Below are 144,179 nucleotides of genomic sequence, written 5' to 3' on the forward strand. Positions count from 1 at the left end.
GGGCAGACCTCACCAACCTCCCTCCCAAGTAGTACACTTGGTTTCTTATTTTTGTTTACAACCCGCATCAACTGCATTTTACCCCCACACATAGCTACTGCACAGCGCAATGAGCTCCGCATTAACAGCCAAGACCCACCGAATCAGCCGACACACGAAATACACAGTGTCAGTTTTGGAGATCGGATAAAGCACAAACGGGGGTTGTTTGTAGCTATGAATATACAGACTGTATGAAATATTCCTGACAGACACGTTCGTATTTAGTTTATAGTAATACAGCATAGCAGCTACGCTTCTCTAATAAAACGGTCCATCTAGAGAACCCCAATGTAGCAAACGCTCACTGCAGCCTCCCGCGACAACACAAAGGATCCGCTTTCAAATACCCCTATTTTGCACACCTTCGTTGCCGCACTCTCGTTCTTGTCATGTGCAATTTTTATAATGTACCTTTTTAAAAAAAAAAAAAAACTCACCGCGTCTTTGTGGGTTATTGTCCTGTCAGGCGGGCCTCTGCGCCATCGATTCTCACTCAGCAGTCTTTTCAGATGCTAAGGGAAAAGGGGGGTAGAGGGGGGACTGGGGTGGGTGAGAAACAAGAGTGAGAGGAGATGAGAACACAAAGGTAGTGAAAGAGTGGAGCGATGAGGCTGAGCCGCCGCTGCGTCCTTCAGTGGCGAAGGGGAGAGATGGGGATGCGTGGCTTCTCGGATCTCTCAAACAGCCTGTGCATAAGCGCTTCAAATATCCCCGCTCTCACAGAAAGCTGTATTATCTTTGCGGCACGCGTTCACATTCTGCCAATATCAATACAAAGCCCAGTGAGAAGATGCGTCTTCTAAGATCTATTTCCAGATCCCCCCAATTTCAGTCTCTCCTAACCTGCCGTTTTTAATGATACAGCTAACTGCTCTCAACCTTACAGCTAGTCGCGCCCAGACAATGCCACATCGCATTGCAAATATCAGTAAAAAATAATGATGCAAAGGCATCTGGCACATATACATTTTAAAGAATTTGACACTGTACAAAATAATGCAACATAGGCTAACTAATATGCATTTTGGTATGAAATAATAAAAAAAGACTGTTATGAAACGCACAATGAGAATATTGCCCTAGAATTGTGACGTAGGTACAGGTAAAAAGCAAAAACAAAACAAATCAAAGCCAATGTATAAACAGGTGAGAATCATTTGGCTTCTCCCGCGAGGTCCGTCATGTGTGAAAATCAATATCTCTTTTTCGTGCAACTGGAGGGTTTTCTGTTACGCGATTGGCCGACACTAAGATGATTGACGGTTGTTGTTGTTTAAAATTGAAAGCGGGGGCGGCTTTATTATTATTTTGCATGGGAACCGTACAGATTAAGGTTCTTTCACAAGATCCTTCTTATTAGTTTGCATGTGAAAAACATTCAAGTAGGCCCACTGCTGTCTCGCAAGATCTAATTTGCATATGAAAAACATTCATAATTCGGTTCAGTTTTTTAGGAGTTGTAGGCTGACTCATTGTTTTCTTGCTTGACTTTTCTTCGGATTGATTTCCTTTCTCGGGGTAAATAAATAACGAGCCAAAAAAGGCTTTGTGTTAGATACACAAAACTTTCACATATTTTTTTTTAACGAAATGCAAGTATTTCATAAAATAAGATTTGATATTTGCTTAGAAGATGCGACGACTAAACGTATTGCTCTGTACATCAGACATTATTAGTACAATGTAGCCTACACATTCGATTTTCTACCGAGAATGTGATGGTTCTATAATAATTATTATATGATAATAATAATTATAAAACGAGCAATCCAATGCATTTACAAATGTCCTAGGGGAGACCGGGTACAAACCAACTTGGGGCAAGATGAAACTTGTGGATTTTGTATCTTGTATTTGAGCAAGAATGTTGGGTTAGTTTTCACTTACGTATTATAGCAACGGGATTCTCATATACGAGTGGCAGCACGATTTGAAAACTTCAGCAAGAGTTATTAACAAATTAGTTTTTGCACCATTAATGTAATGTTCTTTCGAGTTTAACTGATGATGTGTTAACGCTGCAGACTCCAAATACAGGTGCATCTCAAAAAATGAGAATGTCGTGGAAAAGTTCATTTTAATTCAAAAACTGAAACTTTCATATATTCTAGATTCATTATACATAAAGAAAGATATTTCAAGCTTTTTTTGTTTTAAACTTGATGATTACGGTGTACAGCTCATGAAAATCTAAAATTCAGTATCTCAAAATATTAGAATATTACATGAGAAAAAAAGGATTTATAATACAGAAATGTCAACCTTCTGAAAAGTATGTTAATTTATGCACTCAATACTTGGTCAGGCAATCATGGGGAAGACTGCTGACTTGACAGTTGTCCAGAAGACACTCATTGACACCCTCCACAAGGAGGGTAAGCCACGGAAGGTCATTGCTGAAAGTGCTGGCTGTTCGCAGAGTGCTGTATCAAAGCATATTCATGGGAGGTTGACTGGAAGGGGAAAGTGTGGTAGGAAAAGGTGCACAAGCGACAGGGATGACCTTGAGAGGATTGTCAAGCAAAGCCGATTCAAGAACTTGGGGGAGCTTCAGAAGGAGTGGACTGAGGCTGGAGTCAGAGCATCAAGAGCCACCACGCACAGATGTGTCCAGGAAATGGGCTACAAGTGTCGCATTCCTAGTGTCAAGCCACTCCTGAACCAGAGACAATGTCAGAATCGTCTTACCTGTGCTAAGGAGAAAAAGAATTGGACCGTTGTTCAGTGGTCCAAAGTCCTCTTTTCAGATGAAAGTAAATTTTGTGTCGTGGAGAGGCACAGAATCCAAGTTGCTTGAAGTCCAATGTTAAGTTTCCACAGTACATGATAATTTGGGGCACCGTGTCATCTGCAAGTGTTGCATGCTTCCGTCTGCTGACATATGGATATGCTGATTTCCTTTTCCAGCAGGATTTGGCACCTGCCCACAGTGCCAAAACTACTCATAACTGGTTTGCTGACCACAGTATTATTGTGCTTCGAGAATCTATGGGGTATTGTCAAGAGGAAGATGGGCGACACCAGCCCCAACAATACAGACGAGCTGAAGGCAGCTATCAAAGCAACCTGGGCTTCCGTAACACTTCAGCAGTGCCACAGGCTGATTGCCTCAACGCCACGTCGCATTGATGCAGCAAAACGTGCAAAATGAACCCAGACCAAGGCATAAATGAACATACTGTTCAGAAGGTCGCCATTTCTGTATTATAAATCCTTTTTTTGATTGTTCTTATGTAATATTCTAATATTTTGAGATACTGGATTTTTGATTTTCATGAGCAGCAAGCTGTAATCAAGACTAAAACTAAAAAAAGGCTTGAAATATTTCACTTTATGTGTAATGAATCGAGAATATATGAAAGTTTTACTTTTTGAATGAAATTGCGGGAAAAAAAAAGAATTCTGCGATATTCAATTTTTTTGAGACACACCTGTATACGTCATTTAAATCACTGTCAAGTAGGCAGTATAGTTTTGCCACATGTCACTAGCAAGCAGACTGTGAGCCACACAAGAGTGCAACTAGCACAGCCGGTTAATGTTGGAACAGAGCGTTTTATAAATGCCTATTACAAATGCAATATAGACAAAATATAGACAATTTGTACAGGACAATTATCAAAGGAAAAATGTAATGCTGGATTCACCAACCTTGGACTGGTATTAAAAAAAAGAATTCAGTCCATTTTCCGACATCTGTTTCAACTTGCCCCACAGCCGTTTCAATACTTGCTCTAATGTGTATGCATTTTTAAATGAAGTGAAAACGTAAAAGAGTTTGGTTGTTCCCTGGTCTCCTCACCATTGACTTCAGAATGCCCTGGGTGTAGGTTGACTTCTTGAATTCTTTTACATTATTGGCATTTGGCAGACGCTCTTATCCAGAGCAACTTACAGTTGATTAGACTAAGCAGGAGACAATCCTCCCCTGGAGCAATGCAGGGTTAAGGGCCTTGCTCAAGGACCCAACAGCTGTGTGGATCTTATCGTGGCTACACTGGGATTAGAACCAACCTTGCGTCTCCCAGTCATTTACCTTAACCACTACGCTACAGGCCGCCCCCTTCTTGACATGCATCCAGGGTGAATGAATGACAATATAATGCAAAGAATACCTTGTAACCATGTACAAATCGTAAATTATGTCACTGAATTCCAGACCCTGTCATCCACAAAACATACCGCTTGCACTAATCCTCATGTACGCCCTGATTTATTACATGCAAGACATAGTTCTTGTCTTTTGAAAATGAAAGTGATTCTTTTGACATATGACATTCCACACAATTTATTCCAAGCTTTACCTACTTTTAAAAAAACAATTTTGTTCCAAGTTCCATAAAGAACATTTTAGTATTTTGAAATTAATTTGAATTTTTTCTTCTTTTTTACAGAATTTAAGAAAGGTACCTTTTTTTTTTTTTACATTCACTTGATACATTTAAATTTATGCTAAACAAATAATTGTGTGGTTTAAGCTAGTTAAAAAAGAAGAAAAAAGGTTATGCCTACGCTGAGGGTAACAGAACAGAGTAGAGAAAATATTTTAGTTTAAAATCATTTTGATTGTGTATGAGAATAGCTCTATTTGAAAGCTCAATGGAACTTTAACAGAAAACTGAGATTATAGACTCAAAACACTTTTCAGGCAGTGTCAGCATCATTTACAATGCTGCGCCCACAAGAACGGAAAAACCAAGGGTTTGAAGGTTAAAATGTCCTCCACAAACACATAGCCAATGACCAAAGGGGAGCCTCTCCCCTAACCAAACCATGCACTTAAATTCAACTACAATACCACGCTCCAGTGGTAATCCTAGGTCGTGAAAATATTTGCCACCAATAAATATTGCAGAACTATTATTCATGTTTTTCCAGAGAGGGACAATGTCTCGATTCCAAATCAAGGGAACGAAAGTTCACTATCCAAGGGGTAGCATGTAGTATAGTGGCTAAGTTACCTGGTACAGGGTACATGACATGATTGGCTATTTGTGGTAATGGTAAGTCCTGGTGTAGCCGCGATAACATCCGCACTGATGTTGGGCCCTTGAGCAAAGCCCTTAAGCGCAGGCACCACACGGTAGCTGCCCACAGCTCCCAAGTAACTAGGATGGGTCAGATGCAGAGGACAAATTACCCCAAGGGGTTCAATGTTCAAAAAGAGATTGCCAATCCGTATTAAGGATACGAAGGTGCACCTCACCCCTCAGTTTTAGGGCTGTTTAACCCTTCTATTATGTAGCGGGGGAAATTGATCCATTTCAGTTAACAATCAGTGATGTGTTACAATTTTCACAAACTTTGCTCTGCCAAGCCATCAAGGTCATCTGGCCTAGATGACAGTGTTGTTTATTTCAGTTAGTCTGGCTTACTGAAATAAAAAAATGGCATAGGACTGACATCAGCAGAAACAGTGGGTGCGAAAGATGCACTGGGTTGTGAAATACAAACACATAAACCAAAAAAAAAACAAAGTCAATTCCAAATATTTTTTAAAGTCCTTTATCTATCTTAAACAGAAAACAAACATGGTCAGCACTCAAGGAAAAAGAAAACATTAAATATAAAAGTAACCATGAAATCCTCTCATCCCCAGCCCTCTTTATATAAAAAAAAAAAATTTCAACCAAACCACTGATTTTATACAAAGTTTTCCCTCCCGCCCCCCAGGACCCCACACCCCCGCCTCCCTCCCCCTCCCCCTCCCCCAAAACCCCACCCCCCACACGGGCTCTTCATTTCCCCGCCTGTTGAGCCTGGCGACGCAGGAGGACGTAGATCTTCTCCTTGATCCAGTCCTTGTTGTAGGGCTGGTATGTCTGCGTGTCCGCTCGATACCTGTGGGAAGGAGGACGGTCGCATCGTTCAGGTCAAGTCATACAGTGCTTTTCACAGAAGACCGTCGCAAAGACGCTTTCCAGAGCGGGCAATAAGCCCGACCGCTGCCCCCGCCAGTCAGGTGTAAAAGCACAATGGGTTTAACAGAAATGTGATGGGAAATCTGTCAATCAAATCCAACAGGCTGGGTCGGTAGCGGTTGAGGCATTACACTAGCAGGTAAAGTAGAAACTTAAAGGCATGTAGAGTACGCGGTTGTTTCGGGATGTTTTGAGGCTGGGGCGTTAACCAGGAGAGGATCACGTCTCGAGCAGCGGGGTTCATGTGGTCTGGTGGGCTGCTGCTGAGTTGGCTGGTTTTTTCGTTCTTACTCAGCACTTAACTGACCAACTGAAGCGGCTAACTCGGCCGACTTGGGTTTCTTGGGGTCCGAATCGGTCGCTGATATTGAGGCGAAAAACAAAAACCAACAACCCGTTCGATCCGCCAGAACCAGGAATGATGATCACAGGTCTAGCACAGCTCCCTGGGCCCAGCACAGCTTCCTGGGCCCGAATGCATTTATAGACGGTCTGCGATATCTGCCGCCCTCACAGATGTCATCCGTTACTCTAAACTGAGTGAGAGCACACAGGACCAGGCTTCAGGGCAGTGTGCTCCACAAGGCACACTTTCCTTTTCAAACTCTACCTTAGTCCTCCCTCCTGATTCCCCCCCTCCCTTTCTGATATCCCTATCCCCTCTTGTCTAACCCCACAAAAGAAAAAAAAATGTGATAAAATAAATTGCACTTATGATGACTATATTTTTAGAACAGCACTTCATGTGTATTTTCCTAGTTATGGATGTGATGCTTTGACTTGTGGAAGAAGTTATTTAAATGTATGCACTTGTAAGTCGCTTTGGATTAAAAGCGTCTGCCAAATGACTAAAATGTAAAATGTAAATGTAAAGCCCATCCATTTCAGGCTGTCAGGCCAACTGCTGCTCTTCAGGGTAGGAAACCAACTCCTTGACACAAGCCAAACGCTGGCTAAATTTACTTTGTGGCTAGTAAGATTCTCCCCTCTAGGCCCCACTTTGGCAGGTAACCAAACAGGTTGTATTAGATCATATGGCTGATAAGATGTTGAAAATTGCTCTTCATTTTTAGAATTCACAAGCCTTTCATGCCAGTTCTTATGTACGTAACAATCAATTCCCCCCCGACCGTACAATGGAAGTACCCATCATCTGAGTATGAGTACGGTATACTAAATCACAGGTGATTACAGGCGAGGCACACAAAAAACAAAAAATTCCAGAAATTATTTTTTGCGTACTTTACTAGTTAAGGATTTGACGCTTTTAACCTGTGGAAGAACCTATCCACTTGTAAATCGCTTTGGATTAAAGGCATCTGCCAAATGACTAAAATGTAAAATGTAAATGTAGAAAAACAAGCGCGTGACAAACTTACACCAGGCAGCTGAGGTCCGCCAAATCGTCAATGAAGTCAAACAGCTGGCTGATGTCATACGTGATTGATGGGCTGTTTGGATTCATCCTCTTCAGGTGCTCCTCATACATTTTACATACACCTGCAAGGGGCACACTGTAAGGCATCCAAAGTACAGAGCAAGGCACGGGACGGTTCAGGCCTGTTCTCACGTAACTCAGCATGACTGCATGTAGAACTAGTCGATGATTCAACATCTAACTTTGAGTAAGACATTTCAACCTTTCGGTCTACTTTGATCCATCTGTGGAAGGAGCTAAGATTTAAATAAATTCGGTTTCATGAAGTAAATTATTCACAGCTGATGTAGCGATTTGCTTCATCTTGAGTCTGAAAGTTGCACGATTGATATATTCGTTGAAGCATGACAATTAATTTCACAATCCATGATCGTTTTAGCGATCTGGACATAAAGATGCTCAGAGTACCGGTACCTTGTATGACCATTCAGCAGATGCCCCTTTTGGGGAAGCAGCGACATTCACTACACGTGATACATAAACAATGTGCAATATCAGCTGCCACTAACTTACAGGGCTAATCAATCACAAATTCATAGGACAATCGTGTGCAAACTATTCCAATGAAAGTTCTTACCTTCCATGCACTCGTTGACAGATTCATAATCAGCGTAGGTTCGTCCTTCGGGCCGCTTGGTGGGCTGGACCAGCAGAATTGTATGAGACTGAAAAACAGTTAACATTTGTTGTCAATCATCGAACACTATCCGAGAAGGCAATAAAATTGACTAACATTACGAAAGACGATTCGCGATGTGGGTTTTTTAAGCCCGGGTCGTCAATCTTCTATAAATACCGGCACCTATAAATATAAAGGACGTGTCATAGTCAAGCTAACATATTACAGGGCATTCCATGGACGACGTCAATAATAACCTCCCCAAAGGGTAACTTAACTAGACGAACTAGCGAACCATTTGATTATTGCGCCCAGATACATAACAACCAGTACGTTAATGCTAAACTATCAAAGATTTAACATATCAGACCATAAAAATAAATCCCTATGCCCTCTAAAATAAGGCTAAAAGGCTTTCTCAATCCGTTTGAAGGGTAAGTTGGCTAGCTAACTAGGTATTGCATGGTGAGCCGAAGCGAGTTTACGTCGCTAGTACAAGCTGGCGATCTTCCGATCGCTAGCAGTGGCGTTTGGTATACAACTAGACGGCAAAACTGATGCCATTTGAAAATAAAAAAAAATAAAAATAAAACTAATCACAACACTGACGCAATCTAGTGCATTATTCGATTCAATTAAACAGGACGCTAACGTTAGAAAATGGAACTAGTCGGCAAATAATGTGCAGCCTTAACCCACGTTAAAAGAAACCGCTTAGCTACCATCCCCCTCTGGGAAGACGAACAAATGGGTCAGCTAACTACTGGCAAGCAAGTGGCTAGCTAGGCTAATGCGAAGACGTCGAATGCATGTGGGCTAGCTAGGCTATCGTATTTTATATATCGGCCAATGAAAAAAATGTCAGAGTTATATTTAAACGATATTACAAGGAACATAAGTGCAGATTGATTATCCGTTATATTATCAAGCGAAACATCCAGCAAGCGTAGTCGCCGAGACAAGTACAGGCCTAGCTAACGTAGCCATCCAATTGGTTTGCCTGCTTACAATACGAAGCTACATAGCTAGCTATGTAACGTTAGCTACTCGAACACATTTCCTATCTTTTTCTGCATCTCAAGATGTTATATATAAAAAGAAAAACAGAATCAAACTGGATACCATGTTTGCGATAATTTCCACGGCAGTTGAACTGTATGTATTCTTTGCGCCCCTTCGCACAGAACCCCCTGTAGCAGAATGTCCGAGACTGTTCTTCTTCGTTGGTGGAAGAGGCTGAGAAGAAGAAGAAGACGGAAGAATAACCCCGGAAGTTGTATACGATTTTCTTCTTCATTTCAAATTGTAAGCCGATGATGTGATCTCGATGGGTACATTACTACCACCTACTGTACTGGATGGCGAAGTAGGAAACTCCATATTACTACGTTGCAATCTTCGGTAGGTACCGATTCCTCATTTATCCCATACTGGCAAATGGGAATAGGAAATTACTTATGGACTAAAACAGGACTAAAATGTAAAACAAAAGTATGATTTATTTCTCAAATTGTACTACTTAAACCTAAAGAAAAAGAATGTATCTAATAGCATAATAATGGCATATTGTTTAATAACTGTTTACAAGCCCAAATTAATTTAATCAGTAGAGTAAATGATTTTATGGAATTTACCTGATTGATTGTACACTGGCTTTAAAGTCATTGCAAATCAGGCTGTTGTGCAAAAGTAATTTAAATATGAGATTTCCAAACAAATAAACATAACAGTGAATCTTTTGCATTTTGTTAAATAAAGTATGTTAAAAAGTATCAAGCAATAGACCACTTTTCAGTTAAAAACTTGATCGATGCAGTCTGGGATTACTTGGATAGCCAGAAGTAAGTGAGACAGTCAAAGCCTGCAGAAGGAGCCATGCAAGCCCAAGCCATGACACTTCCTCACGGTGCTTCACAGATGAGCTTGTATGTTTTAGATCATGAGCAGATCCCTTCTTTTTCCACAATTTCCATCACTTTAGTAGAGGTTAATCTTGGTCTCATCAGTCCATAAAACTTTGTTCCAGAACTTCTGTGGCTCATCGCTGCACTTCTTTCCAAATTGTAATCTCGCCATTCGTTTCTTACTACTGACTGATTGTGTGCATCTTGTGGTATAGCCTCTATATTTCTACTCCTCAAGTCTTCTTTGAACGGTTGATTGAGATGCCTTCACCCCTGCCCTGTGGAGATTGTTTGTGATGTCACTGACTAAAGATTTGGGGTTTTTTTTCACAGCTTTCACCATATATCTGTCATTAACTGCTTTTGTTTTCCTTGGTCTACCTGTTTGATGTCTGTTGCTCAGTACGCCAGCGATTTCTTTATTTTTCAGGACATTGCAAGTTGTTGTACAAGCTATCCCAAAAGCTTAGAAAAGAATTTCCCCACATGTTCAAATACATTTGCTCACCTAAAAATTGGGTGGTCTGATACAAAAGGTGATATGTTCTAAGTTGTTTAACAAATCTAGAATATCAGAAAATAAAAGCTCAAATTCAGATCTGTCTTCTCATGTCCATATTTTGACTTCAAACTCAATTGTCTTCAGTGTATAGCAGAAACAAAGAAATCAACCTTGCTGTTCCAACACTTTTGTAGGGGACTGTATATTATAGTAGTTAGGAGGTAAATATGTCCAGATGCAGTTCATTAAGGCACAGCGGTAAAGCAATTACTTGTAAGTATAAATCCCAGCTTTTATTTTGAAAATTCCTTCCTTTGTGATTACCAGAAATAATTTCTTATGCTCGTTTTGTACGCCCACTGAGCTCTATGGTTTCATACTGTTGGGAGGAGGAAGCGCCACGACCGGATGTGAATTTATGGATCGCTTCAAGTTGTAGTGAGTCTAAACAAATAACGGGATGAAAGTGTTATAGCGGAGTTCTGAGTTTCTTTAAAAAAAACATTTTGGATATAGCTAACAAGCACAGCAACACATAACGGGGCTTGCGGTAACGTTATAACGGTAAGTATTTAACTGATTGGAAAATAGTACTGTGTCTGCCTAGCTAGCTGGCAACGGCTGGTAACGTTCGGTTAGCTGTACAAAAGGAGAATCTTTTCCTTTCTAGCTAAATGTCCATTGTGAGAACTTGGCTGGAAGACGACCTCGGTTTCTTATGATATTAGCTAGGTTAGATAGCTAAGTTAGCTAGCTAAGATAGTAAGTTAGTTGAGTACCCAGCTAGCTAGCTAACATCTAACGTTACGATTATATTGAAATGTCGCCAACTAACATGTGCTATAGCTAACGTTAGCTATTCTAATTCCTATTGAGTATTGGCTGTGAAATGTGTGGTCAGGAATTTAACCTCATGAAGTAATTTACCGGTGCAGTGGCTGATGTCACCGGGTCACTATCTAAGTGTTTTTTAACTCCTATGGGAAAGCAAGCTGATGAAACTACAATTGACGAGATTACATTACGTTACATTATAGTCATTTAGCAGACGCTGTGATTGGCACGTACAATAAAGTGCCAATCAGAACCAGGGACAAGTGCGTTGAAGACCCTAGAGAAAAGTAGTTCCTAGAGTGATCGCATAGATAAAACTTCAACCCTTGAAGAAATAAATCAACTTTCCAAGTAGCATACCGCGGTTACCTGAAGAGTTCTCAGTCGGCGCTTGAAAGTGGTCAAAGACTGTCACCAACGGCGATTGGCTGTTCTGACGTCCACAAGTAGGTCATTCCACCGTCGTCGGGCCAGATTGGTAAATGGTTGGCATGTATATAGCACCTTTAATTGCTGTACAATTGATGCTTCTCATTCACCCATTCATACATACACGCACTCACACACCAACGGCGATTGGCTGCCAAGCAAGGTTAGGTGTCTTGCTCAGGGACAATTCGACACACCCAGGACGGAATTGAACTGGCAACCCTCAGCAGTCATGACCGAGAAGTGCAGGTGTGACAAGGGGGAGGCGCCAGAGGTAGTGGAATGGAGATTTTTGGCCATAGGTTCTGATTAGCTTTTGGATGGCGCTGATCCCTTAACTGACTGGTATGGAAGCGCCAATGTTTTAAATTTGATGCTAGTCATAACAGGCAGCCAGTGGAGGTTGGAGAGCAGGGGGAGTGACGTGAGGGTGTCAGGGAGCATTGAATACCAGATGATCCGTGGCATTCTGGATCGGTTGTGGGGGTCTTGACGGCAGATGCCGGATCTTACACGAAGCTGACCCACATTTCAGTTGGTGAGCATGGAGTCGTGGTAGGTTGTTTGGCTGCCAAGTGTAGGATTTCTGGTTCAAGCCCCAGTGGGCAGGGATGCTGACCTGGCCTTGTTATTTTGCATTTCGATGATTTCACAATAGTAATTTTTCAAAATTTACCTGTGCGGTCAGTTTCATTAACCAAAAAACATGGGTGAGGCTCATTTCAGTTTTCTTATGTAGGCCTACTATTTACAGATTCTCCCCTGAATTCTACGATTCTGTTTTTTATGGTGATGAGGTCATGAGGTCATTTGATGCCAAATTACTTGAATTCAGGCTTTAAGCTGAAGGGAACTTTCGCAGCTTAAACAATTGTAAAGTTTGAAATTTAATGTAGGAGACTTGAGATGAGAAGTGTGGGTCAGTTTAGAACTATTCTACGCTTCAGGAAAATATACTTGGGTACAAAAAATAAAAAATAAAATATGCATTGAGAAATCATTGAAAATGGAAGCTTCCCTGTTCCCAATTGGGGCTGGAACCAATAATTATACATTTGTTAGTCAAACAACCATAGCATTACACCAGCCTTTCTAACTAAAATGTGGGCCAATTCAGTGACATGGCACAAAGGTTATAGAGTTAACCTTTGTGCCATATATTTCATACTACAATTGACCCTTACCTCGTGATCTTGCAAGCCTACGATATTTTATTATTTTATGTCAAAAATACAACTCTGCGTATTTCTTCCTTAGATTTGATGAGCTTGAAGTTTGTGTGAGAGGAAGAGGGTATTCAGCACTCATATGGCTGACTTAATGGAGATTTCTCAGAATAACGTGGTGAGTAGAAGCGCTTTCTCTGTCTGTGCGTGTGCGTGTGTGTCTGTGTCTGTGTGTGATGAAGTTCATTTTTATTTAGCAGACGCTTTTATGCAAAGCGATATACAAAAAAGCAATCCAAACTACAGAACCGGCCACATAAGGTACAACTCCGATAGGACTGTTCCCAACACAAGGTAGTAAATAAAAAAAGCTTTACTTTTACTGGTTTTATTTATCTTAAATGTGTGGTTTATGCATATCTAGGCACAGAGGGGTTTAGTGATTCAGTTTTTTATCCCCATTGATGGGAGAATCCCATGTTATGTTGAGATTGGAATTTTGACTTTGCATGCATCTCAGTGTGTGAAGAGGATCAATGTTATTATTATAACGATTTAAACAACGTACTCGGATCTTCATACCAACTGTCTTCGGACCGTTATTTTAAAGGCAGCATAAACATACGTAATATTATAAACCACGTTTATTCGCTGTGGTTTTAAGTTGTGGCTCAGAAGACGGGAGGCAGTTTTTTTTTTTTCCTGTCTAAAGCAGTGCGACAGTATGTACACAATGCAATATCCGGGTATTTCCTCACAAACTGGCCAGGGGCTCTGCCTTGCTCTGTTTGCTGGTTTTGAAATCATCGAGGTTGTCAAGTCGCACAGCGGTGTCGCTGGGAAGTGCACTCCGCTAGCGAGCGAGCCGCGCCCTGTCTGAGCCGCGCCAGCTGAAGTTAGCTGCAGGTGTGACGTACGGAGGACAGGTATGCGGAGATGCTTATTGTAGCGCCGTGTGCAGAGGGAGCTCTCCTGTCTGGGCACGCACACGTCTCGGCACGTCTGTAAACGGTAAATGGGCCATTTAAAATGATAAAGCGCCTTTATGCAGAACACTGTGCAATTCATGCTTCTCATTCACCCATTCACACACACACACACACACACACACACACACACGCACATGCACATGCACACGCACGCACACCAACGGCGATTGGCTGCCATGCAAGGCGCCGACCAGCTCGTCAGGAGCGATCGGGTGTCTTGCTCAGGGACACTTTGACACACTCGGGGTGGGATCGCCAGACGGTTCCTCTTCCCTCCTGAGTCAATGTCACCCCCATTGGGTCTCATGGGATTGGACTCCCAATGTCAGTGCCAAGGTCAAGGCCTGGGACACACTCAACGCGAGGAACACAAACACCACCACAAAGCAGATTCAGGACATGTGCAAGCTCTTTGCTTACAGACCATAGACACATTTACTGGCTTTGTTTAGCCTTGTCAGAGGTTGTATGCTGCTAATCCGTGCGTTCCTCCTTGCGCACGTTCCCTGTGTAGAGTTATTGCCAGGCTAAAGAGTTATTGCTGTCTGTGACAGAATTTCACAAGCCTCCAGAATCCTCACTGAGCTGTGTTTCTATCATTTGTGTTACTTTTCTGAAATTTGACAACTATGAGACGGTTGGGTGTGGACTTGGCACAGCACATAGGCGTTTGGGGAGGATTATGTCTGAAATACAGTAAATTCCCACACACTGTATTTCTTGAATGTTTCACTTGCTTGTCTCACTGGAAAGCTGCCAGTTCCAAAAAGACCAAAAAAAACCCCAACGGCTCTTTTCAGTGCATCAACAAGCGCGGTGTGCCAGAGTTTCTTTCTTTTCTACCATTTCAACTTCCATGCAGTGAAATTGTGGGTAAACAATGCTACTAGTTAGCTGATCTTTTATGCGTGTATGTGTGTGCTTGCACATGTATGCGCGTATGTCTGTGTGTGTCTGTGTGTGTCTGTGTGTGTCTGTTTGTGTCTGTATGTGTGTGTTTGTGTCTGTATCTGCGTGTGATTCTGTGGCCTCTCCCGTCTCCCAGCAACCGAGTGAGGGGACGGAGCCCAGCCGGCGTCCCGGCGGGCGGGGGAGGGGCGAGCCGGAGCAGAACGGGCAGCCCCCCTCGGCGCGCCCCGCCCCCGCCCCAGGCCCCGCCCCCGCCCAGGTCGTCGACAGCGAGGAGGACGAGGATGAGGAGCTGACGCTGAAGTACGGCGCCAAGCACGTCATCATGCTCTTCGTCCCCGTCACCCTCTGCATGGTGGTCGTCGTGGCGACCATCAAGTCGGTCAGCTTCTACACGCAGAACGACGGCCAGCTGTGAGTGAAAGTGGTTGGGTTGGGTTGGGTTGGGGTGGGTTGGAGGAGAGAGGGTTAGATGGAAGTACATGCATGTGTTTAGAAGGGGGTGCGATTAACGGTTGAACTTCTGCGTGACAACTGACTTCCCCAAATCCCCTCTAGGTGGGAGTAAGCAAACATTGTACTCTATTCAACGTCAGACACACTACTTTGAGCAGGTGCACATGTCCAGTCCTGAAGAGCTGGCCTGCATGCTGGTTTTTGTTCCCGCCAGTTACCTTAGTTTTAGTTTTCTGGCCGCTCTATAAACTACGCTCATTCGCTCCTTTACTTCAGCCCTGTAAAATCTTTAGGATACACTTGCAATCTTCAGCTGTAGTTGTAGTCCATACACACACGTCAGATCAAGTGATCGAGTTTGGATTTGAGGGCCAGATTTGAGGATCCCTGACGTGTAGGGGTCGAGGGGATGAAAGTGTTGTGAAATGGCGGTGATGATGTCACACAGGATCTACACGCCCTTCCCGGAGAACACGGAGACGGTGGGGCAGCGGGCGCTCAACTCCATCCTGAACGCCGCCATCATGATCTCCGTCATCGTGGTCATGACCCTGGTGCTGGTGCTGCTCTACAAGTACCGCTGCTACAAGGTGAGTGCTGCTAATGCTACTGCTACTGCTAATGCTGCGGCTACTGCTAATGCTACTGCTAATGCTGCAGCTAATGCTACGGCTAATGCTACTGCTACTGCTGCGGCTAATGCTAATGCTGCGGCTAATGCTACTGCTAATGCTGCTGCTAATGCTGCGGCTAATGCTACTGCTACTGCTGCGGCTAATGCTACTGCTAATGCTGCGCCTAATGCTACTGCTACTGCTACTGCTGCGGCTAATGCTGCTGCTAATGCTGCGGCTAATGCTACTGCTACTGTCCCATTTACTGTGCAGCGCCACCTGTTGGGGGGAGGCCTTTCCATGGGTGGGAAACAACAGTTGTATCATAAAAAATAAAAATTCTCTACTAAAGTTGATATTTATGATTAAACTGCCAGAGACAGTGGCACCACATCAGTGCTTCATAGCTTATGTGTGATGCAACGCGGGTCTTTTCTGCACGGTATCAAAGGTTAAGATTGCAGGTTGTGTGCATCTTTTGTAACATCGTGAAGTCTATATTAATTTCCTGTTTCCTGTTCAGGTAATCCAAGGCTGGCTCTTCATCTCCTCCCTGCTGATGCTGTTCTTCTTCTCCTTCATCTACCTGGGGTGAGTGTCCTGTCTCTTTTGTCCTGTTCTACTGTTCTTCTGCCCTGTTCTACCGTTCTCCTGCCCTTCTCTCTTTCCTTTTTTCAGTAAAAAATTAAAAATGTAGATTAGGCTTTGTTCTGGACAAAATGTACTTTTTGTATGGAAAATCTCCATTGAATATTTGATTTAGTCCAGGACTAGGCTTAATCTGCGTCTGTGAAACTGGCCCTATAATGAACCTCCCCTGGGATGAATTGTATAATATTCTCAGAAAATCTGCACTTCTGCACTTACTGAATTATGTCTCGATCCTGTATTATAAAAATCTCCACATGTACCCATATAGACCGGCATCAGCTAAAGTTATATATAATTATACAGTATCATGTAGTTCTTACCCGTATAAGGAGATTGGAGTGTGACGCCGTGTTTCTTTTGGGCAGGGAGGTGTTTAAGACCTACAACGTTGCCATGGACTACATCACGGTGGCGGTGATCATCTGGAACTTCGGGGTGGTGGGGATGATCTGTATCCACTGGAAGGGGCCTCTTCGTCTCCAGCAGGCCTACCTCATCATGATCAGCGCCCTCATGGCCCTCGTCTTCATCAAGTACCTGCCCCAGTGGACGTCCTGGCTCATCCTAGGCGTCATCTCCGTCTACGGTGAGGGCCACAGGACCGGGGGGTAGCCTGGTGGTAGGGTGCGACTGGGGAGTTACTGATTCAAGCCCCTCATTGGGGCGGCCTGGTTAAGGTACATGACTGGGCCATTGGGGAGGCCTGTAGCGTAGTGGTTAAGGTAAATGACTGGGACCCGCAAGGTCGGTGGTTCGATCCCCGGTGTAGCCGCAATAAGATCCGCACAGCCGTCAGGCCCTTGGGCAAGGCCCTTAACCCTGCTTTGCTCCAGGGGAGGATTGTCTCCTGCTTCGTCTAAATCAACTGTAAGTCGCTTTGGATGAAAGCGTCTGCCAAGTGCCATTAATGTAATGTAATGCTGACTTCTGGAGAGGTGAAGAGGTGAAGTTGGGTCCCTAAATGAAAGATCTTGCGTTACATTGCATTGATTTGGCAGATGCTTTTATCCAGATTTAGGTATGAAAAGTACATACTGAAGGTAATTGAGCGACTACTGAACACGGTCAGTTACAGTGCAATTCACATAAAGTCAGCCATGTCGTCCATAGCCATGTCCGTCAAGTAGTTCACAAGGTAAATATACCGGAGAAGCAATTGCAAAATATGTGTTAGATTGAGAGAAAAGCATCCATAAAATAACCATATCAAGATCTTTTTACCTCACTCCTGTCCCAATACGGCAGGGTAGGAAATGTTTCTGTCTAGTGACCACAGTGCCTGGGGCAGCCAATTTCACTGTTTTACCAGACAGCTAGATATTTACAATTGGCCAAAGACAGCCAAATGATGGGTGGTTACCTGCCAAAATGCCTGATGACATTTACCTGCATTTGGTTGGTGGCTGGTGTTAATTTCACACCCTGGATACGGTCTTCATCAGACTGTTTGTTGATGCAGTCTTGGTTTGCGGAGGGGTAGATTCTTCACTTGGCAATGATGAAGGGCAGATTTGGCTGATTTGTGTGATTGACAGCTCTCACTATGAAGTGAAGACCCTGAGCATAACTCCTGCTGTGAGTCACATATAAGTCACAGTTTGAGCTCAGTCATGGGGGGAAAAATCTTAAAAGAAGGCAGGAAATTAGGAACTGGGACACAAGAAGGAGAAGAAGAAAAGAGTCTTCACAGAGCCACCAAATTGAAGAAAGAAAATAAAGAAAATTAGTTGCAGATGAACTGGAGAGGAATGCTGTGCAATTGTACAAACATTTCCATTCCTGGTATGCTACACACTACTACAGGTTTCAGTATAACTTGTACATGTTGTAGCACAGTGCAAAACCCTGATTTCACTTATTCTTTGAGAAGGGTATAAAATATTAGGTGGTAGTAATCATATTCTTGGGCAGTTCAGTTGTTGGCCGCTTGGATATTTTTCATGTTTATGTTACTTTATGAGATATGGGGTGTTTATTTAGCAAGTGCTGACACAAGTTTATCTGAAGTCTTTGTGTGAGTGTTAGTTGGCTGAGTGAGGTTGTTCTGGACCCAGCTGGAGAGGATGGCATGTGGTGCCTTCATTACACGCCTCCTAACTGTGTCAAACATGACATGAATGCTGTGAAGTCCTCGTGTTTGAAGGCCATTTTGATTCTGACCGTGACCCTGCTGGGCGATAAAGGAATTCCTCGTCCTCCCGGTGGGCTTGTCTAACTCCGCTGTGACGTTGTCCCCCTGCCTGCTATTCCCCTCCAGACCTGCTGGCGGTGCTCTGTCCCAAGGGCCCACTCCGTATTCTAGTGGAGACGGCGCAGGAGAGGAACGAGCCCATCTTCCCCGCTCTCATCTACTCCTGTGAGTCTCCTCTCTCAGTCTTTCACACACGTGGACACACGCACGCACGCACGCACGCACGCACGCACACACAAACACGTCCTATAGCCTGCAGGTTATTCCTGAGTTTCATCTGGTCTGCTGGGCAGTGGAAGGGTTGTCATACCATACTGGCCCTGTAGGGGTCCTGTATCTAACTGAGCTTTTAGACATGGGTCGGCTCGCAGGACTAAAGAGTCCCTTAAATGGGCAGAAATACTTTGAGCTGTCAGGTGCGATCTCTCCCTCCCTATCTCTCTCTTCCTCTCTATCTCCCGCTCTCTCTGTCTCCCTCTCTCTGCCTTTGCTCCAGAGTATTAAGAGCCTGTAGTTAAGTGTTCTGTCTGTATGAAGGCATATTTTTAGTAGGCCTATTAATCAAAGGTATCAAGGGTCTCTCTCTCTCTCTCTCTCTCTCTCTCTCTCTCACACTCTCACACACACACACATTATTTATCTAATTCTCTTGTGTTCTCTCTCTCCCTCCCTCCTCCTCCTCTCTCTCACTCACTTTTTCTCCTGTCCTTTCAGCGACCATGGTGTGGCTCGTTGGCATGGCAGACAGTGGAGACAGCAGGAAAAACCCGGCAGACACTGAGAACCAGGGTGAGTGTGAGGGGATGGGAGGGGATGGGCGGCCTCTTCCCAGACTGGTTGTGGAGGGGGGAGACGATGTATAAACCTTCAGTCTACCTTCATCAGTTACTGCAGATTATTTCACTGCATGGTGTAATATCCCACATCAGGGCTGCCCAACCCTGTTCCTGGAGATCTACTGTGCCTGTGTCTGTTTTAATTTCAACCCTAGTTTGGCACACCTCACTCGGCCAGATCTCTAGCTGTTAGAATGAGGCGTGCTTTGTTTTGATTGGAGTGGAAAATTACTGGACCGTAGATCTCCGGGAACAGGGTTGGGCAGCCCTGTCGTAAAAAACGGTCAAGGTGCGTCAGAGCCTTTTATTGTCCGGGTCAGCGCTCTTATTTTGGTTGTACGGCTCTTCCCAGCCCCTGGCCCCGCCCCCGCCCCTGCTGCAGCTCCGGCCCCTGCCTCCGCTCCTGCCCCGGCCCCGGCCCCGGCCCCTGCCCCGGCCCCAGCCCCGGCCCCCCAGGGGGAGGACGACGGGGGCTTCACCACAGACTGGGTGGGGCACCAGCAGCAGCAGCTGGGCCCCCTGCAGTCCACCGATGAAACGAGGCGCGTCGTCCAGCAGATGCCCTCCGCCCGGCCACCCCCTGAGGACGATGAGGAGAGTGAGTGCTGGGCTGAGCCGGGCCCTACCGGGCCATACCGGGCCATACCGGGCCATACCGGGCCATACCGGGCCATACCGGGCCATACCGGGCCATACCGGGCCAAGCCTGGGGCAAACGCCCTCTGCCATTCACTTTGTATCCCTTTTAAAGCAGAATTCCACCGTCAAATGAACTAGTTCTTGTAGAAAAGAAGCCGTCCTCCTGATTAGAATGAGCTGCCAGCCAGCTCTCTGCACTCATTACATTTCATTACATTACATTACAGGCATTTAGCAGATGCTGTTATCCAGAGTGATGCTCTTATCGAAGTGCAGATCAAACACAGGTACAAGTGTGAAGAGGACCTGAGAGGACGGTATGGTTCTGAGTCCTAGCGTGACCATACAGATACAATCGGAACCCTTGAAGAATGCATCAACTTACAAACTAGCCTACCACAGTTGGCAGCTAGAATACCCCGAGTGCAACAATACAATAGCTAATACAAAACAACAATCTATATATAACTATATGAGTGCCATTATAGTCTATGGCATATATATTTTTGTTCTTCAAGGATCAAATTTACCGAATGTACCCTGAAAGTACAGTAAATGTTCTCTTTGGGTACAAGTACTTTCCAAGCAAAAAAAAGCTACAAATGAATTATATATTGCTGGCTAGGCTTTTAAGTGACAAGCTTATTTGTATTTAGTACTTTTTTAGGCTCTACCTTTATTTCTGAGTGTAACTGTTGAGTGCAGGGACCCAGCCTCCACTGTGCCTGCTCCAGGTACCTGCTTTACTAAACACTACAGTGGCTGGATAGGCTTCCACGTGCTTCCAAGAAATTTGTTTGTACATCCTGTTGTCTGACCACTTTGGACAGTGTTTCTATTTTTACAAATGAGCTGAATGTTGTTTTTCGGTGGAATTCCCCTCTAATTTCATTGCGTGATATTAGATATAGCGGCCTTTTAGCTGACACGTCCAGAGTGACTTATTTTTATTATTTTATTAAATTGTTTTATTAAGGCAATTCAGGTGAAGTGACTCGGGTGCCTGGGAATCTAATGTGGGAATAACCTTTGAACCGCAAGCCCCGTTCTCTAACCGTTATTCTACTCTGCAACCCATTTCCTGTTAGCTTGCCTCAGGATAGGTGTGTGTGTGTGTGTGTGTGTATGTATGTGTTTATGTGTTTATGTGCGTGTGCGTGTATGTATGTGCTTGAGCGTGTGTGTGTTTGTGTGCATGTGTTTATGTGTGTGTGTGTGTGTGTGTGTGTGTGTGTGTGTGTGCGCGTGTGTATGCGGCTGTTAATGCTAATGCTAATTATGCATGTGGAACGCGTCGGCCTGAGGGCAGAAGTCCCTGCTCGGGGTTGATCTCGGGGTGAAGCGTGATCAAGGCCGGTTCATTGGGTTGGTTCCTGGCTTGCTTGGAACACCGAGGCCTATTCAGCAACTTTCCGCCCGGAGGCCGTCGCACGATTGTGTGTAGGAGGTGTGAGAGCTGGTAAAACCCTTCAACAACATGACAGGTCTAACGGGGGCCCTGTACCTAAATGCCCTTTTGCGTCTGTCAATCAGATGGGATTTTGGAAAAGGAACAACATAATTGGCTGGGATTGGGAACGGGGGCGGTGGCCGACTCGGCAGAGGCTCCGCCCTCTTTGCGTAAATTCCCTCGGTTTGATTGATTGCGACATTTCGTCTGTTAATGAACAACCCCTCCCCCCCCCCCCCCCTCCCGTCGTCGGGTTCCTCAGAGGGCTTCCAGGGACTGTTGCGTGTGCCAGTAACGGAGTAAAGGAACAGGGCCTCAGGCAATAATAAAAAATAAAAAAACGTGATGAGCAGCCATTTGTGAAAAGTACTAGGATTCTCTCTGTGCGCCTCTCCTACTACATCCCTTAAGTATGGGATGGGCACTGAAATTTGTCAGGTAATTAATGGGGGAGCGAAAGAGAGCGGGAGGGAGGGGGAGGGGTGGAGGAGGGAGAAAAAAAGCAATGCGAAGAGAGAGGAAGAAAAGAACAGTGAGTGACGGTGAAGCACTGGAGGAAGCAAGATCTGTTTGTTATGATGACAGGTTTGGCATTTGTGCCCCACGTTCAGCGATGCTCGTTAGCTTGTGCCCGCTGTTGCGTGGCGGTTTCGGTTCCTGTCCATCGACAGTGGCTGTGTCTCAAATGACGTACTTGTGCACTTGTGTTCTTATAAGCTTAACCTACAAGTGCACGAGCAAAAGTTAACGACTTAAAACGCAAGAAGACAAACTTTGTTATTTTGAGACGCACTTGTATTGTAACAACGTGACTCTTCTAACCTTAAGCCTAAAACAAGAAACCGTTCGACTAGCAGCAGCAACTGACATCCGAACGTACATTTAGCTAGCTAGCTATGCTACAGCAGGAAAACGTATTTGCAATGCCTACTGGGAACAGAAAGTATTTTCGGTTTCGCGAGTACTTGCCAGTTTTATACTCGAGTTTGGGCCGCACTTCATCACATGCCCGTTACATTTTTTTTGATACACAGGCCTGTAGCGTATTGGTTAAGGTGCATGACTGGGACCTGCAAGGTTGGTGGTTCGATCCCCGGTGTAGCCGCAATCAGATCCACACAGCCCTTGAGCCAGGCCCTTAACCCGGCATTGCTCCAGGGGGGGATTGTCTCCTGCTCAGTCTAATCAACTGTAAGTCGCTTTGGATAAAAGCGTCAGCCTAATGCCATTAATGTAATATAAATAAAATGTGACTTTTGCAGAGTAAGAGACTGACATTATCAAGCAAAAAAGCAATTGATTTTGAACTGAAGAGAAAGCCAAACCGTGAAACAAATTCACTATAGCGACCATCCAGTTCTATCGACTTCTACAGCTGAACCGCTCCAGGTCTGATATTAGGCCCACTGAGTATGGACTGTGGGTGGAGGAAAGCCCTTCTTTTGAGGTGATCTCTTATGCATGCAGCTATGCCTGACTGGCTCCCCAGGCGTGGCCGGTGCGATGGCCGCGTTACTGAGCGCGCTCTGTTGTGCGCTGTGTTACTGAGCGCGCTCTGTTGTGCGCGTGTTACTGAGCGCGCTCTGTTGTGCGCTGTGTTACTGAGCGCGCTCCGTTGTGCGTGTCTTTCCCAGGGGGCGTGAAGCTGGGCCTGGGGGACTTCATCTTCTACAGCATGCTGGTGGGCAAGGCCTCGGCCACCGCCAGCGGGGACTGGAACACCACGCTGGCCTGCTTCGTGGCCATCCTCATCGTGAGTGTGACGCCTTGCTCCCCCCTCTGCTGTCCATCACCCCCCCCCCCCCCCTTACACACACTGCAGGAACCCGCAGTCAACCTCAACAAGTGTTTTAGCCTTCTGTTGAGACGTACTCTTATTTATTTTAAGTTTATTTATTATTATTTATTTTTAAGTAAGACAAAAATATTGGCAATGAGGTCTTATTACAAGACTTACAAACAGTACAAGACACGCACTGTTCCATGCGTTACTGAGCTTATCTGGTGTATTGGAACCCATGAAATGCTAAAGTGCTAAACTCACCTTGTGGTCCTCTTGGTTGGCTCAGTTGCAGCAGGCAAGGTCAATCGAGCACGGAAAATTATTTGAATCCAAAACAATTTGGATTCGACCCAGGCCTGATCAGAATTAACTGTATTATCCTTCTTCCTCTGTCCTCCCCCTCCCCATACCTTCTCTCTCTTTCTCTCTCTCCCTCCCTCCCTCCTCCAGGGCCTGTGTCTCACCCTCCTCCTCTTGGCCATCTTTAAGAAGGCCCTCCCGGCTCTGCCCATCTCCATCACGTTCGGCCTGGTTTTCTACTTCGCCACGGACAACCTGGTTCGGCCCTTCATGGACCAGCTCGCCCTGCACCAGTTCTACATTTAGCAGGGTCCAACCCCCCCCCCACCCCCCTTACCCCGCCTCGCCCCTCGCCCCTACTCCACCTACGCACTCCAGCTGGTTCCACCAATGGGAGCTCCTGCTTTTAGGCCCGAGGACTCTCACCCTTCACCGCTGGGGTAAACTGGGGCAGGAGGGGCAACCATACCCCCCCTCCTCACCACTTTCTGGACTGGACTGGACTAAAGCTTTTTTTTGTTGTATAATTATAATTTTGTGTGAGCGTGATTGTGTGTGTGTGTGTCTGTGTGTGAGAATCTGTGTGAGTGTGTGCGAGTATGTGGAACAGACTTTATTTTTGCTCACCAAGTAACTTTTGTCCAGTTTTGAGTCTTAACCATAATTCCTGATTATTTTTGTTATTGGTTTTGTTATTGTTTTTCTTCTCCTTTTTAAAGTTCGGTGTGCATCCTCTCAGAGAGATTCTGTGATCTTTCTCTGCCTCCATCTTGACGGGGGCTTGGTAGTGTGAGTGCTGAACTGAGAGGTGTGTGTGTGTGTGTATGTGCGCACGTGTGTGCGTGTTCACTGATCACGAAGTAGCTAAAGGGATGTCATGAAACAAGCGAGATGAAATGCTTTAATTGTCTTGCAGGAACACTAAAATGTCACACATTTTTATTTTCTGGGAAACAAGAGAACACCATCATAGGTTTGTGGACTGTGGGCCATGGTTGTCCATGAGGCAGAAATGGCTTCCTGTAGGGCTTGGAAATTTCTTTGAGTGCCCCCAGTGCTGAGCGGCATTAGGGTTATGTTAAGCCTGGAATTAAGATTATTTGAACCACAGGGTAAAGGAGCTACAGCACAAAATATGTGAACCGCAGGGCTGGCTTTGTGATGATTGGGCCGGACGTTTTGGAGAACGTCTTGAGTGGCGTGTCTATGAATAGTGTCCTTGTTGTGCCCACCGTCTGAGACCTCTCGAGTTTGTCCCGGTTTTCCGAAGGACTTAGGACTTCCTTGTTGCCTCAAAGCTATGTCTGAGTGGTTCCGTGCAGGGTCCGTACTTGAGGTTTAGATTTGGCCTGATTACGGCTCCTGCAGTGCTTATGCGGAGCACAAGGAGGCTTTGACGTTGAGCGTCCGGGGCTGGGAGGGCAGATTATGTGGCATCCTGTATGAGTTCTCTTCAGACCGAACTGCCTGCAGCAATGAACTGCAGACACACGCCGAGATTGGCGAAGGGGGTGGGTGGGCGAGCGGGCGGGCGGGTGGGTTTTTTGGGTTTTATGGGTTTTCATGTTTAGTGGAAGACTGAAGTTTGTGCCTGGCTGTAGTTCTGTTGTCCCTGCTGCCCCCCCCCCCCCATATCTTCTTTTTTTCACTTCCAATTTTTGAGATGTACATTCCCAGACCCCATCCCCCATCCCCCAACAGCAAAAAAAAAATAAAGAAAACGGCGGGTCTCAGTGACTTTCTTGTTTTTGTAAGTTGTTGAAAGATTGCTGAAATAAAGGAGATGCATTAATGGTACCCTCTCTGCACTGTTTAAACAACTTCCATGTTTGTGTGTGATTTCTGCCCTTCACTTCCTGTGTGTGTGTGTGTGTGTGTGTGTGTGTGTGTGTGTGTGTGTGTGTGTGTGTGTGTGTGTGTGTGTGTGTGTGTGTGTGTGTGTGTGTGTGTGTGTGTGTGTGTGTGTGTGTCCTAGAGCAGGGGTCTCATTCGAAAAGGGCTGGCGGGGGTGCAGGTCTTTGTTTTAAGCCCAGCATTAAGATGACTGATTCTAATTATAAAGGTCTTGATTGAAGACCATGATTTAGGTCATTAGTTAATGTAATCAGGTTTGGACTTCAAGTATAAAACTGACTTAGTGTTGGACTGAACCCGCACCCACACCGGCCCCGTTTGAACAAGATTGGACGCACCTACACTTGAGTCTTCAGTTGCTTACATGTGTGTATGTTTGTGCAGTAAGTGTTTATTTTCTATTTGGGATGAGTATTTACCCTTGTCCTTTAGTCACCCTGATATTGCCTCAACAAACAAGGTAAATATCAGTCTTTCTGTGAAATTAATGACAAATTGGCAATTCCTTGTGTAAGAGTCCCAGTTTTTTTTGGACCCGAATATACAAACTCTTACCACACTACAGCATAGAGGCGATCTTGCCACAATTTTGGCTCATCCCATTTCTGAGAGATGTTAGTTTCAGGAATAAAACCAGACTGCATGGCCAGATTTGTACCACGGCCTGTTCACTTTATTGCTTTATATTTGTACTGTGTTCCTTTTGTATTCCTTTTGTTTGGTGCCATTACATAAAGCCAATCCGATCCTGGTTTGACGCAGCAGAACAATCGGGACAGTGGGAACGTTGTAGAAATTCCGTGGACTTGTGTGCGAGCATTCCTTGCCCGTGCCTTCTCTGCCAACTGGCTAACGGCGTGTGTGATTGGCACTTTGCCTGGAACTCGGAAGGCATTCCCATCGCCATGGGGACAGCCCGGTCCTTTCACAGGGAACGACCGTGGCTCTCCAGGGTAATTGATTGAGGTGCTGAACTTTTACTGTGCTTTCGAATTACCGCAGCCCCTGGAATGCCATCCCACCTGAAATAAGATTATTGAGGGTCACAGTGTCTGTGTGTACGCCTTCATGTGCATAAGATCAATCACTTGCATTTAAGAGCAGTGTGCACCATCCATTATAATACAGATACCTGTGCAGACACTTTGGTAGACACAAGTTGGTAGAGGTGCTGGGGTCAATTTGGCCCAGAGCAGAGGTAAAGGAAATGTAGTTATTCGTTCGTTTGACTTTTAAGAAATACTATCGGTCAAATGCGCCTTGTTTTGAAAATGGCTGCATTTGGCCATCGCTTCTTCCTGGTCTGGACGAGAGGCTAATATGACGTAATCACATGTGTAAGAGATGGCAAGAGGTGGCCTGGCTGTCAGCAAGTGCAGCGGCCTGTAGCGTAGTGGTTAAGGTGCGTGACTGGGACTCAGAAGGTCGGTGGTTCGATCCCCGGTGTAGCAAGGCCCTTAACCCTGCATTGCTTCAGGGGAGAATTGCCTCCTGCTTAGTCGAATCAACTGTACGTCGCTCTGGATAAGAGCGTCTGCCAAATGCCAATAATGTAATGTAATGTAATGCAGTGCCCATGAAGAGGTAACGGAGTGCACGGGAAGGGGAGAGGCTGCCAGAGGGGTAAAACGCTGATTCGTTTGGGGAGAGCTGCGAGCGGAATCCCGTTTGCGATGCCCATTTCCGTCACGGTGGCCTTTCACCTCGTCTGACCTCTGTCTCGCCAGCTGATCAGTGAGGACGAGGAGGAATATGAGGAGGAACAAGATGGTCAGGTGGGGCAGCCTGTAGCCTAGTGGCTAAGGTGCTTGACTGGGACCCAAAGGGTTGGTGGTTCAAGCCCTGGTGTGGCCACGATAAACTAAGCACAGCTGTTGGACCCTTGGGCGAGGCCCTTAACCCTGCATTGCTCCAGGGGGTGTTATCCCCTCCTTAGTCTAATCAACTGCTCAAATGTTGCTTTGAATAAAAGCGCCAGCTAAATAAGATTATTATAATTATAGGTGTGGTCCACAATGATAAGCTTCAGAAGTGGAGCAGCTTGGTTGCAACATGGTTAGGAACATGTGTCTGTTTACTGAGGAATGGGTCTCACCCCAACCTTTCCATGTCATCAGTGCGATGCACTCTAGGTGAACTGCTCCCGTCTCAGTGTTTACAGTCGGGGGCACATTAAAAGCGTGAGAATCCAAAACTGACCCCAGAGTGCCATCCAGCTGGAGCAGGGGCACAAGAGCCCTCCAAACAGCTGCCGGATGTCCCGCAATTTCCACTGACGCCGAGACGAGGAGCCGCCAGACACTTAAAAACCGCTCTTAAGACTCTCGTGGGGTGGGGTAGGATGGGGATGGGGAATTGTTGTTGTAGGGCTGCTTCAAGTTTTTGGATTAGGTCCTCTGGGGGAACATGTTAGAGGTAGGAAGTGAGGAAAAGAAGGAATGTTTGTGGTAGATTGATAGAGGTAGGCACTGCGATGGGGGTGGCACGTGGACGCAGCAAACGTTCTCAGTGTGGCGGTTAGGTTTTTTTCCTTTCAAGTCTCTCTGGTCGGGCGTAATGACGGTGGCGCGAAGCGGGACGTGCTTCTGGGGAGGCGGATGTGGAGGCTGTGGTTTGAGGACACCAACGTAAAAATGGTGAACTCCACGCTAAGTAGGGGAGTGGAGTGGTGAAGAAGTATTTGCTATACGCCCAAAATCCTTTCATCCAGAATCAGAAAAGCTTCTGATATTAGGCCAACACGGGTAAGGTCGAAGCCACAGGTTCGATGCGCAAAAAAACCAAAACGTAACAAAGATTCTATTTAATTGCATTGTGTTTGTGTTGCGCTTTTTCGGACACTGTCATAAACACGCTTCCTAGAAACGGGAAATGAAGACGACACAAACGACAGCTCATCCAGGACGTCCTCACACACTCACCAGGTACCCTCACTCACGGATGGAGTATCAGGTGACACCTCAAAAGGAGCGGGTGGAACCATTTTTCTTTCTGAACTGTGGAGTGCATTCCAAGACCCGGGTTAAAAGATGACCGTTAAAAACAGCTGGAGTTGTAACTTGAATCGGTTTCTCATACGCATGCTCATCCTGTTTTTACTCTATATTTTTCCGATTTTTGTTAATCAAATCAAAAGTGTAAATCAAATCAAATCACCGCTTTCCACATACCATGCCGTTTTTCTAGAATCATTCTGTTTCCCCCCCTTCTAATGGGGACCGTAAATTGGGGCCTGAATGTTGCCCAATTTCCATCTCCTTCCACTTAAAATTGGGAAAGGGAAGCTTCCTTGGAAGCATATTGTAGCCGATGGCATTCTCGTAAACTCTTGTGGTTTCACAACTGAAATCCCATGTTTTGTATGTTCAGTGGTCGTGTGTTGCGTAAATTCTTCTCGCGCAAAATCGTAAACAACATTAACCTAGTTATAGTAACTTTTAAAAGTTCTTTGTTTCTTAATGTAAGCATATGAGGTGATATCGACATCGCCGCGAACCACTGCACCATGGCGGAATCCAACTCCTGCTTCAAATTCTTCACCGGGCTATTCGCATATCGTTTTGTATAAACATGCATTACTCGATGTTTATTCATTCATCTGTTGTTTTGTATTTCACTAAATACGCTATTTATGCTAAATCCATTCGCTGAAATAATCTGATCCTAATGGAATGCACGTGTATTTGCGAGAATATTTAAGCGCTTGCCATTCTTGGACGAATGAACACTTATAGCTTACTTTTCTTCTTGAAGGGAAAGTTTCTGCGTTGTTAGTGTTGTCGGTGCTACCTAGACCAAACATGTGGATAGATCACTTCTAATCGATCACCGTTTAGAAAAAGGGGTGATGGATGGATGCCAGTGGTCCGTCCTTGTGATAAAGCCCCTCATCGTGTGCAATCTAGCCACAGTCAATAATTCATAACGCGAGCCTACTGCAAAAGCTGGCATGCTAAACAATGAATTTTAAATCCTCAGTGATCACCCATAAGGCACTTATATGCAAATGTTAAATTTCTAATATTTAAATTACATTGATGGTACCCTAATGGCCACATTGCTTTCATTACCCAATGTAATTGCCCCGGGCAAGTTGTGGTTGGCTGGGTGACGCAGAGGAGGTTTATCTTCCCAGCAGTACCCCGCTACTCGGTTTCCTGTCGGACAGAAAAGGGAAAAAGTGCAGTTGTGAAACTCCACTAGCTTGGTAGTATATAATGCAGATCATCAAAGAGATTCCCAGTCGAAGGAGTTAAGAGTAACTTGACGCCTCTTGCTCCTTCTCGGCAGTTCAGAGCGAGTTGCTAGCATATTCTGTGATAAGGAATATTGGAATAGCAGTCGCATTGTTAGGACTCGCCAGGTGCTGAGGGTGCCGGAGGACCTCGAAGCGGGGTAAGATAACTTTTCTTCATTTATTTACTGAATATTGTGCCTTAAAGAGACTTAAACTATTTCCAGTGTTTAATTAAAAGGCAGGAAGATGCTTTCTATTCTCAAAATTAAGTGCGCAAGCAATATCATTTTTATGTAGTATAAGTATCAAATAACCGCACGTTTTCCGATTCCTTACTCCACAGTATTGTCCATATTGTATATTGGAATACCAATGCACGTGCACACATCTTACTGTCTGTGTCACGCGTCTGTGCCATCATTTCTATGAAGGATGGCTTTCGTTTAAAATTGGATTTACTCAATGCACAGTTGATTTGGTCAAAAGCGCCGTAACTTGTAAACGCACTTTAGCCCGTGGGCAAGCTCGTATTTTACATTTTCTGCCGCCCGTTGTCTGCATAAGAAGCGCGACAGGTTGTCACTGTTTAGGGGAAACGATAACCAATAACAACTTTTGTGGAAACGTTAATTAAATCATTAAATAATTACAATTACGGAAAGTAGTTTACATATAAATATAAGAATTGCATTAATACATGACATTAATTATACAAGCATTATGTAAAGATAATTTCGATATTGGTTGTAGCCTATAGCATTAACAGTAATAATTTCATGAGAACCAAATAGCTGTAATCGTGGTGATAAAGCGCATTTGAAATGGAATCAAGGGTTTTCTGTTCGCTGAATCCTGTTACATAAAGCGTTCAATTAAACACCATTGTTGATACGGGGGAGGTATTACTATTGCAAACAAGGCATTATTCAAGCAAGAAATAACCTCATAATATAATAATTATGATTATGTAATATACATATATCTTGTGTTCAAATTGGAATTGGGGATTTTTACTTTAGTTTGAGCAGTGTAGTGGTGGGTAGATTTTTTTTATTTTCTCCCGATTTCCCGAATTTCATTAATTTCCCAGAATGCATTCCAGAAATGAGGGTAGGAGTATTCCTGGGAAAGTACGGGAACAGGTCCATTCATTCGTTGAGGTTCGTGTCTGAGTGTTGAATCACTGCACTGAGAACAGCTCTCGCAGTGACAGCTCTTGGTAATCAGGTCCAGAAATTAAAAGGACTTGCAGAGCTGTCGGTTAGGAGCCTGACACCAGTAAAAATTATGAGTCCACTCAGGGCTGCTAGCCCCATCCTCTCTAACTTCCTGTCTTATCTCTGGGTCTCCCACTCTGCCTAGACTTTCCGCAGTTCTAGTACTCCCATTCTCCGGAGTGGGACACTTGAGCCTTGATAACAGGCGTGAACATAAAGATTTGCTTTTGATTGATGTGCTGTGTAGATATTGGCTTTCAACGAATCGATTAATTGGGGTCCGGGCCCAGTGTTATTTCTTACAGACCTATTCCTGGAGGTGCTTGTGTCCATAGTGTCCAGTAGAGCACCCCCCCCCCCCCCCCCCCCCCCACCCTTCCCACAGTAAGGTTGGACTCTGTATGCAAATGAGCCATGTGCAGGGAATTTAGAAAGTTCCTACACTTACGAAATCTGTGGTGAGAAACATCTGTGCACCGCGGCATAACAAGAGGCAGACTTGAAACAGGAAGTTGAATGAGTGTAGAGATGTTTATTTTTTGCCCTCTCAATGGTTATCTATGTGCCCCTTTTTATTTTTTTTTAGCAAAAATGAAGATCCTGTTGGCTCTGGCCTTTGTGCAGCTGTTGCCTGCTCCAGCACTCTTTGTAAGTACAGCACGCTCTGTCTTTTATTGGTATTTTTTTAAATAGCATTTTCCACCCTGCCAATGCGCCACTTCCATTCACATCATTGTCGCCAGGGGTTATAATGTTTCCAAATGCGTGCAAATGCAAATGCTGCTTTGAACATTTTTGTCTGTTTCCATCTGCACGCAAGTCCGCATATAAATGTCTCAGTGCAACAGGGTTGTATTTCACTGCAGTAATTGATGTTATATGGTGGTACGGGGAGAGGGACTGTGTGGTGTGTGTGTGTGTGTGTGTGTGTGTGTCTGGAAAAAAAAATTATGCCAACCATATAACAGTGAATACCCCGTGAGGGACCGTGTGTTTATCAGTGGTGTGATCGCAGATTGTGGGTCGGTGTGTATGTTAACACTTAAGTCAGGGGAAAGGGTCACCATGGCGATTGGTGTCTCCACCGAAACCGACTGAATGTTAAAAACGGGGCGTGTGGAGTGGACAGTGCGGTTGAACAGTTTTTGTGGGCGCTGTGCTGGCACCAGTTTCAGGACGGGAGGCAGCACGGCGGCGATTACTGGGAGGAATGGGGCCCCTGGGGTGACTGCAGCCGCAGCTGTGGCAGTGGGGTGACCGTCCGCATGCGCAGGTGCATCAGCCACAGGTAAACCGCCATACCCGCCATTCTGACTGACCATGATTCAAGTGGGGGGGAAAAATCTACAGTACTGTGCAGAAGTCCTTTCCTTGAATTATTTTTGAAAGAATCTTATCTGTACAGAATGTTATACAGGTGCCTAAGACTTCTGCACAGTACTGTATGCTGATCTGTACTTCAAGTATACTATGTTATACCTTAGCGTGCTTAACATTCATATAATTGAAGTGTACTATTTATTTGCATTACCTGCCTATACCTGCTTTTTATGACTTTTTTGAGCTCAGTTGAGTAACATCACACCTCTGAACGCACTCAGTTGGCCTGTGTGTGTGGGAAAATGTTGGACATTAATAATGGAAGTACTGTGTCTTTTAATGCATTTCAATAGCGTAAATAGTACAAGTGAATGCCTACCCTTTGGAGAGAACGTAATGAACGGGAACAACTTGCATTGTGTATGTTGCATATGTATCTATACACATTTAAACAGACCTGGGAGATGTGTGTGCAAATGAATACACTGCTTTAATGCTGAGTGGCAACATATTGACTTAAATACGTCCCGTTTTGGTTGCAAAAGTGGAGTTGTACCGTAATTTTTTCTTTAGCGCGAGAGCAAGAATTACTGCAGCTGCGACCTCTTGTTGACCTCGGACAGAGTACAGCTCGTCGGCCGTGACAGGGGTCGCCCCCAGTTTTCGCAGCCGTGACATGAAACCGCAACTCGTCTGACCTGCGTTTGCGCAATACTCTCTCTCCCCGCCGCCCTCCAAAACTCTTCACCTGCGCATCTGCGCACCCCAGGCTGCAGGGCGGGGCCGGCAGTCAGCTGTCGGTGGGCGTGGCCTCAACCCCCCCCCCCCCCCAAAAAAAAGGGCTTGAATCGGATTTTCGCTCTCTGAAAAACGGGCGTTGCCGCTGCAGGTGAAGCTAACTGGGGACGTGCACTGAGCTCTGCGTGTGTTGCCTGAACAGGAAAGGAAAGTAAAAATTTGAAGGAACGGCTCAGCGCTGTCGTTGCAGTGCTCTGATCTGGGTGTGCGGAGACTTAAGACTATTCTTAAACTATTCTTAAACCCAACCCTGTTCCAGGAGATCTGCCGTTCCTATTCTTAAACCCAACCCTAATTTGGCGCACCTGATTCAGCTTTTCAGCGAGCTGCTCTTTGTAGGGTTGGAGTGAAAACATACAGGACTGGGTTTGGCAGCTCTTGTTCAGACTAAGCCATATTTAACCCTCCTATTATGTTAACAGTTTATGACCTCTTTTATGTTTGGGGTCAAATTGACCGCTACAGTTGAAATAAATGCCAAATTTTCTTCTTAGAAAAAAACACTTCTTATTGACTCCCAAATGACTAGCCTTTTATCCATAAATATGAAAACTCGGTTAGAAACCTCTCATTTTAGAGCCTGAGGTACAGGAAATGAAAGTTTGGCACTTGTATGGGAAAGTGTCACCAGAATCATCCACAAAGAAATCAGAGATAAATATTGTATATTGTATATTGTATATTTTCTGTTGGTATGTCATTAATTAATGTTGAGGACTCCATTAGTTGATGCCAATTCATGTACCGGCCTATAGCGTAGTCGTTAAGGTACATGACTGGGACCCGCAAGGTCGGCGGTTGGTTACATGACATTAATGTAATGTCATGTAATGTCATGTAATTAATGTAATGTACCCATATTGTAAAGTGTGACCGATTTCTTCTTCCTGACTGGCTTTGGGAAGTTGGCTCCACCACCGTTGGGGCCAGTACAGACAGGCGTCGTGCCTGAGAGAGTCCACCACGGAGAGAGGGGAGAGCAGGGCGCCTGGAGGCTGCTGTGGAGAGGGAGAGATCTGGCCATGGTATTGGGTTTGGGCTTTTGGGGTTGGAGATATGCCAGAGCCGTTCCGTTCGCTGCCCTGTAGGCTCCTAGCGCGGTTTGAAACTCGATGCGAGCTGTAACAGGTAGCCAGCGATATCCGACGGGGAAGGGCGTGGACACGGGCGGCGCACGGGGAGATTGTAAACAAGTCCGGGAGGCCGAGCTCTGCGTTGGCTGCAGGGGTTTTGTGGGTGTAAGCAGAGAGACATTACATTACATTAATGGCATTTGGCAGACGCTCTTATCCAGAGCGACGTGCAGTTGATTAGACAAAGCTGGAGACAATCCTCCCCTGGAGCAATGCAGGGTGAATAAGATCCACAGAGCCATTGGGCCCTTGAGCAAGGCCCTTAGCCCTGCTTTGCTCTGCCATTAATGTAATGTAATGAGCACAGGGCAGATTCTACAGACTTTCCATGAACTAACCTACACACCTGACTCATTGCTGTTAGGTAGAGAGACCGTTGGTTATCTTGGTTGCTAGGAGTAGAACTCTGTGTGCTTTCCTGTAGTATCCAGGCATGAAATAGACAGTTAAAAAGCTAAAATAAACTACACAGTGCAATGCACAGTTGAAGGAGAACACCGTTGATTTATAAACTGTTTAATAAACAGGGATGTTACAACTCTGAGTAGGGAGGAAGTGGCAGGGCGGTAGGAATGCAGTGGCAATCTCAGAAAGAAGTTGGGGGGGTGAGAGAGAGAGAGAGAGGCTTCTCTCATTCTCTATCTCTCACTTGGTCACAGTGTATCTGTGCGTGTGTTTGAGAGAGAGAGAGAGAGAGAGAGAGAGAGAGAGAGAGAGAGGCCTCGTTCTCTCTCGCTCTATCTCTCTCACTTGGTCTGAGTGTGTGTGTGTGAGAGAGAGAGAGAGAGCACGAGAGAGAGAGAGAGCGAGAGCGATCTCTCTAAGGGGTACCGTATGCTGTTCACACAGCATTATGGTCATAAATCAGTGTGCTGCAGGAATCCAGATGGCATGTTCCCTCTTGCGCGTAACAATATGAAATACAGTTGCGCAGTGCTGGGTGTATTAATCAACCTGCAGCCCTAAAGGACTGGATGAGCAATGGCAGTGTCTGACCTCACCGTGAGTCACCATCACTTCTGTCTGCTGCTGCTAATGTGTGCCAAATGGAGCTGCCCCCCCCCACATCCTCTTTACAACCAGCGATATATTCTGCCGTGCTGAAGGCTACGCTACACGGGTCCTTCAGTATAAATGAAATGGTATTTTTGAAAAAAATGTTACATCACGTTGTACATTACATTACAGGCATTTAGCGGACGCTCTTATCCAGAGCGACGTACAATGGACTGCGAATCATAGCCATGGACGAGTGGGCTGAAAGGCTTAGAGGGAAGTACAGCTCCACGTGCTAGAGTGATCACAGTTTTACATAAAAACTTGAACCTTTGTGGAATAATCAGATAACTGTCCAAGTAGCACCACCACAGTTGGCGGCTAGAACACCACGAGTAGTAAAATAATTCAACACAAGTGCAACATGTTTTTGTCATCCAAGACTCATTCTTCTGCGGGGAATCTGGAGGATATGGTATCTCTAGGCCAAGGGTGTCAATACAGAAAGCAGGCCACAGGTAACATGGAAAGTCTTCCAGGATGGTTATATTCTTTGTCCTCTCTTGTTCGTGGCAATGTGCAGACAAGGCAAAGGCGGTTTTATTTGTTTGGTTTGGAAAGGTGTGTTCATTTCTAGAAATATTTTGAATATTGTGCGGGTATGCACATGTATTGTGGATTGCTGACTGTGTTCGTCAGAATGGATCAATGTAACAACAGTTGAAGATGCTTAAAAAAGGAAAGGTTACATTTAATCATTTGATTTATTAATGAATGGCATTCTGAAATAGTCTAAGTAATTATTGCCTGTCACAGTGCATAAAGCAGAATCAGCAATTGCCTTGTTTTGTACTTTGTTTGCTTGTAGAGTAGGGAGTCAAGACGTGTTCAAGACTGCAAATGTTCGCGGCGAGATATCAATTACTGTTGAATGTTGACATTCCATTTACTTTGCCACCAACGCCTTTTTTTATATCAAAAGGACGAGATGTACAGATAACAATGCCAGCTAGCTGATTTGTTTCGAACCTGTGATTTATTTTTAAAGGTAAGAACAAATATTACACTGATTAATGTGTATTATAACAGCCAAATAACTGTCAACATTTGTTCTCTGTGGGTTTTCCCCATCAGCAGCTGTTTTTGTTCGCAGCACACTCTTTTCAAAATTAGCTAGCTAGCTAACGTTCGTGGCGAACAGAAAAAAGATTGACTATGTTGGCGGACGATCTTGAACGCTTGTCAGATTATTAAAGTCGTATTGTTTCGAAAGGTGGGAATCAAATTTGTCCGACCAAAGCGTTTCACCCAGCCAGCCCAACACAAACAGGGACGGTCTCCAGCGTTGAGGATTCATCAAATTACTCTACTCTCTAATGACAACTTCATTACAAACCTACAACATGTTCAGCAGCTGCAGCTGAGTATATCCGCTCGGATTTACACAGGGACCAACATCTGGGAAAGTCAAAGAAGCCCCAACCGCGCCGTATTTTCGGGGTGGAGTACGCTCATAGTAAAGCCACCCAGACATATAAAACCAAAACATTAAGTCATTCCTTTGCTATCCTTTTAAGTGGCAAAGCTCAACGGTAGCTTAACCTGTACAGGTTTGGACCACATCTGATAAATATGGTTGGCAGATGTATATTTTTTTCTTCCATGATGAATGCCTTTCATAGCGTTACCTCATTCAAGTTGGCATGGGCTGTACAGAGGCTCCTTGACGGTAATAACAGCACATTATTTTATATATATATTTTTTTTTTAACGTTTATTTAACAGGGACAAATGCATACAACATTGCTTTAAATACGTAAAATCAGTGTTCACAGACTTGCTTCAGTTTCAGCCATTGTTTTGCATGTGTGTTAAAAACCTTGAGCTCTGTCAATTTTTCATTGCTCTATGGTGTTCAGCTCTGAAACAGCACTTAGACTGATCTGTAGACCTTTCGATCTGTAGACCTTTCGATCTGTCTGAAATGCTGGTCATCACCCTCCCTCACAAGTTATGCTCAAACACATGATTCGTGGCATTGTTGGTTCTTAATCCCATTGTTTGGGTTTTTCCCCCCAATTAAACTAGAAGTCTGGAAAACCAAACTGTACTTGCGGCCTTCCTTATTCCTGTAACGTTGTTAGTTCTGTCCTGTACTGGTATTTTCATTGGTCCACCATCGCAGCTGCACAGGCGTTGCGGTTCACATGCAGTACTGCTCGTCACCTGCAGAGGGCAGGTGACCAGTTGACCGGAGGAGATGCCTGTGTGCAATGAGATTAGGGTTGCCAGGTGTCAGTTTTCGACTGGTATGCCTTGTTATTTGCTCTGGTCTGGTCTGGTCTGGTCTGGTCTGAGTAATTGCTGGAGAAAAATGACTGTTAAATTGTACTCCCTGCTGAGTGATCCATTCCGGGGTGTGTCTGCCTTTGCTGCCACTAGCTCCCCACCTGAAGTTCGTGGTTAGGTTTCCAGCTGTGCATGTGGTCTGGTTTTGACAAATTCTAAGACTTGACCACCTTACATGAGATGAGGCACACTCTGACCCTGCTGGCTGACCCTTTCCCTTGTGTAGCGACGGGACTGTGTGTGTTACTACAGCAACGTGTACTAACGGTATTTTATTTGTTGATACTACATCCAAGTGTACTAACAGGACTGTGTGTGGTACTACAGTGTGTGTTACTGTATTCAGTTTAATGCTAGAGCCAATTGTATCTAACAGGACTGTGTGTGGTACTACAGTGTGTGTTACTGTATTCAGTTTAATGCTAGAGCCAATTGTATCTAACAGGACTGTGTGTGGTACTACAGTGTGTGTTACTGTATTCAGTTTAATGCTAGAGCCAATTGTATCTTAACAGGACTGTGTGTGGTACTACAGTGTGTGTTACTGTATTCAGTTTAATGCTAGAGCCAATTGTATCTTAACAGGACTGTGTGTGGTACTACAGTGTGTGTTACTGTATTCAGTTTAATGCTAGAGCCAATTGTATCTAACAGGACTGTGTGTGGTACTACAGTGTGTGTTACTGTATTCAGTTTAATGCTAGAGCCAATTGTATCTAACAGGACTGTGTGTGGTACTACAGTGTGTGTTACTGTATTCAGTTTAATGCTAGAGCCAATTGTATCTAACAGGGCTGTGTGTGGTACTACAGTGTGTGTTACTGTATTCAGTTTAATGCTAGAGCCAATTGTATCGAACAGGACTGTGTGTGGTACTACAGTGTGTGTTACTGTATTCAGTTTAATGCTAGAGCCAATTGTATCTAACAGGACTGTGTGTGGTACTACAGTGTGTGTTACTGTATTCAGTTTAATGCTAGAGCCAATTGTATCTAACAGGACTGTGTGTGGTACTACAGTGTGTGTTACTGTATTCAGTTTAATGCTAGAGCCAATTGTATCTTAACAGGACTGTGTGTGGCACTACAGTGTGTGTTACTGTATTCAGTTTAATGCTAGAGCCAATTGTATCTAACAGGACTGTGTGTGGCACTACAGCCGTGCTCATGGGGCTTCCGGCCCCAGTCACCATTGGCACAGTCTGGACGTGATTACAGAATGTGGCACGTCTCTACGGCAGTGACAGCTCTCGGTGAACGGGCCACTTGCAAGGCCTCGCATTCCTTCCAAACACATTTTATTTTTGCTGTAGTCGCAGAGCTCTTCCCTCATTCGCCTGATATTAGACACTTTCGTCAGGCATGTCTGCTATCTCTGAAAACTGCTTGTTATCGCTGCAGGTTCCTCGCCTCGCCCTGCCACACCCAATAATGTTGCTGAACATTACCTGAGTACTGCCGGCCTGTAATATGATTCAGTCGCCTCAGGTAATAAACCCTGACCAATGACGGCTAAGCACATTTTTTTTTTTTTGTAATAATCAACTCTTCCCCCTTGGCAATCTGGAATATGGCCGTCACAGAACACTATTTGTCAGCACAAATTCAGTCTTATTCATCTTTCTTTTTCCCAGGCAAGTTGTCTGGTAGTGCCATTGGGAATACCTCCACAAATTTAGCTGCCAGGTTGTGACCTGCCCTAGACATCTAATCGCAACAGATTGTGTGTAACGCAAGTGAAAATATTCTCCCCAGACTTGCAACTCCATTTAGCCCATACAGCGCTGATCACTGATTTGTTAAGTGGTCTCTCAGTTCCATTCCTTCTTTTTTCAAAGTTTTTTTTTAGGCCTTTTTCAGCTTTATTGGACAGTATAGTATAGAGAGACAGGAAGAATGGGAGCGAGAGAGAGGGAAAGACATGCGACAAATGTCCGACGGTCGGATTCGAACCGCCGACGTCACGGCTCGCAATGAGCATGCGGTCAGTGCTCTACAGGCTGCGCCACCGAGACACCCCTCTGTTCCGTTCCTGTTTTACTGCCTGTTTCTCTTGGGTGCTTCTCCTCCCAGCTGGCAGGTGCCGCCTCGTTCACATTGGCCTCTTGGCTGGGCACTGGGCTTCCTGTCCTGTCTTGTTTCTCAAGAATGATGCTGAATTAACCCTCTTCTCTTGCGGAAGCCCTGTTTTCTCAGTTGGAGACTGAATTTTGAATGGTATTAAAGGGTTGATGTGTACGTCTAGTAGCTTATTTCAAATGTATTAAAAAAAAAAAAGAAAAACCCCAGCACTGGGTTGATTTCCTTATTAAATCAGCATTTGTCCTTAACTTGACTTGAAAATGAAAGTGCAACTGTTTGCCTCACAGTTCTAAGCGAGTGTTCGGATTCCTTTCAGATAAATTATTTTTGTACTTGATTGTTGAACATGCCAGACTGTTTTGGAAGAGAAAAAAAAGATTCAACAAGTTGAATTGATTGAATCCAGGCCAGATTCTCATATTGCTCTTGGCTACACTCAACTGGAGCAGTCGGGTCCTGATGCACTACTATCTTAGTATGAACAAAATACTTTCTCTTTGGGAATATTTGATCCCTCTCAACAAATCTGTTACTACTTTAGGAATGAGGGTGTTATTTTATAACACTGGGTTTATCAGGATTTATGTTTGCTGATTTCCAGTGACCTTCAGAGATAAAGGGAACATCAGCCTTGTGGGAATCTAAGGCTGTGTTTTCTAACAGTTTTGGTGTACAGCTGCCCTTGTGTATGAAGGCTAAGCTCATCTGAGGAAGAGTAAATAATAGTCTGGTGTTCTGCTGTGTATAGAGTGTGAATTGGCATCGCTAACTGTGCCGTCATGTGCCAGCAAGAAATTATTATTTGAGTCCCAACTGCCAATCAGCACCCATCATGAGCAACATGGTCTTGAGGTTAAGGATTATTATCCTCTTTTACTAGGGAGTCTTCTTTTTTTCTTTTTTTTATGGAAATGACGTGAATCCCCACACGAGAAATGGAATTTCCCCCGCTTTGAATCGGAAATTTCAGATGGGAAAGAACAGACACATTCCGCGGGATAAAAAAAACAAAAAAACTCCCGCCCTCCGTCTTCACACTGTCATAAAGATGTTTGACACTTTAATCCCATTCGAACCGGCAGTGTTCATCACCTCCTAATTCCTCCTCACCCTGCCCCACCTCGCCCCCGGCCCCCGCCGCAACCCGGCCGTCCCATCCCCTGCGACCGAGCCCTTGTTTCGCGGAAGAGAACCGACGCAACCGGACCCCTCCACCATCTGTTTTGTGCTCTGTCCTGTCGCGTCGTGTCTGCAGGGTGATTCAGAGCTCGCCGTCTCTCTCCCGGGAGGGTACACCGTCGCCTGGGTGTGTCTCCCGGCCTCACTAACAGCCCTGTCAGGTGGTCGGGTTTCACTGTTCGACTCTCGCTGCCGAACGCGGTAACACAAAGCATATCTGGCGCCCCTCCGAGACTCCTAAAACATCTCCGCCTCTCCGTGGGTTAAAGTAGGCCATGGGCGGAGGCAGCAGAGGGGTGGGTGAGGGGGGTGGAGGGGGGGGTGTGTGTGGCACAGCCACCCAGAACACAACCGCGCCCGGATTAGGCCACACCCTCCATTTCTTTGGGAGGGAATCGTATCTGCCTGTAGGTGTTTAGCGGTAGGTGTGTGTGTGTGTGTGTGCGCGCGCGCGCGCGCGCCAGGCAGATCCACATGCTTCCCTAAATGGGCCCTGAGGTTAGATTATTCTCTGCCTACTTTGGTTCATGATTTATGTCCTGGGCCTGGGCGGTAAACATTTGAGGGCCCTTTCACATGTGTGACCTCTGACCCCTGTGACACGGTATCACATGATTCGTATGTTACAGGACGGATGGAGGGAACAACTGCGTGGGACCCGCCAGGTCTTACCGCTCCTGCAACATACAGGTACACACATCCTACATGCATCCCTGAGCACAAGCATCAGAGCTCCAGCAGAAATTGCTCAAAAATGTGGGTTTAGTTTACCTCTATGCAATCTTTTGTGCTGCTTGTTTTTCGATCTTTCAACGATTTGATTCAACCCTTGTGAATGGTGGTCAGTCCTGGCTGCTCTCCAGCAAGCCCTTCCCTTAGGGTAGAAACCTAAAAATATTCCGTTATAACCGAATATGAGTAACATTATTTTTGCTGGATCAATCCCATCAAGTGTCAGCATTGTTCTCTGTATGAATTATGTGTTAAGACATTTTTCATGGGGATTTATAAATAATAATATTATAATAGTTTGTTATTGAGCTGATGCTTTTATCCAAAGCGACTTACAGTTGATTAGACTAAGCAGGGGACAATCCCCCCTGGAGCAATGCGGGCGGGGCAAAGGGCCTTGCTCAATGTGCGGATGTTCTTGTGGCTGCATCGGGGCTTGAACCACCAACCTTCTGGGTCCCAGTCATGTACCCAGCCCTGTAGGCTTCATTGTCATGGTAACAGAAGGCAACAGTGAGAGAGATGCTAGAGAACCGGAAGATTCCAATCCAGTGATTTGAGACTACCGGCTGCTGCGCTGGCCTCCATTTTGAGTGGGGCCACTGCCTGTAATAATTACTGTTCAGTAATGCTCTGTCATTATTGCATTGTCACAAGATGACCTTCTTCCCATCCTTTCAAAACAATCGATTGCCCATGAAAAACCAATTCGACGACTCTTTTGCCGACTTCATTATTGTGCCGTTGCGAATTCCTTTGTATCTTTTCAGGACAATTGATTGACCGCGATGGTTAATGTTCGGTGACCCTGTGAACTCTCTGTGCAGGACTGTCCCGAGGGTTCCCGGGATTTTCGGGAGGAACAGTGCTCCCAGTTTGACGGGGAGGACTTCCAAGGGAAGCAATACAAGTGGCTGCCTTACTATGGAGGTAAAAGGGGACGTAGTGTGGGTTCAGGAGGTCAGTGGTTCTCAGTTTATGGCTGCTGTCCATGTTGTACCCTTCTACAGTGACCAGCAGGAGGAGTGACATGGACCAGTACCATAGAGCATGTTCTTTTTCACTGGAATTGCCATTGGAATACTTTTAATGGCTGCTTGGCTGCTCTTGCCAAGACACTGGGGCTCTATTTTTTGGATGTGAGCTATGTTCTGGTTTCAAAACCTGAGTCAGTTGTGTAGCTTTGGCATTTTTGGGGGGGGGGCGGGGAGTTATGATATTGTGATCAGCAAACGTAATCAGTAGGTACTCATGAAGTAAAGCTAAGCACGGTAAACAGGGCCCTGAACCTGGGATGTTTCCTCTCTGAAAGCGGAGAACCCCTGTGAGCTGAACTGCATCCCCAAAGGAGAGAACTTCTTCTACCGCCACCGTGTGGCCGTGGTGGACGGCACCCCCTGCCACCCGGGACGTAGGGACATCTGCGTGGAGGGAGTCTGCAAGGTGAGTGGAACAGCCATGCAGGTTTGGATTAGTCTGTGTGAAGGGGGTGTGCAAGGTGAGTGGAACAGCCTCACAGGCTGGGTTTAATCTGTGTAGAGGGGGTGTGCATGGTGAGTGGAACAGCCTTGTGGTCTTGGGTTAATCTGTGTTAAGGGGTTGTGTCAAGTGAGTGGAATAGCCTTGCATACTTGGATTAACCTGTGTGAAGGGGGTGTGTAAGGTGAGTGGAACAGCCTCGCAGGTTTGGTCTAATCTGTGTTAAGGGGTTGTTTAAAGTGAGTGGAATAGCCTTGCATACATGGAATAACCTGTGTGAAGGGGGGTGTGTGAAGTGAGTGGAATAGCCTTGCATACTTGGATTAACCTGTGTGAAGGGGGGGGGGGTGTGAAGTGAGTGGAATAGCCTTGCATACTTGGATTAACCTGTGTGAAGGGGGGTGTGTGAAGTGAGTGGAATACGCTTGCATACTTGGATTAACCTGTGTGAAGGGGGGTGTATGAAGTGAGTGGAATAGCCTTGCATACTTGGATTAACCTGTGTGAAGGGGGGTGTGTGAAGTGAGTGGAACAGCCTCGCAGGCTGGGTTTACACACTTAACACGCTGCATGCATTACGCCGGGTGAATGAATCCACCATTACTGCTGCAGGCCATGATGTAGTATTTCCTCTGAAACGGCATTTGAATTCATGCCATATGGGAGTCCTGGATCCTCTATGGATGCATAACCTTGAGTCTTTGAATCTCTCCCCCCTCTCGGTTTCCTGCCCCCCCTTTAGCGTCTGGGCTGCGACAACATGCTGGAATCGCCCCAGCAGGAGGACCCCTGTTTGCAGTGCGGGGGGAACGGCCAGTCCTGCTACCTGGCCCGAAACACCTTCTCAGTGCCCAACCTGCCCAAAGGTGACTATGGCGAGGAAGCTTCCGGAATGTTCTCTTCTTCTGGTGTTATTGTTGCTTTCTGTGTGTAAGGGCCCTCTTGACATTGGCTTTCGGGGGTAAGGGCAGTCGTCTGGCAGTCGGAGGGTTGCCGGTTCGATCCTGCCCTGGGTCTGTCGATGTGTCCCTGAAGAAGACATGTAACCCCCTTGTATGGCAGCCAATGGTGTGTGAGTGTATGTGAGAATGAGAATGAGATGCATCAATTGTCCAGCACTTTGGATAAAGGCGCTATAGAAATGCAGACTGCTTACTTGCTCCTTTAACCTCCCCAGGGTACAATCAGATGTTCATCATCCCCGTGGGAGCTACCAACATCCGTATCCGAGAAGCTGTTCCCATGCGCAACTACCTGGGTGAGTTCTGCCATTTTGGCCCCAGTGCTAACTCGCTAATGTGTGACATCATGTTCTGGGGAGACCTAGACCTAAGTATTTTAGTCTTTTATTTAGTCTCAATCTTATTTGTGTTGGCCAACTGCCAATGAGGTGAGACAGTTTGACTCATTTCGAGATTTGCAAATGGGGTAAGATAATTTCATTTGTCAAGCTTCTAAAAACAAGTAACTTAAAACAAGCTAATATGTCCTACCTTAGAGAAAGAAAATAGGATTTGAAGTCTCATTACAAGATTATTTCAAGACACTTGTTAGGACAGGCTTTTTTTTTTGCAGTGAACATGTGCTCTAGGGGAAGGGGGGTGGCCATCTTTGAAGAGGGGAGGAAGGCAGTTGACAAGGAAAGAAATTATGACTATTTTGTTTATCCTTCTGGATTTGTGTGGTTTCCTGTTTTTGGTTCAGAAAAGGTTCAGTTATGCTGGGCGTTACACAAGCTCCCATGTCCATTGTCTTTGTTTTATTTCTGTATTTTATTTTTGTTAGCCATTAAGAACCTGCGTGGGGAGTACTACCTGAACGGACACTGGGTGATCGACTACTCTCGAGCGGCGCCCATCGCAGGCACCGTGCTGTACTACCAGCGGGGCGCCGAGGGGGAGATGGTCCCCGAAACCATCACGGGCCGGGGGCCCACGACCGAACCCCTGATCGTGGAGGTCAGACGAGCGCCGTTTCATCTAGCTTTTCAAAAAAAAAAAACAACCGTGAACTGACAGAAGTAACAGCTTGCCTGCTGTCGGGTTGTGTGGTCGGGAAAAGTGCGGGTGATTGACAGTGTGCAGGTGTGGAGAGAGCTGGACTGAGGTGTTTATTATCTAGGACGGGACTCTCACATCTGATTTCCTGTGGTTCCTTCTGCAGTAAAAGAAAACCGCTTCACTGAGTTATTTAAGTAAAACTGCTAATAACACAGCCAACCATAAATAATCACTTCGAAAAACATACTAAACTGATTTCAAAAGCATCAGACAGAATGCAAGATGGAACACAGAAAGACGCACATTATTTGCCAAGACACGCTACAACATTCTCAAATACGCAAGACACCCTGATACACACACATGCACATGCTGGTGCGCTAACACAGAGAGGGCATCATTGCACTCTCTGCCTCATCCACACCTGTACCACGCAGCAGGGCGGGGCCGTCACCTGTGGGGTGAAAGGTGGGGGAGGGCACAGAGCTATATTCTTTCAGGGGGCCCAGAATTCCTCCCCGTGCAGGAAGGCGTTGTAACCCCGTGGTGGTAGGTGCCCACGTCACCCATCCATCCGGCAGTGCCCCCCAGTCGTCCTCACCTGGGAGCGGAGTGGCTCTCTGAGGTCCGGCAGCCCTGACCTCTGAACCCCTCTGCTCTCCCCCGCTCAGATAATCAGCCAGGAGCTGAACCAGGGCGTGGAGTATGAGTACTACCTCCCGCACCACCGCGCCACGGAGAGTCACTACTGGAGCACTGGGTCCTGGACCCCCTGCAGCAGAGACTGCGGAACAGGTTAGCATCCTTCCCTTTGTCCCTTCCTTCCTTCCTTCTCTCCGTCAAAGGGAGAATCCAGGTTCAGAAACGTAAAAGTCCTCCCCTTTGTTTTGTTCCAGTCGCCTGGATTTGCTAAATTATGGATTTGGGTTTGTTTGGACTGTATTTATTATTTTATTATTCTTATTATTTTTTTGCATCTGTATTCTTTCAATTGATATTGTCTCATCTTGTTAATTCTTTGTAATTGTTTTGATATTGCATATATCACCTTATATTACATATAATACATTCATTAGCACAATTCCTCTGCCAGGAGGTAGGATCTAATGAGTGAAATCAGCCGGCTCATGGGTGGTCATGGATGGCAGAAACAGACGGTGTTTACTTTCTCACCCCTTGACCTTCCACCTCTAATAATCACACACTCTGAACTCACTTGCATAACATGATGCAAATTTTCAAGCTGTTTTCAACACCTTGCGAAGTCTGTCATGTCATTAATCGTCCTTTTTAATTGCGTTGTAAATTGGTACAACAGTTGTAATTGTGGAAGGTTTTCCTACACGCCGAAAAATATCCAGTGTTAAATCAACTGTTACATTGCACATATAGTCTCTTATTGGGCTTGTGTACTCTGTTGTGTACTCTGCTATTGTATTGGTGTACTCGGGGTATTCTAGCTGCCAACCGTGGTATGCTAGTTCATAAGTTGATGTATTTTCATAAGTCCGATTATATCTGTTTGGTCTTGCTAGGACTCGGAACCGTACTGTCCTCTCGGGTCCTGTTCACACTTGTTCCTGTGTTCGATCTGCACTTCGTTGTACGTCTCTCTGGATAAGAGTGTCTGCTAAATGCCTTGTAATGTAATGTAATGTTAGTGTTGAATTAACACTGTGCAGTGTAAATGAAAATATTGTTTGGAAGCACTTTAGTAAAGGAATAAGAAAGAAAAGGTCAGAATCAGTGGGACACATCTGTTGACTTAGAGCATGTTTGCTTTAGCTAACTGTTTTGGGCATCTGTTTTTCACCTACTAAAGTGTAGCCTTTCTGCAATGGTGCTAAACAGGAAGTAATCATAGCCTCAAACCTGTTATTACATTAAACGAAAAAGGGTAATGACACACGTAGTCACTTTCCCTCTGCAGTTTATGCTAAATAACAGTTCTTGGGGAGACGTAATGTCTGAGCAGCACGTAATATCAGATAAATTGCTCTTGCACCTAAAATGAGAATTGTGATTGCGATTTTGAAATAAATATCATGTGGGAATGTGTAGCTGTTGACTCGTTGTCTCTCGCCAGGGTACCAGTCCCGTCTCGTGTTCTGCACTGTGGACAATGAGGCCTACCCGGATTACATGTGCCCAAACCAGCCTCGCCCTCTGAACAACCGTACCTGTAACATCCAGACCTGTCCTCAAACTCACAGGTGAGCACTAAAGACAAAGAAATGTTTGTTCATCTTTTTGGATCCATGTTAAATGTAAAGAAACACGTTTTTTGGAATAGCCTTCAGGAAACTGTGGTTTGGCGTATGATTGCCGACACATTGTATCACGCATAGACTTCACCAAGGGCGGTTGCCATGACGCCACAGCTCTTTAGATAGAAGTTCTCCGGACCGTTTAAGCTTTTAAGTGGTCGCAGGTGAAGCGTGGGGCGAGCTCTATTCGGTCTCTTGAGAGGAAAAGCGGGATAGTGAGAAGGTCAGCCACGCAGGTGAGACGAGGTAAGCCTCTATGGAGGATTCATGTGTGTTTTCGTCATGCCCAGACAGGAGAGTAGCCAAGTCGTGGGTGAGAACCAAATACCAAAAAAAATCGCTTGTGTGAAATTGTGCTGATTCATGGTAGATATGGGGCAGGTTCCTGCTTGTGACAGGGGGGGCCTCACTGCTCTTGGTGTTGTTCCCCGTTTGAAAGGATGGCCTACCTGTACCAGCCGCTCTTGTGGAGGCCCTTGGAGAGGCCCAGAACGATTGTGTACAGGTAACGTGTGGCGCCCACAGGGTGCCGTGTCACCGTGGGCGGAGAGTTCCCGTCGGCCTGTCCTTATGTGTTGCGGCGCTCCGAACTCGGAGGCGCGGGGCAACTGTCCAGCTCAGAGATCTCTACACACACACACACACACACACACACACACTCTCTCTCTCTCTCACACACACACACACACACACACACACACACACACACACTCTCTCACACACACACACACACACACACACACACACTCTCTCTCTCTCACACACACACACACACACACACACACACACACACACACTCTCTCTCTCTCTCACACACTCACACACACACTCTCTCTCACACACACACACTCACACACACACTCTCTCACACACACACACACACACACACACACTCTCTCTCAAACACACACACACACACACACATACACACACACACACACTCTCTCTCACACACACACACACACACACACACACATACACACACACACACACTCTCTCTCACACACACACACACACACACACACACACACACACATACACACACACACACACTCTCTCTCACACACACACACACACACACACACACTCTCTCTCACACACTCTCTCACACACACACACACACACACTGCAGCCCTGAACACACACACTCTCACACACACACACACAGCAGCCCTGAACACACACACACACAGCAGCCCTACACACACACACACACACACACACACACACACACACAAAGAATAAACAGGAAGTAGACAGAGACAACGGTCTCCATTTTCTGCCTTTATTTCCTGCCATTGTTGGTCTGGGTAATGAAATCCCACACCACTGCAAAATAAGCTTCGTCCTCCTCCTCCTCCTCTTCATCCTCTTCCTCTCTGACCCCATCATCAGCTTCTGTGATCTCTGACCTGGGTTGCTGCCTGACTGCTCTGTAGCATAGCCTCTGTGTTAAAGTGTGTTGTTTTTGTTCCTAGAGCTATCTGCTTGTTTAGTGTATACTTGAAAGAAAAAAAAAAAAAAGGCAATTCGTCTTTGTTTCAGTGTTCAGTGTCTGCTTTCTCTGCACAAAGAAACTCACTTGTGAAAATGTGTCCGGTTGCCAGGATACAGGGCTTTAAATAGTTGTCTTCAGTAACGCTATCCGCCCTGCTCTGTCTCTTTGATGTCATCGTGTGGAAACTTGAGATGCACGTTTGTCTTGGAGCCTTTAGTCTCCAGTCATCGATTCGGTTCATTGAAGCACTGTAGACAGTCTGGCATTGTGTGTTTCCACAAAGGTCAAAGGGTAAGCCTACGCTATTAAATGTGAGTCAGATCAAATATAAAGATTCATTGTGAATTCACTCGGATCATATGTGGATGCTTTTTTTTTATCCATTTTGAAGTTGAGGGTTTCTTGCGTCTTTCAGTTTGTGTGGGCATTCTATATACTCTTCATAGAGAGTTGTACAAACAAGAACGATGACGCTTCAGAAATGAAGCTGTATTGATTAATAGCTAACCTGATGCAGAGACAGTCTCGTCAGACATCAGCGTACTGTTACACAAGTAGGCAAAACACTTTGAACCAACTTTAACTAGACTTGCCAGGTGCCAATGCACCCATTCAAAGCTTTGTCTTGAAATAAGCAGCTGGATAGATCCTTGGGGACCAGGCAAGACATTAATAGGCACTGTAAATGAGATGTGTGACTGTTGAAGGGGAACAATCTCTTTTAACTGACAGCTGGCGGCTGTTTTTTGTCGTTTTGACTTTGCTCGATTGGCATTGGCTGCGCAAGTTCCGTTTCAGTTAGACAGTTAATTTCAGTTAATTTCAGTTCATTTCAGTTGGTTTCAGTTAGATATCAAGTGGTTCTGGAACACAGGAGTTCACCAGCGGAGAGCTCCAGGGCTCTTGAGAGGCTCACTTGGTCAAGAGACCTCACGTGAGAACATTAAATAGCTCCTAAGTTGGTAACTGCAGGTGTTATCTCGTTTAGCGCTGGCTGTGTGAGTTTCGTTATAAATAGCCATCTCAAAATGGCTCTTGAGTAGCTCTTGCAAGAGCAGCCTTTGGCCTATACCCTGAACATGTCTCCCTCAAGTCTGGACTATAAGCTGACAATGACCTGGCTTCATCTCTCCAGTGGAGGTTGGGCCTAAGTGGGCCAGGATTTCTCCTGGCTTTCCTGCGGTTTTCTCTCCCCCTTTGCCTTATTGTGTGGAAGGTTGTTGCTGGCTCTTACTGTAACTGTATCAGGGGATTGCACACACTCCTTGTACTTGTGTATGGGTGTTTAGCAGTGACACAAGAGTGCAGTACAATCCAACGATTTCCAAAATTGGTTTTAAAACTCGTAAAATAACTAAAGCATCTACACATTATTTAACACATAAAAGAACAGCATGTACTGTATAAGGTTTATATCTACTTGATTTCTTTTATTTGATCGGTTTCCAGAAGCGATCGTAAGAAAAAGTGTACTTTACACTGAACAGTAAAAAGGTGTTGTTAGCCAAGTGACCGAACTGCAGTTTTTCCTTGGAGGGTGGAAAGGCGTGATGAGCTACACTGTGGCAGACCCCATGACCGATGAAGCTGTTGCTACAGTAGTTACGGTAGTCGCTGATAACCGCTTGTAGTCAGCAGTAGAGGAGTAGCATGTAGCGTGTAGTGTGTTTGTGCGGTCCAGAATCCCGCTGTCGCGCTCGGATTCTGGGGGTGGAGCGGCTTGGTGACCCGGTGGCGGGGGCTGGAATGCTAGTCCGCGGAATTTGGCGTTGTGGTTTTTGCTTCGTGATAACCGCCATTTTGTTTCCCCGCCCGCCCTGGGCGCCCCTAGCTGGAAGACGGGGGAGTGGAGCGCCTGTTCGGCCTCGTGCGGGAGCGGCTCCCAGTCCCGCAGCGTGCAGTGCCTGTCCCACGATGCCGCGGGGCCCCGCGTGGTGGAGGACGGCGTGTGTGCGGCCTACGCCCCCCGGCCCCTCAGTCAGCAGGCCTGCAGCCAGCAGCACTGTGCCGACTACAGCGCCTCCGCATGGGGCCCGGTGAGTACTGCAGGCGAGCGGGTTCAGTCTGGTACGCGCTGTCTTCCCCAACCCCCACCCCTCTTGCAGCGCAAAATACGTAACTGTTGTGGATTCAAGTATTTTTCTGCTCTCGACTGATCTTGAGGACATACCAAGAGGGCCAGGAAGGCAGGGTTTACATTTCTCGAGAGTATTACATAGATTGAAACACACCAGACAAGCTCAGTTAAGTGTAGAAAAGTATTTGAAGCCAAAAACGATGATGTATTTGAGACTAGGTCTGCTGTAAGGAGGGGTGGGGGGGTGGGGGGGGGCAACGTTAGTGGGGGAGGGAAGGACCGAGGAGGAATGGTAAATTAAGGCTGTGCTCAGTCTTCTGTGGGGAGGTGGGGTGGCGGTGGCAGGCACAGTGTTGGCAGGAGAGGGAGGGAGCCGGTAGTTGGGGTCGTCCTGAGTCTGGTTTGTTTTGCCGGCAGTGTTCTGTGACATGCGGACCTGGCGAGCAGACGCGTGACGTGGTGTGCATCGGGGCGGGCGGAGCCCGTCTCCAGGACTACGCCTGCGGCCTGAAGCCCCGCCCGCCGCACAAGCAGCCCTGCCAGATGGCCCCCTGCTACCGACGAATCGCCTGGCACATCGGTGACTGGGGCCTGGTGAGCCGCTGACTTTTGCCGCGGTTCCTCGTGAACTTGGAAGCCCGTAGCTCCGGCTCGGGAGCTTGGAGTTACAAGCTCTTGGGCTTTCCGGTTGTTAACTCGTGGCAGCCGTTAGCGACATGACAGTTAGCTGCTGAGCTCCATAAGCTTCACAACTACTTACTTACTGTAACTTACGCTGTTTGTTGAACCTTGAAATATGTATAAAAACGTATCTAGGAGTTAACTGTTGTTTGCCATTCTAGTGTGTTCCGGCATTTCAGCCAGTTTCAGTTTCTCGGCAACTCGGTGCTGTGAAACGATACCCGACTCGTAATTCCGAGTTAACAGGCCTTTCAAAGTTGCATCATTCCTGGTCGGAAGGTTGTAATTACGAGTTTCCGAGTTCATCTTGAACGCAGCAATACTCCTTGGCGTGCGCTTCTCTCATCGCTGTGTCTCTTCCTGTGGTTCCCCCCCTCTCTTCCTGTCCTCCCTCTCTTCCCCCCCCCAGTGCTCAAAGAGCTGTGGTTCCGGGCTGCGTGAGCGACAGGTGATCTGCTCCGACCGGGACCGGATCCTGTATGTGGCCGAGCGGTGTAGCCCCCACCCGAAGCCCCCCACGGTGGAGTCCTGCAACAAGCAGGCCTGCTACTTTCCCCAGCGTGAGTCTCTCCCCCCCCCCCCCCACACCACCGTCTTAAGCACTGCTTTGGCTGGCCGCTATGCCTTTACTAATGTTACTAATTGTTTTTATCATTCTGTCACTGTGTGTGTATCTTGCTCTGTCTGCGTGTGTGTTTGTGTATGTATGTATGTGTATGTGTATATGTATATGTCTGTGTGTGTGTGTGTGTATGTATGTGTGTGTTTGTCTGTGTGTGTATGTGTGCCTGTGTGTGTGTGTGTGTACGTGTGTATGTATATGTGTGTGTATGTGTGTATGTGTGTGTGTATGTATGTATGTGCGTGTTTGTCTGTGTGTGTGTGTGTGTGTATGTGTGTATGTATGTATGTGTGTGTTTGTCTGTGTGTATGTGTGTATGTGTGTGTATGTGTATATGTATGTATGTGTGTGTTTGTCTGTGTGTATGTGTGTATGTATGTGTGTGTATGTCTGTGTGTATGTATGTGTGTGTATGTGTGTGTGTATGTGGCTGTGTGGGTTTGTTCATCTCTTCACAGTTGTACCCAGTATGCAGGACCCGAGTGGCCATGACAACACCATGCTCGGCTTCCGGCCCTTCGTCAACGACAGCTCCTCTACAGGTTTCTCACGCGTTCATTCATCCACCCACACCCCTCATTCATAAACTGCGGCCCTGCCCCCTCGCCTCTGCACCCCCCTCCACCCAGCTCCCTGTCCCGGCCCGCCACTAATGATCCTGCCAGGACTCACATGTTTTCCTGGGTTCTGGTGGGGGGGGGGGGGGCTGTCTGTCTGATTAAAATATTTGCGAGGCACTGAAGTGTGTTAGTGTGCTCTGGCTGTCCTGTAGTGTTCTATGTGTGTGTGTGTGTGTGTGTGCAGGCATGTGTGTATGTCTGTGTGTGTGTGGTCATGGTCCTGTGGCTGGGTTATGCTGTGGTATGTTGGTGGTCATGCGGTTGTGTTTTGCTGTAGTGTTTTGGTGGTCGTGTGGTTGTGTTTTGCTGTAGTATTTTGGTGATCATGTGGTTGTGTTTTGCTGTGATATTTTGGCAGTCCTGTGGTTGTGTTTTGCTGTAGTATTTTGCCTGTAGTGTGGTTGCGTTTTGCTGTTGTATTTTGGTGGTTGTGTGGTTTGGTTTGTCTGTAATATTTTGATGGTCCTGTGTTTGTGTTTTTCTGTAGTATTTTGGCGGTCCTGTGGTTGTGTTTTGCTGTTGTATTTTGGCGGTTGTGTGGTTGTGTTTTGCTGTTCTATTTTGGCGGTTGTGTGGTTGCGTTTTGCTGTAGTATTTTGGCGATCCTGTGGTTGTGTTTTGCTGTTTTATTTTGGCGGTCCTGTGGTTGTGTTTTGCTGTAGTATTTTGGCGGTCCTGTGGTTGTGTTTTGCTGTAGTATTTTGGCGGTCCTGTGGTTGTGTTTTGCTGTTGTATTTTGGCGGTCCTGTGGTTGTGTTATCTCTTTGTTTGAGCCTGCTGGGTGTGAACCTGCTGCTCTCAGTCCACAGGCCGGATCACGTGCACCCAACCCACCCCAACATTGTGTACGACGGCCACCAGCGGAACTGCTCCCAGTCCTACTACGGCTGCTGTCCCGACGGGTTCACCCCCGCTGGCGGCCACCAGGGCCAGGGCTGCCCCCAGGGGTCCTGCATCCGGAGCAGGTAGGCCTACCTGAGCCCCTGATAAACCCCTACCTGCACCTCCCCATGGCCCTATCTGAACCCGCCCCCCACTCCCCCACCTATCTACACCCTCTCTCACACCCCCTACCTGTGTCCCTATCTACACCCCCTCCACACCCCTACCTGTGTCTCTATCTACACCCCCTCCACCCCCCTTCCTGTGTCCCTATCTGCACCCCCTCCACTCCCCTACCTGTGTCTCTATCTACACCCCCTCCACACCCCTGCCTGTGTCCCTATCTACACCCCCTCTCACCCCCCTACCTGTGTCCCTATCTACACCCCCTCCACACCCCTACCTGTGTCCCTACCTTTATCTCACACACCCCCTAATACACCTGCTCCCTATACCCCCACCCTCCCTACAGAATAACCTGACCTGAAAAATAGTTCATGTGAATATGCTTGCATTTCACTTTTCAAACATAATTTGGAACAACCTATTTAAACAACAGGCAACACCAACATAACTTCAAGTTGTTATTTGTGGGTAATGATCTGAGAATGAGTCTGCATTCCTGTAGAAATGGCCTGGAGTTTGACATGTTTTCGAGACGTTTGCAAGAGTTTGCAATTGACAAGAAAAATGTTTTCGCTCGAAAGATCAAAGGTGAATCCACGCGTGTCGGATGGAGTTAGCACAGATTGGCAAATTATAAAACGTGATAACCCTTCTCAGCTTCTCTCCGCTAATGTATGTGGGATGCAGAACTGGGTCAAATACGTAATTGTTTTGGATTCAAAGACCTCGCTGTGCTCGACTGTTCTTGCTTGGTGCAATTGAGCAAGAAGAAGGCACGGTTTGCACTTTCTGAAAGCATTTAATAGTTTCTTACGCACCAGACAAGCTCACCAAAGTGTAGAAAAGGATCTGAATCCAAAACAATTATGTTTCACGATGTAGGCCACATCGTGCTTTTGTTTTGTTTCACAGGGTCAGCCTGTAGCCTAGTGAAGGTACATGACTGGGACCTTGTTGTTTCAAGCCTCAGTGTAGCCACGATAAGATCCATGCACCTGTTTGGCCCTTGAGCATGGCCCTTAACCCCACATTGCTCCAGGTGGGATTGTCCCCTGCTTGGGCTAATCAACTGTAAGTCACTTTTTGGATAAAAATGTCAGCTTAATGACTGTAATGTAATGTAAATTCTCGTTCAGATATGGCTGCTGCCAGGATGGGGTGACCGTTTCTCCAGGACCCAATCGGGAAGGGTGTCCGGAAAACCCCGGGCGACCTCCCACGGTAACCACAGTATTTTGTCCTATCGGGAGTCCTCATAGTTACCCTGGCTCCGCCCCTCACTCTGGCTCCGCCCCTAGGACCCGTTCCCGGTGCGACCGGACAACAGCAGAGACTGCCGACTCAGCCTCTACGGTTGCTGTGACGACCAGGTGACTCCGGCATCCGGACCCCGGGGAGAGGGGTGTCGTAACGCCCCTACAGGCGGTGAGTGGGGGTGCGTGAAGGAGGGAGGGAGAGAGGGAGGGATGGAGGGGTAACGGGCGATGGCATTAAAGATATCGTAGGGGGTTGTGAAATGAGAAGTGCTGAGAGACTTGAGTAGAACTACAGTATGTACTGTACGGGCACAAAGGATGGAAACGCTGTGCTTAAAGGAAGAGGTTTGGTACTCTTAAAAGCTTTTATCTGTGGCCTTTCCATCTGTTGTTTCTCCAAGTCATTTTTTTATTTTGTAAAAATGGCCGAGCCAAGCCCATGGTTGCAACTTGATGTTCGACTTATGGTGAAAATACTGTCAATAATGTGGTTGTAAATAATGAGGGCTTGCTTTTGTAAGCGGCTGATTTTGTAAACCTAAACCCTTAAATCTTAACCCTTAAACCCTAACTCCTTACTCTTAACCCCAACTCCTACAGTGGGAGAAATAATTATTTGATCCATTGCTGATTTTGTGGGTTTGCCCACTTACAAATAATGGAACTGTGTAGAATTTTAATCATAGGTACATTTTAACATTGAGAGACAGAATATCACAAAATAATCCACAATAACAACATCATATAAATTTAATAAATTTATTATCGTATTTTTGCATGAAATAAGTATTTGATCCCCTACCAATCAGCAATAATTCTGGCTCCCACAGACCAGTTAGTTTTCCATTAAGAAGCACTCCTAATCTCAACTCATTACCCAAAACACCTGTTTCAACTTGTTACATCGTTATGTAGCTGTATAAAAGACACCTGTCCACACAATCAATCAGATTCCAACGTTTCCACCATGGCCAAGACAAAGGACATCAGGGACAAAATTGCAGACCTGCACAAGGCTGGGATGGGCTACAAGAAAATAAGCAAGCAGCTTGGTGAGAGTTAACAACTGTTGTTAACAACTGTTGGAGCAATTATTCGAAAATGGAAGAAACACAAAGTCACTGCCAATCTCCCTCGGTCTGGGGCTCCACGCAAGATCTCGCCTCGTGGGATATCAATGATCATGAGAAAGGTCAGGGATCAGCCCAGTACTACACAGAAGGAGCTTATTAATGACCTGGAGGCAGTTAGGACCACAGTCACGAAGAGAACCATCAGTAACACACTACACCGTGAAGGATTAAAATCCTGCTGCGCACGCAAGGTTCCTCTGCTGAAGAAGGCACATGTACAGGCCCATCTGAAGTTTGCCAAAGAACACCTGGATGATCCAGAGGAGGCTTGGGAAAAGGTGATGTGGTCAGATGAGACCAAAATAGAGCAATTTGGCATCCACTCGACTCGCCGTGTTTGGAGGAAGAGAAATGCTGAGTACAACCCCAAGAACACCATCCCCACTGTGAAGCATGGAAGTGGAAACCTTATGCTTTGGGGGTGTTTCTCAGCTAAGGGGACAGGACGACTTCACCATATCGAGGGGAAGATGAATGGGGCCATGTACCAGAAAATTTTGGGCGACAACCTCCTTCCCTCAGTGCGAGCACTGAAAATGGGTCGTAGATGGGTCTTCCAACATGACGATGACCCAAAACATACAGCCAAGGCAACAAAGGAGTGGCTCAAAAAGAAGCATATTAAGGTCCTGGAGTGGCCTAGCCAGTCTCCAGACTTAAATCCCATCAAAAATCTGTGGAGGGAGCTGAAGCTTTGAGTTGCCAAGCGACAGCCTCAGAACCTTAAGGATTTGGAGAGGATCTACAAAGAGGAGTGGACCAAAATCCCTCCCAAGATCTATGCAAACCTGGTGGAAAAATTACAACAAACGTCTGACCTCTGTGCTTGCCAACAAAGGTTTCTCCACCAAGTATTAAGTTCTATTGTTCTATGGATCAAATACTTATTTCATGTGAAAATATGATATTACATTTATAAAATTTATATGATGTTATTGTGGTGTTAGCAAGGCTTATGATATTATATACTTAGATTTCCAAAAAGCATTTGATAAGGAACCGCGTGACAAATTAATTACTCATTACTCATTAGCCATTTCAGAGTGGGTCCGGAACTTGTTACAGGAGAGAACACAAAAAGTAGTAGGAGGGATCTTATCTGAGCAGGGTATTGTGTGAAGTGGAGTCCCACAAGGATTGATGCTGGGACCACTGCTCTTCTTCGTTTACATGACTTACCGTGACAGAGACAATGAAAGTACATTAGTACAATTAACAGATTATACAAAACTGGGAGGTTTAGCTAACAGTTCTAATCAAATAATCCACAAAGTTTTAAACAGAATCCAGAAGTATCCAGGCAGTATTTAATAAAACTAAATGTACACATGGGAAATAAAAACATATGGCAGGATTACTGGAAGTGGAAGGTGCTCAAGTTGAGGCTAATAGTTCATCAATGCCTTCTGGGGACCGTACTACAAGAAAGATCAAAGGCTCAAAGAAGGGCAACCAGATTGATTCCAAGTATAAAAGATATAACTTACGAGGAAAGAGTCAAGATGCTTAATCGCTGTTTCTTGATATCTTGCTTTTCGGTAAACTGAGCAGTAGGTACGCTTTCGTGGTAGGAAAAGGGTTGAGCATTGCTGGGCCGAATGGCCTGTTCCCGTTATGTTATATTATGTTGTGTTATGAGAAGCAGGGTGGGCTAAGTGCGCCGGGCTGTGCTGTGCCCGTGTCGTTGTTGTGTAGGCCACCGGGGGCCGTGCTCGGAGCCCCACACCCCCGGCCCGTGCAGCGACTGGACCGCGCGGTGGTACTACGACGCCTCGGCCGGCGCCTGCAACCACTTCTGGTACGGCGGCTGCCACGGCAACGGCAACAACTTCGCGTCGGCGGAGGCCTGCCAGCGGGAGTGCCAGGGCTGGCTGCGCGCGGTGCAGGTCTCGGAGGGCGTCCGGGGGGGGGGCGCAGACCCGGACCCCGCGCGGGACATGAGGCGCGTGTTCACCGTGCCCCACGGCTCCGCCGCCTTCGCCGGGCGCCGGGGCGTCGGCGCGGCCACCCAAACCCGCGGGGTGCGCCTGCGACGCCCCGCCCCCGACCCCCTCCAGAACACTGAGAGGTAAGAGCTCTGTGGATTGGCCCGGCTCGAGCCCCAGGCCCCGCCCACAACGTGGTGGGGGGGGGGGAGGAACCCGCCCACTTTTCACACCTGTCAGAGCTCTCCCAGGCACACACGAACACACACACACTCATACACTCTTAGAAAATAAGGTACGAAAAGTGCCTAAAAATGCTTCTCACTGGGGCGGTACCCTATAGGTACATAAAATTGTACCCCAACCCAGCAATACATAATAATTTTGTACCTTTAAAAAAATTATTAGTTCCCAAACATAACAGTATTGTACCTTCTGGGTACATTTTGGAAATTTGTTCCTTAAAGAACAAAAACAAAATCTTTACTGTTGCTTTATTTCTCAGAGTGTACACATACACACACAAACACACACACACGCACACACGCACACACACGCACCGAGTCACCGTGTGGACGAGGAGTGGACCTGGAAAGTGCCTCTTTTGGACAGTGCCCTGCTTTTGGATTATACCTTCTCATAGACTCTTTTTTTTTTCTCATTTTTGCTCCTTCATCGTCGTTTGCTCTGAATGATGTTAGCCTTGTAGCGCCTGTCACCCCCGCTAGCCTCACCATGTGCGACCGCTGTCCTTGTGCTTGCTGTCATCGCTGATGTCACAATAAAGAACCGGCGACACCGTTCCACCTGGCTGTCTGTCCGTGTCTCTGTCCTTGCCCTTGTGGAAGAACCATACATGTGCAGATAAAGGTTACCATTTAGAAATCTCCTCAAGGTTAAACTTGATTATTCTGTAAAAAATAATGGAGAACCCCAGTGTGCTTCAAGCTGGTTAAACAAAAGAGGACTAAAAGGTGCTCAATAGCCAGGGCGATTAAAGCTATGAGGGCTCCTAACCCAGGACTAGCCCGATTTATAAGGAACGCTGAACTACACGTGAAGCTCAGCGCGGAACTCACTGTTTAATGAGCTTCTTGTGTGCTCCAGTGTTGCTTACACTGGGCTAGTCCCAAAGCCAGGGGTTGTCTGGGTAACTGGGTCCTTATAGCTCAATTATTTTGTGGTAATGTAGTTTAATTGAATAGTTTAATTGAACAGACTGTGGCTATATTGTGAGTGTATGGTTGCTCTCTATGGGATGCTGTCTGTGTTTCTGTGCCCAGAATGTCTCCACTATTCGCCCTGATTGGCTCAAAACCACAGGGCCTGGGTGCAAGACCTTCTCACTGACCAAATAGAGAAACAAATGCTTTTGGTATTTCTGATGTTAATTGATAAACCTAATCATCATGGGCTGGGTTCAGGGACAAATATTGGGCTTAGTCCTGGACTAAATTCAGTTTTGTATGGAGAATCTCTATTCACAATGGAATTTTGTCTTGGACTAGGCTTAGTCTGTGTCTGCAAAACTGACCCCATGAGTTTAACTTTGTGTTGATATTGATAAAATCTGAAGATCAATGGTACGTCAGATGATCTGGGGACAGAAAGGATTCATTTTAAGCTTGCAGTCATCTTTCCGATCACTCCATTGATTCAGTGTGGTACCATGAGGCCCAAAGGATCCAAACCGTGTGAAAAAAAAAAAATTGCCCTCTGGATCAAAGGACTGATACGCATGTGTTAATTATCTTTGGATGACATACGGAATGGGAATGAAGTCTGTATCGTGCCGAGATTTGCTTCTTAATTTTCAGTTTGCTTTTTTAACTTTTCTGTCTTAACGCTTTCTACTGTTTTCATTGGATGTTTAGTTCTCCTTGGCTCGACACTGCCGTTTGAGGGGTCAGACAGGGGACACTTTGCATCGTGCGAGCCACCACAACAAAAGACCAATCAGCCCTTTCCCCTTTGGGTTACCTCGGCGACTGGTCCTGGCAGACAGGCCTCCTGTGACACCAGGGGCTGTAATTATTTTGGCTGCTCTGGAGTCTGTTTTTCGGGGGTTCTGGGGAAAGTTGCAGAGAGAGCTGTCGCACTAGGCTCACAGACGACAAGGCTTTGTGAGGATTAGCTATAATCACGCCCCTCAGTCCATTAACTGTGGCACTTGCACTCCGTGTCAGGACCAGACCTGGGTCAAATACATAATTGTTTTTGATTCAAATGCTTTTCTGCACCCGATTGATCTTGCCTGGTGCAATTTAGCCAACCAAGAGGGCCAAGGAGACGAGGCTTGCACTTTTTCGGATGGTATTTCATAGGTGCCGTTACAGCAGACAAGCTCGGTACAGCGTAGAAAAGTATTTGAATCCAAACCGACGTATTTGACCCAGGTCGGGTCCGGAGGTGGATGAGCTTTGTGGTTAAATCAGGGTGATCTGTCACCCGTACGCCGTCTCTCTCTCCTCCTCCACATCCTTCTCTCTTCCTGCCCCCTCTCCCCCCCGTCTCTGCCCCTGCAGCAGCGGAGTGAGCATCGAGCAGTCGGACCCCTCCAAGGTGGAGGGCCGGGTGGGGCAGAAGGTGATCCTCCCCTGCAGGGTGACCCCCCTGCCCTCCTCCACCGTGGTTGTGGAATGGAGGAGGGAGGGGGTCCCGCTCTCGGCCGACAGGTATGAAGATGGGCGGCACGTCGCCATGGAAACTTTTATTCTGTGGTAGTATTCGGGGTATTCTAGCTGCCAACCATGGTATGCTAGTTGGAAAGTTGATGTGCTCTTCAAGGGCTTATGTTTTATCTATGTGATCACTCTAGAACTTGGAACTGTACTTTCCTACCTAGGGTCTTGTCCCTGGTTCTGATTTGCACTTTATTGTACGTCGCTCTGGATAAGAGCGTCTGCTAAATCACTGTAATGTAATGAAAGTCTCTCTCACCTCTGTACGCTGGGGCATTTTCCGAGACACTTAGCCCAGTTGGTTGAGAAGAGATCCAGTCGGCTCCATAGGATAACATTCATCTTTACCAATCCATACTTTACAGCCACCTCTTCAGTACTAGTACTAACTTCACCTTTAACTTCCACTGACCTGTTCCTCAAAGCAGGATCCCTGAGTTGGCTGAATAAAACCCAGCTCTTTTTTTTTAAAGATATTTTTTAGGCCTTTTTCAGCTTTATTGGACAGTATATATAGTATAGAGAGACAGGAAGAATGGGAGCGAGAGAGAGGGAAAGACATGCGACAAATGTCAGATGGTCGAATTCGAACCGCCGACGTCGCGGCTCGCAATGAGCATGCGGTTAGTGCTCTACAGGCTGCGCCACCGAGACACCCCTAAAACCCAGCTCTTTTTGACTTCACTCAAGCTGCCTTGTGCTCTGGAAAACTATATAAATTAAATGTATTATTATTATTATTATTATTATTATTATTATTATTATTTAGTGCAGTTCTAAATGTAGCACTGGTGAACAGTCTGTTTTAGCCAGAGGCTAACTCTGTTTCTCTGTTGCCCCTGTGTCTCTGCATCCAGGCATGAGCAGCAGCCCAATGGCTCCCTGCTGGTGGGGCCCCTGACCATGCAGGACTCTGGCTGGCTCCTATGTGTGGCCACCAGGGGGCAGGAGAGGGACCACCGCTACGTTTACCTGTCTGTCTCCGGTAAGGTCTCCCTGGCCGCTGTGCTTCACAGGTGCGGAAGCTCACCTGTGTGAAACGGCTGTGTTTGTAGGAGGAAAGGGCTGTGGCTTCATGTACGGTGTGTCTCTGTGATTTAAGAGTCGCCCCAGACGGACCCCGGACCCCCCTTCCAGGGCGGTTCTGATGGTCCAAATACAGGAGGGGATCAATCATCTGTCCCTGAGGTACCCCGAAAGAGCACCACCAGGTACTGAAACACACACAGAAACACACACACACAGTCACAGGCACACATTCACACAAAAAAAGGCACACACACAGACACAGACACATGCGCGCACAGACACACACACAAGGTTGCTTGCATGTGTATACACACACATACCATACACACACTGATGCGCTTCTCCCATTTTGCAGGTTCAGCATTGACCAATCGGGCTCCTCGCTGGTGCAGCGGAGGGCGGGGCAGACAGCCAGACTGCCTTGCAGAATAAGCCCCGCCTCTGCCTCTTCTTCTGTCAGCATCGAGTGGACCAAGAATGGGCTCTCTATCCACTCCCTCAGGTAACCGCTTAACCTGCTGTGTGTGAGTGCGTGTGAGTGTGTGTTTGTGTGTGTGCGTGAGTGTGCGTGTGAGTGCGTGTGAGTGCGTGTGAGTGCGTGTGAGTGCGTGTGAGTGCGTGTGAGTACGTGTGAGTACGTGTGAGTACGTGTGAGTGCGTGTGAGTGCGTGTGCATGCGTGTGTGTGCGTGCGTGCGTGCGTGCATGTGCGTGAGTGTGTGTGTGTGTGTGTGTGTGTGCATGTGTGTGTGTGTGCTTCAGCTCCTGATTGTATCTCGTTTCGGCCATGTATGTATACCTGTGATTAGCTGCTGTGATGTTCTTGTAGACACACCCAGCAATCAGACGGCTCGTTGGTTATTGGTCAACTGACTTCTGAGGACTCTGGCTTCTACACCTGCACTGCCTCCACCCACCACCAGAGGGAGCACAGGCAACTGCAGCTCAAAGTCGTTGGTGAGGAGACTCCAGCTGCACTTTCCATTACACACATAGCTGTATCAACATTGTCTTCCTTTAACCCTTTAAGGGATAGGTTCTCTTGAATGTTTTTCCAAATGTCAGCTTTCTAGAACTCAATTGCTTTCAAGTGCTAGTTACACCAGCATTAGAGTATTCAGTTCAAGAATATTCTAATCACATCCAGTACTTGTGATCTTACACTGTAACAGGTTAATATCCTTTTTTTTAAAATATATTTTTTGAATTTTGTGTGCACCTTAGGGGACCTGCGGATTACTACGGCCCCCAATAATGTGAACGTGGTGCAGGGCAGCGCCGCCCACCTGCCCTGCGTGGTATCCGGGGACAACGTCAATGTCGGCTGGTCGAGGTGAGGACAGAACACCCTGGAAATGCTAGTATGCGGGATCCATGGTTTGCTCTTTTTGAGAGTATTTCATGGGTTCCAATACGCCAGACGAGCTCAGCGGAGGAAAGTATTTCAATGGGGAAGGATCAGGTGTGTGACCCGGGCGTGATGGGAATGGGGAAGGATCAGGTGTGTGACCCGGGCGTGCTGGGAATGGGGAAGGATCAGGTGTGTGACCCGGGCGTGATGGGAATGGGGAAGGATCAGGTGTGTGACCCGGGCGTGATGGGAATGGGGAAGGATCAGGTGTGTGACCCGGGCGTGATGGGAATGGGGAAGGATGGCGTGATGGGAATGGGGAAGGATGGCGTGATTTGAATGGGGAAGGATCAGGTGTGTGACCCGGGCGTGATGGGAATGGGGAAGGATCAGGTGTGTGACTCAGGCGTGATTGGGAATGGGGAAGGATCAGGTGTGTGACTCAGGCGTGATGGGAATGGGGAAGGATGGCGTGATGGGAATGGAGAAGGATCAGGTGTGTGACCCGGGCGTGATGGGAATTGGGAAGGATCAGGTGTGTGACTCAGGCGTGATGGGAATGGGGAAGGATGCCGTGATGGGAATGGGGAAGGATCAGGTGTGTGACTCAGGCGTGATGGGAATGGGGAAGGATGGCGTGATGGGAATGGGGAAGGATGGCATGATGGGAATGGGGAAGGATGCCGTGATGGGAATGGGGAAGGATGGCGTCTGTGTGACCCAGGCGTGACGGGGTCGGTGTGTGTCTCTCAGAAACGGGGTGCCAGTGCGGCCGGACGGCAGGCGTGTTCAGGTGTCGCCGGACGGGAGTCTGATCCTGAACAACGTGCAGCCGGGAGACGAAGGTGCGTACACCTGCAACGCTTACACCGGAACATTCTCTGTGAGCGCCACGGCTGAGGTCCGCATCAGCAAGGACGCACAGCCAGGTAGGGCCCTGTTCCTCAATCTCACTACTGCGCACTGTCTGTCTCTCTGCCTCTCTCTCCCTCTGTCTCTTTGTCTCTCTCTCTTTCTCTCTGTCTGTCTCACTCTCCCTGTGTCTGTTTCTCTCCCTCTCTCACCCTCTGTCTGTCTCTCTCTAATTCCTATCTTTCTCTTTCTCTCTTTCTCTGTCTGTCTCACTCTCAGTCTGTCTGTCTCTTTCTCACTCTCTGTCTGTCTCACTTTTCCTGTGTCTCTCTCTCCATTTGTCTGTCTCTCTTTCTCCCTTTCTCCGTCTGTCTGTCTCTCACTCTCCCTCTGTCTGTCTCTCTCTTCCTCCTCTTTCCCCCTCCCTGATTGCGCTCATGTACATAGTGTAGTCATTAACTGAAAGTGTAGACTACAGAAGTATTTGTGCTCCTGGAGAGCTCGTTCACAGGACAGCTGAACGGTGTTATCGTTGAATTTTGAATATTAAAATAGTTTTTCAGCTATCCCTCTCCTGTCCCCTCTTCCTCTCTCTCTCTCCTGTCTGAGACCTGCGTGTGTCTGCATTGGAACTCAGAAGGGCTTTTGAACATTGGATGGAAATCTGTTAATTAAAGTGTATTATGTTTAAGGTATTTTGTACTGTCCAAAATTGTCCTTTTTTACCTGCTGTTAAAGAACCTCTCTCTGTCTCTCACTCTCTATCTCTCTCCCTCCCTCTCATCCTCCTCTCTCTTTCCCTCTCCCTCTCTCTCTCTCTCTTCCTCCCCCCCTCCGCACTAAGGACCAGGACAGGGTTTGCCTTCGGACTGCGTGGACCAGCCCGACCTGGCGAACTGCGAGCTGATAGTGTACGCGCGGCTGTGCTCCAGCCAGTACTACTCCAGCTTCTGCTGTGCCAGCTGCACCCGGCACGCCCAGGGGGCTGAGATCTCGCTCGGGTAGGCCTGCGGAGGAACCCGGCCGCAAGGTCGCAGGGGCGTGAGGGACGGTGAGGTCGTGAGAGGGGGCCAGAGGCTGGTGGCTGTTAGGCAGGCCGTAGGACCACCCACCCCCCCCCCCCAGAACTGAACTTCATACAGCAGGACCAGCTTCATTCACAAACCTGAAGTGCTTGAGAACCCCTTCCCGTGGTGGAGTATAGTCCTGGCTTGTTTTGTTTTGTTTCGTTTTGTTTTGTTGCTGTAGATGTGATAAACATTTCTGTTCAGGGAATTCAGTGTGTGTGTGTGTGTGTGTGTGTGTGCGCGTGTGTGTGTGTACATTTCGTAAAAGCTTAGTTTGAGTAATGTCGTCATGGGAATGGGCTGTGGTTGTTTTTAAAAAGGTTCAGTACTGCCAGTGTTGGCTGAATAAGACCCTGTGCAGGGAGCGGTGATGATAAGCAGAGGCAGCTCCTGTGCTGAAAATCGAGGAGATCCCCTTAGACTAATTATTCTTAAACTAATAACTTCCCTTGATTAACAATGAGATTGAGTCAGAAAGTCCCAAGTATCGTCAGGTGTAGCCGGTTCTCAGTTTGGTTAAATGCGAAATAAAACTCTTATTTCCACACGAAATTGGGCACTTTTCTATCTAAGCTCTTCAAAATTGTGGATAGTTCTGTGTTTTTCCCACTTACCCTCAGAGAACATTCATCGCAAATATTTCTCATTTTTACAATCTTGAAGCTCAGGTTAGATAGCTTTTATTGCATTGTGGTAGTTAACAGAGTAGTCTATCTTTTTCCGTGTATGCTGTAAAAATGTTGTCCTGATGAATTTACTTAAGTTTGCTTACTGGTTAGTGAATAAAACATATTTTTCTAAACTGAAATTGTTACTTAAACTTAATAACATGGTCTGAAGTTAGAAGCTGTGTGTTCACCTGCCAGTGGATTATTCAGATCAAACTTGTTAATCAGGAAAAAAACAGGTCAAGATTAATATTTCATTTAAGGGGATGGTTTCAGCTCAGGAGTCGTCCCTAAGGCAGTTTATTTGTTCATAACTCTGTGTGATAAACTGATTGTAGTATCTTGGCGTAAACTTTGCCTGTGTCAAATACACACTGTGACCAAAGATGTTTTTTGAGTGTCCAAAAGGGAGTGGTACTTGGTGACAGTTAATTTGATCTTGCACTTCTGAAATGCACACCTTCAACCAATGGGCCTTACGGGGTTTTATGAACCACTGCAAGTGTGTATCTCCTCTTCTTTGTGGCCATTTTAAGATGTAAGATGGATGCCAGCTATGTCATGTCCTCCGCATGTCCTCCAGGGGTGGGTGGGTCTGGATGTCATAGGCCTGGACGCCCAATAAGGATGCTCGGATAATGAGCTTTATTTTTCTAATTGGTTGGATTGCCCAGTGTGTCTATGATTGGCTGATCACATGAGGAGAATCGGGCCAGTCCAATGCAGGTTGTATGTGGGGAACAATGAAAGATTTCTTAAGACTGGACTGAAGCCTATTTCTTACCTTAAAGGTTGTGTGATTTCGTTGGCAATGAAACCACTGTTGGATGGCATCTAAATTTAAAACTATAATTCTTGTTAAGACTGACTTTTTTTTTGGGGGGGGGGGGGGGGGGGTTTGTAGTGTGTTTACGTTTCAGCCAGTTATGACACCCTCTTATCTAAAGTGACCAAAACTGCTTCACACAGTCCATCCATACAGCTGCGTACAGTATTTACTCAAGTCAAGAGGTTTAGTACCTTTCTCAAAGGTAAAAAGGCAACGCCTCACCTTGGTATCAAACTGACGACCTCAAGTGTCATAAGCCCAGATACCTGAAATTCGTGTTGTGATAAATCGGAATAGAATCAGTTTTTTTTATTTTTACTGACATAAAGGTGGACAAATCGCATTGCAGTCCAAACATAACTTCTGTATGCTTATGGAAATGAAATGTACTTCAGTAAATGGTAAATGATTAATATATTTTACAACAGTGTAGTTAAAATATATATGACTATATCAGAAAACAGCAATAATTTGTATATTTATGCTTATTTGATGAAGTGTTGCAATGTCTTGATAATATATTTTGTTTCAGTATATTCCATTTCTGTAATGATAGTACCCACAGTTCATTCATAATGAGATCTCAGACAGGTAGGCTTAAGGTATCTAACCTTTCTTTTTTTATTCATAAAAATGGAAAAATGTCTCTTCTCCCAAGTCCATATTCATTATTGTGTGTTGTTGGAATCATAACCACACAATATCAATGAGGATAACAAAAAAAATCACCCTTTTGTGTGAGGTATACAGTATTCTGATCTTAGCTTCCCTGAGATTACTTATTTCATGACATAAATTCTCTCCATATAAAAATGTTCTTTGATTTGTCTTCCTATTCAAATTGAACAAGCATCTGTTTGCCAGCGTAAATAGAGAGTAACAAGAAATATTTTTTAAGTAGTTTGTTTCCATGGGTATTTATAGTGTGTTTTAAATTGTAGAAGTGCCCAGTTAGTTTTAGTAGTACTTATTTTCATGAATATGGCCCCATGTTTGTTATGTTCCATTCATTGGTGTTTATTTGTAATTATTGTGTTGAATAAAAAAATATTTTCATTACATTGTTCTGTCTTGTGTTTGTCTGCCCATGGTACTTGGCAATACTTTTTATGTGCCAATGAATTCACAGGAACAATAAGACAATGGTTACTAGTTATTGATTAAACCACTCTTCCAGCAAATCTTTACACTCTTTACCTTTGAGTGCCATCATTTATTTTAAGCATGAGATAATAATATGTTTGTTTCCTTTAACTACCTTCATGTAACGATTTGGAGTTATTGCTGCTCTAGGATCAGTCATGGGTGTCAGCACCATAGTTAGCCACTAGAGGTCAGTGTGTTATGAATTCACACTACACTGAAGAAAAAATATTGAGTGTGACCTTGATGTACAGTAGTTGCCAGTGGGAGTGTAGCCAATGGGAAGCTTGTAGTTTGATCACACAGTGCTGTCATAGAGAGAGGGGACTTCTCAAAATGGAGCAAAGATACGAACTGAAGCACAGAGCACCGTTGGGGGGAAAAGCAATACGGTAAAAGGCAACAGGGGTTGGCAGTTGTTTGCATCGAGGCCCACGATGCAGTTGCTCATTGCGCTCCATCTGCTTTTCTTTATTACACGTGAGTTTCACACTGCAGCTTTGGATCAGAAAAACACTGAAATGGTGTTCGCACCTGGATAGCATTGCCGTATACTTCATAATCAAAATGGCGATTGGATACACATACATGCACGTATAATGAATGTGTGTTCGCTGGATGGATGGAACCTGCCTGCACTGCTTACATTTTCATGTTTTTTTCCCCCTCTCTACCTCCGCCAGAAACGTTGGCAGCTGTATTTCGCCAAGACGCGTTTGCTGTGGCGAGGAAGGGAAGCGCCATTCGACTGCCCTGCCTTCAGGAAGGCACTCACGAGTATATGTACTGGTACCGGCAGTTTGCTGGTGGCGGTCTTGCTATGCTCTACCTGTCCAGGTACGAGGGGATGGACGCAGACAATGAGTCTCAGGACCCAAGGTTCTCGGCTGTACGACCAAACCGGCAGAACTTCCCTCTGAACATCACAGGTCTGCAGCTCACTGACACGGCCGTGTATTACTGTGCCAGCAGTTCAACCACAGTCACACAAAGTCATGCTGCCCCCAATCAAAAACCTGCGATGCACTTCTCTTGTTCTCCACCAGAGGTCAGTGTAAGGTTACAGATATGAAGATTGAAGATTTTTGCTCCACGTCTGTGACTCTGAACTTATTAAGATCTAGTATACAGTAGTACTAATAATACATTTTATTTGTGAAGCGCTTTCCCCAAGCAAGTAGTATGCAGTATACATGGTAAAATCTTGGCTTAAGATAAAATTGAATTTCATCCAAAAAAAATTGTCCAGTTGTACAGCCCACTAAGCAAAGCACACTTGGTTGTTGAGGTGCCTTTTTTTTCTAAGGGGGTGGGGGCAGAGAGTTGTACTCTATTCCCTCATAGATTCAGACAGTTGTTTTTTCCTGCCCACAGACACAGTCTCTCATGAAGAGATGGTCTTAAGCACACTTCCAAAAAACATGAGCTTTCTTCTTTTTCTTCTCCTGCAACTAGACTGTGAGTGTAAAATGTATTTGTTTTTTATTATTTTGGGAGACACAGAGGATAAACATAGAAAATGCTACAGAAAATTGAGCTAATGAAATACCCTTAATTTCATCGTCTCTTTCCAGGTGTGGACCTGCTTCAAGTCCAGCAGTCCCCCCTGGACCTGGTCCTCCATCCAGGCTCCCCCATGAAGGTCACGTGCTCCGTTCAGGGCAACAGCAACCCGAACACGTTCTGGTACCGCTGGACTCCCACAGAGGGGATACATTGCGTGTTCTACTCTGTCGGAACCGGGCAGGTGGAACCGGCCAAAGTGGACGAGTTCAGTGCCAGCAGGCCCAATAACTCCCATTTTGTTCTGGAGTCGGCCGGGGTGGGGACTGGCCTGGCCGTGTGGTACTGCGCTGGCAGTACCCACGGCAACAAAAGCAAGGCAGGCCGCTGTACAATAAACTCCCCGCTGTAAGTGCGCTTTCCACAAAACCACAGAACATGTGACACGCACGGTTCCCCCCCCGATGCTGTCACAGTGCGCAGGTTCACATTTCTTCTCGGGAATGAAACGCTCTCACATTCTCTCCCACTCGGGAGTGGGGTGACATTCTGGCTCAGGCGGTAAGAGCGGTCGTCCGGCAATCGGAGGGTTGCCGGTTTGATCCCACCCTGGGTGTGTCGAGGTGTCTGTCACCTAACCCCCAGATGCTCCTGACCAGCTGGTTGGCGCCTTGCATGGCAGCCAATCGCTGTTGGTGTGCGAGTGTGTGTCAGAATTGTGTGGGCGAATAAGAAGCATCAGTTGTACAGAGCTGTGGATAAAGGCGCTATATAAATGCCAACCAATTCCCATTTTGTGCGGGTCAACAATAGGCAAAGGTTTCATCTCCCGTCCTGTCTCAGAGCAAGCTGAGAAATGATTTGATGTACCTGATCAGATACACATAAGTAGTCTGCTGGATGTGTAGGGTTATTTTTTTCATCGTCAGTCATCGTTTGAATCTATTTGCCCACATTTTCCTATATGGACATACTTACAGAACATAATCTATCTGTGTAAAGAGACCAAGGAGAATTAATTCTAAAGTGTTACATTTACAGTCACATTATCAGCCCCTGTGCTACCAAAACCAGAATTACATTAGTTGTGTTGATGCTGCCGCTCCCTCACCCAAGATGTTTAACATGCAGAACTTTTGATCTGCTTGTTTAGTTCCACCCCTGAACAGCACGGGGCGATGTAGACCTGAGGGTGAATTAGGGTGACTTCAAAGAAAGGTTATAATTGCGGCCTGTCAAGAAGCAAGCAGGAAGGCAAGTTCTCATTCAAACCCATTTATTGTTATAACAAAGTTACATTATTGTTACATAAAAGATGCCTGATATCTCTTAATTACATTAATTCTAAAAAAATCAACCCACATCTTTGTAATGGATGAAAGTGGGTAAACTATTTTTACAAGGTAGCCTGCAAAAGCAAATTGCATATCACCAGGTGCTGTGAGTTTTGCTTAGCCTACTAAGCGAAGTGGCGGATGTGGAGTGGCGGATACCGTGATGCATGACAGTAACTGACGTGGTTTCAGGAGGCTCCAGGTGGGATTCTGATCAAGATAACCTGAGCTGCTCCATTTACAAACCCAGCTGTACTGCATAGGTGTCAGAGTCGCTAGCCTTGTACAGGTGCTGTGCATGCAAAAATGAAACACCCCCAAAGTAACTGTGTGTGTGTGTGTGTCTATGCCTGTGTAAGTGCCTCTGTGTCTGTGTGTGTGTGTGTGCATGCATGTTTTTGTGTGTGTGTGTGTGTGTGTGTATATGTCCGTATGCATCTGTGTGAGTGTTTCTGTACCTGCTTCTCTGTATATGTGAGTGAGTGTCTGTGTGTGTGTCTGTGTGTGCATGCTTCTGTACGTGTGTGAGTGAGTGTCTGTGTGTGTGTCTGTGTGTGCATGCTTCTGTATGTGTGTGAGTGAGTGTCTGTGTGTGTGTGTGTATGTGTGTGTGTGTGTGTGTGTGAGTGTGTGTGTGTGTGTGAGAGAGACCGCCGGTAAAATGAGGTTGCAGCAGGGCAGGTGTGTTTAGGGGATGGGGGCCGGATGCCTGCACACAGCCTGCCTGCCACCACATCCGCTCCCTGCCGTCGTTGTGCCCCTACACAGGCCCTGGGCTGCGGTCTCCCAGCCTTCTGCTGGAGCTGCCGTTTCCTGAGAGAGAGCAAATGTAGCACAGCCGCGGCCTGACCCGATTGGTGCGCCGTGGTCATGTGACCGGCTTTGAGCTCACCGCAATGCCTCTCGGTTCTGCCGAGGCGATGCAGGGTGCACAAAGGCAGGTCACGTGATCAAGGTGCACCAATCAGGTTTGCTGCAGGTCTTGGCTGTGCTACATTTCTGAGAGATGGATTGAGCCTCGTCAAAGGCAATGAAATCTTTTCTTCAGTTCAATCTTCATTGAAGTTTAGTCTCGGACTAGGTTTAATCCATGTTTGGGTTAACTGACCCATGATTGGGGGAACTGCCCATTCTGTCCCACTTTTTTAGCCAATACACTCTCAGAAAAAATGGATGAAAAATCCCTATAAAGATACAAACACTTATGAACACTTAAACTCTCACAATACATTTGTTTACTAGTCAAAGGTACTCATTGTACTTTCAGGGTATATATGGGATATTTGTTACGTAACGTATGGGATATTTGGGGCAGCCTGTAGTGTAGTGGCTAAGGTAAATGACTGGAAAACACATGGTCGGTGGTTCGAGCCACAATAAGATCCGCACAGCCGTTGGGCCCTTGAGCAAGGCCCATAACCCTGCATTGCTCCAGGGGAGGATTGTCTCCTGCTTAGTCTAATCAACTGTACGTCACTCTGGATAAGAGCGTCTGCCAAATGCCAATAATGTAATGTAACAAAAATATATCTCTACTGTACCTTTACAATGATTGTGCCACTACACTGAAAATGTAAATAATGATGACCATGACAATAATGTAAATACCCACATACATAGGCTGGACTAATCTTTCTTTGCCGTTTGTCGTTCTTCCCATGCCATAGTCACATTTCTGTGTTTAAACAGCATGTGACTGACTCCAATGGAAAATAAGTGCAAAACGACGATATGTACAGCAATGTATGTGAATGGAAATGTTGACATTGGGTGTCAGAATGTCAAACAGGACTGAGCCCTGGTTTCCTTTTTTCAGTGTGTCTGTTGAAAAGAACCATCTTCACAAACTATGTGAGATTCAATCGCCGAAAGTCTTAAGACACAACAAGCCCTCGCCAGCTCAAAGCGAAAGAAAGTGTGACGCGTGTGGTTTGCAGGAGCCCACACACACGCAGTTTCCACTGCAGTCAGTTGAAAGGAAACCACTGATGCTTATCGCGCGCAGGAAATGTTCTTCTCAGCAGGAGGAGAGGCAGATAGGCAGAGGTGACAAAACAACCTGAAATGGAGGACAAACAATAAAAACAACCTCCCACCGATTAACACGGCTGGAAACAGGGGCTAAGACTACTCGCTAAGCCCGTATGGAAACCTGCCACGTGCTGCCACTGGTCTGTGTTTGGTCAATAACACCCCTACCGGCGTAATACACTATCAGAAATAAAGTGACAGCGGTGGTACACTTTTGTTGTTCACGGAACAAATTTCCCAACCGTACGCTGAAAATGCAGTAACTGTTTTAGGCGCTTTTTGTACCTTTATTTCTGAGAGTGTACAGGCCGTCTCAGACTATAATAAAGATGATGCAATAAACACTCACAGAAAGAACGGTATGAAAAGTGTCTAGAAGGGTGCTTGTCGCTTGTCACAACGGTGGTATCCTACAGTATATGCATTATTGCATGTGTCACATGTGTATGTGTATGACGTTAGTGCATGTGATTTTTCTTCCCTTAAAGAACTGCACTGCACGCTTATTTCTGCGGGAGAACGTCAGACTCATCTTTCCCACTCTCCTGGCTGGAGAAATCCATTAGATTAGCGTCTATCAACAAACAGAATAATTCAAAGTAAAAGGTGGGTAGGTCCACACAAAACGAAACAAAGGGTCTGATTTAGGCTACTAAGACCTCTTGCATGCGCAAACTGTTTTAGCACACGCAAAACGAGTAACACAACCAGTGATTGTTGCAAGACAAATGCCATGACTACTCATTGGTCATGTTATTTGCTTTGGGTATATGCTGAAAGGTTTTGCATCTGCGAAAGGTTTGAGGAAATCAGGCCCGCAGTGTGCAGCAATTAACAAATGAAAAGGTTCAAACCAAGGGAAGGAGAAAACACAAACACGTTTCGCCTGTTTGCCTCACCTCTGTCTCAGGATGTGAATGCTCTTGTTACAATTGGTCAGTTATGTATTCTGATTTCCAGTGTAAATAAATTGGATGCATCGGAGAAGCAAAAATATGAGTATTTATTTTACACTTGTCATTTTACAAAACAATACACTCTGTTAACACAAATGAAAGTTGATAGAAAACAACACACAAAATTAACACAAATGAAAGTTGATAGAAAACAACACACAAAATTAACACAAATGAAAGTTGATAGAAAACAACACACAAAATGTCCCGCATTCTACCTCATATTAAAAACTGCGCTCAACATCGACAACAAGCCTTACAAGCAGCGACAATGATGAATGAATATGACACCAAACAATTTTTTTTAATGTATCAGTAATAACGCTGCTCATAAAATATTTGAATGAAGTAATCATATTTAATTTCTTAACAGCACTTTTCAAACACTAAACACTATTTCCAGTACTAGCGACCAGCATGCATGATTTTCGTATTTGCGCGTTGCGCTTGTGATAAAGCAATGCTGAGTTCATGCTCTGTGGGTGTTGCTACCCACTGGATAACTGCACAAAGTAAAACCTGGAACAGCTCTTTTTACTTTAGTCTATGTTCCAAATTTAGACTGGGTTTTACTTGGTGCAGTTATCTGGGAAGCTCCTGTTTCGTGGAACCGGGCCCCGGTTCAGGTGATCTGTATCACGTCTTCTTGCTGTGTGGAAGAAGAGCGAGTGTCCATTAGTGTTTGCTACAGGTACATTGGTGACCTTTGAGCTCTGGTCTGACAATGCTGTTCATATATATATCAGTCCTTAGTTACTGAAGTTAGTTCATATTTAACTGCTGCATTTGATGTGCAACAACGGACCACGAGTTTTGAATTGCTACAAAGGCAACACAATCGCTCGTACATCTTGTTTGTTAATACAGTAGCATTGTCGAGTGCAGATTTCAATTCTGTAAACACACACTTCACACATGAATAACTGCAGAGGACACAGTACACACCTTGCGTTTCCATAGCAACACGCTCACCACCACAGCGTAGAGGAAGCTTTTGCAGAGGAGGAGTCCATAGGCCAGACGTGCTGCCACCAGGTCATCCTTCATCCCCCCTAATGAGGAATTCAACAGCCCAGGCATACTCGGATTATACACGTACATTCACAAGACACAAACTGCGCTCTGGTGTTGTACTTTGTTTGCAATACCAGATCGGATCAAAGATGCCTGAGGTGATCTAAAAGGATCTAAATAGGGCTACTAATTTATATAGTTGTTTTAAGTTATTTAAATTTATTTCGTCCATAAAATGTTCCAATAAATAAATAAATATTTTACTCAATCCCTAAGTAACCAAAGCTTTTTTAAATATATATACTCAGACTGTTGAGATCCCCAATGTGCTATTGGACACTGAGTGAATACTACTACCAAAGAAGCAACAGAGAAACATCCATCCATCCATCCATTATCTGAACCCGCTTATCCTGATCAGGGTCGCAGGGGGGCTGGAGCCTATCCCAGCATACATTGGGCGAAAGGCAGGAATACACCCTGGACAGGTCGCCAGTCTATCTCAGGGCACACACACCATTCACTCACACACTCATACCTACAAGCAATTTAGACTCTCCAATCAGCCTAACGTGCATGTCTTTGGACTGCGGGAGGAAACCAGAGTACCCGGAGGAAACCCACGCAGACACGGGGAGGACATGCAAACTCTGCACAGAGAGGCCCCGGCCGACGGGGATTTGAACCCAGGACCTTCTTGCTGTGAGGCGGCAGTGCTATATATACAATAACATTTATTATTGTCAGTTTTATGGTAAAATATGTCAAATTCTGAGTTGATCTCCATGAATTTGGTCTGCGAGATCTGCCTTTAGTCCCACCTTTAGCTCCTCTAATGGAGTCCGCGTTCTCCAGGGTATGGTTGCCATTGTAGAAGCTGGTCGTGCAGGTGAAGACGTTCCTGGTGTTGAACCACTTGTTGGACCGGACTCGCAGTCTGCTGGTGATGCTGTAGAACCTGTCGTCAGCGTTGCGGGTTGCGACGTCGTCCGTCCTGACCCCCCTGCTGATGTCCTGTCCGTTCAGCTGCCAGGACACACTGATGTGGTCGGGGTAGAAGCCCGTGGCCACGCACAGCAGGGTCACTTTCGGGGTCTTATCTCTGCTTCTCCTCTCGTCGCAGTTTTCCCGACGGGAGGGCGGCAGCACCCTCACCTTGGGCGGCGTGATCGTGATGTTTGGGTCTGTGGAAGAAAGGTTGCAGGTTTAGATTCCCAGGTAGGATTCTGCCGTTGATCGGGGTACCTAACCTGAATTGCTTCAGTATATATCCGGATGTATGAATTGATATTCATGTAAAAATGCGAAAGTTCTGTTGTATGTATTCGGTATTTGTCATTTTAGCTCTTGGTTAGCGACACTACTGGCCATATAAACCAGGTGTAGGTGCAGTCATGTTCACACTTACATTACTATACACTGTGGATGGAGAGCACTTACTAAATTAAAGTAATGTAAAACACGAATTGGTCTTACCCAGGACAGTCAGTCTGGTTCCCGTACCGAACTCAGCGTTGCTGATCGCATTACACCGTGATTGTAGCCGTCACTAAAACTCAACTGCCGGAAGGTTCCACAGGCAGACAGATCGACCATCACCCCAGGGCCCCCTATCCAACCTACACCACAAATGGGTGCCTCTCAGCCATGACCTCACAGTAGCAGATAAACATGTCATCTGGCCTAATGCCGAGCCTAACGCTTGTGCTTCACGTACGCTCACCAGGAAGGGAATGTTTGCCATCGCTCTACATTGTTGTTGTGGAGCTGAGGGCCAAAGGGACAAGGAATGAACCTTCACAGTTGAGATGGTAAGCCCTCAGTTAAGTAGACTGTGCTGACCACTTAAGATTTTTTGAGAACATAACATCGGGCTGGTGCTATGGTCTGAAATGTACTATAATGATTGGTTACAGTGTTTAATTGTCACATACCATTCGCATACGTTGAGACCTTACTGGAAAGAATGAGGTTGTTGGAACATTTTGTACACCAAAGTACACCTTACCTTGAATGGATAAATATGTATAATGTGCGTACTAAGATGTGATTGTTTAAAGATTAGGACCCAAAGAAAAGTTTATATAACTTCCGTATTTGTGGAGAGATAAGCAATACTCATAATTAAGCATGGAATGGCTCCTTATGCTAGTTAATTATGTCTGGCAGGGTTTCCCCATTTTGAGCAAACCCTTATTTTGTGTCTTTAGCAGCAGGTATTAGTGGTGTGGCACCAGGCAGATAATTCATTTATTATATTTTTGTTAAAAACATTTCCAAAGCATTCTCTCTTCACTGTCCTTCACTGTCGCTACATTGTACCAGTACTACAGACAATACAATAATACATTAATACAATATCTGCTCAATTCCCAGTGTTTGTTTTCAATGTGTTCCATAATTTTGTAGGGTATTTAATTTAGAAAAAGTTCCGTTAACACAGTTGGTTTTATTTTAAATGAAAAGTCTTCCCTTTAAATTGTGGAATTCCACTAATCTTACACTTACTTTGTGTACAAATGAATTAATTACAGTAGTAGGATAGGTAAACATTGTGTATTTAGATATTTCATTCTGAATGAAAAGTGCTATAAAAATGATTTATAAATTTAATCAGAAATAAGTGCTAATAATTGGATAAATATTATGCCAATTACCTGGAAATCTTAGATTTAGAATGATTGTATTGTTGTATATCACAACTCTAGAGAACAAAGTAACAAAGTAAAGCAGGCAATGTTAGTCCTATAATCAAAGTGTTGCTTCGTTTTTAGATCCAGAAAAATGTCCAGCTTCTTAACTTGCTTCATTTGACACATTAATTAGTCTACCTGATAACACCGATCATTATTGAACCATCTTCACTGACCTCTTTCTGCGCTCCGGTAATGTTTACATGGACATACTGGCAGCAGTTGTTTACACTTACCTTACGGGGTGGCCTGTAGCATAGTGGTTAAGGTACATGACTGGGACCCGCTAGATTGTGGTTCGATCCCCGGTGTAGCCACAATAAAATCTTGAGCAAAGCCCTTAACCCTGCATTGATCGAGGGGAGGACTGTTTCCTGCTTAGTCTCTCTGGATAAGAGCGTCTGCCAAATGCCATTAATGTAGTGTAACATAGACCAAACCATGTGCAGTAGAGCGATTATTGTCCTTATTGTGTGTGCAATATGAAATACTAAATATTGGTGGTGGTTGGTGAGCTTCCCTTCTTCGCAGTCAACAAGCCTGGGGATGTGAAAGGTGTTGGATGATTACTGTTTTCATGGTTTGCTATAAATTAACCCAATGCCACGCTAACCGTGAAATCGAGGGATATTTCTTAGGTAGTCAGCAGCTCACTTGGTCAACAAAGCTATTCAGTCCTGCCCTGGGTTGTTAACAGACGTTGTGTGCAGTTACTGTACTGTGATCTACAGACAGTTAAACACTGGAGCTATGGGCTGAAGAAACAACACAACTTACCCCCAGCTACCAACAGAAAGAGCCTATGAGTGCTAAAGGGTCATTTATAGATGATCCAAGCTCTGTTCAAAATCATAAACCAATAAAGGTGTGAAAGATGCTGAATGCAGTCTGTGTGTCTGCAGTATATATACACTCAGTGACCAGTTTATTAGGTAAACCTGTACACCAGCTTGTTAATGCAAATATTTAATCAGCCAGTTGTGTGGCAGCAACTAATTGCATAAAAGCATGCAGGCGTGGTCAAGAGGTTCAGCTGTTTTTCGGACCAAATGACAGAATGGTGAAGAAATGTGAGCTAAGTCACTTTGACCGTGGAATATTTGTAAGTGTCTCTAGAGTCACAGCAGTCTCTAGAGCTGGCAGAGAATGGTGCGAAAAACTAAAAACATCCAGTGAGCAGCAGTTCTGCAGACAAAAACTAGTTGTTAATGCGAGAGGTCACTGGAGAAGGGCCAGACTAGTCGAAGCTAACAGGAAGGTGACAGTAACACAAATAACCACACATTACAACAGTGGTATGCAGAAGAGCATCTCTGAACACACAGCACATCACACCTCTGAGTCAGGGATCATAGAATCACAGAACCCAAGGTCCAAGAACTACTGGTTTTCCACCCTCTCTTTACCTGGGAGTCAGGTGTGAGGACATTATAGCAAATTGGCAGCACTAATTGTTCAGCTAATTACCTGGGAGAAACCAGGGCTGGATTTGGATTTGAGGGCCAGATTTGACGATTGTTGCTCTATCTATAGCAGCAGAACCAAAAAGTCCAATAAATAGCTAATAAAGTGCTCACTGAGTATATTTAATATATGACATCAATTCAATTAAGTGGAAATAATTCATTATGTTTGCCAAATAAGAATTTTAATAGACATTAAGCATGAATATTCATTTACTAATTAATACTTAGCAACCATTGAACAATGGTTTGCTTTGAGTTACATATGAAATGGAGGTTATATGAGGAAAAGCGCCATATAAAAAAATAATTAAAAAAAACGTAATTTTGCAAAACACATTATAACTAAACCAAAGGCATTGAAAGAGATAGACTGGTAGAATGATCTGAAGTAGAAATAATACAAGGTAATAGAACAAGCTTTAAGGGAAGTCCCCCAGGGGAAAGATCTGTTATATGTACAGTTTATTAATAAGCGGAGGACGCAGGTGAGGAACTCCAGCTCCAAATGTGCCCGGTCTCCAGCAATGGTTCACCTTATCACCCACTCCGCTCAGTCATAGCGCTTCCCCGCTGAGCTCTGCAGAATCCGTTAAAACAGAAATAAGTCATATTAGGAGACCCTTACTGGGAAAAACTGGTCAGCACTGAATATGATTAAAAAAATATCTTACAGTAATACTCATATTACGCAGATATAACACAGATGTAATTAGTTAACAACTATAGTAAGTTGTTTGTATGGAGCTTGGTATGTGACAATGAATTCGATTTTTTTTAAACATTTTTTTAAAGAGATATAAATGATTGCACACGAGATAAATTGATGTAAATCGTGCGCACAATTTCTACTTCATGAACATGATTTAGGCAACATTACATTACGATTTATATCTTGTGAGCGCAAATTTAAAAGAAAGTCACCTTCTTGGCCCTGTACAGTATGTTGTGCTTGGTGACTGATTCTTTAATTTATTTACAATACTGTACGGAAGTACTGTAAATAAAAAATGTGTGGAAAAAATACTGTAAAATAAGAAAGCTTTCCAAAATAGAAATGTTAATAACAAATGCATGGACAAAATCAAATAAATATTTGGTGTGACCACCCTTTGCCTTCAAAACAGCATTCATTCTTCTAGGTATACTTGCACACCGTTTTTGAAGGAACTCGGCATGTAGGTTGTTCCAAACATCTTGGAGAACTAGCCACAGTTCTTCTGTGGATTTAGGCAGCCTCAAATGCTTCGGTCTCTTCCTGTAATCCCAGACAGACTCGATGACGTTGAGATCAGGGCTCTGTGGGGGCCATACCATCACTTCCAGGACTCCTTGTTCTTCTTCACACTGAAGATAATTCTTAATGACTTTGGTTGTATGTTTGGGGTCGTTGTCCTGCTGCAGAATAAATTTGGGGCCAATCAGATGCTTGCCTGGTAGTATTGCATGATGGATAAGTATCTATCTGTACTTTTCAGCATTAATTCTGACCATTCTCACCATTTGCAGAAATGCAGCCCCAAACTTCCAAGGAACCTCCACCATGCTTCACTGTTGCCTGTAGACGGTCTGCAGCCCTTCAGCGAATAAACTGCCTTCTGCTACAGCCAAATATTTCACATTTTGACTCATCAGTCCCGATAACCTACTGCCATTTTTTGAGTCGCTTGGCCTTGTTTCTATGTCAGAGGTATGGCTGTTTGGCCACAATTCTTCCATGAAGACCACTTCTGAGCAGACTTCTCCACATGGTAGATGGGTGTACCTGGGTCCCACTGGTTTCTGCCAATTCTGAGCTGATGGCACCGCTGGATATCTTCCGATTGTGAAGGGAAGTAAGCATGATGTGTCTTTCATCTGCCGAGCAGCAAGTTTCCTTGGCTGACTACTGCGTCTACGGTCCTCAGTGTTGCCCGTTTCTTTGTGCTTCTTCAACTGAGCTTGGACAGAACATCTGGAAACCCCTGTCTGCCTTGAAATTTCTGCCTGGGAGAGACCTTGCTGATGCAGTATAACTACCTTGTGTCTTGTTGCTGTGCTCAGTCTTGCCATGGTGTATGACTGACATTAAACTGTCTTCAGCAACCTCACCTTGGAAGCAGAGTTTGGCTGTTCCTCACCCAGTTTTAACCCTCCTACACAGCTGTTTCTGTTTCAGTTAATGATTGTGTTTCAACCTACATATTAAATTGATGATCATTAGCTCCTGTTTGGTATAATTGGTTAATCACACACTTGACAATATACCTACAAAATCCGTGACTTTTTGCAAGTGTACCTAGAAGAATTGATGCTGGTTTGAAGGCAAAGGGTGGTCACACCAAATATTGATTTGATTTAGATTTCACTCACTTTGCATTTTGTTAATCGATAAAAAATAAAATATTAATTTCTATTTTTGAAAGCATTCTTACTTTACTGCATTTTTTCCACACCTGCCTAAAACTTTTGCACAGTACTGTATTTATTAGTTATACATATTAGTTATATATTAGTTTATTTATTTGTTTTTTTTGGTCAGCATATTTCTATTGGTGTAGGTCCAGCAGTAGGTGAACGGGCTTACCCGTATCTTCCAGACCACGACGCTGATGAAGAGTCCGTACAGGAAGCTCTTGGCAAGGAAGAGGCTGTAGGACAGCTTCGCCGTCTGGCCAGCCTTCAGGTTGTAGTCTAGGGAAGAACAACAAGAGACACTGAGGAACTAAGACCAAAGATGCACATGTGGGATTCATTCTTACTTATTCTTATGGCTACAGTATATGACTGGGACCCGGAAGGTTTGTGACTCAAACCCCAGTGTAGCCACAGTAAGATCTTTAGTCACAATAAGGCCCTTAACCCCGCATTGCTCCATGGGGGATTGTCCCCTGCTTAGTCTAATCTGTAAATTCAACTTTGAATAAAAGTGTCAGCTAAATAACAAATTACTATTATTATTATTATTATTATTATTATTATTATTATTATTATTATTATTATATTTTGCATTCATTCTCCTGAGAGGTACACAGTGAAGCTAGAGTAAATAAATTCTACGGGCAATGTATGAAAAATGAAAATGTGCACAATTACCTCGATCCAAACCACCACCTGTAAATACGAGCCGACAGAGAATTGTCATTAATAATACAGAAACCCCACGAAGACGAAGACTTAAGGAAACAAAGAAAAAAATGTGTATGTTCATAAAGGAACAGGTTTGAGAACAATGTATCAGATTATTTGTAAAAACATATACGATTACATTTATTATTGTCAGTTTTATGGTAAAAATAGGTCAAATTCTGTACGCATAGAGTTGATCTCCATGAATTTGGTCTGCGAGATCTGCCTTTAGTCCCACCTTTAGCTCCGCTAATGGAGTCCGCGTTCTCCAGGGTATGGTTGCCATCGAAGAAGCTGGTCGTGCAGGTGAAGACGTTCCTGGTGTTGAACCACTTGTTGGACCGGACCCGCAGTCTGCTGGTGATGCTGTAGAACCTGCCGTCAGAGTCGCGGGTCGCGACGTCGTCCGTCCTGACCCCCCTGCTGATGTCCCGTCTGTTCAGCTGCCAGGACACGCTGATGTGGTCGGGGTAGAAGCCCGTGGCCACGCACAGCAGGGTCACTTTCGGGGTCTTATCTCTGCTTCTCCTCTCGTCGCAGTTTTCCTGACTGGAGGGCGGCAGCACCTTCACCTTGGGCGGCGTGACCTTTGAGTCTGTGAGAGAAAGATTTAGTGAGTGGTTTTTGTGTGAACCGTACAAGCTGATTAGACCTCATTATCATGTACCATACAATCCCTAGGTATTTTTTACTGTACTCTTAGGCTTTTGACCAGCCAATATACCAATACACTTTCATCATGGAAAGTCCAGTTTGTCACCTGTACTTTAACTGTCCTCTGTTCTTTGTTTTCTGTTGATTTTGGTACGAATCTCACACAGTGAGAGACAGAAACAGAACAGAAAATCAATTATCTCAAAAAACCCAACAGCCTAACAGGATAAATGCTCATGAGGACAATGACTAGCCAGTTCAACAAGCATTCAGTCAAATTGCTATTATCTGCAAATTTCTGTGGATTTTGTGAATATTTCTAGGATAATAAACATGTCAGAATAAATATGAAAAAGAAGTCATTAATAAACCACCAAACATTTTACAAACATGAATCTCACAGAATTTAAGAGAACTGTTGAGAGAGTGGTATTTAAAGGTGTACATTTATATAAACTATGAAAAAAAGGTTTTGAAATGTAACCTCAAATTTAACATTACATTAAATGTTGGCTTCCCTGGGCTCCAGACAGTATTTTTTATGAATATAATGATCATTCAATTAAAATATAATAAAATAGATTTTTTGAAGATATTTTCACTGCAACATGTTTTTGTCATCAAAGATATTTGTATTATGTCAAAGCATGTAGAATACTTCCAACTTTTTTTTCTCCTGTGTCTCAGGAGATTAATGTTTTCAACAAGACTGTCTAAATAGTTGGGCATTATCTTTCTATTTGTGAAAATGCCTATTTAAAAGTCTTATTTATTTATTTTACTTACCAAGAACGGTTAGTTTAGTGCCCTCACCGAAGTACAAGACATCGGCAGAGCACAGTTCTCACGCTTCATCTAAAAACGGTCAAATCTGAACACAGTGCTGCAGCGTCTCAAGGATCTCAGACTTTAATGAATATATGGCTGCATTGTCAGAGAAGTACACAAATTTTACACAATGAAGCTATAAACACAGACAATTTGCTTTGTCTCTTGGTTTTAGTAACTACATGCACCCTTTTCTGCCGTATGTTTTTTGCCGCTATATTTGATTGTATTTTAATGGGCTCAAAACTTGCAGGGACTGGGTGGGCACCAAACTTTCTTGGCGGAAAGTTACATTCCCCATATCTTTTCTCTTTGTTGCTCAAACTTTGATGTCCTGCCTAGAGATGGATGTAGCTCAGCTTTACTTCATGTTTTTTCCTCTGCGTCACTGTCAGCTTCACACAAACTTTTACCGTAGAGATTACGTTTTTATTGTAGCAGTTCCTCTGCTTTCAATCATTGACCTCAAGCTTGACAATGAATAAAAACATAAAGTAACATTTGCATTCCTTAGATCAGAAGAACGGCAGAACAATACTGATCTCTAGGTCAAGCATGATCGTAGGGTTACGTACAACACAGTATTCCTGAAGAACAGACAGAACCTTCAAGGTTTCATCGTGTGACTCAAGGATGGTCATTGCAGTAGGTCAGCACACAGAGTGGTCTTAATTTGGACAAGGAGAATTCTTACCTAGAACCGTAAGCTTGGTTCCCTCTCCAAAGTAAAGAGGGTAGTTGCCAGAGCACAGTGCCAGCTCATGGGGTAAAAAGCCGATATCTAATGTCCTCAGGTACAGTATGTTGCAGTACAGTCAAGATTATTTTAAATTGTCTACTGGTATCTATCAAGACAAAAGGCTTATTTTTGGCACTCATGTCTTAATGATCTTTAGCAAACTATCTTGTTATCCTGTTAGTACACCAGTCCTGCAAATGATTATATAACCCGGTTTCAATTGTGCATTCTGTGTACAGACTGTATTTTGGGAAATAGTAACTTATCGTGACTGTACACAGGGGCTCAGAATGAATTAGCACAAGTCTATGAAATCATCCTCGCTGAATTCAGTGAAGACAGCAAACACAATTCATACTGTTTGAATGATATGCTTTCCAGTATGGTTTGATTGTATTTTAATGGGCTCAAAAATTGCAGTTTTTTATGTCCTACCAGAAACTGGGTGGGCACCAAACTTTCTTGGTGGAAAGTTACATTCCCCATATCTTTTCTCTTTGCTGCGAGAAAAGAAATTAGCAAATCACAAGCCCTTAAAATGTCAGTGCTTGTGTACTAACTTAAAGTTAGTGCTGCTTGGCTGAGACCCACTGCCCTATTTTGTATTATTACACAGGCGACTACACCAGTAACGCTGATCTGAGCTGTGTCTCTCAGGTACTTTATCTAAATGATCTGTGCTGCCTCATAGCCGCTGCAGCTTATTGACTTGCAACTGTACAAACAAGAAGTCATTCGCCAGAAAATGCTAAAGCTTTCTTTTCTACACTTCATTCACATCAGCCACATCACGGCACTGTGGTTTAAAATGTATTTCCATAAACACGCAGCGAGAAAAAGTGATTTCCCATTCCCTAACCAGCCCATGCGGAGAACGTCACATTTAGAAAGCCCGGCTGAAAATGTTAGAGGAACTGTAATTTGTCATTTTTCTTACCGAGAACGGTTAGTTTGGTTCCTTCTCCAAAGTAAGCAGGCTGATTGTTCACAGTGTTGTATAGCAGCTGTAAAACGTATCTCTCTAAAACTTTGGAGTGGTTCTGGGCTGTTTGCCAGACTTCTCCGAACAGCCTCGCGTGCTATGTCTCTGCTAACGATGAACCAATTATCTCTATTTCCTGAATTCTTAACTATAGCTATTTTCAGTTTTACATTTGAAAATGTGTTTGCTAAAAAAGCCAAACGTGATGTTTGGATCTCCAGTTAAGATGTTAAGCATAAAGGTCCAGTGTTAATCTTGAAGTGTAATTCATCAATAATTATTATCCGAAGGACATTGTGAACATCATTGATGTGTTTGTTTTTAACTTTCATGGAAAGAGTGGTGACAGCATTCATTTTTGCTTCTCTGAAAATCTATAAATGAACCATAAACAGGGGGAAGATTTGTTATGCCCTGATTCCTCATTCCAGTCAGAATTACTTTATATTAAAAATGACAGATTAGACCTAAGGAATTAGCTCTGGATCTGAATATCAGCCGATACTGTTCTACAGTACTACATTGTAGGTATACAAACAAACATTTTTACAACAACATGCAATCAAGTGACATAAAATGACCCAAAACATATAATAGATGTTTGCAGTGATAATTTTGTTTCAATGACATTTCTACCAAGGTAACTTACCCAAAACCGTAAGCTTTGTGCCGTTTCCAAAGTAAGCTTCCCTGGTGTTAGCACAGTGCTGGAGTACTAAGTCCAAAAACTACTGTACCTACAGTAGACCGATAATAGAGCACACGCGCATGCACCTTATATAGCAGACCTAATTAGTTAAATTGTGTCTTACATAGACAGTATTCAACTACTGTATGTCTTAGATGGAGACAGAAATAAATATCAAAAAAGAAATTCTCACCTAAAACGGTCAGTTTAGTGCCGCTGCCGAAGTAGGCAGGATCGTAGTTCACGCTGATACACAGCCACATAAAAAAACCAAGTCTACTGGGTAGTAGCTTATAGCCCTCAAAGATCGAATTATAAATGTTAAATCTGTGTTTCTATCCCTCGGTTCTTGGTTTTGATGAAGCCAAAAATTAATACGAGCAAATTTCACACAAATATAGCATTACAGTAAATGAAACATTACAGACTGTCTTGCAAATAACAGTGTATGTATGTATGTATGTATGTATTTTTTTTTTCTTTTTTAATAAAATTGCAGCTATTTATGCATGACCAACTAGACATTTTCATAGATATTGGTTGTTTCATTTGCCTTACCCAATACTGTGAGTTTGGTTCCATTCCCAAAGTAAGCCTGTGCCGAGTTACTCACAGCCCTTCCTTAAGTGAGAAGAACTATCAAACACTTTTAACAGCGCTTTGGATCTTGGCTAAGAGCCAGATGTCGCTTTCTAAAAATTCTATGAAGGCCAAGGCGCAACAGATATTAATAAATTATATTGCCAAAGGAGTTTGTTCATACCAAACACATTCGCTAATCCAAATGCAATATAATTGCTCATTTATATGAATATGCCTTTCCCTTTTATTCTATCAATTTACGAGCTTGGTTTGGGTACTATCGGCGAGAAAAAACATGTAGATGTTACATTTCTTACCTAAAACAGTCAGTTTGGTGCCCGATCCGAAATAGGCTTCAGAGTAGGAACACGTCGTGGGAATGCTGTCTCATAACGTCGTTGCAGGTGTTCTAAATAATATATTTGGGGCCGCTTTGCTCGTATATACTAAAACATGTAAATAACCCATTACACGGAATAAAGTTATAGGATTTCATTGTCAGCTGTTGGTTATGAAAAGGTCATGGTTCTGTATGTAATGACAGGCACAGTTAAATTGCGTTACTGTCTTACTGTCAACATGATTCTCAAACTGCAATGATCTTCTATTAAAGCCAAGGCACGGCACATTCCTTGTATCATTGTTTCATCATAACTTCACATTCAATTATTTACTTGAAAACAACTTTTTCACTGTCTCCTGTCTTGGTCGTTGTAGATCCAAATCAAAGGTTATACACCTGCTTGTTATAAAGGCTTCACTTTACCTTAGTATATCATCAGTCCATGCAAATTTGGAAAACTACTTACCAATAACTGTTAGTTTTGTGCCTGGGCCAAAAACGGCTTCATAGCACAGTGACTAATCTTCACTTCAAAAGTACAGACGGATGTTATATATTCCTTATTTCCAACATAATAAGAGAGGAGAAATATTAACCTTTTTCTGTACTAATATAGTTTATTAGAGAGATAATTAATGTTTATTTAAATCCTCCAAAGATTGTGCCGAAGAACTGCCACCGTATACTTCCAGCTACCTGTCTATTTTTATAAAAACTCTTTGACTGATACCTTTTACATATTTTACACTAAGATGGAAAAAACATACACTCACCTAAAACTGTGAGTTTTGTCCCATCACCGAAGTATGCAGGATTACCGTAGCTACACGGTGCTATGGACTTATTAAATTAATTGAACATTTGAACATTTTTACTTATCAAATCCAAACAGTTATAGCCGTCAGTCCAACATAGCTGTCAGTGGTGCACATGTGAACAAAAACATTTATCTTACCTAAAACTGTTAATTTAGTCCCATTTCCAAAATAAGCTTGGGTCCCAGTGTCACAGTGCTCGGCTCACTTGGGAAAACAAACTCTGCCATTTCCCTGCATACAGTGCAGAGAAAGGGATTTCTCTTCTTAATACTGGTCTTGGAAGTATGCATTTATTAGTGTCGCGCTGATGGAATTAAGCTCAATGGCTTCATAAGGATGCAGAGAATTCCATTGAGTGTTCAGTCAAGCAAGTGAGCAGCTGTGTACTTTTACACGTCGCGAAGATCAGACACATTGTCCAAAACAGAAACAATCCAGAGAATATGAGAGAGAGAGAGTTTGTGTGATGAAGAGTGTGTGTGATGAAGGCTCCTCTCTATGTACAGTCGCTAGCCTAGCCATTTCTCCCACTCATATCGACCGTAGGGGCTGTAGATACCCAGTCTAATCTATGCATACAATGCAGTAGGTTTTTGTACGGCAGCCCTATGGAGTTGTATCACCGTGGCCCCCTGTCCCCACAGTGGTAAAGCATCACACAAAAACACTTCATCAACTTCCCTCTCCCCTCCCCTCCCCCTCCCCCTCGCCCTACCCCCCCGTAGTGTGTACAGTATGTGGGATGGTGTGTCTGTGGCTGCTGTTGAGACGTTATGTCATACTGACAGTTTCTATCTATATATACATCCGGATGAGGGTATGGGGAGGTGAATGCTATAACGGCACAACCCCCCCCCCCCCCCCCCCCCCGCTGACGCTATGGCCAAAATAAGGAAATTACGTATAACTCGTTCAGATTTCGGAATCCGCACCTCTGCTCTCGCTTGTGTGAAGTTATAGAACCCTCCCTATTGGAGGATTATAACTGCTGTGGCTGGATACATTAGTTTGCGTGGGTTGGCTCTTCCATTGAAAAATTGAACTTCAATATCTCACTCATTTCAAAACCAATCTCAATACCATTTCTGTGTGATGGATACCCTTACAAACCTACCATAAAAAATCCAACGAATCCCAACAGTACGCTAGCAGCAGCCAGTCTCACTCACTTAAGTGGCAAGCATTCAATTTGTGAAAACGTGTCAAGTAAAGCAAGGGCGGTAAAAAAAGAGAGACCAGCTAGGTCGGCGTACATAAATAGAAAACTTGCAGCTGAATCGCTAACTATGTTAGTTCATTAGGCTAGTCATAAACGCCAAGAAAGTGAGTTCACTATGCTAGACAGCTAGCTCTATATACACAGAAAAAATGGCACAGACTAGCTGGCCAATATTTAGGCTTTTAAAAGTAGTTTAAATGCGATCTACCCTGCCTGACTGGCTGATTCGGGATATTTCTCATTACACATGACATAAGTTTGGTAAACATAGGATGTAACCGATTCTATCAATCATATGAGATGCAATAGTTTTCAAACTGAAATACATAAGCTGAAACAATGAAAGGCTACCCGAGGCATTGTATTGAAACGCTTCAATGTCCATCTGTATGAATGGACTGGACAAGTATAAATAAGAGTGTCTGCTGAACATCAAAATGTAATGAGATGAAAAAATAAGGCTGTTTTCTGTCCTTACTATTTTAATGCTGCCTTAATTGAGTATTGACTGCATCTTTTCAGTGCCTGGCAAAGCATCTCGATCTCTGCGTCGGACACCCCTCTTAAGACGTTATTTGGATTCCTTGCCTTGATACAAAATACAATTACGTTTTAATTTAGTGCGAAAAGATTGACGCGAATGTGTATTTAGATCGCAGTATTGCAAGTTCTGAATATATTCAGGGTGACGTTATCAGATATACTGTAGGTTTCTGGACCTTGTCAATTACAGCAAATTAAACATATTCTCCTGCAGAGGTCAGTGTTTGATAAGTTCTGAGCTACGGGTATATGTTGTCAGAGAATACAGTGGTTGAATGCCTCAAGTTTTGGAGACATTGTAGACAGAAGGTATTGTACAAGGACATGGAATAAAAATCAGAATGAAATGGGTTTGTAACCCTCTCCACACTGATATAGTTCAACAACTTTTATCCCTAATCTCTTCGGGATTTTCCTTTATGGCATATTGTGCTTATAAAAACTGTCTGGTGACTACTCCACTCTAATGGTATGATTCAATATGAGTGAGGTTTAGATTGAACTGCAATCAAGCTTAGCTGTGAAAAATCAACTGAATCTAATTATCAATTAAATGTGGTTAATTGGTTGACTGAGTCAAGAAGGGGGGGATTACTTTTTCACATGGGTGGTATGGGCATTTTAATAATAAATATGAAATAAATACAATAATAATTTTAAAAAAGTTGGGTTAATTCAGTTGTCCCTTTATCCCAAATATGGCATTTTGTCTGCAGACCTGAAACCATTTAGTGTGACAAATAAGTAATAATAAATTTAAAAAGGCCAAGAGGGGGAACTGTACTGAATTGGGGTGAGAGATGGGTGCAGTACGAGGGCTCTGTAGCGTTAGTAAGTACGGCAGATGGACAGATGGAGGAGCCCCTCCCTCCAGCAGTGTGTACAGCAGTGGAGGCTCCTCCATAGAGGTGGAGGAGGCCTGGCCTCCCCAATAATTTGAGAGAAGAGAGAGATTTTAAAAAAACAATAAATATATTTATTTTATTTATTTATTTTAACAAAAAACATATTTTTTATTTTTTATATTCATATTATTTTAGTTTTGTTCATAAATCTAAATTTTCCCATGGCTAAAACCCAATATTGCAATTGTAAAGCAACAGGCCAGATTTCCCTATCAGTTTGTATTAAGGGAGGCCAGGCCTCCCCTAGGAAATTAGCTTTTCATAGAAGTCAATGTAATGCATTTTTTTTCATGCCAATATGTGATTGGCCAGATCACTGAAAATGGGTGGGCAACGGAGGCCTGGCCTCACCATGCATTGTGTCCAGGGCTGAAAGATTGACATTTTGTTCGTCCAATCACATGCTACTGGTTCATTTGGAATCAACTATCCTTTCCTTTCCTATTCAACACAGAAGCCATTTTGAGAATTCGCTAGTCACTTCAGTCAAACAAACACTCGCCATAGTGGCTACGAGTGTCCTATCAACTTGTGCTTTTCAGGAAATTTAGAGAACACCCCTAGCTATCATCCCTGGAGTTTATAGCTCATTTGGCCAAACACTTTTGCTTAAAACTACCTCGGAAGTCGGCGAGATTCTAGCGCAATTTGAGATCTTGGGCTGGAGATATGCAGATTCCAGATACTAGGGAGTGAGAATGACATTCAATAGGTCATGTTAGACACCATTTGGGATTTATTGAACAGTTTTATTTTTAATGTAGTCCATTTCGTTTTATTACAAGTCAATTTAATAATCTTCCATATCAAATTACCGAATTGTTGCTCTGTGAGGAAATTCACTCTAAATACGAATAGAGTGCTGCCCTCTAGTGGATAACGTTAACGTTAGATAAAGCCAACTGGAACCATATTTTTACATATTTTATATTAAATATATTGAATAAAACTACATATGATAAAGAAAGTGTTATCTTATCTTTTTTATATGCTAAACTTGATTAAATTGGTGATTACATGTTGAAGCTGTAGAAGAATGAAAAATGTAAGCTAAACAAAATTGTTTTTAACTACATAATTAAAATTCCTGCCTTTTACACATGTTCACTTGGCATTTATATTACATCCAAATGTCATTTCTCAGCTTAATTATCAGGCAGGCTCATAGACTTACAGCAATGTCATTTCTTCAGGAAGGCACAAGGCTAAGCTCTGCACAATGAATTTCATCAGCCAGAACTTTCTGACTGTAGCTTACACTCCAAATAGTATGCCTTTGGCCAGCACAAAGACAGATAAGAGAACAGGGAACATTCCATCGCGAGTGAAGTGAGCAAGCGGAAAAAAATGGCCTCCTCAATTCTGGAAGTCACCAGCCTCCACTGGTGTACAGTATGTGGTTAATAGAGGTTATTGTTGTGTTGAGTCGCTGTTCTGGGTTAGCGTGCAATGCTAGAAGCGCAGAAATACACAGCCGAGTCTTCCACCTCCAAATTCTTTATCTGCAGAGACGACAGTTTGTCTTCAGGACGCTCCATCGTGTATTTTGATGTCTTGAAGGGGGACTCTATGTATGCTTGTCCTTTGCCGTAAGAATATCCATTATTCCATCAGACGCATTCCTTGATTTAAAAAATATATATTTGTAAAATAATAACGTAATTATTTGTAAGAGAACTCTCACTAGTACTGTAGAGCAAAGCCAGAAGTATATAAAGCAGCTCCATCCTTTATCCTCATCCACGGTCACAAACTGTTGTTGCTTCTCATTTCCTGCCTCTTGTGTGCCCTCTCTGTCTCTCTTTCTCACTTGACAACAGGACTATGTCAGTGGGAACAGGAAGTGATGTCACAAGGAGTTCTGTCCAACAGTAATTTATTTATTTAAGTTATCAGGCACAGTGCAGATTAATAATTAAAAAAAACAATTCAGTTAACAGATCAATTTAAATGTGCCAGAGTTTGCTAATGAGCTCATTTTCATCTGTAGTCCCTAATCTACTGTAGCATTGGGCTCATGGATAAAAGTCCTGAGAATTTCGGAGGGTTCAAAGTTGAATAGTGGCAGTAAATTTCAGGGGAGTTGGAGTTTAACTAGCAGAGAGATGGGTGCAGTACGGGGCTCTGTAGCGTTAGAAAGTACGGCAGATGAACAGATGGAGGAGCCCCTCCCTCCAGCAGTGTGTACAGTATGTGGTTAATAGGGGTTATTGTTGTGTCGAGTCGCTGTTCTAGGTTAGCGTGCCATACTAGAAGCACAGAAATACACAGCCGAGTCTTCCACCTTCAAATTCTTTATCTGCAGAGACGACAGTTTGACTTCAGGACGTTCCATCGTGTATTTTAACGCGCTGAAGGGGGGCTCTATGTTTGTGTTGTCTTTGCTGCCAGAATATGCCATCAGACGCATTCCTCCATCGCTATCCTGCCTGTACCAGAACATATAGTAGTAGTCAGCATCATCGTGTTCACAGTGCAGGGTCTCGGTCTCTTTCCCCACGCTCATAATTATCTCTGGCCGTTTCTGCAGAACTGTGACTCCATCAGAGGACTCTGTGAGAGAAGCAGGAAGGAATTAATCACAGAAGTGTTCAGCTCCAATTAATCTGGTTATTTATTATTTTAAAAAAATATTTGGAAATAATAACGTAGTTATTTGTAGGAGAACTCTCACTAGTACTGTAGAGCAAAGCCAGAAGTATATAAAGCAGCTCCATTTCATCCTCATCCACAGTAAGTGACTGTTGTCGCGTCTCTTTTCCTGTGTCTTATGTGTCCTCTCTCTCTCTCACATTGCTCACATCTCACAGGACTATGTCACTGGGAACAGGAAGTGAAGTGATGTCACAAGGAGTTCTGTCCAACAGTAGCATTGGGGTCATGGATTAAATCCTGAGGATTTTGGAAGGAAACATATTCAGACGTTTTCCTTTATTTCTTCATACATCAATCTTCATGCGTGCATCTGAAGCTGTCGAATACAAGTTCCGTTTGTTGCTTGTTGAGTGAAACACTTAAAGCAACATATTCATTTGAAGGAGGTGGACACATGAAGGTGTTTCCAGACGTACCTGAGAAACAGTGGAGATTCTGTTCTATGGGTGCAGTACAGGGCCCTGTATTATTCACTCAAGCGTTAGACTATTTTTAATTTTGATAATAATGAGACTGAGACTATTCTTACTTGCCATGAAGAGCAAAATCACAAGCACCATGTAACTCTGCTCCACTTTATCCAGGGTGAAGGACATGGCATCTGTCTTCTCTTCTTCTCCTCTAATCCCTCTCTCAACTCCACTCTTGTTTGATATACTGCTCAATGCGCATTACGGCCACTGTCTGCAATTTAATAATATGATCTAACAACAAAAAGTCCTTTGACTGGTATCAAGTCAATGGAATCAAAGTGTTTGGCGGCTATGTTATGTCCTCTCAGTCATTAACACTTGTTTTTTTCTTGTCTCTTATTCATTTACTTCCTCTTTTGCACCTCTTTTGTATCAATTGAGACAGGAAGTGATGTCACAAGGAGTTCTGTCCCCACTGATCCATTGGGCCCATGTCTAAAAGGAAGCTATAGTTTTCCAGTTTTATACGTGGCCTTTGCACATATCTGAGTCAGGAAATTGCTGAGCTAGAGCTGAACTGCATTGTCAGAGCTGACCGAACAATTTAAGCAGATCTATTACTTGCTGAAGTTCTTTCATCGCGGGGAATGACTGAAGTGCTTCAGGGCATTATACAGAAAATGTTTTTTTTTCTTGATAAACAGCGCCCTCAGCCGGAATTTATTCTCTCTAAATAATTTTTTTATATTCAGAAATTGTTACAGTGTGGGTTTGAGTAAATGGTTGGCATTTATATAGCGCCTTTATCCAAAGCGCTGTACAATTGATGTTTCTCATTCACCCATTCATACACACACTCACAGCGATTGGCTGCCATGCAGGGCACCGACAAGCTTGTCAGGAGCAAATGGGGAAAGATATAACTCACTTTCCCCTTATTTTCCCAAACAATCATAATCCGCCTGAAGGTGTCATTCCTTATAGAACATATAAATGGAAATGAATTGTTTTGGCTTCCATCACTTTTTGCGCAACTGCGTTTGTATTGGGCATGTAATAGTTGGTGCACGTTGCCAGCAACTTTTGGATTGGTTTTACTGCACACTTTGGTTATGGATTCATTGGTGATATTGATTATAAGCCCTGTACATGTACGTTTTGAAAAATATAATTTAGAGTTTTGTGTGTCAATCAAGGAAAACTAAATTAAATGAAAAAAAATCGAATGATCAGATAGGCACTGGTCCTTCTCTTTGTTGTACAGGTAGCAGTCAAAATTGTACTTCCCTCTAGGGTCTTTCAATGCACTTATCCCTGGTATGGGTATGCACTTTGCACTTTGTTGTACATCACTCTGCCAAATGCCATTAATGTAAAATGTCTGTTTAAAGGCAATCGGCCTGTCCATCAGCCAAACCTTGAATTTGTGGAGAAACACCTATTGTGGGCTTAAGTATCTATTGAATTTCCAAGGTATTTCCATAGTGTTATTTTAAGCGTGTTATATTGAACATAGAAGAGGGTAACTAATCAGTCAGGACAAGTCATATGAAGAACCAGCTTTTAAAAATATATACTCTCAGTGAGCACTTTATTAGGTAGGCCTGTACACCAGCTTATTAATGCAAATATTTAGCCAATCATATCAGCCAATCATGTGGCAGCAACTAATGGCATGAAAGCATGCAGATGTGGTGAAGAGGTCAAAAAATGTGATCGAAGTGACTGTGGAATGAGGGTGGATTGAGTATCTCAGAAACTGATGATGTCCTGGGATTCTCACGCATGGCAGTCTCTAGATTTTGCAGAGATTGGTACGTAAACCAAAAACATCCAGTGAGCAGCAGTTATGAGAGAGGTCAGACCCCGCATTGCTCTGGGGGGGGGGGACCCCCTGCTAAGTCTAACCAACTGTAAGTCGGAGCTAAACAGCAAATTATTATTATTATTAGGATATTATACCATGAGGATCACAATGTAAATGGTAAATGGTAAATGGCAGGCATTTATATAGCGCCTTTATCCAAAGCGCTGTACAATTGATGCTTCTCCATTCACCCATTCAAACACACACTCACACACCGACGGCGATTGGCTGCCATGCAAGGCCCCGACCTGCTCGTCAGGAGCATTTGGGGGTTAGGTGTCTTGCTCAGCGACACAGCCCGTGTATGTACAGGCTGCTGTAATGGGGGGGTTGCCGAAACGCCGCCACGGCGGTTGGGAGGAGCGGTGAGCTGTTCAGACACACGCGGTCGGTGGGGGAGACCACAGCGCTCTCCTGACTGTGCCAGCGTTTCCGTTTCCCACAGCACCCCCCCCCCCCCCCCCGCCCCCCACCAGCCCCCGCGGGGGGGCTTCTTGCACGGCGACACCGTTGCTCGGCGACACCGTGACTGGCGGCGCAGTAGTAGGTGGCGCTGTCCGCCAGGGTCAGGTTGGAGACGCGCAGGGTGAAGCTGTTCTCCGAGGCACCTCCGAGGGACGCGGAGAAGCGGTCCGTCTCCGCGGAGGTCTCGTATTCCTTTTTCAGGAAGTGGATGGGAGCCCCGCTCCGGGCCTGCCTGTACCAGAACATGGTGTAGCTGCTCATGGAGTACCCCGCGGCCATACTGCAGTGCAGGGTCACTGTGGCTCCCGGGGCGGGGGTCAGATCGACCTCAGGCTGCTGCACCACCGGGCTGGAGGTCACCCCTGCAGGAGAGAACACAAGACGTGAAGCGCTCCATATCTGCAGAGGACGGGGTGTGAGACCACCCCCCCCCCCTCCTCCTGCCCCTGCATTGTCAATTGGGGGGGGAATCATATTCACTCCAACCAGCTTTGCTGCTGAAACTTGCTATGGAACTGCTAAAAGTAAAAGTAAACTGCTACGGAACACCTGCAACTGCGTAGGTTTTAGCTGCCTTGTTCAGGATTTGGTAGAATTAAACACTGGCCACCTTTGTCGCACCATAGTGCCATTCATTGCCCTGGAAACGTAGGAAATGGAAAGCTCTGCCTCCCTACGTACATGAGAGCACGGGAATGAGAAGACAGAGGGCTGAAAACATTTCTCTGAGAGTGTTCTTCAGGGCGACTGGCTCTGTGCTCCTCGGGAGGAAAACAGGAAAGAGAAGAGATGAAGGGGGCGTTTGCCTCTGTGCCGCAGGAAATGGAAACAACGAATGTACGTTCTCTTACAAAATGTCATTCGAGAGCCCTTGGCTTGACTTTCCAGGGAGGCTTGTGGATAACCTTTGAGCTTTTTTTGATCACATCTCCCAGTGTTCTATTGGTACATGAGGATGTGGAAAGGTACATTTTAAAGATGGTGGGGAAACAGGTGGTAGAAGCACTGTACGTGTGGCACACAACAACAAAAATGAAACACAACTATATTCCCCAAATAATTAAGGGTTCTGGTGGTTCTATGGCGATGAGAGGCGTATATTCCTGACATGGTTTATGTGCACTCATGCTCATAAAAGGGCAAATTGATGTTAATCATTGCTGAGTGGTACTTACTGATCACATTCAAACCATGTTCATGCTTTTGATTCATGCAGGAAGGGGGTTTCGTCCAAGATGGCAGTGCCCCCTTGTCTGCCAAGCATAACTCACATACGTCACACGAAATATAGGGATAAAATAATAAAATAAATAAATAAATAAATAAATAGAAACATAAAAAGGGACATAAGACAGGGAATAGTGATCTGGATCATGTCAGGTTTTATTACGTCCTGGGTGTTAGTTTCACTGTGGGGGACGATATTGTCCTTTTTTTCCCCTAGTTTCTTCCTTGTTGCCGAGTGGGCGTGTACCTGACAGCCCTCCCGTTCATTACTGTTATCTGCGACCAGGCAGCGAAGGGTGACTTCCATGGATTGGTTCGTGCACTCGGTTTGTCCGTTAGTCTGAGGGTGAAACCCTCAAAGAAAGAAAAACCTTCTTAACTTTACAATGAAACCCAGAAGACAGACTAACGGATGGCCCTCACAGCGTACAGAATGCTTTAGATCATTCTGTAAAGAATTTAGAAATGAATTGTGGTCCACAATTCCGACACCAGGCGGCACGGATGGGGCAGTGGGTAGCACTGCCGCCTCACAGCAAGGAGGTCCTGGGTTCGAATCCCCGTCGGCCGGGGCCTCTCTGTGCGGAGTTTGCATGTTCTCCCCGTGTCTGCGTGGGTTTCCTCCGGGTACTCCGGTTTCCTCCCACAGTCCAAAGACATGCAGGTTAGGCTGATTGGACAGTCTAAATTGCCCATAGGTATGAGTGTGTGAGTGAATGGTGTGTGTGCCCTGCGATGGACTGGCGACCTGTCCAGGGTGTATTCCTGCCTTTCGCCCAATGTATGCTGGGATAGGCTCCAGCCCCCCTGCGACCCTGTTCAGGATAAGCGGGTTCAGATAATGGATGGATGGATGGATTCCGACACCACATCCACAGCGAGGCTGTGCGCTCTTAGGACATGGATACTGAATCGCACTGAACACTGGACACTGAATCGCGCCGTCTCCGATGCCGAAGGTAGTTTGGCCATTGGAATAAAATGCGCCGCCTTCGAGAACAGATCCTCGACCACCAAGATAGCGGCGTAACCGTCCGATGGTGGGAGACCGGTCACAAAGGCCAAAGAGATGTGACTCCATGGGTGGCTAGGCACCGGCAACGGACGCAGTAACGGGTAACCCTGCCAGCACACACCGAGGGTCCTTACAGCGGGCGCAGACAGTCCCCCGTCCCCACGCCCTTACACAAAAAGGAAAAGTTTAATCGAGTTTAAACTATTTCTTCTCCGGTGAGAACTCACTAACCGTGTCCAAGCAGTATGAAGTAGAAAAAAAATGAACGGCTGAATTAAAAAAGAAAACCAGTAAACCTTGGTTTTCCTGTTTGTGTGTGTGTGTGTGTGAGTGTGTGAGAGAGAGAGAGAGAGCGAGAGACAGACAGAGAGAGAGGGAGAGAGAGTGTTGTTTTTTTGTGAGGGAACAGTGTGGAGGCAGTACACCGTGCTTGACTCGCTGCGCAGACGTAGACTGCGGAGTCTGCCTCCGTCACAGCGGAGACGACCAGGGAGCCCTTCTGGACCGACTCTCTCCCGAGCTGGAACCGGGGGGCCGAGAACGGGGCCTCGTAGGTGGGCTCAACCGAGCTGTAGCCGAATCCGATCAGACGGAGGGCTCCGCTTCCCGCCCGCCGCTCGTACCAAAGCATGACCAGGAGGGCGCCGTCGTCGTGGCTGCAGTCGATCTCCGCCTGCTCCCCTGGACGCGCCGTACGCACGGGAGTCTGCTCGAACGTCACACTGTCTGCAAGACCTGTGGCAAAGAAAGAAAAACCTTCTCAACTTTACAATGACTAGAGCCGTCTCGGCTACGTTGGTGCGTTGTAATATGGGCTCCATGAAAGGATCGTCAATTGCAATAAAATTGTTTAAAAAAAAAAAAAAAAGTTTGGAATTTATCTAAATTCTAAAGTCTCACATGGAAATAGGCAGACGAGGACTATGAATCTGTTTGCAGCTCTGAACATCATGCTGTTTAGTATCCTGTTCATGTGACTACCTCACAGTCTTTTGTGCAGTTGATTTGCGCGCCACCACTTCCTGTTCATCAGAAATGAACATGCCATGGTACATCCACCCACATGTTGGAATACAGCAGCTCAAATAAAGAATTTATTACATTTTAAAAAATATTTTTCTAGTAATATAGTTATTGAAAGGTATTTTTTTTTACATGTTTTCTGTTTTAATTTGCTCCAATAATAATAATAATAATAATAATAATAATAATAATAATAATAATAATAATAGCTTCACTCAGCCATTCTCATTTTTCAAGCAAATCTTGCATTCTCCATGGGTTCTTCCTGTAGGGACAAACTACTAGTACTATCAGCTTTGACACTGATGTGATGAAGAAGTGGATTTTACTTATTTTTAGACAGTTCAGCATGATGACCTGCCGCCTTGAAAACATTTGCTGTAGCACATTTTTGAACACAGTGCTTAGTGTGATGAAATACTCAAGCAGTACAGAAGGTGTGCGACCTCTGTGAACGAACATTCATTTATAACGCATATATGCATTTTCTAAACTTTAGGAACTCTCTAGCACCACCATGTGGTCGGTAACGGTCTGTGCTGCTGCTGTGATATCTGGGTGTTAATTACCAAATATTGTGTCATACTTCATCAAGCCATCGTAAATATTAACAGCATGTGTATCTGCCATGGCCAAGAGTCATGGCATGACACTTGACTGATCTATACACTTGATCTATAGCTCAAGTCAGGCCAAATGTCTGCATGTTGTAGCTGCGGCTGAGTTGCACAGACTCGACTGTGACTGAACCATATATCCTGTCACATCACCAAGGCAATACATGAAGAAGAAAAAGATCTCAATATTAGATATTATATAGAATATTATGGACCTGTTTGCATTTATAGGCGGCACGGATGGTGCAGTGGGTAGCACTGCCGCCTCACAGCAAGGAGGTCCTGGGTTCGAATCCCCGTCGGCCGGGGCCTCTCTGTGCGGAGTTTGCATGTTCTCCCCGTGTCTGCGTGGGTTTCCTCCGGGTACTCCGGTTTCCTCCCACAGTCCAAAGACATGCAGGTTAGGCTGATTGGAGAGTCTAAATTGCCGTAGGCATGAGTGTGTGAGTGAATGGTGCGTGTGCCCTGCGATGGACTGGCGACCTGTCCAGGGTGTATTCCTGCCTTTCGCCCAATGTATGCTGGGATAGGCTCCAGCCCCCCTGCGACCCTGATCAGGATAAGCGGGTTCAGATAATGGATGGATGGATGGATGTTTGCATTTATTGATTTAATTTCTGCTGCCGTTTGAATTGAACCGAAATGAAGTCGGCCTCCAACCCTGAAAGTGCTGACAGCAGGTCGGAATGCGCTGTGGTTGATTACGGGGGTTTTGTGTTGAATCGAGAGGGGGCACGCAGCACTGTGTCGTACCGACAGAACAGAAATACGCTCCTCTCTCGTTGACAGTCACCGCAGGGGCCTTCAAAAAGCCCTCCTTCTCTCCGTGTCCGCTGACGTTGAAACGTTCATCGCCCACGTACGCATCTTTAGACCTCAGATAGCCTAAGACTTCAAGGCCTCCTCCCGGCGTCTGCTTGTACCAGGATAATTGAGAATACCAGAATATTCTGTCTGACCCGCCATCGTGACTGCAGGTGAGAGTCACAGTTTCCCCAGGATGTAGTATCAGCGTGGGGGGAGACTGGGCAACTGTGATGCAGACCACAGAACCTGTGGAACGACAGAGGTGAGGGACTGGTTATAGGACACAGTTAAACATAGAAAATGGCCGTAAGGCACAGTTAAACACACAAACTGACCATAAGGCACAGTTAGACACACAAACTGACCATAAGGCACAGTTAAACACACAAACTGACCATAAGGCACAGTTAGACACACAAACTGACCGTAACGCACAGTTAAACACACAAACTGACCGTAAGGCACAGTTAGACACACAAACTGACCATAAGGCACAGTTAGACACACAAACTGACCGTAACGCACAGTTAGACACACAAACTGACCGTAAGGCACAGTTGAACACACAAACTGACCGTAAGGCACAGTTAAACACACAAACTGACCGTAAGGCACAGTTAAACACACAAACTGACCATAAGGCACAGTTAGACACACAAACTGACCGTAAGGCACAGTTAAACACACAAACTGACCGTAAGGCACAGTTAAACACACAAACTGCCTGTGAGACACATTTAAAAACAGAAACTGACTGTAAGACACAGTTAAAAAAAAAAAGCCATTATAACTCTGACCACAGTAGTAAAAGTACATCTTACTTGAGAGACAGGCTAGTGACAAGGTGAATCTAATTAGATGCACAGTCATTTTGACTCTCCGGGCAATAGAGAGAGAAGATCAGCAAAGCCACATCAACCTGAGGGTACTATAGCTTTCTATTTACATACTGCTATAATTAGCCATGTGTATGCTGTAGGTTGTAATTGCACTTCTGTATAATTATTTTAGTCTTCAGGGTGTTCTAGTTGCCAACCGTGGTATGCTAGTTGGAAAGTTGATGTACTCTTCAAGGTTTCAACTTTTATCTATGTGATCACACTAGGACTTGGAACTGTACTTTCCTCTGGGGTCTTCATTGCAGTTGTCCCTGCTTCTGATTTGCACTTTTGTACTATTGTATGTCACTCTGGATAAGAGCGTCTGCTAAATGACTTTAATGTACTGTACTGCCCTTTCTTTGTGCAGGATAATCAAGTAGCATGAACAGTCTGTGGACTGCATTTAAATCAACATTTGTCGTTAAAGTTTTTGTAACATAGGCCTATTATATACTTTTTTACTTTTTATGCAGATTGTTTTCTAATTTAGGTACAATGATTGATGATTGGATGATATTCGACAGACAAAGCTATTGTCGCAGGTGACTTTAACGCTGTCCCTGATGATTGGCAAGACAGACTTCCTACACATTTCACATCTCATTCATTTAACCCGCTGATATCAGATTTTTCCAAATCTCTTGATCTCATTGATACATGCCGTAAAATTAATACAAAGAAAAAGCAATACACATGGAATAACAACACAGGGCGGTCCCATTGTTTTAGATTTCATTTTTGGTTAATAACAAGGTCTGTCCTCAAATTGTGATATGTGGCCCTCTCCCGTCACTGACCATTGTATTATTTCTCTGTCTATTTCAACTCATGACAGTCTAACACAACCTAAACAATTCCACTGGAAACTCAACAGTAAGCCTACAGAAATGTAATTCATTTTGTAACGGTATCTTATCGTTGATAAGCGAGGTCAAGCTACAAGGTGTCTTATCCCCTATGAATAGTCATTTCAATATAATATTAGGAAAAATATAATATTTAAATGTGGCTTAAATGTAATATTAGAAAAAACTTTTAACACTGAGTGACACGAGGAGTGAGGAGACTTAGCAATGTGCAGTGTCTTTACAGTTACGACAGACGGTTCTGAGACGGGGGAAGTGGTTTTGCGTACGGGAGAGGAGAGACCTGCAGCACTGTGACATCCACGCGGCACACAGATACGCAGCGCTGTCTGTCGGCGCCAGTTTGTCGATGTGCAGGAACGCCTGACTTTCCCCGTCTCCGCTCACTCTGAATCTCTCCTCGCCCTCCGTCACTACGTTCTCATAAGAAACGCGTCCGATGAGCGTCATGCCATTCCCGCGCCGGGGCTGCTGGTACCAGAGGATTGTGTCGTAGCTCTGTATGCCGTGGCTGCAGCTCAGTTGCACAGACTTTCCGGGGGCTCCCAGCAGGGCGGAGGGAGACTGGTGCACGCTGTTACCCAACGCGAATCCTACGGAGGGAATGGCATCGTTTACAATAAAACCAACGTCTCTGGATAATGTGCGATAGAATAACCATGATAGCCAGAGAATATGAACTGTTTTTGAGTTTTAGGTATTGGTATTAGCGGTCTTTTAATTATTTTGTATAAAATATTACCTGTGAGGCTGTACAGTATGATGGTGAAAGCACTGAGGGGTCTGATCATGTTGATTCCTCAGAGATGCTGAGAGAGCAAATCAAATTCTACCCTGGAATCCTAACTTCTCGCAAGAGAGGAAGTGACATCACAACTTCAACACTTCTGTCATTGGTCATACTAGGTCCTGCTGAGGATCTTCAGTCTTCATTCCAGCAGTCGCTGATAACCCTTCTCTATGACAGAGCAGCTGTACTGTGGCAGTTATTTGGAACTGAATTAAATAATGTTCCAGTGGTTTTGTGCAGGTGTGTTGGTCTGCCCGTTATAGACAATAATGAGACTACATCATAATGGTTTGTTTCTGTTTTTGTAGTGGAGAAAAGGGACCTGCAATCACTGTGCATAACTTGCTGCACAGAAATACACTCCACTGTCTGCAGATCTCACTTTGGGGACGAGAAGAGATACTGAAACTCGACCATCTCCACTCAAACTGCAGTGATTCTCATATGAGGTTTCCATATTTGAAGTCGTAGCAAATACATATCCCATGAGTGTTAAGGCACTGTTCCCTGCTGTCCGGTGGTACCACAGTATGATGTTGTAAGAAGGGATGGTATGGCTGCAGTTGAGCTGCATGGAACCTCCAGACTCTCTCAGGAGTTCAGCGGGAGACTGATTGACTTTACTACTGAGAGACAGCCCTGTGGACACAGAGAAAAAAGATATTTCAAGAGCTCAACCACCACATGCATAAAAAGCTTCTTCTCAAAAACTGAACCAAGATTGTTTTCTCCTGCTTTCTGATGAATTAATTCTTACCTGTCAACCAGAGTAAGGCTCCTGTTAACCTGGTGAGTGCTGGAACCATTTTGCTGCCTCACTGCTGGAGAAAATCCAACATCATTCAACCTGCACTGAGCCATGTCCTTCAGGAGGAAGTGACATCACAACATAGTGTATCTACCTACTCTGGTCTCTGAACCATTGCACCCACACACAAATAAAATACATACAAAAACAGAATCATTATCTATGACAGTTGCAATTATTTACTCTCACAAATATTTCCTTGCCTTTGCACAGGAAAGCAAATTATTTACCGGATCGATTCTGCAAAATACAAAAATGAACGCATTCACGAATCAACTTCAACAAATTACTTTTATAGTATTTTTCCCACTCATTTAAAATGGAATTTAAAATGTGATTTCTAGAAAAGGAGACAGGAGAAAAGTTCACTTTTGAATAATTTTTTCAGTCAGCCCAGTGTTGAAATGCTACATTTTTTATGAAATATGAGTCTGATTATGCGGCTTTAGATCCCCCTGCAGGAGAGCCTCGCTACTGTTTGTGTTTTTGGCTTCGTTTCAGTTCTGCTCCTCCCCTGTAACAGTCAGACTGGCACGGGGAGGTTTATGTTCACCCAGGCAATGACTCTGCAGGGCCGTGTTCACGGGCTGCACAGAAATATGTGCCGCTGTCTTCTACATCCAGCTTCTTCACCGTGAGAGAGCCTCTTTCAGCCACAGTTTTCTCAGCCAGATATCGGTCTTTGCTAAAACTCCCAAACTCAGGGTTGCCATAGGAACTTGTAAAGACTATGAGCTGAATACCCTCATGTGGGTTCTGTTTGTACCAGTACATCTGATCGTAAGATGCTCCCAGTTTGTGGCTGCAGTTCAACTGGGCAGGGTCTCCTCTACGAGCCCAGATAATTCTTGGGGTTATACTGACATCACTCTGCACACCTGCAGAAAACAAAAATTTAATTGTCACCTTGTTCTTATTTAAAGTATTTATTTGACTTAATTTGATTTATTTACTTTATTTTACATGATTACCTGTGAGGCAGTACAGTATGACGGAGAAAGCATTGAGGGTTTTGATCATGTTGATTCCTCAGTGATGCTGAGAGAGCAAATCAAATTCTACCCTGAAATCCTAACGTCTGTGAAGAGAGGGAGGAAGTGACATCACAATTTCAACACTTCTGTCATTGGTCATACTAGGTCCTGCTGAGGAACTTCAGTCTTCATTCCATCAGTCGCTGATAACCCTTCTCTATGACAGAGCAGCTGTACTGTGGCAGTTATTTGGCACTGAATGAATGAATGTTCCAGTGGTTTTGTGCAGGTGTGTTGATCTACTCTTTATAGAAAAGAATGAGTCTGCATCAGAAAGGCATTCTTTCTGTTTTTGTAGTGGAGAAAAGGGACCTGCAATTACTGTGCATAACGTGCTGCACAGAAATACACTCCACTGTCTGCAGATCTCACTTTGGGGATGAGAAGAGATGCTGAAACTCGACCATCTCCGCTCAAATTGCAGTGATTCTCATATGAGGTTTCTATATTTGAAGTCGTAAGATATACATATCCCATGAGTGTTAAGGCACTGTTCCCTGCTGTCCGGTGGTACCAAAGTATGATGTTGTAAGAAGAGATGGTATGGCTGCAGTTGAGCTGTATGGAACCTCCTGACTCTCTCAGGAGTTCAGCAGGAGATTGATTAACTTCACTACTGAGAGCCAACCCTGCGAAGACAGAGAAATAATATCTTCCAAGAGCTCAACCACCACATGCATGAAAAGCTTCTGATCCAAAACTGAACCAAGATTGTTTTCTCCTGCTTTCTGAGGAATTAATTCTTACCTGTCAACCAGAGCAAGGCTCCTGTTAACCTGGTGAGTGCTGGGACCATTTTGCTGCTTCACTGCTGGAGAAAATCCAACATCATTCAACCTGCACTGAGCCATGTCCTTCAGGAGGAAGTGACATCACAACATAGTGTATCAGACTACTCTGGTCTCTGAACCATTGCAACCACACACAAATTAAATACATACAAAAACAAAATAATTATCTATGACAGTTACAATTATTTATTCTCACAAATTTTTCCTCGCTTTTACATAGGAAAGCAAATTATTTATCGGATCGATTCTGCAAAATACAAAACTGAACGCATTGACCATCTTTTGGATCATTTAAACGAATCAACTTCAACTAACTACTTTTATAGTTTTTTTTCCCCACTCATTTTAAATTGAATTTAAAATGTGATTTCTAGAGAAGGAAACAGGAGAAAAGTTCACTTTTGAATGTTTTTTTTCAGTCAGCTCATTGTTGAAAAGTTCATTTTTAATGAAATGTGTGTCTGTTTATGAGGCTTCAGATCCCCCTGCAGGAGAGCCTCGCTACTGTTTGTGTTTTTGGCTTCGTTTCAGGTCTGCTCCTCCCCTGTCACAGTCAGACTGGCACGGGGAGGTTTATGTTCACCCAGGCAATGAGTCTGCAGGGCCGTGTTCACTGGCTGCACAGAAATACGTGCCGCCGTCTTCTGCCTCCAGCTTCTTCACCGTGAGAGAGCCTCTTTCAGCCACAGTTTTCTCAGCCAGATATCGTTCTTTGCTAAAATTCCCAAACTCAGGGTTGCCATAAGAACTTGTAAGGACTATGAGCTGAATACTCTCATGTGGGTTCTGTTTGTACCAGTACATGTAAGTGTAAGTTGCTCCCAGGTTGTGACTGCAGTTCATCTGGGCAGGGTCCCCTCTACGAGCCCAGAGAATTCTGGGGGTTATACTGACATCACTCTGCACACCTGGAAAAAAACAAAATTCTCATTGTCACCTTGTTCTTATTTAAAGTGTTTATTTCACTTACTATCATTAAATTACCTTTTTTTACATGATTACCTGTGAGGCTGTACAGTATGATGGTGAAAGCACTGAGGGGTCTGATCATGTTGATTCCTCAGAGATACTGAGAGAGCAAATTAAATTCTACCCAGGAATCCTTACGTCTGTCAAGAGAGGGAGGAAGTGACATCACAATTTCAAAACTTCTGTCATTGGTCATAGGAGGTCCTGCTGAAGAACTTCAAGTCTTCATTCCAACAGTCGCTGATAACCCTTCTCAATTACAGAGCAGCTGTACTGTGGCAGTTATTTAGCACTGAATTAAAGAATGATCTAGTGGTTTTGTTCAGGTGTGTTGGTCTAATCTTTATAGACAATAATGTGTCTGCATCAGAAAGGCATTCTTTGTCACGTTTCAGGTCTGTCTCGCCATGTTTTATGTTTATTCATGTTTTCTTAGTCACGTAGTGTCTTATCATGTATTATGTTAGTCTAGGTTCGTCATGTTGTTTAGTTATGTTTCGTTACGATTTATTTTCTTGTCATGTCTAGTTATGTTTCCTACGATTATATTACCTTGTTATGTTGTATGGTTATCGTCTTAGTTTCGTTTTGTGTTATGTTTTGATTTATGTTTATTGTTACGTTACTGGTCGTTGTTTATGCATACACATGTCTTTCCGCAAAGCCTTTTCTCTCTCTCTCTTTCTGTCATTCACTCCCTAATTGTTTCCATTTGTCTATTTACTAAAACTACTAACGCTAGATCAGGATTGGGTAGAAACTAACAAACTAATCATGTGTTCATGTTACCTTACGTTTCTCGTGCATGTCATTTACTAATTTACTAATGCTAGGGCAGGATAGGTTTATTACTAACGATTACTAATCACCTTGTTAAACTTGTCATCCATCGCACCTGTTTTCCATTTCCTTGCTACGCTCTAACTAATTGTCTACACCTGTCTACATCTGCATTTATATCCCAGTCGCGCTACTGTTCACTGCGAAATTGTCTGGCTCTAGTTTACTACGCAACTCTTGAGTATTACTTACTGTTTGATTTCACTTTACGATCCAAGCCTGTTACCGACCATTGTTTATTGATTTCTGTTTTGTTGACCACTGTTTGTTTTTGACCACGTCCTCGCCTACCGTTTTGTACTTTTGCTACGCTAATTGTTTCATTGTTTCGACTCCCGCTTCGCCCACGACTATGCCTCTGCCTGCCGTCCGCCTGTTCATTGCCCCGCTGACCGCTCTCCTGCTACCGGACCTCCCTGCACGTCTACCGACTACGAGTTCGCCTCTTCCCTCGCACCGTGCTTTTTGTTTGTTTACTAGTTGTTTGGCTGGATCTACGTGTATGGACTTTGCTTCTTTTGACTACGCTCCTGGGATTCGTCCCGAATAAGACCCTGAGGGGTCTTTATATAACTTGTTTCTGAGTCGTGCATTTTGGGTCCAACCCCCACACACCTGTCTCATTCTTTCTGTTTTTGTAGTGAAGAAAAGGGACCTGCAACCACTGTGCATAACTTGCTGCACAGAAATACACTCCACTGTCTGCAGATCTCACTTTGGGGATGAGAAGAGATGCTGAAACTCGACCATCTCCACTCAAATTGCAGTGATTTTCATATGAGGTTTCTATATTTGAAGTCGTAAGATATAAATGTCCCATGAGTGTTAAGGCACTGTTCCCTGCTGTCCGGTGGTACCAAAGTATGGTGTTGTAGGAAGAGATGGTATGGCTACAGTTGAGCTGCATGGAACCTCCAGACTCTCTCAGCATTTCAGCGGGAGACTGATTAACTTTACTACCAAGCACCAGCCCTGCAGACACAGAGAAAGAAGATATTTCAAGAGCTCAACCGCCACACGCATGAAAAGCATCCTCTCAAAAACTGAACCAAGATTGTTTTCTTCTGCTTTCTGAGAAATTCATTCTTACCCATCAGACAGCTTAGAGAGACACTGAATGTGATGATAGCTCTGATCATCTTGATGCATCAGAGTCAGAGTGAGAATTAGAGCACTACATCACTGCTGATGGATGCGGCTTGGAGAGGAATGGGTGGGGGGAGGAGACAGGCGAAAAGCCATTTTTCAAGATCATGTGTCATTCTGTTTATGAAGCTGTAGATCCCCCTGCAGGAGAGAATCACAACTGTTTGTATTTTTGGCTTCATTTCAGGTCTGCTCCTCCCCTGTCACAGTCAGACTGGCACGGGGAGGTTTATGTTCACCCAGGCAATAAGTCTGCAGGGCCGTGTTCACTGGCTGCACAGAAATATGTGCCGCCGTCTTCTGCCTCCAGCTTCTTCACCGTGAGAGAGCCTCTTTCAGCCACAGTTTTCTCAGCCAGATATCGGTCTTTGCTAAAATTCCCAAACTCAGGGTTGCGATAGGGATTTGTAAGCGCTATGAGCTGAATACCCTCATGTGGGTTCTGTTTGTACCAGTACATGTAATCGTAAGTTGTTCCCAGGTTGTGACTGCAGTTCATCTGGGCAGGGTCTCCTCTACGAGCCCAAATAATTCTGGGAGTCAAAAGGACATCACTCTGCACACCTGAAATGAAACAAAAATTGACATGGAAACTTGTGCTCATTTAAAGAGTTTTTGTTGTTTTTCTGTAATTTAATTGCTTATTCTTCTTTTAATTTTACAATGCAATTGCAGTAAATAATGATTACCTGTGAGGCTGTACAGTATGATGGTGAAAGCACTGAGGGGTCTGATCATGTTGATTCCTCAGTGATGCTGAGAGAGCAAATCAAATTTTACCCTGGAATCATTATGTCTAGCAAGAGAGGGAGGAAGTGACATCACAATTTCAACACTTCTGTCATTGGTCATACTAGGTCCTGCTGAGGAACTTCAGTCTTCATTCCAACAGTCGCTGATAACCCTTCTCTATGACAGAGCAACTGTACTGTGGCAGTTATTTGGCACTGAATTAAAGAATGATCTAGTGGTTTTGTGCAGGTGTGTTGGTCTAATCTTTACAGAGAATAATGTGTCTGCATCAGAAGGCCTTCTTTCTGTTTTTGTCGTGGAGAAAAGAGACCTGCAATCACTGTGCATAACTTGCTGCACAGAAATACACTCCACTGTCTGCGTATCTCACTTTGGGGATGAGAAGAGATGCTGAAATTCGACCATCTCCACTCAAACTGCAGTGATCCTGATATGAGGCTTCTATCGTTGGGTCCTCATTAGCGAGATATCCCATGAGTGTTAAGGCACTGTTCCCTGCTTTCCGGTGGTACCACAGTATAGTGTAGTAAGTAGGGATGGTATGGCTGCAGTTGAGCTGTATGGAACCTCCAGACTCTCTCAGCAGTTCAGCGGGAGACTGATTAACTTCACCACTGAGAGCCAGCCCTGCGGACACAGAGAAAAAACACATTTCAAGAGCTCAACCACCACACGCATTAACAGCTTCTTCTCAAAAACTGAACCAAGATTGTTTTCTCCTGCTTTCTGATGAATTTATCCTTACCTATCAGACAACTCAGAGAGACACTGAATGTGAGAACAGCTCTGATCATCTTGGTGCATCAGAGTCAAAGTGAGAATTAGAGCACTACATCACTGCCTATGGATGCTCTGTAAAGAAGAAGGGATGGGGGGAGGAGGAGACAGGAGAAAAGCTATTTTTCAAAATCATTTGTCATTCTGTTGATGAAGCTGTAGATCCCCCTGCAGGAGAGCCTCGCTACTGTTTGTGTTCTTGGCTTCGTTTCAGGTCTGCTCCTCCCCTGTCTCAGCCAGACTGGCACGGGGAGGTTTATGTTCACCCAGGCAATGAGTCTGCAGGGCCGTGTTCACTGGCTGCACAGAAATACGTGCCGCCGTCTTCTGCCTCCAGCTTCTTCACCGTGAGAGAGCCTCTTTCAGCCACAGTTTTCTCAGCCAGATATCGGTCTTTGCTAAAATTCCCAAACTCAGGGTTGCCATAGGAACTTGTAAGCACTATGAGCTGAATACCCTCATGTGGATTCTGTTTGTACCAGTACATGTAAGTGTATGATGCTCCCAGGTTGTGGCTGCAGTTCATCTGGGCAGGGTCCCCTCTACGAGCCCAGATAATTCTGGGAGTTATACTGACATCACTCTGCACACCTGGAAATAAACAAAAATCTCATTGTCACCTTGTTCTTATTTAAAGTATTTATTTCACTTACTATCATTTAATTACTTTTTTTTTATATGATTACCTGTGAGGCTGTACAGTATGATGGTGAAAGCACTGAGGGGTCTGATCATGTTGATTCCTCAGTGATGCTGATTGAGCAAATAAAATTCTACCCTGGAATTCTAACATCTAGCAAGAGAGGAAGTGACATCACAATTTCAACACTTCTGTCATTGGTTATACTAGGTCCTGCTGAAGAACTTCAAGTCTTCATTCCAACAGTCGCTGATAACCCTTCTCTATTACAGAGCAGCTGTACTGTGGCAGTTATTTGGCACTGAATTAAAGAATGATCTAGTGGTTTTGTGCAGGTGTGTTGGTCTAATCTTTATAGACAATAATGTGTCTGCATCAGAAAGGCATTCTTTCCATTTTTGGAGTGGAGAAAAGGGACCTGCAATCACTGTGCATAACTTGTTGCACAGAAATACACTCCACTGTCTGCAGATCTCACTTTGGGGAAGAGAAGAGATGCTGAAATTTGACCATCTCCACTCAAATTGCAGTGATTCTCATATGAGGTTTCTATATTTGAAGTCGTAAGATATAAATGTCCCATGAGTGTTAAGGCACTGTTCCCTGCTGCCCGGTGGTACCACAGTATGATGTTGTAAGAAGGGATGGTATGGCTGCAGTTGAGCTGTATGGAACCTCCAGACTCTCTCAGGACTTCAGTGGGAGACTGATTAACTCCACTACTGAGAGCCAACCCTGCGAACACAGAGAAAATAATATTTTTCAAGAGCTCAACCACCACACATGAACAGCATCTTTTAGAAAAGTGAACCAATATTGTTTTCTCCTGCTTTCTAAGGAATTAATTCTTACCTGTCAACCACAGCAAGGATCCTGTTAACCTGATGAGTGCTGGGACCATTTTGCTGCTTCACTGCTGGAGAAAAACCAACATCATTCAACCTGCACTGAGCCATGTCCTTCAGGAGGAAGTGACATCACAACATAATGTATCTGCCTACTCTGGTCTCTGAACCATTGCAGTCACACACAAATTAAATACATACAAAAACAAAATCATTATCTATGACAGTTGCAATAATGTATTCTCACAAATATTTCCTCGCCTTTACACAGGAAAGCAAATTGTAAGCCAGTCATAAGTAACATTTGGTCTCATGCGCTGGTCAGCTTGCTGACTTCCCCCTCCTGGAGCATACATTGTTAGCCCCCACCGTTGGCACACATGCCTGTGGGGGAGAGCTAGAGAAGGATTCTTAGAGGCGCCTTCTTGGGCCCTGGGGGCCCCCTTTTCTCACATTCCAGAACAGGAATATTGGAGATGGTATAAAGATGTTTCATGATAATCCCAGGTCAGAATTGTAGAACCTGCACAGCTAGACCAATGAGGGAATAGCTGGAGGTGAAGGGACGACGTGTTCTTTCCTGGCTGTTGAATGAAAGATTTTAATTATCAAACTCCGCACACGAACAGAGCACAATTATGTTTAGGAATATACTGGGTCTGTTGCCACGGGTCGGATATGGATTGACCTGCCCCATATCCCGCTTACAACTGGCCTGAAACAGATCAGTAATATTCCTAATATTCTCCGTTCGTAAACGGGGCCGTTTTGAAAGCTTAGTGGTTACTCTCGTTCCACTCGTTGATCTGACTCCATTTAAGATATATAATTTAGAAATTTGGGTGTGCAACTTACGCGAACCTCGGGAGTGATTACACTCGACTCGTACCTGCGCCACTATTACTCAATATATGTTCTCGCGATTTAACATTATTGCTGAATATTTCAGTTCGGTGTAGAACTCAGAGGCTGAGGGTCCAGTCAACACAATACATGCAACACTGTCATGATAGTTGCGAGCCCAGGTCGGCGCAGCATTAACTGGGCTCCTTAGAGCTAATTAGACAGGAACCGGCGTATTAACGCCCATGGGTTCCCTTCGCGTCCAATCACAAGAGCCATGCCTAACCGACCCTTTACGTTGGCCGAAACTTGCTGGCCTCACAGCTTAGAACTATCACAGGGGTACCAAGCTCTCAGTTCGGTGTAGAACTCAGAGGCTGAGGGTCCAGTCAACACAATACATGCAACACAGTCATGATAGTTGTGAGCCCAGGTCGGCGTAGCATTAACTGGGCTCCTTAGAGATAGTTCGACAGAAACCGGCGCATTAACGCCCATGGGTTCCCTTCACATCAAACCACAAAAGCCTTGCATAGCCGACCCTTTACGGTGGCAGAAACTTGCTGGCCTCACAGCTTAGAACTATCACCTGTACCACGGGACTGCCGATCGGTCAGTCCTTGGTCCCCATTGTCCCCCTCAATATTCAGTTGTAATTTAGGCTGAAAAGGTACAAGATGAATTAGAGTCATGGAGATCACGCAAGTTACAAACAAAATAATTTATTTCCAGACGGGTAGGCAGTTAGCGTAGAATAAAACAGTCAATTACAGTCAATAGACAAATTAAAGATAAATAGAATAGAGTGAAATCTTACCCAGCCTGCTTTCGCTACACACATATACAAAGTATGCACAGTGTGGGAAATCGAGTGCGATCTTCCCGATACTTACATACACGCATACCTACATAAGACATGTTGTGTGGGAAGTCGAATACGATCTTCCACTGCTACACATACATACATACATACCCAAGACATGTTGTGTGGGAAGTCGAATACGATCTTCCTCGATTGGTCTGTCTCCCTTGCTTTTATGCCAAATCACACGTTTGAAACCAGGCGGCAGTGCCATAAATCAACCTGGAGGGGTGGTCAAATCTGGAATTTAGACCCCCACCGTTGGGGGTTGTTGAGTAGGGAAAATGAGATGATTACCAGGAGAGGACGTGTAGGTTTTCCCTTGAGTTATTGAAACTATGGTTGATTAAAATCCATTTGGTATGAAATGTATCTCATCTGATTCGTTGACTTTACTGGATCACATCCATACCAAACAGATTATCCTAATGTTTTGTTATGGTGCAGTTATCATGAAACTTCCCTCCTGATTATCCATTTTACATGCAATTCCTGTTACCATTACATAAGACTTAATGCAATAATACAAGGATCACATGGGCAATGTTTTCAAGGTGTTACCGGGTCTATTTACCATCTAAACAACAGTTTTGAGGTTTTCATTCAAGAGAGTAGTCCCTGGGGTAATGACAGCAGTGCCCAAAGGAGGGCACTGTGGTACTGCCCGGAGTCTTTCCCCCTGGAAGTGACCAGGTGTGGGGCCATAAGATGTTAGGCACATTCCTTTCCCGGGAGTTTTAATGGCCCACATGGCCTAATTGCCCGGGAACCGCTCATCCACCCACCATATATCTCTCCTTTATCATCTTGGTGTCACTGGTCTGGAACTCCTCAAAAGGTACTACAAACAGTATTGTCCTTTGTCCCTTTTGACACGCCCCAGAACCCCCACCTCACAAATGGCAGAGTCAACCCCCAGCTCACAGGCTCTTCACAGATGGCAGCCCTTCCTGCTACAGGCCGCCCCATCATATCTGTGAATGCTGTAGTTGGGAGTTTTCATGATAACTGCATTATGCTGTAAATATGTCTTTGTGCCTCTCATGGTAATATACCTTTTGGATAAACCTGATTTGGGTGAATGAAAGGAAAGGAGACATCCCAGACTGTTTGGTTTCTTCTCCTTATCTCCGAAATCCAGTTCTAAACAGTGAGTCACCCATCTATAATTTACAGCCAGGCCCACCCGGCAGGGGGCTAAAACACCTGGCTTCTACAGAGACTTTTTGTCCAGTTTCCCCTCGGCTCCTGAATGGTTGTGATATCAAAAGGTAGACTGTTACAAAAACTAGACCATTACACCAGTCGCACTGAACCAATCAGAATAACACCAAACATCACTATATTCTGACCTGGGATTATCATGAAACATCTTTATACCATCTCCAATATTCCTGTTCTGGAATGTGAGAAAATCCTTCTCTAGCTCTCCCCCACAGGCATGTGTGCCAATGGTGGGGGCTAACAATGTAGGAGGGGGAAAGTCAGCAAGCTGACCAGCGCATGAGACCAAATGTTCCTTATGACCGGCTTACAGATTCCCCCCTATGGCCCCGAGGGACAAACAACACAGTTCCAAGGGGTCACTGTGAAAGCCGTGGCTGTACATGTAATTCCCTGCGGATGCTTGGGGTCTCAATCCCGACAGTGTTGGCACCTGCAGGGGGCTGAGCACCGAAACAGCAGGGCTAGAAGATTTTAGGGAGTGGAATGAGGCTGGTGATGACGGACTCTCAGAACACCCAGTTCCACCAGTCCCACCATATGTAGGTATCCTGGGCAGAGCCGGTAGAGGAGCTGGCCCTGGACGACCCGTTGCACCAGGTCCATTAGGTCAGTCAGAGACCACGCACACTGTCCAGAAATAGTGTCCTTCCACCACAGAGAGACGTCCACCTCCAGCGGAATTTTCCTCAGAACGCAGATCTGACCCATTACGAAGTCCTCAATCACTTCCAGTCAATCAAGTGACGCGCTGGAAAGGTCAGACCTTCATGCGTGAAGGAGCTCATCTCGCTGATGACGTACTACTGTGGGTGAGACACCTGGACGATCTCAGCATGGCCAGACAAAAACTGAACACCAATACATTTGGCACAAAATGGGAAAATATTGTTAGACATATAATAATGACAAGATGTTTCATGACAACCAGTGCGAGTGGTGAATATGGTCTTCATGTCCCTTATAGAGATATGCACCAATACGGTGATCTAATTTAAATACCTGATTCTTCACTACTACGCAGGTTGAGCGTATGGTAGTGGAATTTAGATAGACCTGTCTTAGGTGAATCAAAGGAAAAGAAACCAAGAATCCAATATAAACAGTACAACTATTTATAGTAAACATACAAACAATACATAGACACATTAATGAAGTGGATAAAGAATATTTTATCTTTGTTCTGACACAATCCACCTATGCCAGCCTAAGGCCTCAATGAATTCCCTTACGACATGACTAGGGTTCTTGTGCAGACAAAAGTCCAGAATATCTTGCTGGCAGCAGCAAACCAACCCTTGGCATATGTTCTGCAGGCTAAGACACGCTCGATGGTATGGGTCTGATGGACAAGTGAACAGCTAATAGAATGGAGCGCCTGCGCTTCAGATCTAACAGCCGTGAATATATTTTTTGTAAACTATGAATGATATGTTTGAGACCAGTGATCATCTGGTTTACCAAACTTGATGAAATTTAGGATAATGAATTATCCTATAAGTATTTGGATGGCACGTCTGCCTCAGAATTCAGGAACTAAATTATCGAGCTGTGCCTGTAGCCATGCATACTACTATATTGCAGTATATCGCATGCAGAACAGAATACTGGGACGGTTAAAACTAACATATACCAAACACAAGATGTATAACGCAGCTATTTGCTTCAAAATATAAACATTTATGCAGGGTGAATGTCTGCACAAATCCATACGTCCAATCAAAGAATGAATTAAAAACAATAAAAATATACACATTTATGCAGGGTGAATGGCTGCATAAATCCGTAATCAAATGAAAGAATGAATCAAAAACAATAAAAATATACATTTATGCAGGGTGAATGTCTGCATAAATCTGTAATCAAATTAAATAATTAATCAAAAACAATAAAAATATATACATTTATGCAGGGTGAATGTCTGCATAAATCTGTAATCAAATTAAAGAATTGATCAAAAACAATACATCAAAACAAAACAATTCATACACTCTCTCAAGATAAACCATTGAGAGTGCAGGTTCACTGCTCTTACAACAAGAAACACCACACATGACAAACACTTAGGGAAGGAGAGACAAGACGCACAAAGGGAGCAGTGAGAGCTGTGAGGGGGGGCAGTGAGGAACTGAAAAGCTTGAAACTGTGGGGGGAGTAGAATTACCCATAAATCAGTCCTTGCCAGAAAATGACCCCCCTTGTTAGGTTTTATGCCCAGAGGTGTAAATAAGAGGAGGAATTGCTTCTTCTCTTTTACTCTGAAATTTGCTTAAACATTTTTCATTTGGAACACCTTCCAAAATATAAGCCAATTCAGTGTTACTGGGCTATAAAGACCTCTCCTGTTGTAAACATCTCACCGTATAGGTACAGATGCCACAGGTCACTGTAAATCAGTGAAAACTTTAAAGGGTTCATTTCATGGCATTAACTAGTTTATCTAAGGTCTAGAAAATATTCTAATATATATATTTTGTGTTAGTGGGAGAAACCACACAAACATACAATTAGATTTAGGTACACACATGCCTCAGTTAATCTAACTGGCATCCAAGTAAGTATATTAGTATTATTAACTAACAATTCTTAAATGACATGCACAGACATGCAGTATACCGTATATAACAATATAAATTCTCTGCCTTCACAGTGGTGCAACTAGAGCACACAAAGTGAAGCAGAGGAAACTAATATGGTACACCAAGATGCACTATACATTTGGCCTATGCCTAAATAATTTAATTTATCCAATAGGACAAATTATATAATCAGGGATTTCATCCTGTTTTACAACAGATGTATCCCCACTAGGGCAAAGCCTATGTGACATCTATTATAGAACATTCAGTAGATTTAATTTTACATATGTCTATAACAAATATTTCACAAACTATTGCCTATGCATTTAATTATAAGTATACAAATGTTGCCAATACAGGTAGCACATGCCAGAGGACTCGGTTTCCAGCAGCTCAGAAAGACAGAAATTCTGTGAGGCGACACCCGACCCCCGTCTCAGAGGTCTAGACATAGGCACCACGTGCAGAATATTCCCCAACCTTGTAGCAGCGCATCAGAGGGGTGGAGACTTATATCTGCTGTGGCATCCAGCAGCCCTATGACGTCACATCGGGCCTAGTATACAGAGATATCGCAACCACTGATACAGGCCTCAATCACTGAGACTTAAAACTGCTGTTCCCTACGGACGGATACCCGATAGTCTCAAGTCTTGTTATAAACACCATACTTGTTATAACCACCACAATCAAAGGGCTTGAGAAGTATACCCGCCGTGGAACACAGACAACCTGGGAACCTAGAACATGCCCCTGATTCAGCACCCAGTTGCAACTTATAACAATTTCTGCAATTATAATGGAGAAACTTGCCACCGTTGACGGAGCTCAAGCTTACTCCAAAATTAATATTATATATGCGCATCCTAACAGACCGCACACCTATATGTATTATTAATTAACTTTCAAACTTACCAGCTCATAAACCACTCATCCCTGCATACAGATCTAAACACTTTTACCCTCTCTGTGACATGCTTGTTTGCGCACATGTTGCTACCGAAGCCTACTTGCTCTTTAAGCTAATAGCCACAGCAACACAGCGCCGTCACAAAACATGCACATCAACATTTCTCTCTCTTTACCTCCTCCAATAATTACGTTACATACCCTGAGAGGTAGTAACCTGCAAATATGACTGGATTCTACGGTCCCAGCCCTGTACAGGATATGTCGATTCCCGAAACAGTGTACATGCAGTAAAATAACACAATTCTCCCAAACATATGCCGATATGAAAGAAATTGTGCTACTCACCACACCAAGGACCGCAAAACCAGATGGAAGAAAAAACCATACACCCGCGGTAACGGGTATCATGCCGGAATGCAACAACACCACCAGAAAGGACAAACTTCAGACACCTCACCCATTGTAAGCCTCGGCAGACGAATCTTACATGGATGAAGTTTGATCACGTAATGAAATTATATCACGTCGGGGTCACCACTTGTAGAACCTGCACAGCTAGACCAATGAGGGAATAGCTGGAGGTGAAGGGACGACGTGTTCTTTCCTGGCTGTTGAATGAAAGATTTTAATTATCAAACTCCGCACACGAACAGAGCACAATTATGTTTAGGAATATACTGGGTCTGTTGCCACGGGTCGGATATGGATTGACCTGCCCCATATCCCGCTTACAACTGGCCTGAAACAGATCAGTAATATTCCTAATATTCTCCGTTCGTAAACGGGGCCGTTTTGAAAGCTTAGTGGTTACTCTCGTTCCACTCGTTGATCTGACTCCATTTAAGATATATAATTTAGAAATTTGGGTGTGCAACTTACGCGAACCTCGGGAGTGATTACACTCGACTCGTACCTGCGCCACTATTACTCAATATATGTTCTCGCGATTTAACATTATTGCTGAATATTTCAGTTCGGTGTAGAACTCAGAGGCTGAGGGTCCAGTCAACACAATACATGCAACACTGTCATGATAGTTGCGAGCCCAGGTCGGCGCAGCATTAACTGGGCTCCTTAGAGCTAATTAGACAGGAACCGGCGTATTAACGCCCATGGGTTCCCTTCGCGTCCAATCACAAGAGCCATGCCTAACCGACCCTTTACGTTGGCCGAAACTTGCTGGCCTCACAGCTTAGAACTATCACAGGGGTACCAAGCTCTCAGTTCGGTGTAGAACTCAGAGGCTGAGGGTCCAGTCAACACAATACATGCAACACAGTCATGATAGTTGTGAGCCCAGGTCGGCGTAGCATTAACTGGGCTCCTTAGAGATAGTTCGACAGAAACCGGCGCATTAACGCCCATGGGTTCCCTTCACATCAAACCACAAAAGCCTTGCATAGCCGACCCTTTACGGTGGCAGAAACTTGCTGGCCTCACAGCTTAGAACTATCACCTGTACCACGGGACTGCCGATCGGTCAGTCCTTGGTCCCCATTGTCCCCCTCAATATTCAGTTGTAATTTAGGCTGAAAAGGTACAAGATGAATTAGAGTCATGGAGATCACGCAAGTTACAAACAAAATAATTTATTTCCAGACGGGTAGGCAGTTAGCGTAGAATAAAACAGTCAATTACAGTCAATAGACAAATTAAAGATAAATAGAATAGAGTGAAATCTTACCCAGCCTGCTTTCGCTACACACATATACAAAGTATGCACAGTGTGGGAAATCGAGTGCGATCTTCCCGATACTTACATACACGCATACCTACATAAGACATGTTGTGTGGGAAGTCGAATACGATCTTCCACTGCTACACATACATACATACATACCCAAGACATGTTGTGTGGGAAGTCGAATACGATCTTCCTCGATTGGTCTGTCTCCCTTGCTTTTATGCCAAATCACACGTTTGAAACCAGGCGGCAGTGCCATAAATCAACCTGGAGGGGTGGTCAAATCTGGAATTTAGACCCCCACCGTTGGGGGTTGTTGAGTAGGGAAAATGAGATGATTACCAGGAGAGGACGTGTAGGTTTTCCCTTGAGTTATTGAAACTATGGTTGATTAAAATCCATTTGGTATGAAATGTATCTCATCTGATTCGTTGACTTTACTGGATCACATCCATACCAAACAGATTATCCTAATGTTTTGTTATGGTGCAGTTATCATGAAACTTCCCTCCTGATTATCCATTTTACATGCAATTCCTGTTACCATTACATAAGACTTAATGCAATAATACAAGGATCACATGGGCAATGTTTTCAAGGTGTTACCGGGTCTATTTACCATCTAAACAACAGTTTTGAGGTTTTCATTCAAGAGAGTAGTCCCTGGGGTAATGACAGCAGTGCCCAAAGGAGGGCACTGTGGTACTGCCCGGAGTCTTTCCCCCTGGAAGTGACCAGGTGTGGGGCCATAAGATGTTAGGCACATTCCTTTCCCGGGAGTTTTAATGGCCCACATGGCCTAATTGCCCGGGAACCGCTCATCCACCCACCATATATCTCTCCTTTATCATCTTGGTGTCACTGGTCTGGAACTCCTCAAAAGGTACTACAAACAGTATTGTCCTTTGTCCCTTTTGACACGCCCCAGAACCCCCACCTCACAAATGGCAGAGTCAACCCCCAGCTCACAGGCTCTTCACAGATGGCAGCCCTTCCTGCTACAGGCCGCCCCATCATATCTGTGAATGCTGTAGTTGGGAGTTTTCATGATAACTGCATTATGCTGTAAATATGTCTTTGTGCCTCTCATGGTAATATACCTTTTGGATAAACCTGATTTGGGTGAATGAAAGGAAAGGAGACATCCCAGACTGTTTGGTTTCTTCTCCTTATCTCCGAAATCCAGTTCTAAACAGTGAGTCACCCATCTATAATTTACAGCCAGGCCCACCCGGCAGGGGGCTAAAACACCTGGCTTCTACAGAGACTTTTTGTCCAGTTTCCCCTCGGCTCCTGAATGGTTGTGATATCAAAAGGTAGACTGTTACAAAAACTAGACCATTACACCAGTCGCACTGAACCAATCAGAATAACACCAAACATCACTATATTCTGACCTGGGATTATCATGAAACATCTTTATACCATCTCCAATATTCCTGTTCTGGAATGTGAGAAAATCCTTCTCTAGCTCTCCCCCACAGGCATGTGTGCCAATGGTGGGGGCTAACAATGTAGGAGGGGGAAAGTCAGCAAGCTGACCAGCGCATGAGACCAAATGTTCCTTATGACCGGCTTACAGAATATAGTGATGTTTGGTGTTATTCTGATTGGTTCAGTGCAACTGGTGTAATGGTCTAGTTTTTGTAACAGTCTACCGTTGATATCATAACCATTCAGGAGCCGAGGGGAAACTGGGCAAAAGCTGTCTCTGTAGAAGCCATGTGTTTTTGCCCCCTGCCTGGTGGGCCTGGCTGTAAATTATAGATGGGTGACTCACTTTTAGGGTCAAGAACTAAGGCCTGGATTTTGGAGATAAGGAGAAGAAACCAAACAGTCTGGGATGTCTCCTTTCCTTTCATTCACCCAAATCAGGTTTATCCAAAAGGTATATTACCATGAGAGGCACAAAGACATATTTACAGCATAATGCAGTTATCATGAAAACTCCCAACTACAGCATTCATAGATATGATGGGGCGACCTGTAGCATGGTGGTTAAGGTCAGGAAGGGCTGCCATTTGTGAGGGGCCTGAGAGCTGGGGTTTCAATGTTGTTTAGACTACCTGTTGGGGAGTTAAGATGTATGAGTGGTCCAAGGCCAGTTGGGTCATGGGAAAAGAATCCTCCCGAACATTGGGGACCTCCCTGTGACCCCATACCTGGTCACTTCTAAGGGGGAAGACTCCGGACAATGCCACAGTGCCCTCATTTGGGCACTGCTGCCATTACACTGGTGACTGCTCTCCTAGATTAAATATTCAAAACTGCTATTAAGATAGTAAATAGACCCGGTAACACCTTGAAAACATTGCCCATGTGATCCTTGTATTATTGCATTAAGTCTTATGTAATGGTAACTGCATGTAAAGTGCATGTAAAATGGATAATCAGGAGGGAAGTTTCATGATAACTGCAACATAATAAAACATAAGGGTAATCTGTTTGGTATGGATGCGATCTGATAAAATCAAGGAATCGGATGAGATACATTTCATACCAAATGGAATTTAATAAACTATAGTTTCAGTATCCCAAGGGAAAACCTACACGTCCTCTCTTGGTAATCATCTCATTTTCCCTACTCAACAACCCCCAACGGTGGGGGTCTAAATTCCAGATTTGACCACCCCTCCAGGTTGATTTATGGCACTGCCGCCTGGTTCCAAACGTATGATTTGGCATAAAAGCAAGGGAGACAGACCATTCTGGGAAGATCGTATTCGACTTCCCACACAGCATATTGTACATGTATGTAAGTATCAGGAAGATCGTATTCGACTTTCACACAACATGTCTTATGTATGTATGTTTGTATGTATGTGTAGCAGCGGAAGACCGTATTCGACTTTCCACACGGCATATTCTATACTCTTTGTTTGTGTGTAGTCCAAGCAGGCTAGGTATGATTATTTACTCTATCTCTATTCTTAATTTGTGTATTTTATACTTGATTGTGATATTCTAAAGCTAATAACCTACCTGTCTGCGAATAAACTATTTTGTTTGTAACTTGCGTGATCTCCATGACTCTAATTCATCTTGTACCTTTTCAGCCTAAATTACAACTGAATACTCAGGGGGAAATGGTGGCCAAAGACCGACCGATCGGCGGGGCGGTACACCTGTGGTAGTTCTAAGCTGTGAGGCCAGCAATTTCTGTCCCTTAAAGGGTCAGGGGATGCACGGCTCTTGTAATCTGGTGCAAAGGGAACCCATGGGCGTTACGGCGCTGGTTCCTGCCAAATTAGCTCTAAGGAGCCCAGTTAATGCTACGCCGACCTGGGCTCGCAACTATCATGGCAGGTTTGCATGTATTGTGTTGACTGGACCCTCAGCCTCTGAGTTCTCCACCGAACTGAGATTTCAGCAGTAATGCTAATCCCGGGAGCATCTATTGAGTAATGGTGGCGCAGGTACAAGTCGAATGTAATCACTCTCGAGGTCCAGGTAATTTGCAAACCCAAATTTCTAAATTATATTTTAAATGGAGTCAGATAAACGAGTAAAACTATAGTAACCACTAAGCGTACAGTACGGCCCCGTTTGAGAACGGAGAATATTAAGAATTGTACTGATCCGTTTCTGGCCAGCTATAAGCGGGATATGGGGCAGGTCAATCCATATCCGACCCATGGCAACGGACCAAGTATATTCTTAAACATAATTGTGCTCTGTTCTTGTACGGAGGATAATAAATAACCCAACTAATGTTCTCCCAGCAACGCCAGAAGGACAAGCACGCAATTCCGTCATTGGGTTAGCGTGGGGTTTTACAAAATTATTTACAGGATCGATTCTGCAAAATACAAAACTAAACGCATTGACCGTCTTTTGAATCATTTAAACTAATCAACTTCTCCTAACTACTTTTATTATTCTTTTCCCACTCATTTAAAATGGAATTTAAAATGTGATTTCTAGAGAAGGAGACAGGAGAAATGTTCACCTTTGAATGTTTTTTTTCAGTCAGCCCAGTGTTGAAAAGTTCATTTTTAATGAAAGAGAGTCTGTTTATGAGGCTTTAGATCCCCCTGCAGGAGAGAATCACTTCTGTTTGTGTTTTTGGTTTCATTTCAGGTCTGCTCCTCCCCTGTCACAGTCAGACTGGCACGGGGAGGTTTATGTTCACCCAGGCAATGAGTCTGCAGGGCCGTGTTCACTGGCTGCACAGAAATACGTGCCGCCGTCTTCTGCCTCCAGCTTCTTCACCGTGAGAGAGCCTCTTTCAGCCACAGTTTTCTCAGCGAGATATCGCTCTTTGTTAAAACTCCCAAAATCAGGGTCAATATTGAGTGTGGTAAACACTATGAGCTGAATACCCTCAGGTGGATTCTGTTTGTACCAGTACATCTGATAGTGAGATGTTCCCAGGTTGTGGCTGCAGTTCATCTGGGCAGGGTCCCCTCTATGAGCCCAGATAATTCTGGGTGTCATAATGACATCATTCTGCACACCTGAAATGAAACAAAAATTGACATGTAAACTTGTGCTCATTTAAAGTGTTTTTGTTGTTTTTCTGTAATTTAATTGCTTGTTCTTCTTTTTATTTTACAATGTAATTGCTGTAAATAATGATTACCTGTGAGGCTGTACAGTATGATGGTGAAAGCACTGAGGGGTCTGATCATGTTGATTCCTCAGTGATGCTGAGAGAGCAAATAAAACTCTACCCTGAAATCCTTACGTCTAGCAAGAGAGGGAGGAAGTGACATCACAACTTCAACACTTCTGTGGTTGGTCATACTAGGTCCTGCTGAGGAACTTCAAGTCTTCCTTCCAACAGTCCCTGATAACCCTTCTCTATGACAGAGCAGCTGTACTGTGGCAGTTATTTGGCACTGAATGAATGAATGATCTAGTGGTTTTGTGCAGGTGTGTTGGTCTAATCTTTATAGAAAATAATGAGTCTGCATCAGAAAGGCATTCTTTCTTTTTTTGTCGTGGAGAAAAGGGACCTGCAATCACTGTGCATAACGTGCTGCACAGAAATACACTCCACTGTCTGCAGATCTCACTTTGGGGATGAGAAGAGATGCTGAAACTCGACCATCTCCGCTGAAATTGCAGTGATCCGCAAATGAGGTCTCAATCGTTGGATTCTCATAATATACATATCCAATGAGTGTTAAGGCACTGTTCCCTGCTGCCTGGAGGTACCACAGTATAGTGTCGTAAGAAGGGATGGTATGGCTGCAGTTGAGCTGTATGGAACCTCCAGACTCTCTCAGCAGTTGAGCAGGAGACTGATTAACTTTACTACAGTGCGCCAGCCCTGCGGACACAGAGAAAGAAGATATTTCAAAAGCTCAACCACCACACACATGAACAGCTTCTTCTCAGAAACTGAACCAAGATTGTTTTCTTCTGCTTTCTGATGAATTAATCCTTACCCGTCAGACAGCTTAGAGAGACACTGAATGTGATGATAGCACTGATCATCTTGATGCATCAGAGTCAGAGTGAGAATTAGAGCACTACATCACTGCCTATGGATGTTCTGTGGAGAGGAAGGGGTGGGGGGAGGAGGAGACGGGAGAAAAGCTATTTTTCAAAATCATTTGTCATTTTGTCTGTGAAGCTTCAGATCCCCCTGCAGGAGAGCCTCGTTTGTGCTTTTGGCTTCGTTTCAGGTTTGTTCCTCCACTGTCACAGTCAGACTGCAGTATGCAGAAGAGCATCTCTGAACACACAATGCATTATAACTCTAAGTGGATAGGCTACAGAGAAGAAGTCTAAAAATTAAGTCTAATAAATACCTAATAAAGGGCTCTCTGAGTGTATATTTTCCTCACATTTTCTCCCCAAGAAAAGTACATATTTCATACATTCATGATCTTTGAAATGCCATGTGTAAATGTTAAATGTACTATCCCAAAATTATAGATATAACCTCAATGTTGAATTATTTGCTGGTTTTTATTATTTATCTAAATGTATAATCATTTAGTGAAATTTATGAAACAAGAAGCAAAATGTTTATTTAGCTAAGAAATGTTTAATATATTTAACTAAATATTTATTCAGCTAAATGTTTAAAACATTTGGCTGAATATTCAACAGAATGTTTTGCGACTTGATATGAATGTTTTATACATTTATTAAAATATTTAGCTAAATGTTTCATAAATAGCAAAATAATAAAAACCACTAAATAATTAAACCTTCATCATTCATTCCTAATCCTAATTGCAGGGCACTCACACCATTCACACACACACTCAGACCCACGGGCAATTTAGACTCTCCAATCAGTCTAACCTGCATGTCTTTGGACTGCGGAAGGAAACCCACGCAAACACGGGGAGAACATGCAAACTCCACACAGAGAGGCCCCGGCCGACTGGGATTTGAACCCAGGACCTCCTTGCTGTGAGGCGGCAGTGTACCTACTGCACCATCTGTGCCACCATTATTAAACATTTAACTTTTATATAAAATTTTGTAAAGGCACATTTACCGTTTACACCTGTCATTTTGAAGATCATACTTGAATGTAGAAAATAATTATTTATTTTGTTTGATATGTGAAAAAAAATGATTGTATGTAAATGTGGGGAAAAAATGCACAAAAGTATTGGTGTTTAATTTCGCATTTGGCAAAAGATGTGCATGGACAGTTATTTGGCACTGAAGTAAAGAATGTTCTGGTGGTTTTGTGCAGGTGTGGTGGTCTACTCTTTAGAGACAATAATGAGACTGCATCAGAAGGCTTTCTTTCTGTTTTTGTCGTGGAGAAAAGGGACCAACAACCACTGTGCATAACTTGCTGCACAGAAATACACTCCACTGTCTGCAGATCTCACTTTGGGGATGTGAAGAGAAACTGCCACTGCACCATCTCCACTCAAACTGCAGTGATCTTGATATGAGGTTTCCATGGTCGGGATCTTATAATTTACAAATCCCATGAGTGTTAAGGCACTGTTCCCTGCTGCCTGGTGGTACCACAGTATGGTGTAGTAAGAAGGGATGGTATGGCTGCAGTTGAGCTGTATGGATCCTCCAGACTCTCTCAGCAGTTCAGCAGGAGACTGATTAACTTTACTACCAAGCGCCAGCCCTGCAGACACAGAGAAAGAAGATATTTCAAGAGCTCAACCATCACACACATAAAAAGCCTCCTCTCAAAAACTGAACCAATATTGTTTTCTCCTGCTTTCTGAGGAATTAATTCTTACCTGTCAACCAGAGCAAGGCTCCTGTTAACCTGATGAGTGCTGGGACCATTTTGCTGCTTCACTGCTGGAGAAAAGCAGCACCATTTACCCTGCACTGAGGCATGTCCTTCAGGAGGAAGTGACATCATAACATAGTGTATCTGCCTACTCTGGAATCTGAACCATTGTAGCCACACACAAATAAAATACAAACAAAAACAAAATCATTATCTATGACAGTTGCAATTATTTATTCCAACAACTATTTCCTCGTTTTTACACAGGAAAGCAAATTATTTACCGGATCGATTCTGCAAAATACAAAACTGAACGCATTAGCCATCTTTTGACTCATTTAGACGAATCAACTTCAACTGATTACTTTTATTGTATTTTTCCCACTCATTTAAAATGGAATTTAAAATGTGACTTCTAGAGAAAGAGACAGGAGAAAAGTTCACTTTTGAATCATTTTTTTCAGTCAGCCCAGTGTTGAAAAGATACATTTTTAATTAAATGTGAGTCTGTTTATGAGGCTTTAGATCCCCCTCCAGGAGAGCCTCGTTACTGTTTGTGTTTTTGGCTTCGTTTCAGGTCTGCTCCTCCCCTGTCACAGTCAGACTGGCACGGGGAGGTTTATGTTCACCCAGGCAATGAGTCTGCAGGGCCCTGTTCACTGGCTGCACAGAAATATGTGCCGCCGTCTTCTGCCTCCAGCTTCTTCACCATGAGAGAGCCTCTGTCAGCCACAGTTTTCTCCCCCAGATATGGGTCTTTGCTAAAATTCCCAAACTCAGGGTTGCCATAGGAACTTGTAAGGACTATGAGCTGAATACCCTCATGTGGATTCTGTTTGTACCAGTACATCTGCCTGTAAGATGCTCCCAGGTTGTGACTGCAGTTCATCTGGGCAGGGTCCTCTCTCCGAGCCCAGAGAATTCAAGGGGTGATACTGACATCACTCTGCACACATGATTACCTGTGAGGCTGTACAGTATAAAGGTGAAAGCACTGAGCGGTCTGATCATGTTGATTCCTCAGAGATGCTGAGAGAGCAAATCAAATTCTACCCTGAAATCCTTACGTCTGTCAAGAGAAGGAGGAAGTGACATCACAATTTCAACGCTTCTGTCATTGGTCATACTAGGTCCTGCTGAAGAACGTCAAGTCTTCATTCCAACAGTCGCTGATAACCCTTCTCTATGACAGAGCAGCTGTACTGTCGCAGTTATTTGGCACCGAATGAATGAATCATCTCGTGGTTTTGTGCAGGTGTGTTGGTCTAATCTTTATAGACAATAATGTGTCTGCATCAGAAAGGCATTCCTTCTGTTTTTGTAGTGGAGAAAAGGGATCTGCAACCACTGTGCATAACTTGCTGCACAGAAATACACTCCACTGTCTGCAGATCTCACTTTGGGGATGAGAAGAGATACTGCCACTGCACCATCTCCAGTCAAATTGCAGTGATCCTGATATGAGGCTTCTATGGTCGGGTTCTTATAATTTACATATCCCATGAGTGTTAAGGCACTGTTCCCTGCTGCCCGGTGGTACCAGAGTATCATCCTATATGAAGGGATTGTATGGCTGCAGTTGAGCTGTATGGAACCTCCAGACTCTCTATGCAGTTCAGTGGGAGACTGATTAACTTCACCACTGAGAGCCAGCCCTGTGAATACAGAGAAAGAAGATATTTCAAGAGCTCAACCACCACATGCATAAAAAGCTTCTTCTCAAAAACTGAACCAAGATTGTTTTCTCTTGCTTTCTGATGAATTAATCCTTACCTGTCAGACAGCTCAGAGAGAGACTGAATGTGAGAACAGCTCCGATCATCTTGATGCATCAGAGTCAGAGTGAGAATTAGAGCACTACATCACTGCCTATGGATGCTCTGTGGAGAAGAAGGGGTGGGGGGAGGAGGAGACGAGAGAAAATCTATTTTTCAAAATCATTTGTCATTCGGTGGATGAATCTTTAAATCCCCCTGCAGGAGAGCCTCGCTACTGTTTGTGTTTTTGGCTTCGTTTCAGTTCTGCTCCTCCCCTGTCACAGTCAGACTGGCACGGGGAGGTTTATGTTCACCCAGGCAATGAGTCTGCAGGGCCGTATTCACTGGCTGCACAGAAATACGTGCCGCCGTCTTCTGCCTCCAGCTTCTTCACTGTGAGAGAGCCTCTTTCAGCCACAGTTTTCTCAGCCAGATATCGGTCTTTGCTAAAACTCCCAAAATCAGGGTCAATATTGAGTTGTGTAAACACTATGAGCTGAATAACCTCATGTGGATTCTGTTTGTACCAGTACATCTGATAGTAAGATGTTCCCAGGTTGTTGCTGCAGTTCATCTGTGCAGGGTCCCCTCTACGAGCCCAGATAATTCTGGGGGTTATAATGACATCACTCTGTACACCTGGAAAAAAACAAATATCTTATTGTCACCTTGTTCTTATTTAAAGTGTTCATTTCACTTACTATCATTTAATTACTTTTTTTTACATGATTACCTGTGAGGCTGTACAGTATGATGGTGAAAGCACTGAGGGGTCTGATCATGTTGATTCCTCAGTGATGCTGAGAGAGAAAATAAAATTCTACCCAGGAATCCTTACATCTGTCAAGAGAAGGAGGAAGTGACAATTTCAACACTTCTGTCATTGGTCATACTAGGTCCTGCTGAGGAACTTCAGTCTTCATTTCAACAGTCGCTGACAACCCTTCTCTATGACAGAGCAGCTGTACTGTGGCAGTTATTTGGCACTGAATTAAAGAATGTTCCAGTGGTTTTGTGCAGGTGTGTTGGTCTACTCTTGAGAGGCAATAATGTGTGTGCATCAGAAAGGCATTCTTTGTGTTTTTGTGGTGGAGAAAAGGGACCTGCAACCACTGTGCGTACCTTGCTGCACAGAAATACACTCCACTGTCTGCAGATCTCACTTTGGGGATGAGAAGAGAAGCTGAAACTCGACCATCTCCACTCAAATTGCAGTGATTCTCAAATGAGGTTTCTATATTTGAAGTCGTAAGATATACATATCCCACTGTATGGAACCTCCAGACTCTCTCAGCAGTTCAGCAGGAGACTGATTAACTTTACTACCAAGCACCAGCCCTGCAGACACAGAGAAAGAAGATATTTCAAGAGCTCAACCGCCCCACGCATAAAAAGCAATCTCTCAAAAACTGAACCAAGATTGTTTTCTTCTGCTTTCTGAGAAATTAATTCTTACCCGTCAACCAGAGCAAGGCTCCTGTTAACCTGATGAGTGCTGGGACCATTTTGCTGCTTCACTGCTGGAGAAAAAACAGCACCATTTACCCTGCACTGAGCCATGTCCTTCAGGAGGAAGTGACATCACAACATAGTGTATCTGCCTACTCTGGTCTCTGAACCATTGCAGCCACACACAAATAAAATACATGCAAAAACAAAATCATTATCTATGACAGTTGCAATAATGTATTCTAACAAATATTTCCTCGCCTTTACACAGGAAAGAAAATTATTTACCTGATCGATTCTGCAAAATACAAAACTGAACGCATTGACCATCTTTTGACTCATTTAGACGAATCAACTTCAACTAATTACTTTTATTGTATGTTTCCTCACTCTGCACACCTGGAAAAACAAAAAAATCTCATTGTCACCTTGTTCTTATTTAATGTGTTTATTTCACTTACAATCATTTAATTACTTTTTTTTACATGATTACCTGTGAGGCTGTACAGTATGATGGTGAATGCACTGAGGGGTCTGATCATGTTGATTCCTCAGTGATGCTGAGAGAGCAAATCAAATTCTACCCTGAAATACTTACGTCTAGCAAGAGAGGAAGTGACATCACAACTTCAACACTTCTGTCATTGGTCATACTAGGTCCTGCTGAAGAACTTCAGTCTTCATTCCAACAGTCGCTGATAACCCTTCTCTATGACAGAGCAGCTGTACTGTGGCAGTTATTTGGCACTGAATTAAAGAAAGATCTCGTGGTTTTGTGCAGGTGTGTTGGTCTACACTTTATAGACAATAATGAACCTGCTTTAGAAGGGTTTCTTTCTGTTTTTGTAGTGGGGAAAAGGGACCTGCAATCACTGTGCATAACTCGCTGCACAGAAATACACCCCACTGTCTGCAGATCTCACTTTGGGGATGAGAAGAGATGCTGAAACTCGACCATTTCCACTCAAACTGCAGTGATCCTGATATGAGGCTTCTATGGTTGGGTCCTCATTAGCTAGATATCCCATGAGTGTTAAGGCACTGTTCCCTGCTGCACGGTGGTACCAAAGTATGGTGTAGTAAGTAGGGATGGTATGGCTGCAGTTGAGCTGTATGGAACCTCCAAACTCTCCCAGCAGTTCAGCGGGAGACTGATTAACTTCACCACTGAGAGCCAGCCCTGCGGACACAGAGAAAGAAGATATTTCAAGAGCTCAACCACCACATGCATAAAAAGCTTCTTCTCAAAAACTGAACCAAGATTGTTTTCTCTTGCTTTCTGATGAATTAATCCTTACCTGTCAGACAGCTCAGAGAGAGACTGAATGTGAGAACAGCTCCGATCATCTTGATGCATCAGAGTCAGAGTGAGAATTAGAGCACTACATCACTGCCTATGGATGCTCTGTGGAGAAGAAGGGGTGGGGGGAGGAGGAGACGAGAGAAAATCTATTTTTCAAAATCATTTGTCATTCGGTGGATGAATCTTTAAATCCCCCTGCAGGAGAGCCTCGCTACTGTTTGTGTTTTTGGCTTCGTTTCAGTTCTGCTCCTCCCCTGTCACAGTCAGACTGGCACGGGGAGGTTTATGTTCACCCAGGCAATGAGTCTGCAGGGCCGTATTCACTGGCTGCACAGAAATACGTGCCGCCGTCTTCTGCCTCCAGCTTCTTCACTGTGAGAGAGCCTCTTTCAGCCACAGTTTTCTCAGCCAGATATCGGTCTTTGCTAAAACTCCCAAAATCAGGGTCAATATTGAGTTGTGTAAACACTATGAGCTGAATAACCTCATGTGGATTCTGTTTGTACCAGTACATCTGATAGTAAGATGTTCCCAGGTTGTTGCTGCAGTTCATCTGTGCAGGGTCCCCTCTACGAGCCCAGATAATTCTGGGGGTTATAATGACATCACTCTGTACACCTGGAAAAAAACAAATATCTTATTGTCACCTTGTTCTTATTTAAAGTGTTCATTTCACTTACTATCATTTAATTACTTTTTTTTACATGATTACCTGTGAGGCTGTACAGTATGATGGTGAAAGCACTGAGGGGTCTGATCATGTTGATTCCTCAGTGATGCTGAGAGAGAAAATAAAATTCTACCCAGGAATCCTTACATCTGTCAAGAGAAGGAGGAAGTGACAATTTCAACACTTCTGTCATTGGTCATACTAGGTCCTGCTGAGGAACTTCAGTCTTCATTTCAACAGTCGCTGACAACCCTTCTCTATGACAGAGCAGCTGTACTGTGGCAGTTATTTGGCACTGAATTAAAGAATGTTCCAGTGGTTTTGTGCAGGTGTGTTGGTCTACTCTTGAGAGGCAATAATGTGTGTGCATCAGAAAGGCATTCTTTGTGTTTTTGTGGTGGAGAAAAGGGACCTGCAACCACTGTGCGTACCTTGCTGCACAGAAATACACTCCACTGTCTGCAGATCTCACTTTGGGGATGAGAAGAGAAGCTGAAACTCGACCATCTCCACTCAAATTGCAGTGATTCTCAAATGAGGTTTCTATATTTGAAGTCGTAAGATATACATATCCCATGAGTGTTAAGGCACTGTTCCCTGCTGTCCGGTGGTACCAAAGTATGATGTTGTAAGAAGAGATGGTATGGCTGCAGTTGAGCTGTATGGAACCTCCAGACTCTCTCAGCAGTTCAGCAGGAGACTGATTAACTTTACTACCAAGCACCAGCCCTGCAGACACAGAGAAAGAAGATATTTCAAGAGCTCAACCGCCCCACGCATAAAAAGCAATCTCTCAAAAACTGAACCAAGATTGTTTTCTTCTGCTTTCTGAGAAATTAATTCTTACCCGTCAACCAGAGCAAGGCTCCTGTTAACCTGATGAGTGCTGGGACCATTTTGCTGCTTCACTGCTGGAGAAAAAACAGCACCATTTACCCTGCACTGAGCCATGTCCTTCAGGAGGAAGTGACATCACAACATAGTGTATCTGCCTACTCTGGTCTCTGAACCATTGCAGCCACACACAAATAAAATACATGCAAAAACAAAATCATTATCTATGACAGTTGCAATAATGTATTCTAACAAATATTTCCTCGCCTTTACACAGGAAAGAAAATTATTTACCTGATCGATTCTGCAAAATACAAAACTGAACGCATTGACCATCTTTTGACTCATTTAGACGAATCAACTTCAACTAATTACTTTTATTGTATGTTTCCCACTCATTTAAAATGGAATTTAAAATGTGATTTCTAGAGAAGGAGACAGGAGAAAAGTTCACTTTTGAATGTTTTTTTTTCAGTCAGCTCAGTGGTAAAAAGTTTATTTTAAATGAAATGTGAGTTTGATTATGCAGCTTTAGATCCCCCTGCAGGAGAGCCTTGCTACTGTTTGTGTTTTTGGCTTCGTTTCAGTTCTGCTCCTCCCCTGTCACAGTCAGACTGGCACGGGGAGGTTTATGTTCACCCAGGCAATGAGTCTGCAGGGCCGTGTTCACGGGCTGCACAGAAATACGTGCCGCCGTCTTCTGCATCCAGCTTCTTCACCGTGAGAGAGCCTCTTTCAGCCACAGTTTTCTCAGCCAGATATCGGTCTTTGCTAAAACTCCCAAAATCAGGGTCAATATTGAGTGTGGTAAACACTATGAGCTGAATACCCTCATGTGGATTCTGTTTGTACCAGTACATCTGATTGTAAGTTGCTCCCAGGTTGTGACTGCAGTTCATCTGGGCAGGGTCCCCTCTACGAGCCCAGATAATTCTGGGGGTTATACTGACCTCACTCTGCACACCTGGAAAAACAAAAAAATCTCATTGTCACCTTGTTCTTATTTAATGTGTTTATTTCACTTACAATCATTTAATTACTTTTTTTTACATGATTACCTGTGAGGCTGTACAGTATGATGGTGAATGCACTGAGGGGTCTGATCATGTTGATTCCTCAGTGATGCTGAGAGAGCAAATCAAATTCTACCCTGAAATACTTACGTCTAGCAAGAGAGGAAGTGACATCACAACTTCAACACTTCTGTCATTGGTCATACTAGGTCCTGCTGAAGAACTTCAGTCTTCATTCCAACAGTCGCTGATAACCCTTCTCTATGACAGAGCAGCTGTACTGTGGCAGTTATTTGGCACTGAATTAAAGAAAGATCTCGTGGTTTTGTGCAGGTGTGTTGGTCTACACTTTATAGACAATAATGAACCTGCTTTAGAAGGGTTTCTTTCTGTTTTTGTAGTGGGGAAAAGGGACCTGCAATCACTGTGCATAACTCGCTGCACAGAAATACACCCCACTGTCTGCAGATCTCACTTTGGGGATGAGAAGAGATGCTGAAACTCGACCATTTCCACTCAAACTGCAGTGATCCTGATATGAGGCTTCTATGGTTGGGTCCTCATTAGCTAGATATCCCATGAGTGTTAAGGCACTGTTCCCTGCTGCACGGTGGTACCAAAGTATGGTGTAGTAAGTAGGGATGGTATGGCTGCAGTTGAGCTGTATGGAACCTCCAAACTCTCCCAGCAGTTCAGCGGGAGACTGATTAACTTCACCACTGAGAGCCAGCCCTGCGGACACAGAGAAAGAAGATATTTCAAGAGCTCAACCACCACAGGCATTAAAAAGCTTCTTCTCAAAAACTGAACCAAGCTTGTTTTCTCCTGCTTTCTGATGAATTAATCCTTACCTGTCAGACAGCTCAGAGAGACACTGAATGTGAGAACAGCTCTGATCATCTTGATGCATCAGAGTCAGAGTGAGAATTAGAGCACTAAATCACTGCCTATGGATGTTCTGTGGAGAGGAAGGGGTGGGGGGAGGAGGAGACAGGGGAAAAGCTATTTTTCAAAATCATTTGTCATTCTGTTTATGGCGGCACGGATGGTGCAGTGGGTAGCACTGCTGCCTCACAGCAAGGAGGTCCTGGGTTCGAATCCCCGTCGGCCGGGGCCTCTCTGTGCGGAGTTTGCATGTTCTCCCCGTGTCTGCGTGGGTTTCCTCCGGGTACTCCGGTTTCCTCCCACAGTCCAAAGACATGCAGGTTAGACTGATTGGAGAGTCTAAATTGCCCGTAGGTATGAGTGTGTGAGTGTGTGAGTGAATGGTGTGTGTGCCCTGCGATGGACTGGTGACCTGTCCAGGGTGTTTTCCTGCCTTTCGCCCAATGTATGCTGGGATAGGCTCCAGCCCCCCTGCGACCCTGTTCAGGATAAGCGGGTTCAGATAATGGATGGATGGATGGATTCTGTTTATGAAGCTGTAGATCCCCCTGCAGGAGAGCCTCGCGACTGTTTGTGTGTTTGGCTTCGTTTCAGTTCTGCTCCTCCCCTGTCACAGTCAGACTTCAGTATGCAGAAGAGCATCTCTGAACAAACAATGCATTATAACTCTAAGTGGATAGGCTACAGAGAAGAAGTCTAAAAATTAAGTCTAATAAATACCTAATAAAGGGCTCTCTGAGTGTATATTTCCCTCACATTTTCTCCCCCAAAAAAGTACATATTTCATACATTCATGATCTTTGAAATGCCATGTGTAAATGTTAAATGTACTATCCCAAAATTATAGATATAACCTCAATGTTGAATTATTTGCTGGTTTTTATAATTTATCTAAATGTATAATCATTTAGCGAAATTAATGAAACATGAAGCAAAATTTTTATTTAGCTAAGAAATTATTAATATATTTAACTAAATATTTATTTAGCTAAATGTTTAAAACATTTGGCTGCCTATTCAACAGAATGTTTTGCGACTTGATATAAATGTTTTATACATTTATTAAAATATTTAGCTAAATGTTTCATACATAGCAAAATAATAAAAACCACTAAATAATTAAACCTTCATCATTCATTCCTAATCCTAATTGCAGGGCACTCACACCATTCACACACACACTCAGACCCACGGGCAATTTAGACTCTCCAATCAGTCTAACCTGCATGTCTTTGGACTGCGGAAGGAAACCCACGCAAACACGGGGAGAACATGCAAACTCCACACAGAGAGGCCCCGGCCAACTGGGATTTGAACCCAGGACCTCCTTGCTGTGACGCGGCAGTGTACCTACGGCACCATCCGTGCCACCATTATTAAACATTTAACTTTTATATAAAAAATTTTTGTAATGGCACATTTACTGTTTACACCTGTCATTTTGAAGATCATACTTGAATGTAGAATTTTTTTTTAATTTTGTTTGATATGTGAAAAAAAATGATTGTGTGTAAATGTGGGGAAAAATACACAAAAGTATTGGTGTTTAATTTCGCATTTGGCAAAAGATGTGCATGGACAGTTATTTGGCACTGAAGTAAAGAATGTTCTGGTGGTTTTGTGCAGGTGTGGTGGTCTACTCTTTAGAGACAATAATGAGACTGCATCAGAAGGCTTTCTTTCTGTTTTTGTCGTGGAGAAAAGGGACCAACAACCACTGTGCATAACTTGCTGCACAGAAATACACTCCACTGTCTGCAGATCTCACTTTGGGGATTTGAAGAGAAACTGCCACTGCACCATCTCCACTCAAACTGCAGTGATCTTGATATGAGGCTTCTATGGTCGGGTTCTTATAATTTACATATCCCATGAGTGTTAAGGCACTGTTCCCTGCTGACTGGTAGTACCACAGTATGATGAAGTAAGAAGAGATAGTATGGCTGCAGTTCAGCTGAATGGATCCTCCAGACTCTCTCAGCAGTTCAGCGGGAGACTGATTAACTTTACTACAGTGCGCCAGCCCTGCAGACACAGAGAAAGAAGATATTTCAAGAGCTGAACCATCACACACATAAAAAGCTTCCTCTCAAAAACTGAACCAAGATTGTTTTCTCCTGCTTTCAGAGGAATTAATTCTTACCTGTCAACCAGAGCAAGGCTCCTGTTAACCTGATGAGTGCTGGGACCATTTTGCTGCTTCACAGCTGGAGAAAAACCAGCACCATTTACCCTGCACTGAGCCATGTCCTTCAGGAGGAAGTGACATCACAACAGAGTGTATCTGCCTACTCTGGTCTCTGAACCATTGAAGCCACACACAAATTAAATACATACAAAAACAAAATCATTATCTATGACAGTTCCAATTATTTATTCTCAAAAATATTTCCTTGACTTTACACAGGAAAGCAAATTATTTACCGGATCGATTCTGCAAAATACAAAACTGAACGCATTGACCATCTTTTGACTCATTAAGACGAATCAACTTCAATGAATTACTTTTATTGTATTTTTCCCACTCATTTAAAATGGAATTTAAAATGTGATTTCTAGAGAAGGAGACAGGAGAAAAGTTCACTTTTGAATGTTTTTTTTCAGTCAGCCCAGTGTTGAAAAGTTAATTTTTAATGAAATGTGTGTCTGTTGATGAAGCTTTAGATCCCCCTGCAGGTGAGCCTCGCTACTGTTTGTGTTTTTGGCTTCGTTTCAGTTCTGCTCCTCCCCTGTCACAGTCAGACTGGCATGGGGAGGTTTATGTTGACCCAGGCAATGAGTCTGCAGGGCCGTGTTCACTGGCTGCACAGAAATACGTGCCGCCGTCTTCTGCCTCAAGCTTCTTCACCATGAGAGAGCCTTTTTCAGCCACAGTTTTCTTAGCCAGATATCGGTCTTTGCTAAAACTCCCAAACTCAGGGTCAATATTGGGTTGTGTAAACACTATGAGCTGAATACCCTCATGTGGGTATTGTTTGTACCAGTCCGTATAATCGTAAGCTGTTCCCAGGTTGTGGCTGCAGTTCATCTGGGCAGAGTCCCCTCGATGAGCCCAAAGGTCTGCGCACCTGAAATTAAACAAAAAACGAACTGTAAACTTGTGCTCATAAAAAGTGTTTTTGTTGTTTTGCTGAAATTTAATTGCTTATTTTTCTTATTTTTCTTTTTCTTTTACAATGTAATTTCTGTAAAAAATGATTTCCTGTGAGGCTGTACAGTATGATGGGGAAAGCACTGAGGGGTCTGATCATGTTGATTCCTCAGAGATGCTGAGAGAGCAAATTAAATTCTTCCCTGGAATCCTAACATCTGTCATGAGAAGGAGGAAGTGACATCACAATTTCAACACTTCTGTGATTGGTCACATTAGGTCCTGCTGAGGAACAACTTCACGTCTTCATTCCAACAGTCGCTGATAACCCTTCTCTTTGACAGAGCAGATGTACTGTGGCAGTTATTTGGCACTGAATGAAAGAATGTTCCAGTGGTTTTGTGCAGGTGTATTGGTCTGCTCTTTATAGACAACAATGTGTCTGCATCAGTAGGGTATCGTTCTGTTTTTGTAGTGGAGAAAAGGGACCTGCAATCACTGTGCATAACTTGCTGCACAGAAATACACTCCACTGTCTGTGGATCTCACTTTGGGGATGAGAAGAGATACTGCCACTTCACCATCTCCACTCAAACTGCAGTGATCCTGATATGAGGTTTCTATGGTTGGGTCCTTAAAATATACATATCCAATGAGTGTTAAGGCACTGTTCCCTGCTGCCCGGTGGTACCACAGTATCATCCTGTATGAAGAGATGGTATGGCTGCAGTTCAGCTGTATGGAACCTCCAGACTCTCTCTGCAGTTCAGTGGGAGACTGATTAACTTCACCACTGAGAGCCAGCCCTGCGAACACAGAAAAAAGACATTTCAAGAGCTCAACCACCACATGCATGAAAAGCTTCTTCTCAAAAACTGAACCAAGCTTGTTTTCTCCTGCTTTCTGATGAATTATTCCTTACCTGTCAGACAGCTCAGAGAGACACTGAATGTGAGAACAGCTCTGATCATCTTGATGCATCAGAGTCAGAGTGAGAATTAGAGCACTACATCACTGCCTATGGATGCTCTGTGGAGAGGAAGGGGTGGGGGGAGGAGGAGACAGGAGAAAAGCAATTTTTCAAAATCATTTGTCATTCTGTTTATGAAGTTTTAGATCTCCCTGCAGGAGAGCCTCGCTACTGTTTGTGTTCTTGGCTTCATTTCAGTTCTGCTCCTCCCCTGTCACAGTCAGACTGGCATGGGGAGGTTTATGTTCACACAGGCAATGAGTCTGCAGGGCCGTGTTCACTGGCTGCACAGAAATACGTGCCGCCGTCTTCTGCCTCCAGCTTCTTCACCGTGAGAGAGCCTCTTTCAGCCACAGTTTTCTCAGCCAGATATCGGTCTTTGCTAAAACTCCCAAAATCTGGATCAATATTGAGTGTGGTAAACACTATGAGCTGAATACCCTCATGTGGATTCTGTTTGTACCAGTACATCTGATAGTAAGATGTTCCCAGGTTGTGGCTGCAGTTCATCTGAGCAGAGTCCCCTCTACGAGCCTAGATAATTCAGGGGGTTATAATGACATCACTCTGCACACCTGGAAAAAAACAAAAAACTTATTGTCACCTTGTTCTTATTTAAAGTGTTTATTTCACTTACTATCATTTTATTTTTTTACATGACTACCTGTGAGGCTGTACAGTAGGATGGTGAAAGCACTGAGGGGTCTGATCATGTTGATTCCTCAGTGATGCAGAGAGAGCAAATAAAATTCTACCCAGGAATCCTTACATCTATCAAGAGAAGGAGGGAGTGACATCACAATTTCAACACTTCTGTCATTGGTCATACTAGGTCCTGCTGTGGAACTTCAAGTCTTCATTCGAACAGTCGCTGATAACCCTTCTCTATGTCAGAGCAGCTGTACTGTGGCAGTTATGTGGCACTGAATTAAAGAATGTTCCAGTGGTTTTGTGCAGGTGTGTTGGTCTACTCTTTAGAGGCAATAATGTGTCTTCATCAGAAAGGCATTCTTTGTGTTTTTGTGGTGGAGAAAAGGGACCTGCAACGTCTGTGCATAACTTGCTGCGCAGAAATACACTCCACTGTCTGTGGATCTCACTTTGGGGATGAGAAGAGATACTGCCACTTCACCATCTCCACTCAAACTGCAGTGATCCTGATATGAGGTTTCTAGATTTGAAGTTGTAGCATATACATTTCCCAAGAGTGTTAAGGCACTGTTCCCTGCTGCCTGGTGGTACCACAGTATGGTGTTGTATGAAGAGATGGTATGGCTGCAGTTAAACTGTATTGATCCTCCAGACTCTCTCAGCAGTTCAGCAGGAGACTGATTGACTTTACCACTGAGCGACAGCCCTGTGGACACAGAGAAAAAAGATATTTCAAGAGCTCCACCACCACATGCATGAAAAGCTTCTGCTCAAAAACTGAACCAAGATTGTTTTCTCCTGCTTACTGAGGAATTAATTCTTACCTGTCAACCAGAGCAAGGCTCCTGTTAATCTGATGAGTGCTGGGAACATTTTGCTGCTTCACTGCTGGAGAAAATCCAACATCATTCAACCTGCACTGAGCCATATCCTTCAGGAGGAAGTGACATCACAACATAGTGTATCTGCCTACTCTGGTCTCTAAACCATTGCAGACACACACAAATGAAATACATACAAAAACAAAATCATTATCTATGACAGAATTATTTATTCTCACAAATTTTTCCTCGCTTTTACATAGGAAAGCAAATAATTTATCGGATCGATTCAGCAAAATACAAAACTGAACGCATTGACCATCTTTTGGATCATTTGAACGAATCAACTTCAACCAACTACTTTTATAGTTTTTTTCCCTACTCATTTTAAATTGAATTTAAAATGTCATTTCTAGAGAAGGAAACAGGAGAAAAGTTAACTTTTGAATGTTTTTTTTCAGTCAGCTCATTGTTGAAAAGTTTATTTTTAATGAAATGTGAGTCTGTTTATGAGGCTTTAGATCCCCCTGCAGGAGAGCCTCGCTACTGTTTGTGTTTTTGGCTTCGTTTCAGGTCTGCTCCTCCCCCATCACAGTCAGACTGGCACGGGGAGGTTTATGTTCACCGAGGCAATGAGTCTGCAGGGCCGTGTTCACTGGCTGCACAGAAATACGTGCCGCCGTCTTCTGCCTCCAGCTTCTTCACCGTGAGAGAGCCTCTTTCAGCCACAGTTTTCTCAGCCAGATATCGGTCTTTGCTAAAATTCCCAAACACAGGGTCAATATTGAGTTGTGTAAACACTATGAGCTGAATACCCTCATGTGGATTCTGTTTGTACCAGTACATCTGACTGTAAGATGCTCCCAGGTTGTGACTGCAGTTCATCTGGGCAGGGTCCCCTCTACGAGCCCAGATAATTCTGGGTGTCATACTGACATCACTCTGCACACCTGGAAAAAAACAAAAATGTCATTGTCAACTTGTTCTTATTTAATGTGTTTATTTCCCTTACAATCATTTAATTTTTACATGATTACCTGTGAGGCTGTACAGTATGATGGTGAATGCACTGAGGGGTCTGATCATGTTGATTCCTCAGTGATGCTGAGAGAGCAAATCAAATTCTACCCTGAAATCCTTACGTCTAGCAAGAGAGGAAGTGACATCACAATTTCAAAACTTCTGTCATTGGTCATACGAGGTCCTGCTGAAGAACTTCAAGTCTTCATTCCAACAGTCGCTGATAACCCTTCTCTATGACAGAGCAGCTGTACTGTGGCAATTATTTGGCACTGAATTAAATAATGATCTAGTGGTTTTGTGCAGGTGTGTTGGTCTACAGTTTATAGACAATAATGAGTCTGCTTTAGAAGGGTTTGTTTCTGTTTTTGTCGTGGAGAAAAGGGACCTGCAATCACTGTGCATAACTCGCTGCACAGAAATACGCTCCACTGTCTGCAGATCTCACTTTGGGGATGAGAAGAGATGCTGAAACTCGACCATCTCCACTCAAATTCCAGTGATTCTCATATGAGGTTTCTATATTTGAAGTCGTAAGATATAAATATCCCATGAGTGTTAAGGCACTGTTCCCTGCTGTCCGGTGGTACCAAAGTATGGTGTTGTAAGAAGAGATGGCATGGCTGCAGTTGAGCTGCATGGAACCTCCAGACTCTCTCAGCAGTTCAGCGGGAGACTGATTAACTTTGCCACTGAGAGCCAGCCCTGCGGACACAGAGAAAGAAAATATTTCAAGAGCTCAACCACCACACGTATGAAACGCTTTTTCTCATAAACTGAACAAAGATTGTTTTCTCCTGCCTTCTGATGAATTAATCCTTACCCATCAGGCAGCTTAGAGATACACTGAATGTGATGATAGCTCTGATCATCTTGATGCATCAGAGTCAGAGTGAGAATTAGAGCACTACATCACTGCCTATGGATGCTGCTTGGAGAGGAATGGGTGGGGGGAGGAGACAGGCGAAAAGCAATTTTTCAAGATCATGTGTCATTCTGTTTATGAAGCTGTAGATCCCCCTGCAGGAGAGAATCACTACTGTTTGTATTTTTGGCTTCATTTCAGGTCTGCTCCTCCCCTTTCACAGTCAGACTGGCACGGGGAGGTTTATGTTCACCCAGGCAATGAGTCTGCAGGGCCGTGTTCACTGGCTGCACAGAAATACGTGCCGCCGTCTTCTGCCTCCAGCTTCTTCACCGTGAGAGAGCCTCTTTCAGCCACAGTTTTCTCAGCCAGATATCGGTCTTTGCTAAAATTCCCAAACTCAGGGTTGCGATAGGGATTTGTAAGCACTATGAGCTGAATACCCTCATGTGGGTTCTGTTTGTACCAGTACATGTAATCGTAAGTTGTTCCCAAGTTGTGACTGCAGTTCATCTGGGCAGGGTCTCCTCTCCGAGCCCAAATAATTCTGGGAGTCAAAAGGACATCACTCTGCACACCTGAAATGAAACAAAAATTGACATGGAAACTTGTGCTCATTTAAAGAGTTTTTGTTGTTTTTCTGTAATTTAATTGCTTATTCGTCTTTTTATTTTACAATGCAATTGCAGTAAATAATGATTACCTGTGAGGCTGTACAGTATGATGGTGAAAGCACTGAGGGGTCTGATCATGTTGATTCCTCAGAGATGCTGAGAGAGCAAATAAAATTCTACCCTGAAATCCTTATGTATAGCAAGAGAGGAAGTGACATCACAACTTCAACACTTCTGTCATTGGTCATACTAGGTCCTGCTGAGGAACTTCAGTCTTCATTCCAACAGTCGCTGATAACCCTTCTCTATGACAGAGCAGCTGTACTGTGGCAGTTATTTGGCACTGAATTAAAGAATGTTCTAGTGGTTTTGTACAGGTGTGTTGGTCTTCTCTTTATAGACAATAATGTGTCTGCATCAGAAGGGTTTCTTTCTGTTTTTGTAGTGGAGAAAAGGGACCTGCAATCACTGTGCATAACTTGCTGCACAGAAATACACTCCACTGTCTGCAGATCTCACTTTGGGGATGTGAAGAGATACTGCCACTGCACCATCTCCACTCAAACTGCAGTGATCCTGATATGAGGTTTCTATGGTCGGGTTCTTAGAATATACATATCCCATGAGTGTTAAGGCACTGTTCCCTGCTGCCTGGTGGTACCACAGTATGGTGTAGTAAGAAGGGATGGTATGGCTGCAGTTCAGCTGTATGGATCCTCCAGACTCTCTCAGCAGTTGAGCGGGAGACTGATTAACTTTACCACTGAGCGACAGCCCTGTGGACACAGAGAAAAAAGATATTTCAAGAGCTCCACCACCACACGCATGAAAAGCTTCTTCTCAAAAACTGAACCAAGATTGTTTTCTCCTGCTTTCTGAGGAATTCATTCTTACCTGTCAACCATAGCAAGGCTCCTGTTAACCTGATGAGTGCTGGGACCATTTTGCTGCTTCACTGCTGGAGAAAAACCAACATCATTCAATCTGCTCTGAGCCAGGTCCTTCAGGAGGAAGTGACATCACAACATAGTGTATCTGCCTACTCTGGTCTCTGAACCATTGCAACCACACACAAATAAAATACATACAAAAACAAAATCATTATCTATGACAGTTACAATTATTTATTCTCTCACATTTTTGCTCGCCTTTACACAGGAAAGCAAATTAATTACCGGATCGATTCTGCAAAATACAAAACTAAACGCATTGACCATCTTCTGAATCATTTAAACAAATCAACTTCTTCTTACTACTTTTATCATTCTTTTCCCTATCATTTAAAATGGAATTTAAAATGTGATTTCTAGAGAAGGAGACAGGAGAAAAGTTGACCTTTGAATGTTTTTTTTCAGTCAGTCCAGTGTTGCAAAGTTCATTTATAATGAAAGAGAGTCTTTTTATGAGGCTTTAGATCCCCCTGCAGGAGAGCCTCGCTACTGTTTGTGTTTTTGGATTAATTTCAGGTCTGCTCGTCCCCTGTCACAGTCAGACACGGGGAGGTTTATGTTTACCCAGGCAATGAGTCTGCAGGGCCGTGTTCACTGGCTGCACAGAAATACGTGCCGC

The 144,179-nt window shown here is 44.3% G+C and overlaps 4 protein-coding genes and 2 gene segments (V, D, J or C); 3 read left to right on the plus strand and 3 right to left on the minus strand.

Moving 5' to 3' along the window:
• Positions 1–5,751: 5,751 nt before the first annotated feature.
• On the minus strand, positions 5,752–9,299 carry erh (ERH mRNA splicing and mitosis factor). Its single transcript, XM_061256411.1, has 4 exons — positions 9,143–9,299; positions 7,979–8,066; positions 7,343–7,463; positions 5,752–5,883 (listed from the first exon to the last, which is right to left on the minus strand). Exons 1-4 carry the CDS (start codon positions 9,143–9,145, stop codon positions 5,781–5,783), a joined length of 315 nt encoding a protein of 104 aa, XP_061112395.1. The 5' UTR covers positions 9,146–9,299; the 3' UTR covers positions 5,752–5,780.
• Positions 9,300–10,800: 1,501 nt separating this feature from the next.
• On the plus strand, positions 10,801–25,180 carry psen1 (presenilin 1). The gene is made up of 11 exons (XM_061263803.1): positions 10,801–10,990; positions 12,947–13,033; positions 14,890–15,167; positions 15,658–15,799; positions 16,347–16,414; positions 16,840–17,060; positions 18,732–18,830; positions 19,380–19,454; positions 19,854–20,099; positions 23,225–23,343; positions 23,824–25,180. Exons 2-11 carry the CDS (start codon positions 12,998–13,000, stop codon positions 23,977–23,979), a joined length of 1,440 nt encoding a protein of 479 aa, XP_061119787.1. The 5' UTR covers positions 10,801–10,990; positions 12,947–12,997; the 3' UTR covers positions 23,980–25,180.
• A 4,518-nt stretch (positions 25,181–29,698) lies between these two features.
• On the plus strand, positions 29,699–66,654 carry paplna (papilin a, proteoglycan-like sulfated glycoprotein). Of its 3 annotated transcripts, none has more exons than XM_061245834.1 (28): positions 29,699–29,922; positions 31,568–31,629; positions 32,151–32,269; positions 41,467–41,527; positions 42,397–42,499; positions 42,882–43,012; positions 43,791–43,914; positions 44,226–44,306; positions 44,834–45,006; positions 45,720–45,843; positions 47,135–47,261; positions 47,755–47,820; positions 50,645–50,849; positions 51,308–51,484; positions 51,981–52,131; positions 52,652–52,735; positions 53,616–53,778; positions 54,958–55,042; positions 55,120–55,246; positions 57,906–58,278; positions 60,661–60,810; positions 61,674–61,801; positions 61,919–62,027; positions 62,201–62,347; positions 62,674–62,801; positions 63,069–63,177; positions 63,949–64,124; positions 64,892–66,654. In XM_061245834.1, exons 2-28 carry the CDS (start codon positions 31,573–31,575, stop codon positions 65,050–65,052), a joined length of 3,639 nt encoding a protein of 1,212 aa, XP_061101818.1. In that variant the 5' UTR covers positions 29,699–29,922; positions 31,568–31,572; the 3' UTR covers positions 65,053–66,654. The 3 variants fall into 3 exon arrangements, with proteins under 3 accessions (XP_061101818.1, XP_061101836.1, XP_061101827.1); XM_061245852.1 differs by having other exon boundaries at positions 63,949–64,040; XM_061245843.1 differs by lacking the exon at positions 47,755–47,820.
• A 2,477-nt stretch (positions 66,655–69,131) lies between these two features.
• Positions 69,132–69,669, plus strand: LOC133140517 (T cell receptor beta variable 30-like). The segment is given in 2 exon segments: positions 69,132–69,212; positions 69,329–69,669. Coding segments are annotated over 2 exon segments (405 nt in total).
• Positions 69,670–74,487: 4,818 nt separating this feature from the next.
• LOC133140561 (T cell receptor beta constant 2-like) lies at positions 74,488–76,336 on the minus strand. The segment is given in 3 exon segments: positions 74,488–74,630; positions 75,414–75,776; positions 76,306–76,336. Coding segments are annotated over 3 exon segments (537 nt in total).
• Positions 76,337–78,911: 2,575 nt separating this feature from the next.
• LOC133123368 (M1-specific T cell receptor beta chain-like) lies at positions 78,912–102,818 on the minus strand. The gene is made up of 7 exons (XM_061233798.1): positions 102,736–102,818; positions 102,292–102,586; positions 86,306–86,355; positions 82,095–82,451; positions 81,824–81,841; positions 81,315–81,421; positions 78,912–79,328 (listed from the first exon to the last, which is right to left on the minus strand). The coding sequence occupies exons 1-7, from the start codon at positions 102,782–102,784 to the stop codon at positions 79,302–79,304; spliced, it is 903 nt and encodes a 300-aa protein (XP_061089782.1). The 5' UTR covers positions 102,785–102,818; the 3' UTR covers positions 78,912–79,301.
• Between the last annotated feature and the right edge of the window lie 41,361 nt (positions 102,819–144,179).

The sequence above is a fragment of the Conger conger genome, chromosome 1 (genome assembly GCF_963514075.1).
Source record: "Conger conger chromosome 1, fConCon1.1, whole genome shotgun sequence".
In the NCBI taxonomy this organism is placed as follows: domain Eukaryota; kingdom Metazoa; phylum Chordata; class Actinopteri; order Anguilliformes; family Congridae; genus Conger; species Conger conger.

What these genes read in the sequence shown, in the direction of transcription:
- psen1 (XM_061263803.1), top strand. Translation starts at nt 12,998, where the DNA reads ATGGCTGACTTAATGGAGATTTCTCAGAATAACGTG. An exon ending in ACAAGTACCGCTGCTACAAG is followed by an intron (nt 15,800 to 16,346) that starts GTGAGTGCTGCT and finishes TTTCCTGTTCAG; the next exon opens with GTAATCCAAGGCTGGCTCTT. An exon ending in GCTTCGTGGCCATCCTCATC is followed by an intron (nt 23,344 to 23,823) that starts GTGAGTGTGACG and finishes TCCCTCCTCCAG; the next exon opens with GGCCTGTGTCTCACCCTCCT.
- paplna (XM_061245834.1), top strand. Translation starts at nt 31,573, where the DNA reads ATGAAGATCCTGTTGGCTCTGGCCTTTGTGCAGCTGTTGCCTGCTCCA. An exon ending in CGCAGGTGCATCAGCCACAG is followed by an intron (nt 32,270 to 41,466) that starts GTAAACCGCCAT and finishes CGTATGTTACAG; the next exon opens with GACGGATGGAGGGAACAACT. An exon ending in ACCCCGGGCGACCTCCCACG is followed by an intron (nt 55,043 to 55,119) that starts GTAACCACAGTA and finishes CTCCGCCCCTAG; the next exon opens with GACCCGTTCCCGGTGCGACC.
- erh (XM_061256411.1), bottom strand. An exon ending in TGTCAACGAGTGCATGGAAG is followed by an intron (nt 7,464 to 7,978) that starts GTAAGAACTTTC and finishes TGCCCCTTGCAG; the next exon opens with GTGTATGTAAAATGTATGAG. An exon ending in GCGGACCTCAGCTGCCTGGT is followed by an intron (nt 5,884 to 7,342) that starts GTAAGTTTGTCA and finishes TCCTTCCCACAG; the next exon opens with GTATCGAGCGGACACGCAGA.
- LOC133123368 (XM_061233798.1), bottom strand. Translation starts at nt 102,784, where the DNA reads ATGATCAGACCCCTCAGTGCTTTCACCATCATACTGTACAGCCTCACA. An exon ending in CATACTGTACAGCCTCACAG is followed by an intron (nt 102,587 to 102,735) that starts GTAATATTTTAT and finishes TTCCCTCCGTAG; the next exon opens with GATTCGCGTTGGGTAACAGC. An exon ending in TCGTGGTCTGGAAGATACGG is followed by an intron (nt 79,329 to 81,314) that starts GTAAGCCCGTTC and finishes CGGATTCTGCAG; the next exon opens with AGCTCAGCGGGGAAGCGCTA.